At 44.3% G+C, this 134,533-nt stretch overlaps 5 protein-coding genes across 6 annotated transcripts; 2 read left to right on the top strand and 3 right to left on the bottom strand.

Moving 5' to 3' along the window:
• The first annotated feature begins 19,268 nt into the window (after positions 1-19,268).
• On the top strand, positions 19,269-40,459 carry DAPP1 (dual adaptor of phosphotyrosine and 3-phosphoinositides 1). The gene is made up of 9 exons (XM_036381951.1): positions 19,269-19,330; positions 27,778-27,900; positions 31,030-31,163; positions 33,864-33,994; positions 35,291-35,338; positions 35,578-35,640; positions 37,578-37,663; positions 38,197-38,284; positions 39,236-40,459. Exons 1-9 carry the CDS (start codon positions 19,269-19,271, stop codon positions 39,284-39,286), a joined length of 786 nt encoding a protein of 261 aa, XP_036237844.1. The 3' UTR covers positions 39,287-40,459.
• A 926-nt stretch (positions 40,460-41,385) lies between these two features.
• On the bottom strand, positions 41,386-46,302 carry LAMTOR3 (late endosomal/lysosomal adaptor, MAPK and MTOR activator 3). The gene is made up of 7 exons (XM_036381952.2): positions 46,221-46,302; positions 45,932-45,985; positions 45,707-45,741; positions 45,004-45,062; positions 44,059-44,192; positions 42,922-42,985; positions 41,386-42,240 (listed from the first exon to the last, which is right to left on the bottom strand). The coding sequence occupies exons 2-7, from the start codon at positions 45,938-45,940 to the stop codon at positions 42,167-42,169; spliced, it is 375 nt and encodes a 124-aa protein (XP_036237845.1). The 5' UTR covers positions 45,941-45,985; positions 46,221-46,302; the 3' UTR covers positions 41,386-42,166.
• Positions 46,303-47,832: 1,530 nt separating this feature from the next.
• On the bottom strand, positions 47,833-75,198 carry DNAJB14 (DnaJ heat shock protein family (Hsp40) member B14). Of its 2 annotated transcripts, XM_036381950.2 has the most exons (9): positions 74,892-75,003; positions 73,035-73,165; positions 69,076-69,250; positions 59,980-60,125; positions 56,827-57,012; positions 56,384-56,478; positions 55,621-55,730; positions 54,233-54,405; positions 47,833-52,602 (listed from the first exon to the last, which is right to left on the bottom strand). In XM_036381950.2, exons 3-9 carry the CDS (start codon positions 69,231-69,233, stop codon positions 52,478-52,480), a joined length of 993 nt encoding a protein of 330 aa, XP_036237843.1. In that variant the 5' UTR covers positions 69,234-69,250; positions 73,035-73,165; positions 74,892-75,003; the 3' UTR covers positions 47,833-52,477. The 2 variants fall into 2 exon arrangements, with proteins under 2 accessions (XP_036237843.1, XP_036237842.1); XM_036381949.2 differs by lacking the exon at positions 73,035-73,165 and having other exon boundaries at positions 74,892-75,198.
• A 1,208-nt stretch (positions 75,199-76,406) lies between these two features.
• Positions 76,407-78,873, bottom strand: LOC118686029 (uncharacterized). The gene is made up of 5 exons (XM_036381948.2): positions 78,400-78,873; positions 77,976-78,053; positions 77,489-77,602; positions 76,947-77,076; positions 76,407-76,800 (listed from the first exon to the last, which is right to left on the bottom strand). The coding sequence occupies exons 1-5, from the start codon at positions 78,856-78,858 to the stop codon at positions 76,739-76,741; spliced, it is 843 nt and encodes a 280-aa protein (XP_036237841.1). The 5' UTR covers positions 78,859-78,873; the 3' UTR covers positions 76,407-76,738.
• Positions 78,874-90,703: 11,830 nt separating this feature from the next.
• LOC118686456 (sel1-repeat-containing protein YbeQ-like) lies at positions 90,704-93,065 on the top strand. The gene is made up of 4 exons (XM_036382684.1): positions 90,704-90,718; positions 91,098-91,239; positions 91,385-91,430; positions 92,975-93,065. The coding sequence occupies exons 1-4, from the start codon at positions 90,704-90,706 to the stop codon at positions 93,063-93,065; spliced, it is 294 nt and encodes a 97-aa protein (XP_036238577.1).
• The last annotated feature ends 41,468 nt before the right edge of the window (positions 93,066-134,533 follow it).

Genomic DNA, 134,533 nt, shown 5'->3' with positions numbered 1-134,533 from the left:
TTAATTTTTTTGCCAATCCCAAACAGTTAAAATTGAAAATTAATCAGATTTTTTAAAAACAGTGTAGATAGATGTACTGGTATGGAGCATCCATTGGTCATGGTCAAATTCTAGTATTAAATCACAGTTTTTAATGAGGGCTGATGCTGAAAACCAACCTACATACCAGAACACAACACCAATTCTACCTCATCATGGCAAAGTTGCAGTGCAGCTTTGGGTTTTTTGCTAAAATGATACAGTAAGTAGAAAGGATCCCTTTCAAAATACAGCACATTTTGGTGACAGACTGATTGCAGTATGCTTCCAAGGCAAGTTTCAGCTAAGTCACTACAAATGTATCAGTTATTGGTTTTCTCTTGGAAAACCTCTTTCTCTTTGGGTTTATTTTACCCAGATTTGTTTAGTGCTAAAGACTCTTGCCAAATTTGCAGGGTGAGCTGTCTAAGCTGTGAGTTACTTCAGAGTGATTTAATCTGCAGGGTAAGTAAATGCACCATGTCTGCACAAAAGCATAGGCAGTGCAGGCTGAGCAGCCCTCAGGCATCCCCATGGTCAAGGTCTCTTTTACAGGGACTGGGAGCTAAGTGTAAAAATGATCATCATTATCACTGTTAATGAAGGATGAAGAGCTCAAGCTAACCATGTGGTAGAGCCATCAGGAAGGATATCAAAAATTGGCTAATAAAATTTAGTAAGTGTGAAGTTCGTTTGACCTTTCCATATGGAAAGTGAGCTCTCCATACAGAGAGCGCTCTCCGAGCTGCCAGATGGGAGGAAATATCTGCCACAATCCCTTCCCTGCTCTCACTTTAGCCTGTTGAGCAGAACAGAGCCTGTGCTTTCACACATCTCTCGTTACATCTGAGCAGCAGCATGGATAACCATCAGGGAGAATACTCTGACCTTCATTAGACATTCACAGAGCCCTGAGCCAGAAGCAGCCAACTTCACCAGCATCCTGATAAAATTTAAAATTCACCTCCTGCACTCGAAGGCAGCCCAGAACAAGGCTGTGCTTGGGTCCTTTGTGTGATCTGCTTGTGCAGTGGCACAGAGGAGAGGCAATGAAAAGTTTCTGTCCAGAAGGTCCCAGTGAGGCTTCAGTAGCCTTCATCAGGTGGTCACTATCCTTCTGCTGTGCTGGGCCTAAATTACAGTCATTGTTGCCTTGAAACATTCCAAATGGCACAGAGACAGAAGGCACAGCTTCTCACTGAGGCATTAGAAGTGACCTCTGTCCAAAATGCTTGACTGCTTTTGCCTAGAATGAGGCAAAGCTGAGCTGCTTTTGCAGGGTGCGGATGGGAACTTGATTTATTTCAACTTTTTCAAGCTGATCTGACAGTCTCATGGAAAGTCCCAGAAAAATTCAGGTTGCTGTGGATTTTTCCAACATCTTCTTGCCTCCCAGCTGTAATTTATGGCTTATGTTCAGTTTAGATGTTCGCCTCTTACAGCCAAATTATTGCAATACTGCATGATGCTACCATATTTTAAACAAGCTAACACCTAGCATTCTCCTGGATGGGGCCAGTGTCTGCAGGGACCTTGCAGCAACAAGGGAGATGCATGTAGGGGCACCTAAGGGGCAGATTGGCACCTGTGGGACAGAAGAGACATCTGTTGTGCCCATATTTTAGCAGCTCTAATCCAGGTCAGGAAGAGCAGGTTCAAAGCTCTCAGGGTCTAAGTCAATCATACTGAAATGCTGTGGGTGGTAGACGGTCTAATCAAGCTCTGCATGGGTCATGTTCATTCAGGGCAGGAGACCTTTGGGAATTTTAAGGAAAGCAAAGCCCTTGCCAGCCGTGCCTGGCTGAAGTAGGTGGCAAAGGGGAAGAGAGATCAGTTGCAGCTGTCTTGTCTTAGTGCAGGAGTGTGGGGGTGGCTGTGCAGCTCTCAGGAGCTATTTGAGAGGCTCTGGCACACGGGAGCAGTGTGCATGGCAAGAGGTACCCAAGGACACCCGGAGCGTGCCCACTCCGTGCAGGGCGGCTCAGGATGAGTGTGTCCCCCATCCTTACACATTCCTGCGCCTCCTGACCTTGCTGTGCAGCAGCACAGACCCCAGGGACAAGGACTGTATCCCACTGTGACCACGTGCATTCAGCCAAGGCAGCTCCCTCCTGCGCAGGGCTTGGTGTGGTGCCTGCATCGCTGCTGACTCCAGAGCCAGCTCACCTGATGTTAACTTTGGCACCCCGACACCCTGCTGCCCTGCACGTGTGCTCCTCACTCACTGGAAACCCTGAATTTACTGCCACTGCAAACAGCCTCAGTCAGGCTCACAGAGACATGGAGCTCATGCAGCTTTCCTCCCTGTGGCCTGGGAAACCATGCCACATCCTGACTTGCCTTCCACTCCCTTTCTAAGGGACCAATCTATTTCTTAGCATGCCCCCCTGCGTTCAGCAGGGCAGCGTGGCTGAGTAAATGCTACTATAATAACACCCAGTGCCCACTGCACAGCACTGTTAGCATCCAAGGGCATTGAAAAGTATTGAGTTTCTGCAGCTCTGAGGTAGAGACATTTATGATCCTTGTATCTCTAGGTTGTAAATAATTTCTGAATATGGCAAAATGCGTGCAGAAATAATTGAAGAGATTATGGCTACAAAGCCACTAGCAGTTTGAGGAAGAATATAACACATAAAAGTTCTCTCTGAAAGTAATAGAACAGACCAGCTTTGACCCCATTTTTGATGAGAAAAGCCTGTATGTCTTTGTACAGAAATATCCTTTTCACTGCTCCTTTAGTTTATGGATGTGATCGCATTTCATTCATTTCCTTTACAGGCCACAGGGTGGCAAAGATTGTTTGGTGCCTGGCTTCTGCACAGTGAGATCACAATGTGGAAACTGAGGTCCTCAGCACTTGGACTGGTGGAGCCAAAGGGAGCTGCCACTGCCCTGGAGTGACCAGAAACTGCAGCCACAGCAGCATGAACTCCATCGTTTGGATATGCAGGTTACAGGCCCTTCCCACAGCAGGGACGCAGGACGAGGAGCAAAAGAAAGATTCAGATGCCTCAGCAGAAGAAGGGCTTCCAGGTGGAGTCCATAAAAGGCCAGGTCTTCATGTGTTCCAGGTCTTCAGAGCCTAAAATGGACTGGTGGCACTTCAAGGCCCCGCTGATGATTCATGCTGCAAATAAACTTCAGGAGGCAGCAGGTGCCAGCACTCATCAGAGGGTGAAGTGCAATTGTTTTCTAGTCAACAGAGTAATTTGAAAAGTATTTGTGCCATCTTGCTAAAAACACAAACTGTGTCACATTTATTTTTAGGTGCAGATATCCGTCCAGGAAGAAACCACAACCAGTTATGTCACACATCAGTAAGAGCTACCTGCTGACACCATCACAGAGTTCACTATGGTGCTTTTTTAAATGGCCAGCTACCCAAATCCAAGATTATGGTTTTCCTTGCCACATAGCAAGGTATCTAAACTTTAACTTACATCTCAAACAACCTGCTTTCTCAGGAAGTAAAATACTCCCTGGGATGGAGGTGTTGGGCAGGGAAGAGAGTCTATGAGGAGCAGGGCTGCAGCCCTCTACTCCTTCTATCCCACACTTCTGTCTTTTTAATCATAAAATTATCCCACACTTCTTTAAATCATAAATACCCCCCAAGCAACTCCTACATCATCAGCAAAGCTTGTGCTACAGAGCAGACACATGAGTCTTAAAAAAGGATGTGTGAATCTACTTGTATACAAATGAGAAGGGTTATGTCAAAAAAAGGAACTTTCTGAAAGACTTTCTTACAATTTTCTTTTTCTTCTTGTGTCGTATGGTATTGACAGTACTGACAGAACCAAGACAATGGTTATCCATTGTCTCACACTTCCAATCCTAAAAGGCTGTTTGACCCTCAGTTCTTTCTGAAAATAACCATACCATTCATGGTGCAAGAAATCGTGCTTTCACTATTGTCACCAAAAAAATTAGCCTTTTTCTACATCCTCTTCACTTTTTTGAAAATTAGGACAGCAAACCCAGTGTGAACAGGCACTACTTAATTCAGTAAGGCCATGTGTTTTCTGACTACATAAATAATCTTGAATACATAACCTATTTTGAATACTTAACCAAAAGACCAGATGCAAACCCACATATCAGTGGGTAACATTCCAGATTCATAGTTGTGGTTTAACTCTGATGTTAATGCTGGGGGATTACAAGTTAAGAGCTCTGATGACATTTTGTCTTCTTTTTCCTCTGAATTCTTATCATCATCCTCACTTTTATGGCTACATAATGAGATAATTATGATGCAATTACTGCACTGACAAAAACTATTTTTAAAAACTCATACAACTGCTCTTGATAGGTGCACAGAGAGTGGGCAACAGACTTATGGATGGAAGTTGGACTGGATGATCTCTACAGGCTGTTCTGACTTTAATTTTCCCCTAATATTTTATATGCTTGTTTATATGCCAACATTTATCAACATTACCCTTCTGCACCTGCACATCAGTTCACCCAAACAGAAATACAGGGCAGACAGGCCCTAGAGGCTCACATTGCTGCACTCCCCTTGTCAGCCCAAGCTCTGAGGAAGGCACTGTGCTGTTCTCTGAGTCCCACAGGGGCCACATCCCTGGGGACCCAGCAGCTGTGGCACCCGGGAGGATGGGCACACAGACCTGGCAGCTACTGGCATGAAAAGGCCTGCAGAGAGAGCCAGCTCCTCCAGACATCAAGCCTTTCTCTCTCCTTGCAGGGCAAGGATGAGGTGCTGCTGTGCATCCTCAGCACACATCCTCCACCCTGGGAGGAAATTCTCTGGCATGGGGGATGCTCAGGATGAGGAGCGCTGAGCAGGATCTCCCCAGTTTGCCCCCTGCTATCATACAACTCTTGTCTTCTACCTGTGTCTCTGTCGCTTCACAGCCCTCAGTGGCCTCCTGAGCCTGCTTCTGATGGAGTCTCACATTTCTGGAATCCCTTGTCCTTTCAGTCCAGCCCATAAAACCACAGGGATAAACCATTCGTGCTTGGGCACCGAGAAAAGCAAGAGTTCCCTTCCCTCTGACTGTTCTCCCAAACAGGCTCCTCTGCAGCATGATATGGAGAATGGTGGCACTGTGTCCAGCAAATGCCATCCCTGTCCTGCTTCCCAACAGTGCAAGCAATGTATAGTTCCTGTGTTTTCCAAAGCACAGTCCATCTTGGACACAAAACTATAAAACCAGCAAATTCTCCTGTGCCAAATATCCACCAGATTACCACCTGGCCAGCACCCAGGCAGCACTTTACAGGTAGGCTGGTACACCTGCTTTTTCCTCAGACAGCTTTCTCCAGCTCCTGCTTGCTGGTGTTTCCCTCCTCCTGGGTACACACACACATTAATGCATCATAGGGACTTCTTTGTTATACTTCATCTTTAGGAAGCTACAGATTGCAATGGAACCTCAGTTTCTCTATCACAGATTGTGTATGATCCAGAGACACTTAGTGTTAAGGTTAAAGAATGATATAATTTTAATCAAACCAAATATTAAGATTTTAATTCTCATTCTAATGAAAATTATATTCCCTACCACCATTCTTAAAACAGTAATACAACTCCCTACTTAAACCCAGGAGAATATCCATCAGATATCCTTAACCTATAGGTTGCATTAGGATCCCCGAGACTGACACATGTTTACAAATTCCCTTTTTTATTTCTCCTCAATGATATTAGCTTTGAGGAGGAGCAGGTGCTTATGCCATGGCCTACAGGTACTGTAAGCTATTTAAATACAGTCTGCAAAAAGTAATTGCTGGATCAAAACTACAACCAACAGTGAAGCTCTGGGCTTTCTCTTTTATTACCTGCCTCTCACTTCTCCACTCCAGGTTGTTTCTTCCTTCCATCTTTCCTTCTTCATTACTTCTACCCTGTAGATAGTTCCTATCTACCTTGTCATTACTCTTTTACATCTTCTCTGGCTCCCTGAACATTTGCCTGCAAGTTTGGTGGTGCATGTCCTGTGCTGCAAGAAAACCTCTGAGCTTTCCTTTGTTCTCATGTTCACAAACTGCTTTCAGCACCCAAGCCCTCCAAGTGTGTTATTATGCTGCTTCAGTGCCTGGGGCTACTCTCATCCATCTTTCCTCTGCTGGCATTATGGAAACACTTGTCCAGAGCATCATATCCATCCCTCAACGCAGAAAGCTTCAGTGATTTAAAGGCTCTTTCCCCATGTGGTATATCAAAGGATTTCCCCCCCCAGTGGTATCTCGAAGCATATATCAAATGCACATAATTTTCTTACCCAACAGTTCAGAATTAGTTATATTTTACCTACTCTAAAGTAACTAGGAACAAAAGACTGTTCTGATGCTTAGTTTTATAAAAGATATGAGATTGCCTGCATTTTTCTTTTGGTAACATTTTTTTCTCCTTCACTGCTGCTTTAGTGCAAGTGGTAAAAGCACTTAGAATACTGTGAGCTTGTTGGTTATGAAGTTAAAATGGTAGGAAAAAGGAGTGTGCTCAGAGGACTGTTTTCTGCCCTCATAACTTCTGCACTCCTTTACATCCTCTCATGGTATTATTCTTTTCCTAATGCCACAGAAATGCTCAAAGTCTTTGATTTTGATGAATGACTTAATGGTGGCTTGACTTGAAAGGCAATTTTTATTCTGTCTTCAGTTAGGGGTACAGCTTGGTACAACCAGGCAAACCAGAAGTCCCTGGCTAATCCCCAAGACATGGATGTGACCTTCTGAACCTCTCATTCTTCCCTCTGACCTCCCAGGGCCCAAAGCAAGGCAGCCTGGAGGTCTAGGTGCAAAGTAAGAACAGCATCAGTCACTTTACATTTGTTTGGTCTGCAGTTTGCATCCTTTATTTTCTGCTCCTGCTGGGATGAGGCAAGGATGGTGCGATATGACATCTACACAAAGAGTACATCTACCTGAAATCCTGTGTTTGTGTCCTCATTAAAGCATAAAACAAACAAGCAATACCCTGACTAGGTGATAGTCAACTCTGTAGAAAGTCTGACAAATCTGCCAAGAAGGGAAATTCCATTTTTCCACTCCTCTGGCTTCAGACTTCACACTGCAGAAATTTGCATCTGGGCTTTAAATTTAGGTGACAAGCCACCTTTATGGCTTACCTGGACAGCTGTAACTCTATCCCAAGTGGAAGGGCAGGGATTCAGAGCAATCCCTTAGTAGTGATTGATGAACCCTTAGGTTTTGCCTCAAAGAGTTTCAGGATGCTCAAACTCCTCAGAAATTACAAACTGCCATTGCTGTCTCTACTCTCTGTCCACTCCCTTTATACTTTATTTCATATGACTATATTAAAATCATATTCAGGATTGCTCACAAAATAGCAAGTGCCTTTATTCATTCAGACAGCATTTGCCTTTCTGATTAATGCTCCCCCAAAAGGATCTCTGAGAGCTCCTGACCATCATCACACCTCCAGAAGCCTGTGACCACTCTCCAGGGATGTCTGTGACTGGTTTCCCTGCTCAGGTGCCTGTTTGCAAAAGCAGAGGTGGGGGTGAATCATGACTGCCTCAAAGCTGTGCTCTGTGCCACTTGGAGAGGAGCCAGTTCTGCCCAAAATAAACAGTATGGTAGCAAGCCCATGAAGATTTGTACTCTCTTTCACTGCAATAGGAGCAGCAAGCCTTACAGCCCGTGTCTATCATGGCACAGCTCAAAACAATGCTGTCAGCAACAAAAGAGGTTTGTCCCAAGTTTGTCCCAGCTTCCCTCAGTGTACATGCAGGCAGTGAATCCCAAGGTGGGAGCTCAGCAGTGGGAGAATTCATGGCGTCAGAAAGCAGCTGAAAATTCTCCCAGCACAGAAACCCATTGCTAGCCCCTATTAGTGCCATCCTGGGGCCTGTCAGGACAGTGACAGGAGTGACAGATCGCTGTCTGGCAGTATTTATACCCCAGCCAGCACTGCAGTTTCTGGGGAGTGTGGTATAAATACAGAGCCAGCAATAGCCAGGGAAGCCCAAAGGGTGGGCGAGGAGGGTGAGTGGCCAAGGCAGCTGAGAGACGTGCTGGTGACGTGCAGCTCCCTCAGCTGTCCTCAGCACCAGGTTGCCATGGATTAGAAATTGGAAGATTGAAAGAACTGATCTTTCTTTTTCCCCCTCCCCTTCAACAGCTCTTTCTCACTCTTTACATCAGCCCCTAAGGTTCTTCATTTGAGTCTCCAACTACAGCGCTTTGTGTTACTATATAAAGTAAACACATTACTATTTCTTCTTAGGAGATGATTTGGCTCATGCCTGCCAGCCTGCAGCACTCAGAAGATGAGGTCAGAGTTGTCATCCCTGCCTTACAGATGGGGAAATCCATGCAAAGGGAAAGTACACAAAGCACTTTCCCTCAGAAGGCCTGCTCAAAGGAAAGAGGTTCATGTTCTCACTCAAAAATCCAGTCACAGGGCTTTTAAGACAACAGGTAGAAATGGGTTGAAATGCAGGGGAAAAGGAAATGGTTGTTCAAGAAGAACTTCTGGATGTGCATCTCTCTGTCACATGTTTAGCTCCCTCCCAACACATATTAAAGACAAGTATTTTCAACTGTCTGAACAGCTGACTTTCTGCTGTAAAATCAGTGAGAATTTGAAATACGAGCTTTGCATGTTGATTTCTTTCTTCTCTATAGATAAATTACAATTCTCTATTCTCAAAGGAAACCTTTGAAATAAAACATAGGTGGGGAAGAATCCCTCACACAAACAAGGGATTTGCCACAGGTGTTTGCAAGCACGTAGCTGGCAAATGGGGGCCCATCCAGTCTAGCAATACTTCAGTACACCTCCTTGCTAAGAAAGAAGGGCACTTTCTCTATTTTTTCACTCAGGATACTGTATTTTCTTCTGAAGGACTGTGACTGCCACAGCAGCCTACCTACGTGCTGCAATTCTCACAAGAAGAGTTTCTTTTTGGACTCAGCTGCTCTGCAGGGAGCTGGACTTGTAAGCAGCACCCTGGTGCACAGATTAAATGATTAATCTGCAACTACTGCTGCAACTACTTTTTGTCATGCCTTCAGAGCCTCTTGTACTGATGGAAAGGCTGGAATGAGCTGTTCTTGAGAGTAAGATCAGATTGGGTGAGTGAGATCAGATTTGGGAGCCCCTTTCCCCTTGCAGCAGTGGAAATGGGGGAGTGCATGGACTGTACTGACAGTGCAAAAGTTACCTATGGCTTATGGAATTATTACCATTTGACTTATTTGAGCTATTTCTGCCCTTGCAAAAGAAATATTCTTCTTTGATGTTGCTGGAAAACACTAAAATTACTACTCACCTCTTTGCATTCAGAAGGGCACATGGACATTACCTCTTGTGAACAGCATTTTTCCATCTGTCCTGGCTTGAGTCACTTAAAAGTCTGGCTAAGGACTCCCTCTCCCTGGTAATTTGACACTCCAAGCTCTTTAGTAGATCACCAAGGTAGCCTAAAGCAAGCCCAGCTTTATGTGAGACCCTTGCTTCTCTGAGTACAATCACTGGGAGGGCTTTTGGGAAGAGCTCACTGACAGATACCTTCTTAGCCCACTTCTCTGAGTAAGGTGCCACAGCACCAGCTTGCTTTGCCTTGGCTTGATTGCAATTAATGCTCAATAATATTTTGCAAGCACAGGATATCCTTCCAAAATATCTCAGTACTAGACATCTTTTCCCCAGTTTTGCAAGCAGGCTTCAGAGGCAATTTCCACAGCGACATTGCTGTGGATACTGCTTTTTTTGCAAGATAAATATCTGTAATAAGAAAGATCTATTTATCAACCTGACAGTATGAGGGCTCCCTGAAGCCACGAGGTTTGATCATGGAAGATCTGCTGCAGCCTTTATTTCCTCTCACTGTGTGCTCCTGTAGATAACCATCTGCTCCTGTGTCAGTCTGAAGGGCCTGACAGACCCACAGTACCAGTTATGTGCCAGCTCCTCCTAGATAAGATTTCCTCTTTCCTCCCCTGCTGCTGCTGCTACTCACCAGTGTGATTGTGTGTTTATGCTTGGACATCCCTGAAACAGCTCTGCTTCAATGTATTGTATTTCTATAGATTTCAAATGTTAAAGCAAAATAGGAGGACAGAAAAATAAGGGGTTTTCTGGTGGCAAGCTGTTTAACTTGCAAGGAGGATCGTTTACGCACCCTGTATTTAGATCCTAAAGGAGGCATAGAGTACCTAACTACATACTGGTGTCAGAGAGCAGCCAGCTGAACCTTCCCACAATGTGAAGCAGCCCAGAAATGTGAGCAGAACCTGCCACTTCAAAATCCAAAAAGCAGTTTTCACCTTGAATCCCAAACAAGCATAAGCTCATTTTTCAAAGTGCTAATGGGAGCTGCTGCTGCCTAGGTTATTTCTTGTAACCATGATAGCAGATGAAGAATCAAAGTGACATTTTACTTCTTGGCATCAACCAGACTTCCCCCACCTTCACCCTCACACCTGACTCCACAGTTTGCTTTTCTTTTTTTCTGGAGATGCTGATTAAGATCCCTATTTGTGCACTGGTGAGACATCTCCAAGGTATGCTGGGTGTGCAGCTCCCCTTTGATGAACATGATTATGAACGTGCACCTGTTATTTAAAAGGATTTGTATCACTTGCAAAATATGCCACAGAATAACTGCTGTTCAGCTTCTTGGAGCTTTGTTACATCCAGATCAATTGCTATAAAATCATTGTCTGCAGCTTTGCCAGAAACACTCTGACACGAGTTGGACTGATACAGAAGTTAAAATAATGTTCACTAACTCAAGCAGATAAACATTTTGTTATATTCTGAGATCTCTGTGTTGAACCTGCATTTTTTATCCTGGGTGCTTTTGTTCAATGAAGTTTTCATTTACAAAGTTTCAATTTATTTTGGTCAGGCTCAGGACTGCAATTAAACCTGTACTAAACCAACCTTGCATTTCAGCAGCATTTCCTAAACAACTGAACTTCATTTTAGCAGCTTAAAAATAGTTTCAATCTCATAATTGCTTTCCCCCTGCCAGGCCATTTCCATCCCAGAAGACAATGACTTTCAAGCTTTCATTGGTGATACAGAAAGGGATTTGCTTGTAAAAGCACCTGTGCTCTGCTCCTGGCTGTGGGACAGGTTGCTTGGCCTCACTGAGCCATGCAGCCCACCTGGGCTTCTGGCTAAGTATCCAATACTTGGTGCTATTCTGTGACCAGCTTGGATCCATGCCAGGAGCACAAAAGCTCACAGATCTCTGTCTGACACTGGCACATGCTGTGAAACCCTCGGGTGGCACAGTTCTGTGTGTTCCAGGTAAAACAGCAGCATACATGTGGTGAAGTGCTGCAGCTCTGCAGTAAAGCCTCTTTGCTTTGATGGATGTTTAGAGTGTGAATTTTACCTGGTCCTCAGGACTGTGAGGATGATTCCCAGGGGGGATCCTTTGACCCCTGCAAAAATATGACAGGGAAGCCTGATTTATACATGAAGATCTTGTGCTTTTTGTGTTTGTGCAATATTTAATTTTTACCCTAGTTAGTAAAATGCTTCTGTGGGTATAGCATATATACTTTGGCCAGCACTATGTTTTTTTAAGGCTGCTAAGATCTGGGTTATTATAGACAAGAAATGTAGTTTAAATAATTGAAATTTCCTGGATGTAAGTTGGCTTGACCCTTGTGCATAATTACACTTCCTAATAGATTACAGACTATGAAGTTTTGGTTTATTCCAGCTCTGGCAAACAGACTCCTGGACTATCAAATCCTTTCAAAGAAAGAAAGAAGTTAATTAAATTTTAATGTTCATAAAAATAATGATGTAGAGAACTAGCACCTTATGAATTTCATGTTTCAAACTTAGGATTTCCTGTGAGCTCACTCATAACCCAGTTCCCCTCCAAACCATGGCATGCCCTAAATGTAAAAACTGGAGAAATGTCAAGAAATAAAGGTGGCCTACAAGAGGTCCCAAATTCTGGTTCCAGGTATTAAAACTTACAGTCTGTCAGAACTGAGAAGGAAAGCTGACTCACACACTGAATAAACATGCAAATTTAATTTCTGAGTTCAAAGAGGAGATTCTTCACCCCCTGAAACCAAATCAGGCCATAATAACAATAAAAGCCCCATATTTCTAAGAGCCTCCTCCGCTTCCTTTACAGTATCAAGTTTATGTCTCAAATCCCAATTTCCTTAATTCTTCCTCTTAACTCAGGAAAATCATCACTTGTTCATTCTTGGGTCATCCAAGAATTCTCTCTTTGTTCAATTACAGCTTGCATTTCAGGCACCTGTACTGCAGGATACAACTGTCCTTTGATTAGTTTCACCTATCTGCAGTGAAATTAGATCAGTGGCTGGACTTGGAGCACACCCACAGTGTTGACAAGGCCTGAGCTGTATCAACTTTACAGCAGTTAAACAGGAGTGCACCCTGCTCTGCTCTCAGGTAACAGAAACAAAGACCACTACCTGAGAGCTGTATTTCATTCAAACCAGAGCCCACCTACTCTGCCAAAATCATGGTGACAAGGACACATCTCAGCAAACTCCCCAGCCCCTCACTACTTTACTTGCTTATGAGAATCAGTTTGGAGATTTTTAATGTTGGAGTTATGTTTATCTGAACTGGTTTTCAAGGTCTAATTATAACAGTGAGGTGGGGTGAGATGGCTGCCACGAAAGTCACAGTATAAATAAGAGGGCTGGATGGGCTGAGATGCTGGCACAGGCCAGACCTGTGTGTCACGTGGCTGCCCAGTGCAGCTGTTGTGCTCCATGGTACAATAAATAGCTATAGGCAAGGGAAGCAGCGTGGTCAGGCAGGATTTTTTCATACCCCCCACTGTGCTACTTGGCCAAATGCACTCGCCTTGGGGGAAAAAAAAATAGAAGAGAAGACAATATCTGCAGTTAAAGTACAAAAAAGGCAACAGTCCTGGTGCTTTTCCTCAGCAGGAAAGCATGGCATGGTTGCCTGCATCTACTGCTCTCTCCTCTTTTCTCACAATCCTCCATAGATGACCCCAGCTTGGCTTTCCCCTCACCAAAACCAGCAGAGGACATGCTCTCGTCCCCTTGAGCAGGGAGAATGTGCTGGACACAGCAACATGCACAACCTCTCCCACTATTGCAGGAGAGATCCACTGCAATCACCCCAAAATGGGCATGCAGAGATCATGCCTGCAAGCATGGCCAGATAGACATCTCAGGTAAGAGACCAGGCTTCTGGAGAGGATCTCTGTCTAAAACCTGGACCCTGCCAGGAGGCTGCTCTTAGGTGTTAATGTGACAGAGTGCTGGTTTTTAAAGTCACTGAAGTGCCTGAACATGAATGGAATGGAATGGAATGGAATATGAAGCTGCTGCTGGCTTGCAAATGGTCATTGATGCCATGTGCTGGTAGGAGCAGCAGCCATCCATACCAGGCATTTGCAGTGCATTGAATACCCATTAGACCAATTAGGGTCCACAAAATATTAGTTATAAAGCTCCTGCACCCTTCCTAAGGTTAGGCTCTTATTCATTTTAGGAAAAAAAAGACTTGCCGCAAGGTATATACATCTTTAAATTAGCAACTGGCTGTGAACTGTGCTTTTGACAAGGCACTGAAAAATGCCTGGCATCTGTAATTCCAGCAAGATGTCTTCTGGGATAACTCTAACATATTATGCTCACATAATGTTAACATATTAACCCATGCTCCCTCTCAAAGGAAAAGGCACTATAATTGCAGCCATTGCTCTCAGAAAGCAAGCTGCATCTCCATTTTCACCCAGACTCTCAGTATCCTCCTTTATGCAGCAGCAGTGCCATAAAATGCAAAATGATGCAACATTCAAATGTTTTCAGAGCTACTGACGTAACATAATTTTACTTGGGTAAAATGATTTTTTCTTATGAGCTCCTTTCTACTCAGGTCTTGGTATCACTCCTAAAGTTTGTGCCTGTATCCATAAACAGTTCCATAAGGTGACAGGGCTATCAAGTTTGATAGTGCACAGATATATTTGTATTATATTATATTATTATTATATGCTATTGTATTTATTATATGTGTTATTTATAATATATATAATTTATTATTTATTTTATGTTATTTGAACATAAACTTTAAAGTTGCAAAAAGCAAAAATAAAAAAACCCAATTTATCAACTGTAATAAAAGTGCACAACAAACAGATTTACAAAACAGCAAGTAAGACTGTTCTCTGCCTTTTTTTCCCTTAACCCTGTCTTTAGTTTAAACAGTTCCATTTTGTATTTTATGACACTTTTACCCAAGCCTACCTTTTCATGAGACTTTTACCAAAGCCTAAAATCATATGGTGCCTCTCCATCACTTTTCCTGTATGTTGGACTCCAGTGTGTGAGGTCAGTCCTGCTCTGGGTGCAGTCTCTGCCTTGGCCATGGGTACTGTAATGCTGTCTGTGAGGAGCTGGGAGCCAGGGCAGAGCTGGAGCTGGCACCCTGGGCTCTGCTGCAGGACACATTGTGGGGACATTCAGGTCTCCAGCCCTGAAGGTGCTCCCCACCTGGAGCGCCTCCTCACCTGGAGTCTGGAGAGGCTCCTCCTCTCTACATCTTTAATTACTGGGTAATCTTGGAGCACAGACTTGCCAGCCAGGTCTGATTCCTCTTGGAAAGAGGCTGAACCACCAGCAGGCCACTTGGCTCAAGGCACCACATGGCCCACAAGAGGAGCTGCCTGTCTCCAACCCTGCCCCTCACCCTGGCCTTTGGCAGCAACAGCTGCTCTCCCCCACCTCCTCACATGTACTGACACCCACATTTTCTAATTTAAAGATAATTTCTAGGTGTTTGGGTTTATTTCTTGGGGTTGGGCTGGACAGGAAAAACATTTGCAAAACATCTATTCAGAGAGCATGACACTGCTCTAAAGTGGGATGTTCTAAAGAGACTTTGGCTGTGTGTAAGAGGATACGAAAAACGTGTTGAAGGCTTCAAGCACACATGCACATTAAAGAGCGGATTGACAAAGTTCCTAAAAAGTTTTCCTTGTAGGACTCCAAGTGGAAACACATAATCTTCATATCATTATCCACATTATTGAAACTGTGAAAACCAAACCACGTGCAATAACACAGCTGTTCTAGCTAGAGGCATTTAGTCTCCCACCATCATCTCAAACTATACATGCTCCAGCTCCTGGTTATGCACACAGCAATCAAGGGCTAGGAAAAAAATTAGTAAGCATCAAGGGAAACTTCCTGTACTTATTTCCATGTCCCTGTTTAAGTTCAGAAACCAGAAAAAAAAATCCTCCTGCACTTAGCCCTAGAGAAGTAGCTGAATTTCCTAGAGCAAACAAAGATGAGAAAGTGGATGATTTTAGAAATTATAACTATGTTTAGTCCCAAAAGTCACATTGTGAAGAGTATGAAGATTTTTTTTTTCTATTTTTTTTACTAGGGGCAGAGTTAAGAGACTTATAAAGCTGAATTATTAAATTGATATCTCTGGGATCCCATACATAATTATATTCCTTTGGGACATGGCTGGGCCTATCCTACTTGGCAGGAAACTCCACAAGGCTTGGGAGGGCATGGCTGTTGCACCTCTTGCTGTGCCTAGGTGGAGATGTGTTCCTAATCCAGGTCTGGGGAATGAACCCTGACAGCAACACAACTACTGTGATCTTTAGCCATAGAAGCCCTGTCCCACCCAAACTGTGGAGAAAATGGGGCAAGAACAACCCTTACTTTTGCACAATCTGTCTTCAAGCCATTTTCCCCTAGGAACCTGGGTAATTTCAAATTCCTTTTCTCACCACTGTTCTGTGTTTCCTGTCTGAATAGATTGCAGCCAACACAGGGCTAGCTGGCATGTTCTGGAAATGTGCTGACTGTGGACATTAGAAACATATTGAATAAACATGCCCTAGGTGCCTCAAAATCCACAAAGTAAACTCATCACTATGCTGATATCCAGTATCTGAAGTGTTTTCCAGCATAACAATTGTTTCCAATAAACATTCCAAGACAATCTGTACCACATTCAGAAGGGAAGAATCAGGTTAATTTCAGAAGATGATGTTAGTGTGCATCCTGTGTTTGAACACAGTGGAAAGATTCCTGTAGCTGCTTTAGAGGGTTTCACAGAATCCCATGGGGTCATACCTGAGGGTAACAGGGATTAGATGTCTTGGGCACTCCAAAATCATCAGATGCAGTCACCTTAAAAGGAATAAATCAATGGCCATCTCTCTGTTGTGTAGGAAACCTGTGCTCTGCAGATGCCCACTGTGCTCCATCCCAACCTGCCCCTCATCCCAATCATGTTAACAATGGCTTTGTGATATTTCTGGGTTTTTTTTTCTTTCATTTGGGTGAAATCACTGTCTTTGTGACTGACCATCTTTGCTTGGATGGTTCACAGCTATCTGTAATCTATTCAGGCTATTAGAAGGTGAAATAGTTAAAGGAAAAAAATTAAATCTTCAATTACTTCCTGCCACGTTCTGTCAAGTAACTGGAGTTATTTAATTACGCTTTTGCAGCAATCATATCTATGTATTAGTCACATGCCCATCTAAGCCAAATTCTCCTTTATTAATTTAGTATATCTTAAAGTACAAAATTAGAGCTACCTGAAAATAAAAATTAAGCCTTTGAAACAGTTTTAAACAATTGCTGCATAATAACTCAAAAACCTGGAAGAACCATCATGATGCTGGGACCTGACCACTTGCAGGACACGTGATATGAGCTCACCTAGCAATCCCACAATTTCTGCCCAAACAGAACACACAGTCTCCAAAAGCACTACCATAAAAGCAAGCACCTGCTCGTCTGAGAGACCTGGTGGCTGCACTGTAAAGGATTCACTGGGTTTTGAAGTCTGCTGGTAAATATGGCATTCTGGAATAACCCTAGTGTGACACAACACAAGGAATAATTGCACATGCATTGATCATTATTGACCCTCCCCATTTTGACAGCCGTAGTTCTTCTGGTTTTCACGACCTAAATTTAAAACAATAGGGGTTTGGTGTTTGTTTCCTGTGAGATGGTGCAGTTATTCAAGAAAGACTTGAAGAGATTGTTTTTTTTAATTGAATCCCACTTTGGTTTTTAGCTGACAGCTGTGAGGGGATGAGTAGAGAGCCAAACTGTCCTTTGGGGGTGCTCTGTGGCCAGCAGGGCTGAGCTGCAGGCACCAGAGCACTGCTACTATCTACAGGTCTGCTCTGCACAGCACTCGTCCTGCACACAGAACCACTCCTGCAACAGGGATGCCCATGCTTGGGAACAGGACCAAAACACAGACACTGAAGTGTTCTGGCTTTGGGGAAGTGCAAGCTGGCAATCTGCAGCCTCTCTGTCCAGTGGCTAACCTGTGCCAAAAACACCAAATCAAGTGGACTTCATTAAAGGGGAAGGCCGTCTCTGTTGCATGAGAGTATAATTTCTGCCTTTTTTAAATTTATTTTTAGATTTTTTTTTCTACAAATGAAGAGGAAACATTGCACTGTCAGGTGCAGAGTAAGAGGAAGTGTCTGCTCCCAGATGGCAACCCCCTCCCACCGCAGCACAGTGGTGCACAAAACACAGTGATGAACACAAGGGCTGGAAACCACCTTTGAGCCTGCATTGCTGAACTTCTAAGACCATTTGTGATACAAGTAGAATTTAGTAAAATCTAGTTGTGGCTCTTTGTTGCTTGGAATTTAATTAATTTTTCCTTCTGTGCCTTTTCCTCTGTAAACAAGAAATTTTCATAGGTGCTGTTCTGCCTCTATCAGTAGAACAGACAAGACAACCCAGAATGGGTTCATCACTGTTAAATCAAACACAGAACAGGAGAACAATAATAAATAAATCTATCCAGCAAATACAAGCAAACCATGGAGACATCAAAGCATCTATTTAACAAATGTTGTGGATTTCAGAGTCAGGTTACCAAAAAGAGTATCAGATCACAAGCTTTCAACAAGCAATAGAGGAAGGGCAAAACTCAGAAAAGGGAAAAAAGTACTTTTCCCCACTAAAAAATTACATTTTCCTAGTAAGGAACAACCCCCCAGCTTATTTGCAAAATCTTTATCTACAACTGAATGTCTGCCTCTCGTCATGAACAGGTAAGTACAGAAGCAGAGCACCTTGCAGCCACAATTAGAAACTCAAACAAAGGACAGTCTGATCTGACACAGGGAACCTCTCTGAAGATTTTCCCATTTAGGACGCTAGAAAAGCTCTTTCAAAACTGATTCCCCAAGACCAGCAGGATCTGCAGGCTAAAAAATCCAAATGTTCCAAATGACTCTCAACTCCACACTGAGCATGCAGTTCATATGACCACTTCTGGGAAAATAAGTAGATAAGTAGCTGTTCCGTCCTCTCTAAATACCAGCTTTTCTGGAAAGAGGTGATTTTTAGTCCTGGATACGTGGTGAAAACTTCACTATGACTGCAAAGGAGCATTCTGTCTTTTTTTTTTTTTTTTTTTTTTTTTTTTGGTGGAGTCCTGTCCTTTTGTCAAAAAAGACCAGTAAGTAATCTGCCACACCTATTATAATTACTGTCCATGAAGTATTAGGGAATACCAATAACCTCTAGTATTGCAGGAGATTGTTTAAGCATTAGAAAGAACAGATACCAAATAATGCTCAGAAATTTCTCGTCCACAAAGCTCAGTCCTTTTGATATTTCCAAAGAGGGAATGAAGTGGTAAATTTCTAACAGGTTATGTTCCTATTCCTGTTTCAGAAAGACAGCGTGACCTCTTCAAAGCCTGCACAGAGGATCCCCACGGAAATCGGCGGGTCCGGGTGCCGGGGCAGACCCTGGGCAAGCAGCACCCCCCTTCCCAGGCAATGCAGCGGCAGGGCCATGGAAAGCTGTAAGCCACAGCCCCCCCCTGGGCTCTGGGGGCTGGCTGGGGACAGAACTGGGCACCTGACACTTAGAGAATAATCCACAAATTTCACCTCCACAGATTTGCTCGCTGAGCACTTCGGCGGACATAGAAGAGGAGAGGGGCATTCATGGATTGATTGCAGGAATAAAACGAGCGGACAACGAAACGCTTTGGAATACGAACTTCTGGGAGGGACTGGTTAAAGCAACGGGAGGTATGAATTATTCTGGCGATAAACCGAGGTGTGTTAGCAGCATGGGAGCCACGCCGGGCACCGCTGGGAGCCGGGGGGCTCCGGCAGCTCCTGCCGAGGGCCGGGGTCTCAGCGTGGGGCCGGGGCGGGATGGGATGGGATGGGCCGGGCCCCGCCCGGGGAGGTGCCGGCCCGCACTTCCTCAGCCCCGCGGAGCAGCGGCGGAGCATGGCCCAGCGCCGGGAGCCGCGTCCCGCCGCGCCGCTGGAGCGGGAGCTGCTGGCGCTCGGGTAAGGGCGCCGCGGGGACAGCCCGGGGCAGCCGAGGGGCTGGCGGGGTGGGAGCGGCTGGCTCCGGCTGCTGGGTGTCGTGGTGAGTGAGGGATGGGGCGGGGACGGCGCGTCTGTCTGAGCGAGGCCGCCCAGGCGCTCCGGTGCTGTGCCCAGCGCCTCGTCCCGGTGATGGATGGGGGTGAGGGGCTGGCACAGGGGACCGGGAGAAATAAAGCATAGTTAGAAAACCGAGAGCGGGGCACACGGTTCGAATGCACTGGGGAGCTGGTGGCAGGGGTGCACCTTCCCGTCGGAGAACCTCTGTGGCCTCAAAGCCATCGCCATGGGATAGAGCCCAGGGTGTGCCGTGCCACTTCCCTGAGTTCCCAGGGAGCACCAAACCCGCACCTTCCCTCAGATCCCTGCCCTCTCTGTGCTATCCCTTCCGCTGCTTCCTTGTAGCTGGGCCTGGGCTCTGGTCTGCAGAGCTGCTGTCCTTGCTGGGCCCCGGGAGGCAGCGGGATTCCCAAAGGTGCCTGGAGCATCAGGAGGGACAGCAGCGGACAATTCACAGCCATTGCGAGGAGAAAGGAGAACATCATGCTCACCGAAAAGCAAAAGCCCGGGGTCAAAAAGGAAGGCTGAAGGTTGCAACAGACCTTGTTCCCTGTCTTATGTGGCTCGCCCATTTCTTCTGCCAGTTAGTTTTGGTTTTTGCAGGAGGAAGGCTTGGGTCCCTTTGTCACCGGCAGCAGTGCCGTGGGCAAGGAGAAACATGGGCTGGAGGAGCAGCATGGGTGGGCACAGGCAGGGTGGGATCAGTGGCAGCAATGCAGAGGGGAGGCAAAGCAGAAGAAAGGCCAGTGGTCAATCTGACAAAGCAAAAAGGCTCTGGTATCAGCTCTGCATTCAAAAAGAACTGATGAAAAAAGTACAGGTGTTTTGCTTCCCGAGTATTTGTGGATTTGGACCAATTAATTTCTTATTTTTGTAGTTAATTCACTTAGTAATTCCAAGCTACTTTGTTGCACTCAGATTTGTTCACTATCTCCACACTGGTGCTACTTTCCCATATTTAAAAAAACCTTTCAATGAAATGCCTGGTAACTGAAGCACCTAACAGGTACGAAATTCATTGAAGTCACTTTGCCGTGGTACCCGGAGTAGCCATTTTATACTTTTTCTTTACATCTGTAAGATTATGCTCATCCTAAAACAGAGTCTACAGGGAAGAAGGAAAGAAAAATTAGTTGCAGCTGTTGTAGGAAGCATGACTCCCAATTACCAGACTTTTACTGACTTCCACAATGTGGTCTGAGTTAATATATGCCAGAAACATGTGCCTATTAGCAGCAAGGAGTTCATTCTCATAGACAGTCTCGTAGAAATAGAGCTTGATGTGGTACCTAATGTGGTATACATAAGAAGGAAAGAGTACAAATTAGAAGGCTACAAATATGCATTTTTAAAGCTGTATCTTCTTTATTTTACTTCCACTTCAATGGAAAACCTAAACTTTTCACCCTTCCACAGAACACTCAGCATCTCCTTCAGGGAAGTGTGTTGAGTTAAATGCATTAAAGTTGAATAAGCAATGCCAGGTAAAGAATCCCTTCAAATTATTAAACAAGGCCCTTTCTTTTCTGCTAGTATTGAAGCCACTTTTCTTCCCCTTTTTTTTTTTTTTTTGCCTAAAGATGCAAAAAGAAGCCCTCATGCAGCAGACATTCTTGTAGCATAATCGGAAAGATCTCTTAATGTAAATACTTTTTCAGCCGTGACAAGTAGGTGTATCACTCTCCAGACCATACAATGAAATTTTCAGTCATCACAAGGGTTTTCCATCCTAAACTTAGCCCCCTTCTCACAGTGCAGAGCTCCCCTGACAGCTGATGCAGTGTCCAGCACAACTGAGACCCAGTTCTGGTGAGGAGTGTGTGTCCAACAGAGACAATGGTCATTCAAATGAGAAGCAGCTTCAACACGGACATATCTTTGGGGGGGAATTTGAAGCAGTTTATTTTAAAGCTTCTGCTTTCTGGTACAAAAATCAAAGAAGTTGGATAAGGTTTAAAGAAGTGTGAAATGGGAAGGACTTTACTCTTAAGAGAAGAGGCTGAGTACCAGGATATGCTCGTAGTTTACCAGGCTAGCTGCTCAACAGAAGGGAAACTTGTTGGAAAAATTCAGATTACAGTCAGCTTCGTTGTATTGATGTGTATATAGGTGGACCTAATGCTTAATGAAGAGGAAGATCAAAAGCAGAATACGTTGTTAAAAACTTGTTGCCTCACCCATTAGCTTTGTCCCAAATCTACCAAAATGTTTAAAGGGAAACACTGAAGTTTGCCAAAAGAGACATAAGCACCTTGGCTTAAAAGGAAAAGGAAACTGACCATGGGACTCTCCTCTGAAGGCCTCTTTGGTTATTGCTGGAGTCAATCCCTTTTCCAGTTGCCTTTGCTGCTGTTAGAGCTGAAGCACAGCCAGGAACAGCAGCTGGAGCTCCGTGGCTGAGCACGTACCGCGGGGAATTCCGCTGAGCAGTCATTTGCGCAAGAGGTGAGAATGTGGAGTAGCCCGTCATCCCGGTAACTACAGGCAGCTCTGGCAACACAGTTCCCATCCCAATTCAGCTTAGTCTGGGTGACACTTTGTTTATCAAAAGTGAAAGCCACAGGGCGAGAGAAAACAAATTTTTGTAGCCTTTTTTCCTTCTACAGTCCAAACTTAATCTTTGTCACCCCTTGCAGCAGAACTTTTTTGGCCTTTCAGGTCTGACAATACCATGACAGATGATATTTTTGAGGCTGGACAATACATTCCATGCTTAGTTTTAGCAACAGAAGATAAATTAAGCCACAGGCCTAGATCAGGTGATAATAAAATTGTGAAACTGAGGAACATGTTAGACTGGAACAGGGTAAATGGTCATAAGAATTATTTAATCTCTATTTTCTAATTTAAGGAAGATAAAAATTAAAGTGACTAGAAAGTGGGCCAAATAATGGGTGAAAATCAGAATGAAGGCAGTTGAAAGAAGGGGGAGAGAAAATGGAAGTAGAAAGCAGAAGATGAACTAGTGAAAGTCTACAGTTAGAAGACAAACCTTAAGACTGGATACAATGATGTTATTTCCTCTTATTTCTATTTTTAAATTATTTTCCCCCATATAATGGCCTCCTTGTATTCCAGCAAAGTACTTTACACAGTTTTGTGAATTTCAGTGTAACACATTGAAAGGATGTCTAGTAAATACTGATTTGGTTGCCTGACATATGTAACTTCTGTCTTAGCATTCTTGCCCTTTTGGAGATTCTCTAGAGCTCTGTCAACTCATGCACCACTAAAAACATGGCCAAAACTTCACTTTTAGTGATGTGAGGTACAGAGAACCCTTTTGCAATTTTCAGATGATGGGCAATGCTTCTAGGGTGTGATATTAGGAAAAAAAAAATTAAAATCCCTAAACTTGACAGATAAGATCTGGAAGCTGCTGAAATACAGAGTGCCAAAAATAGAGAACTAGTGAGTCAGTTTTACAGTCATTTTTGGAGCACAGGCGTGTGAAGAGCATTGCTTCCAGCCAGAGGAGACAAGTCAGTGCTTTCCCATGCACTCCATCGAGCAGTGCTGGGGACTACTGCTTTAACTAAGAGTGGGAATATATCTTTGAGGCTAGAATATAGTTTCGAGGTGTGAGCAAATTCAACTCCTTGTGGTAGAGGACATATTTAATTAAAAAAAAACCCAAAACAACAAAACATAAAACTTGCCAACATCTACCACCACAGAAAAACCCCACAAACAACAAAAAATCCAGTCAAGCAACTGAGGGTAAATAACTGCTGTGAGCACTACGGAGTGAAGTCCTACTGGGAGCACATCAGCCTACTGGCTGATCTTCCCAGTAATCCGGGTCGTTGTTACCTTCCAGAGGTGGACAAAGGATAAATTAGACTTGCTGTGTTCCTGTTTGGCTCCTGCAGCTCAGAGAGCCAAAGTGCTTTCGCCCACCACATGGCACCAGCACTATTGCCCCTGCTGCTGCTGCAGGGGAGGGAGCTTCTGCAAGAGAGCACAGCTCACCCAGCTGACCACCAAGAATCTCCTTCTTGCTTCACAGAATGAACTTTGAATTGCTTGACTTTTCCACAAAAGCAAGCCAAACATGCACAGAGTTTCTAATTCTATCCAGGCTACACCTGCCTGAGAACATTTGATAATGACACAAAAACCAAGTGTGACCTCTGCCTACTGCATTTATCTGATAGCTGGGCATACTGCAGAGTTATCACTCCAAACACTTGCACCAAATAGCAGCCAGAACTTCCAGCTGTGCTCTCTTTTGGTGCTACTATTTTTCATTTTTGTGAGGAAGAAAAGCAAGTGCTTCTCCTGTATGTTACACAATTTGCACATTAAAATGGCTCAGAAGAGAATGATGCAAGTCAGCATTCACCCTTTCATGGATGAGTGTTTGTGTTCCTTGTGTATTCTGTTATTGTTAAAAAGTTTATCCACCTAATGCAGCTACAAGTTTATTCAGCAGCCCCTATTTACACAGGCAGATTTTTTTTTTTTTTTTTTTGCAAAATATCCAGGTGCTTGCTTTGAAAACAGCATTATCAGAAATGACAGATGCCATACCTGAGGGCACTCGTCTGCAGGGGACACAGAAATGAAGTTTCATTAACATTTTTCATTGGAACAGCTTGGGTTGTTAAAGAATGAATGAACATTTTGAGGATGATGTTCTAACCTGAACAAAGAGTTTCCCACCCCAGACTTTGCTGTAACATATTCCTGATCTTCACTGTGGTGTAGGTAGCTCTAGTTGCTGCATTAACTACAGAGAGATGTTCCTAAAAAGAGATTTTAGCATGAGTGGATCCTGTTCTGGAGCTGTGATGATTGGAACAGCTGCAGAGGCACAGCTGGCCAGCACAGTCAGGGCTTGTACTCCAGCAGCCACCAGCTTATTCCATGGGGAACCCCATGGGCCTGGAGGGACAGATCTTCAGGGCAAGGCTGAGTGCTCTGATCAGTTTGGGCATTCTGGGGCACTGGGTGTTTCATTTCCTTCTCCTTCCTGTAAAAGCTGTCAGTGAAGTCCTTCCTCTATGCCATCACCAATGCAGTGTGGCATAAACAATAGGCTGATATCTGGAAATGGTTTCTTTTTCAAAGGGTAGCAAAAGTGGTCTCACTGGCTGTGCTTGCCCACCCTAAGACATGCCTTTACTGGCCATTCCAAAGAGCAGGAAGGATGGCATGGCCATTCAACCACACACAGTGACAACACAAGCATGCTTACATGGATGGGATAAAGAGATTTAATGCCATTTAGGATGAAGTTAAAGTAACAAGAATGGATAAATGACAGCAGCTATAAACTCTGAGCCTGAGATTGCTAGTCAAATTGTAGAAAGGGAACCCCAAAAAGTTGACCACACTTTTTTTTTTTAATAGAAGAAATGAAATTATTAGAAAAGAGAAACCTCCAGAAATATGTATACATATCAGAAGGGTGTACAAGGCCAAGGGCAGCCAGAAGTGGGTTTGAAGCAAGGAAAGAATTTCATCTATCTTTCTTCTTGTGTTTCTCAGAGAAATCTCAATTAAGAACCTCAGGCAATTTTTACACTACTGATAGTTTTCAGTCTGAAGAGTGTCAAAGTACAGAGCAGATTTCTGGACTTGTTTTGTAGTGAATACAAGACTCTATAAAGGTGACTCTTGGAGGGACCTTCAGAAACATCCCAATTATCCAACATTATCCAGCATGTTCAAAACCAAAGATTTAAGACAATTTACCTTATGAAGGACTTTCTAGGGGCTTCAAAGAGATGGGTGTTTGTAAAGCATTTTAATTTCCTTTCTGTCTCGTTTTAAGACAGCACAAAGGTAGATACAGTATTGTGTTTCCTGCCCCAGTGTAACTCAGAAGACAACTTAAACTTCACCTGACGGTGGACTGCCTTTTACAGTTTTGCCACATGAGGCATAAATCCCATCTTGATTTGCTTACTAATTTCAAAGAACTGCTTAAAAGTCTTTTTTCTGGGACAGATAAATAGAAGGATTCTCCCTGTGAAAAATACTTACATTTACCTGAAGTATACCTAGTAGTGTCTAATCACAGGACTGTTGGGGATTAGTTTTAGTCCTGGTGATTTCTACTTGTACTGTCAGCTCAGGCTTGATTGTGAGAGTAGACTGCATAGGTGTGCAATTGTTTACCTTCCTGGTGGTCTGTCATGCAAATTCTAAATTTTCTTCAGCATTTTAATATTTTACCTGTGTTTATGCAATTGGAACAAAGTTTGTGTGACCATTTTCACAGTGGAATATCAAAGTAACCCGATCAAACCATCTGTCACAGTCAGGAAGAGAAAAATCCCAAAACTACATGTAGCAGTCCATTTGACACCAAGATCTGCATTACTGTCTCCCATCCACTTCTATTTTTTGAGCTGAAGAAGAGGAACATAGTAACATTTGAGGGATTTTTGTCTGAGACAGCATATTTAGGCAAGAAACTAGTACAGCCTTGTCATCAAAGCTTTAAAAGTGTGCTTTCAAACAACATTATTTTCCCAATTAAGGGGTTTATTGTTGGTTTCTGGTTGGTTTATGTATTTTTTTTTGGCATAGTAGTAACATTTCATTAGTCACTGGTCTTTTATGTGTAAAGAGAGTGTGAATTTAAACACAGCATTTTTTAAACTTAAGTGACTTCTCTTTCAAAAGTTTAGTAAAGGGGTGTTTTTTTGAGATCCGGTAACAGCACAGTTATGAGCAGCATCAAACTAAATCTGCCTCCTTCCTGACAATGACCACTCACAGATTTTCTCAACATCTGCTTCTTTTGCACAGAAGTTAGCCAAACAGTGTGAGGAAATCCCACCCCAAACACAGTGCTGCATTCTCAGCTGCAGGTCTGGCCACGCTGGTACCATCCTGCCCACACCAGGAATGATCTGACCTTTGCCTGTTCCTTACTTGGGCAGTTAATCCCAAAGTGGATTTTGGCTAACAGGTGTTCCAGAGGATGACACTTTGACTCTTTAAATATTCATTATTTTATTCTACTGTGTAGATGGACCACAGTCTAGAGCCAAAGCAGCAATGCCCTGCCTGTATTGAGTTTCACATGGATCTTCTCTTCCTCTGGGTTAACAGCCTGGAGTCTCTCATAAAGCAATTCATCAGCCAGCTGGCCTTTCAAATAGGCAGCCGTCCAAATCCAGAGTTAAAGCTTTGTGTGAGGTGCCAAGTTTGGTGGAAATTTGGGATGAACAGCTAAGGAGAAAGAGGATACAGTTACACCTGGCTTCATTTCTAAGACTGCCACATTACAAGCTGTGGAAAGTGCTGCCATGGCACTTCTGCTTTCAGTGGAACTGTGTTTCTTTGGCTGAAGCAGTGACAGGCTTTGCCCCCAATGCTGCAGGCATTTAAAAGGGAAAGGTGACTTGGCACCACTCCACACACAGACAAAGGAAGCTTGCTCCCAGCAGAGCCTTGGGTGTATTATCCCTCCCTCTTTCTGCTCCAGAGGCTCATGTGTGTGTGCATGGCTATGGTTATTATAATGTGCCTTGTAGGATTTCAGCTCCAGCCTTTTACAGCTCCAGCTTTTTGTGTTCAGTCTCAGGCTCATTTCTAGTGAGATCCTTGTCTCTTGTAAAAAATTGAGTGTTTCCATTGTGGAACATTTTGAATGGAAACAAACCTATAAACTACACTTCCTGGACTTCTTTGCAGGTTTTTCTCCCTGTGAAGTCCTTTCAAAACTTTTTATATAAAAATAAAGTTAATTTTCACTGAAGATAAATTGAAACAGTGTTTAGATGTTTTCTTTTGTTGCTCAGCTCACAGGTGGCCAAGAGGCAACAATGGCAAGACATCTTAATTTTCACTGAAATGTTGTCAGTTAATTTTGTTCCCTTTAATTCTAAGCTTAGGCAAGCACGTTTAATTGCAGTTCCTGGCAGAGAAGACACGTTGAAGGAAATACAGAATTTATGAGGAGTTTAAGCACTGCCTGTTTTGCCTGTTTGCCCAGAAGAGGATGTGTACCAAAGACCATACATATGTCAGGAAGTGCAGCTTCTGAAAATAGACAAAGGATTCTCTATACCCCCCAAAGCTGCTTTCACCTTATCAGCACAGACCTGGGTAATTTGTTGCTCATGCAAGCAGAATTAGCAGGGTTTTTAGATCCAGCAAAACACTCAGCTGTTTGTACGCAACTTTGTGTTAAGGAAAAATAGTTTTTTGACTGTGTCAAAAGATGGCCACTGCAAGAGGCACAGATCTGTGTAAACTGTGAGTGCCTGCGAGGAGGGCGGTAACTCAAAATTGTAGAGGAAGGACTGCAACTAACACTGCCTTTTCTAACCCTGCTCCAAAAAGCAGCACCAGAGTGAAGGATGCTCTAACCCCTTGTGTCTCCCCAGGTGGTACCATGACAATCTCACCCGACACGCAGCAGAAGCGCTGCTGCTCTCCAACGGGCAGGATGGGAGCTATCTTTTGAGGAAGAGTAATGAAAGGGAAGACCTGTACTCCCTCTCTGTAAGGTAGGCTATGGACAGAATGAACTAATCTAATGCTGCCCTTACTTCCATGTTTGAATGTCCCATGCATTACAGGTTTTTCTTTTTCCCTAGGGTTAAAACTATTTTGAAATATATTCCTATTGGTGTAATCCCACTGAATGACATTTTGCAAGAGGTAAAAAAAAAATTGATTGGATTTGACAACTGCTCTCATTTTTCCAAATTATGAATTAATCTTATTGGTAGAAAACATAATTCTATAGAATGGCTGTAAATTTTCAGTCTGCATGATAAAAATCTCTATATCAGTCAAAAGAGCTTAAGAAACAGGTGGTGGGAGTAGAAAAGTTTTATGGTGAGGACAGCAGCAAAGATTTAGCAAGTGCTAATCTTACTAGTTTCTGAATCCCTGTACAGGAACCATCACCTCTGAAGGATGATCCAGTGTTTGGCTGTTTTACTCCTCCACTCTGTGCTACGGTTCAGCCTTAGCCAGGTCTGGGTGACTAAATTGAATAGCACCTTGTGAGTGATCAATGCCAGTGCCTTGAAGTCAATTACAGCAATTTAGGACACAACTGGTCAGGATACAACCAGAGCAGAGGAAGCCTGGCCTGGTTACTTCACTATGGAATCACATTTAAAGAGTCTCCCATAAGGAGAAAAGCCACAACATTTTATTGAGGAAACCTAAGGACACATGCATTAGACACACAAGGTACTCCCTGCACATTGGCTGGTTAGAGGTAACCAGCCCTAAAAATATTTGTAATCTTTGGCAACTGTGTGATAAAAGCAGCCTCTAGACCAAAATTTTAAACTGGTGCATGCAAGCTGATTCCTGCTGCAAACTGAGCCTCTGAACAATTCATGACCACAACTCAGCTGAATCACAGTAACTTTCTAAAGTCACTTTGATCTGTAATGCTGCTGGTTATGCCCTTGAGATTGTGGCTTTCTGCATATTCAGTACCAGGAGCTGTTACAATCTGGAAGAGTAGCTGCTTGGGAGCTGAGGAAAGTCTGATTTGCACATACCCTGTTCCCCAGGAAAGGCAACAATGAGGTCTTTGACCCACTTCTGACAGAAGATCTAGGAGCAAGTGTGCCTATGCACACAGTGTTGAAATTATTACCACTATAGGCAGCCATTTATACAAAGGGTGCCCTACAGATCTGAAGGTGATGTTACAAAATGAGTATTCAGACTAGCAATGACTGAATTCAGTGCAAGTGTTGCCAAAAAGAATAGTGGCATTTATAAGCAATAGCTTTCCTTAAAAAAAAAGTAATTTCAAGTGAATCATTGTTTTTCTGGTTAATATTTTTTTTACTTTAAAATGTTAAGCATTATTTGAGGTAACTAGTTCAGCCAATTAAAAATATATATATGTATCTTGAAGGTAGTTTTAAAGGGCATTCAGGAAACAACTTATTGTAATAAACCAAAATTTAAATAGTTCTTTTAATAGGAAACAGAAGTGCTAATTAATGAAAATAAATTTGCTGCTTCTCTAGATTCTAGCCTTAGAAGACCTACAAAAGTCTGTTTCAGGCCCCTTCCAATCTCTTGTTCAGCTCTTCATGTAGTGAGAATTACTCACTGCATTACCATATGAACTGAATAGCCCAGTCTGAGTTTGGTCTTTTATTCTGTTCTGCTAGTTTCTGCTGTTACATCTGCTTTGAATACTGATTTTGATTTTAAAATGTTTTTCAATTTTTCTACTGGTTAATGTTATGTTTTCTTTCAGTTTTTTGACTAGTATTAAAAGTTAATAGTAGAATAAGTGATTCAGTTTTGTTCTGATACATTTCTGTAGAAAAGATAACTTCAGCAACTCTAGCTGTCCTTTTCCTTCTGTCCTGAAATATCTTCTGTAGCTTTTACTTTATTTTCTGCCTCAGCCTCACAAGGAACTTCGGTCATGATTATAGTTTGGGGTTTTTCAAGGAAAAACTGCTTAGCCATCCCTTGAGGTTTTTATTGACAGCTGTAGGAAGAGAGATCACTTATTCCCTGAAATCCCCTCCCACAGCTACGTTAGCCAGTTTGAAAGGGAAGTAGGAAGCAGAGTAGAATTTGCTCTCATTGCAACATTGTCTTGAGAAATTAAACAAAAATATGGAAATGCCTGTAATTGCAGCAGAGTCACAGCAGCTCTTCCCTTGCATTGAGCATTTGCACTTGGCTTGTTGTGCCTCAGCTTACTGTAGCACAAAACATGTGGGAGGCCCACAGAGGCCTTCTTTTTCTGTTTTCTACAGTATCATAAATACTGTTCAAAGATAAATCTTTAAATACCAGTTTGAAACCATAATCTTCTTTGGAAGTGGGAATAAACAATGAAAGAGATGCTATAATTAATTTTCTTCACCACACTTTTCCAGTATATTTGCTGTGTAAGTTTTTGCTCAGACAGTTTGTTTTGGGTGCTAGTAACATTAACAAAAGTATCTTTTTCAATTGGAGAAATACTTGCAATAAGTGCTTCACTGTCTTTTGAAGTCAAAATAATTGTGTATCCAGGAAGTGAGACCTTGCACACTTCTCTAAATGCCATCAGGTTTCATAAACAAAAGCTATCACTTCCCTTACAGAACAAGGACCCAGGTTCATGTTTGTCAGTGCCCATCCTAGTGGAACCAATCATCCAAATACAGAGACAAAGCAAACAACTGCTAAAGCCCTAGGTATTTAAAAATAGGTTATTAAACCTGTTTGGGTGCAAAACAGAGACAGCCTATTTTTCAAAGGGAAGCAGAAGACATTTGTAGTGAGATTGGGATGCTACTTGAAGAGCAAGACACATACTGAGTACACCCTCAAGGCTGAAGTCCAGTAAGTGAAAGGATTTAGGCAGAAGGCTTGAAATCTCTCTTGTAAGTCTTTTTGTTGATGCAAGAGTTAAATTGACCAACTTGTCCTTTCTAGCCTGTCATCACCTCATATCTGTAAGTCAGCAACTACAATCTGATTTTCAGCTGTACTGAGTGAGGGACAGTAATGGCAGTAGTATTACTATTGGGACAGTGATGGGCAGGCAGCCTGTGACCTGGGGCCCTGTACTGAAAGATGCTATTTAAGGATTGTACCTGCAAAATGCCTTTGGCATTTACTTCTTGACAAATCTTCCTCTTCTATTTTAGGGGTAAAGACTCTGTTAAACACTTCCATGTTGAGCACACAGGAACCTCATTCAAATTTGGATTTAATGAATTTTCTAGCTTGAAAGAATTGGTCATGCACTTTGCAAACCAGCCTTTAATTGGAAGTGAAACAGGTAAGGAGAGCCATATTGTGTGTATGAACATATTTGTAGCCATGCTTCACAAAGATCTAACTAAAAGGAGCTTCTGTTGTGCTAGCAAATAGATCTTCTGCTAAAGTGTTCATAAATTCACGTTTGTATTTGTCTCTAAATAAATTCCACTTCAGAAAATCTTTCAAGTTCTTTGAAGATAAACCACACATAAGCTTATTGGGCTTCTGCTAACTAGGGCTGTGAGCTCCTTTCAGTTTCTCAGAGGAAGAAGGATTTCAAAATACCCGGAGGATTAGAACATTCTCAAAACCAGCAAAACCACTGTGCAAAAAGCACAGTGTTAGTGAGGAAATAAATATTCATCTATGAACTTGAAATCCCCCAGTAAAAATAAATAGAAAAGTGACTTGAAATGGTTTTATCTCACTATTCTTTGTCCAAGGAAGGAGCCTACGGTGTTATGCTCCTCCTTCCTGTAGGGAATGTTTTTGACCAGCTCTCCTGTCCTGCCTGCAATGCCATCACCATGCTGATGCCATCTGCCATCACAGTGATTTTTCTTGCTTTTAAGAGGAGAGAGAAAACCACAAGTATCTTTAACAACCAACGTGCTGCCTGAATTAAAGGGTCAAAATATTAAACTTGATTCCTACAAGAATTGAACACCATCAGGCTAGAATCCCTGGAGAAACAGAGTGGATATTATCATGGCAATGTCAGTTTTATGTTTAGCTTCAAGCGTAAGAGATGAAGACCCGTCAGTACAAGTTAATGCCCAAACTTCAGTGTCCTCTGTGGCAAGTGTATGCAAATAACTCAGAGCAGTGCTAATTATGTATGCAAGAGCCCAGTTAAATGATAGTTGGCACATGCAATAACTGTAACTTGTCACACACTAAACTTGCACCAGTACTCTGCTAACCCAAACATTAAATTCAAGAGCTCCTTTGCCAATTTCTCCCCCCAAGAAAAATGCAGTTCTACACTCAATATGGCACTTGTATCTTTCGAAACACTCTTTTTAAATTGCTTTCAAGAATGGTTCAAACACAGAGCTCCCACATGTATGATCTGTGCCAGTGAGCTATTTTTCCTGGGAAATCAGGCATGCACCCACAGGCCTAGCCCTGTAAAGATTTCAGATGACATAAAACTTGTATCTCCCCATTCCTCACTCCTTCACTGCATGTGTTAGACACTAATAAGCAAGACATTGGTTTTATCTGATCTCTATGGATGAGATTAATACTTGCCACCTTAAGGTTTCCTAATCAGATTCTACTGGCTTTGTGAAATCTCTAAGTCAGATGTGCTACAAAATTAAAAAAAAAAATTGGATATCATATCAAGAAACCTTCCACCTTACCATACCATGGAAAACAGTAGAGGGGAAGAGAGAATTAACACTCAGGCAATATTTCTTCAGATACAGGTGTCAAATTTCTCCTGGGTCATAACCATGTTTGGTCAAAAATGAGGTAGGGGCTCAGAGTCAACTCCAATCCAAGCATCAGCAGTTGCAGACGTGGCAGAATAATCTTGCTACAGTGCAGCTTTTGCTAGATCTTGTGTATAAGTATCAGATTATTCTGTACAATTGTCTTTGTGGAGGCAAAAACAAAATCCACAGAGAAAACAAATATTGTATAAAGTGTTATATTAGTCCTTCCATTTCTGCAATGGAGCTTTTTATCCATGGTGTACAGATGATGATACCCTGATTCTGTGCAACAGCTCAGGAGTAGTTTCTATGGAATGATGATGGAGCTGTTCTCAATTTTATTTTAAATGGTAAAGCGTAATTTTTCTGCAAGGACAGACAGAAATAAAGCAATATTGACTTTCCACCTACAGCAAGTTGAATAGATCCCATTTGCATACACCCCCTGTGCCTGCAAACAGATTTCAGCTGGTTACTTCAAATACAATTTTTCCACTTTTCTTTTTTTTTTTTTCTTCACCCTCCCATTACAGAATACTTTTAAATTACTCATACATCTGTAGGTTTCAAGTTCAAGTTGCTTCCAGTTCTAGCATCCCTCCTCTTTAAGAGCTGCAATATCAGCATAAAATGCAAATGGAGCAGCATTTGGTATGCTGTGACTTTATTTTTAAAGAATGGAGTTAGACAGTGGAGCAGTTACTATTTCAAGGATGTTCTTGAAAAGTACAATAGTACTATTGTACTAAAAGTACAAAAATACTATTTTGAAAAGTACAATACATTCACTATTGAGAATGCAGGTTTTTTTCAGGGAACATGCAATAAACATGACCTTACTTGGAGAAAAAGAAGAATGTCTACAATGAAAAGTTTAACTGGGAAGAGCTGTGGTAAAAACAGTTGAGGGTGATGGTAACGTGGGTTTACTGTTAGGAAGTCTGTACCCAAGCTCTGACAGATTAGGTGATTTAAGCACCAGCTAGTGGCATGTTGGCAAACCCCATGACTCCTATGCCTCGTGTCTAGTTTAGCATCCTGCCCACCCTCCAAGCCAGCCTCTGGGGCAGGAAAGCAATTTAAAATGTCAAGAGACTTCATGCAAGCATTTGCAAGGGTAAAGGTTTTGAAAAGGTACCATCTATTTACAGTTTTCACAGCTGCCTTTTTAATTTTAGGAGAAGGTGAAATTAACCATTCCTCAGAGATATAGCTACCGACAAGTTATTTTCTAAGCTGGACTTGCCAAATGGATTACTCCTGCTCTTTTCTGTCAGGAACTTTAATTGTCTTGAAGCATCCCTACCCACGGCAAGTGGAGGAACCTTCCATTTATGAGTCTGTCCGAGTTCACACTGCAATGCAGACAGGAAGGACAGAAAGTGACCTTGTCCCAAATGCTCCCTCAGTAAGTTGTGTTCTGGTGGGAGGGGTGCTCCTGGCCTGAGCCTAGCATGATTGTTGGAGTGAGCTATGGAGTAAGACTGGTTATTAATCCCTCTGTGGGTTTGTAAATACGGGAAGTCTCTGCCAAACAAGGCAAAGCAAATACAGACTTGCTCAGTACAGGCCCATGGCAAATAAAGGCTTTTATAATTGTTGTCACTTCAATACTGTCCCCTGGTAAAAACCTGGGTGAGTCTGACTATCCAAACAAAGACTATATGAAAGATTTTCATTCTCATGTTATCTTTTAGAATAATTTATTTAGAATAATCATTATTAAAATTATTGTGAATTTTTAAAAAATGCATACAAAAAAAAAATCATATACATTTGGGCCACCTATTCTGACATTTGAGACTCACTTGAACAGCAGTTGGAGCCTCTAAATCCCTTGTAACTCACGTATAAGTGAGACAGGTGGTTTCTCCAAAACAGTTTGCTCTGAACAGAGAGGAAAGTATTTTAATTATATACTGTATTTTTGGGGGGGAAGAGGAAGAATTATGTTAATATGGGTCAATGAAGTTGCGAGAAGAACCACTTATGATGTGTCTCACAACCAACTCTTCATCACCAAGTTACACTTTAACCTCCAAAGAAGCTTGAGTTCCACACACCACCAATAATAAGGTAACATTTTTTTCAAGAACAAGCAGTAACTTGTCAGGATTTTGATTTTCAGAGATCTCACAGCCAGGTCCCTGCAGAGAATTTCAGTATCTAAGAAGTGATAATGTCCAAGTGTCACTCATGATGACAGAGAAACGGTTCAAACCCCAATTTTTCCAAAAGCACACTGAACATAACAGGTTTTTCCTGTCCAGCATGGGCCTGGTTGAGAGAAGAGAGCAGCTCAGTAAAACAGCACTTTCCCCTGGTTGCATTTGAGGAGCCTTTTCTGGGGATAATTCTGCTGTCAGTTAAACCCCATGTGCTCCTGGTCACAACACCTACAGGGACAGCCATCCAGCTTCACTAAATGAAGTGTAACTGCAGCTATTTTGGTGTGTTTGGCTGAGAAGGGGCAGGGCAGGAGCTCCCTGGGGGAGGCACAGCCTGGGGGCTGCTCCAGAGCCAGCACTGCTCCATGTTCACCCTAAGACAGCTGGATCAGCCCAGGGGGAGCACTGAAGTGACTCTGGGGAGTTTCCCAAAGAACTGATGCATCTTCCCAATGTTGGCAAAGAGGGGGATGTGGGACATGGAAGCAGAGCTCAGCCTCTAACCACAATCCCTTTCTTTCTTTCTTACTTCACAGCTTGGTACCAAAGAAGGATATTTGATAAAAAAAGGCAAAATAGTCAAGGTAAGGAAAACTCTTACTTGTTGCTTCCACTCTCTGATCACCCACAGAAGCTAAAGACAACATGGAGCTGAAATTGTTCCACCTGTATTTCCCTGCAGAGAGGAACAGTTTGTGTTTTGAGCAACAGCAAAGCACAGCTGTAAACCAGGGCAAGCCAGCAGCTTTGAAAGTTTTTCTTTCCCAAGAAGTTTTAGACTAAACTCTCCCAAAACAGTTACCATTCATTCTTGATCTTTCAGAGCTGGAAAACAAGGTGGTTTACACTGCATAGGAATGAACTGAAGTACTTCAAAGACCAGACAGTAAGTAGCAAACACCAATTCCACCTTTTAAACATCTACACAGGCAGCTGCAGCCTCTTGTCTCTCTGGCTTCTCACACCTGTATCACAGCTTTCCAAGCTAAAGCTTGGAAAAAAGCTTCCCAAACTGTCAGAGGGGTCAAACCTGTCAAGTAAAGTCAGTTTTGCTGATGACTTGAACAAGAGAAAGTAAGTTTTACATTTACTGTCCTCTGCCAGTCTTAGCTACTGGATAGAATTTACAGGGATTTTTTGCAAAGAATCATGGAATAGTTTGGGTTGGAAGGGATGTCAAAGATCTTCTTCTTCCAAGCTCTCCACCACAGGCAGAGACACCTTCCACTAGACCAGGCTGTTCCAAGCCCTGCCCAACCTGGCCTAGAATACATTTTTGTTTTGCTTTGTTAAGTGAATTTTAAGCTACCAGCACAACACAACCTTTATTTGTAGCTCAGACACAACCTGACAGAGGGCATGCTGCTAAAATAGTTCTGAAAATACTGGTAGTATCCTTTGCATTCTTTGATTTCATCCTCTTATTTCAAGTGGTCTCGCAGGATACATGAAAAACTATTCATTTAAAAATTCCTTCTGACAAAGATCAATCTGCAGCATCCTTACAGTTGCTGCTCCATTTCTATCTTGATCTGAGTAAAGATAAGAAACATAGCTGGAGTTTCTTTGCCCTTACAATGCCTTTGTTTGAGGTTCCTTCATAAACACATCCAAACTGTTCATCTCTGCCAAGCCCTGTTTCAAGCCTCTAACAGATTTTTACTCAAGAGCAGACACAAGAGCCCTCTCTCACCAAACATTACCATTTCTAAACAGTTATGTTTTTGCAGGGCTTTCCACCAGTTTTCATTTCAGCTCAAGACAGCTTGAGTTAAGTTTGCAGGATAGCATTTCAAAGAGCAGCACTCCATTAGTGACTTACCAGGCAAGCAGAACTCCTGTATTTGTCAGGACTACAGTCTCCTTCCAGGCAGCAGCTCCAGTGTCTCCTGGCACTCCTGTTGTTGCTGTGGGGTTGCAGGGACCTACAGGTGGGCAGGTTAGCCTGCAGCTAACCCTGGGGTAGTATTTGGTATCACACCTCAGCCCGAGGGGCTTTCTTCTGATGTAGGGTGTTACTAACAGCCACTGAGTCAGCAAAAATATTAAGGGAAGATGAGAGAGCAGCAGACACCTCCATACACCTGCTGAAGGACCATGGAAACAGCTAAGGCTGTTTGGGAAGAAAGCAATTAAGCTGTCTCTTCTGAGGCCTTAACAATGTGAGGCTGAAACAAATGGAGGAAGAGCTCTCACACTTAGGGAGAATGAAACTCCTAAGGGAGATGGGTTGCTCTTATACACAATCCCTGCACCTGAGCTCGTCCAAAGAAACTTTTACACACATATATATGTGCGTGTGTTTGTGCACACATGCTTCTCAGGCAGCCAAATCTATCACTTCTGCTGCAAGCACTACTTTGGCTTTACTTCTACATTTGTCCTGACCCAGCTTCATCCTTTTAAGGCACTTAGGAATTAATTCAATCTCTAACAGCTGGCTGGTCTGATAGGCCCTATACCCATGCCTTTGTGTCTGTAAACCTTGGCTGAAAGTGGTGCCAGGTTTGCTGCCGTGTCAGTCACATTGCAAGGCTTCAGCCAAACCCTCAGCAGCCTCCATGTAGCTCAAACATTCCTGCAGTAGAGATCTCCTCTGTTGCTTGTCCAGATGTGAACAGCCCTGCATTTTTTGTATTAAGCTCACTTTGTGTCATACCACTGATGCTTGTTAGTTTGTGCTTATAGTGTTACAGCCATTGTAACTATGCCTGGAAAAACCTGTGGAGGTGCCTGTAAAAGTCTAGATGCACTGAAGATGAAGAGAGATAGCCTTATCTTCTGTTTTCATGTGTCCACATTTTAAAACATTTTCTCTTCAAGGCTACGGAACCAATTCGAGCACTTGACTTAACTGAATGCTCAGCTGTGCAATTTGACTATTCCCAGGAAAGAGTCAATTGTTTCTGGTAGGTTGCAGGATTTTCTCCATGTTGCTGGGAAGTTCAAAGGGAATTTTGAAATATAAACAATGTATGTTTCTGAAAGGTCCTTTGGTGGTTGTGACCCTGCTCATCCTCTAACTCACAAGTCTCTTTCTGTCAGACAATCTCTGTCAGTCCTGCATGGCTTTGCCAAATTACTCCTGGCAAAAGGTGGGCCCATGTGTAGTGGGCATTTCTAATTCTGTGAACATCTATAATCATCACCGAGACTCATGGATCTTGGGGTCAGACACTGATACAGGTCCCATGGTAACCTCTTCTGTGCCCAAATGTGGGTCTTTTATCCTTAGAAGGGTCCTTGTCCTTAAGGACCCTGGGCTGTAAAAGGCTGTCACCCATTCTTGGTTAATCTCCCTCCTGGTGGCTGAAGGGGAGCTCAGCCTCCCAGAGACAGTCCTGCTCTGTCTCAGCAACTGCTGGCATAGGCCAGCTGGGCTCAGTTTTGTGGAGAACTGCCAGTTGTTCTAGCAACTTAAGAAAGCTTTGTTTACTTGCAGTTTAGTGTTCCCACTAAGGACATACTACCTGTGTGCAAAAACGGGGATAGAAGCTGACGAGTGGATTAAAATCCTGCGGTGGAAACTGGTAAGGTGATGTGTGCTGCTACTGCCAGCACAGCCCCCAGGACTGGGGCACCCAAGGGCTACAGCTCTCAGCACCTCCAACAAGGGAGAACTTGCTCTGGCTGCCAGGCCAGCTAGATTGGAATATGCATTTTCACATAATCACAGAATCAATTAGGTTGGAAAGGACCTCTGAGGTCATCAAGTCCAACCTTTGATCAGTCACAACCTTGTTAACTAGACACTGTGGCACTGAGTGTCATAGCCACACCCTGTCTTTTATTAAGCACCTCCAGGAATGGTGACTCCACCACCTCCCTGGGCAGCTCATTCCCAATGTCTAACAACCCCTTCTGTGAAGAAATTCCTCCTGATGTCCAGTCTAAACCTCCCCTGGCACAGCTTGAGGCTATGTCCTCTCATCCTGTCACTGGTTGCCTGGGAGAAGAGACCAACACCCAGCTGGCTACCCCCTCCTTTCAGGGAGTAATAAGGTCACCCCAGAACCTCCTCTTCCCCAGGCTAAACAACCCCAGCTCCATCAGCTGCTCCTCATAGGACTCATGATCTAGCCCCTTCCCCTCCACTGCCCTTTTCTGGAATCAGACACCTTCTTGAACTGAGGGGCCCAAAACTGTACACAGCAGTCAAGGTGTGGCCTCATCAGTGCCATGCACAGGGGCATAATGTATCTCTCTGCAAACCCACTTCAGCGTTTTTGGGATGCACTTTTACAGGCACACTCATTTGTAAGAAAAAATTACTTCCATCTCTAAGGATGTCATTATATGTGCTTGGTAAACAATACTGATCATCAGCCCAGACCGCGTGTCCTGGGTCATGATGGCAGGAATGAGGAGACAGTGTAAAGGCTTGAAAGCACTACTTCCTATAAAACTACGAGGAATTGGGTGGGTTGTACTCAGCCACATGCATGCAGCCAAGCAGTAAATGGGCTGTCTTTCTGTTGCAGTCACGGATACGGAAGCAGCTGGAGGAGCGTAGCGCCACCCTCAGTTCCTAGCGGTGTGCCAGCGCTCCTGCTCCACGGGCAGGAATTGCCTCTCTCCAAGGGAAGGCATTGCTTACCAGAGGGCAGCCTCAGGTCTCCAGTGCTCTCTGTGCCCCTCACAGAGGTCACCCAGCTCTGCACACACGGGATCCTGCAGCTCTGGGTGCTCTGGGGCTGCTGAGTCACGCGTGGGGATGGTTGCAGAACCAGAGTGTGGGTTTGATGCGTGTGGTGTATGCCTGTAATGCACTTAATTCAAACTCCTGCCACCTAATCACAGAAGTGGGCACTATTCAAAACTTTTGGGGTTATTCAGAGCACTCATTAATTTATTACAAGCTGCATCACAACTAAGCACTGGTATCATATTCTGTAACCTTGAACCTTTTATTTAAAACAGGTCCTTTCTGGAAACATTAAATATCTTTTTACTACCTGTTTAGGCTTTAAACCAAAAGAAAAATGACAGAATTACATTTTGTAAATAGTATCTATATTGCAATCCAGAGAGTAGTATTTCAAGGGCCTTTTCAAAGTGACAGATGTCAAACAAACTTCTGTATGGTTTAGCTTTATTCCACAGTGATGGCTACAAGGGAATGTTTGTTTCAAACAGCATCTGTAGGTAATGGGGAACAGCATCATGTAAGCACACCTGTATACAAACCAGGGTTCAGAGAAACCACAGGACACACATTTAACAGCGTTGTGGCTCACTAGAGAGACAAGAAGTGAAACCCCATGATGTTGGTGCTGTACTCTAAATAGGTGTTACATTTTGGGAGCAAAGTTTGACACACTGGAGAGGCTCAAGACCAGACTGACCCAGCTGCAAGATCCCCTGAGCAATTCTGTGCCTCCTTGAGGGCTGGCAAAGAGAGGGGACCCTCTCTCCCTGTATAACAATCAAATTTGTGCTGAAACAGCATCTGCAAACCTCTCCTGCTGTGCAATACTGCAGTCTGTGTTTGGTATTGATCATGCAGAAGGTGTCTGATAATTGCCTTTGCTGGGAGAAGAGTGCAGAAGAGGAAGGCAAAAGCACATTGGAAGAAGAAAGAAAATCTAAATTAGGACATATAAATTGCGTTTTATTTCAACTTAGAAATTTAAAGTATTTGTAAATATTTTTATACAGACTTTTCTGAATAAAATGTCATTATAAAACTACCACAGGTCTTTTATATTCCTGCACTGTATTGTTAAAGCTTTGTGCTCCTTTTTCCCTTAATGAAGCTTTAACAAACTGGCATCTCCCATTTAATTAAAAACCTTTGCTGAGTTTGTGTGAGAGAGAGGCAGCATAAAGGGAAGAGAGAGCTTATATTCTCCAACAGCATCACTGTCCTGTGAACATGGCTTGGAAATAGAGCTTGTGGGGAAACCACAAACATTGCTTTCCCTTTTTCACAGCAATAGGCTGCCTCACAAAACACTGGGCACAAGTTCAGCACATGGTGTCACAAACTCAAGCCAGTGAAAGAAACAGCACTTGGGTGGCCTTGGAAGCCGTCACAGACAGATGGGTTGAGCAGAAGCAAACAGCAAGGGGAGGCCTTTGCTGGAACACAAAAACACATTTTGCCAGAAATACACACACCTTCCAGCTGCTTCTGTAATGACCAGCAACCAAAGTCCCATTCCAACTTATTTTAAATGGAAAAGGGTTGACTGACAAGCTGTAATCTCTTTTTGAGACAAGAACTCCCAGCTGTCATTTCCAGCACCATTGTTTCCCCCCATGCTGCCTGATGCACCACAGGTCAGTGAGGTGTGAGCACAGGGCCATGGCATCCCCTTTCCCAGCCTGGGACACAGACCTGCCCAGAGCTGTCCCCCAGATCTGCAGTGCCTGGCAGGTGTCATAAGGGGACGTGGGAGGGAACAAGGGATGGGGCTAAGAACACAGGCTTGATCCCCAGCAACGGGATCTCTGCACTGCCCTGGGACTTGGTATCCTTACTGCCCAACTGAGAGACACATTGGTTAGTTTTCAGTGTATAATTCATGGAGTTTGGACATTTACAAACAATTAAGAGACCTGCTCTCTCTAGAGACAAGCAGATGTGCTGTGGGGTTATTACAGTGCAACAGAAGAGTGGACCAGGCTCTGTCATTTAAAAATACTGTATTTTATTTATATTTATTTACTTAAGAAAACCTAAGGGTAAATAAGCTGAGAGTGTCACCAGTGATGAACCCACACAAAGACTATGAGACATGAGATCTTCACAACCATATTACACAAAAAACCCCATGAAGAAGTGAGACATTGTTTGGGTGCTTTTAGCTAGGCATCATGAAAATCCCTACAGCAATACCTTCCATAGAAACAGCTTTCTTCCTAGTGGAAGCAGGATGCAGCTAGCATCCAGATTAGTAGCACTCCCTTGCCAAAGTGCCCCCCGTGTAAGGAAGCTGTGACATTGATTGTACCGACAAGTCACTGCTATCACACTTGCTCTCACAATGCCTCCAAGCACATCTCTGCTCACTCCCTCCACCTGATGTGCCTTCCCACAGGCAGTGGTGGCCGGCCTGAGGACACCCTGCCATGTGCCATGTGCCCTGTGAAGCAGGAGATCTGGGGGTTGCTCCTTGGAGCCAAGGGCATGGTGCTGGCCTGGCTCAGCTGGCTGAGCTAAACTCCATGGGAGCTATTTTGGTGGGCTCTCCAGTACTGCACAATACAAGAAGCATGGCCTAAAGTAACATCCACCTACAACACACTAGTAGATCATTTCAGATTCAGTACTATGTACAATTTACTCTTACTTAGTATACTAAGGAGCTGTGGTATTTCTTCCAAGACGTGTTATTTGACTGATGATTATTGAATCTTTCTGTCCACTGGGCTGCAGAGGAATGCTGCACTCTGGCTATACCATCGGGTTAAGAAACTTCAACAACCTGCCTCAGTTCTTCAAACAGGGGCGTGAGCTCCTTCTCTAAACTTACAATCAGCCCTGGAAAGAGAGAAGAGACAGAATGATCCATCAAACAACATCACTGAGAAGCCTCTCTCCAGAGTCCACAGCTCCCTCCCAAGTCACAGGCAGTGCTTTTCAAAGCCTGAAATGTTTCATGTGAGCTACTCACTTTCCTGTGAATAGTGGGCAGCACCCCCAGGCAGGGTGTCTGCAGTCCCTGGCACTGAAAGAGGCACCCAGTGCAGCACAACTCTCCCCCACTACTGCCTTGCCACTTCCATAACTGTGTCCCAAGAAGCTGTATCAAAACTAAATCCTTTCTGCTCATATTCATTAGCCAACGTCCTCACCAGCAAGGCTAGGGCCTGGCTGAAGGACTTCCCCACCCCACAGAACTGAAGACAAATCTGCACACATTCCTGCAGAATGTTAACTTGGCTGACAGAAATTCTGAGACCCAACAGCTGGCTTGTACAGCACAGTACTGCCCAGTACTGTACGCAGCATGGGCAAGGTTAATCACAGGAGAAATATGCTTCTAGAAGAATAACAACGCCAGCAAGACACCTAAAATCTGTCAATTTTTACTCACACCTTTCACAATACACTGACAAAATTCACAGCAGGAACAAAGCTAACACAGCTTGCAGCGAATTCAGGGAACTTATTTTCAATTATTAAAATACTGCAATCTTTAAAACAAATGTGCAGACATACCTGTATTGGCATTGCTGCTTGCAATGAAACTCACTACCAAAGGTAAGCGATTGAACTGCACCACCTGCAAGGAGAGAGAAGTGCTCAGCCAGCAGCTAACACATCGTGCACACCAGGGCTCTGATGAATTCTTTACACAAAAATTCTTTCTGCAACCAGCAGCCTCCTCAGTTTAAAGGGCAAGCAGGAGCAAGAGCCACAGAGGTGACTTTTCAGTGTACCTGTTTCTCAAGATTCATGGCTAAAAACACCAACAGAACTTACCCTATAGTACAGGGAGCTGCAGATGGAAAACCTGGCATTTCCCTCCACCTCCACTGTTCTACAGAGTGCTGTCCACCAGAACCCTGCCTCAGCTGCAGACCCTGCAGATTACACTGTGGAGACCACACCCTCCACGGGAAACAGGAGGGCAGGCAGGTTTATTGTTTTAAAATACTGTTCCCTGTACAGGAATATCTGTTCCTCCATTACCAGGGAAACGGCACCGTGGGCACAACAGTAAGCTAGCAGCATCAAGAGAGTCAAAGCAATGTACTAACTCACTCACCCACTTAATTTCCAAACAAAGCTTGACACACTGCAGGCTAGACAGCTGGCCAGTTTACTGCAGCCATAATTAAAAGCTCTCAGGACCACCAGAACTTGTGAAGGAGCAGAAATGTAGTAGATGATGGACTTTTGGACACAAATAATCAATTTATTTGTGAAAAATGTGAGTGGTATTTCGAAGTGTTCTTACCTCAAAGTCATACTGGCAGCAGGATTAGCTATGAAGCAGGCTGCATGTGCTTTAATTCATGCTAGGTGTCACTAGTTATTAACATTGTTTATAAAAAAGAACATAAACGCTTCATAAAAGATTCAGAAGAGCATATGAGCAACATCTGCAAATTCAGAACTACTACACTTTCCCATTGTCAACAAGTAAATCTCAAGTTTTGAGAAAGGTAACAGAAGTTTAAAAAATACTGTGAAATTTAGGCTTAACTAAAGCTGTGTAAGAAATAAATCAAAATTACTTCAATAGCAGCCTAGTGAAAATCTACCAGAGCTTAAATAACCTTCTTTCTCTTGCTCAATGTAATGCAAGAACAGCTCATGTCACTGAGGACAGGGCACACTGAGGTCACTCACCTGGTAGGTATTGTAATAGCAGATGATACTTTTGTTTTTGGAGAGTCCTAACTTACTGCCCTGATCTGTGGCAAGGGCAAAGGTGGACAAAAAGCCAGGTCGCAGTGCGTGTTCTGGAGCATTATCATTGGCAACTGGAACAAAACATGAAAATCCTTATCTTTACATGAGGTCTCTGACTGCATCCTCAACCCTCATCCAGCTCAGTGCTCTGCCAAAAGCAGAGAAACATGCAAGACCTCTGAGGTGCTCCCACAGGAACACGCAACAGTTTTCACAAGCTGTACCTCATTTAATGCTCTCTGTATGATCAAAGCTCCTTATAGCAGCATCCTTCCCAGCACACGTAAGAAATTTTTAATCCTTTTCCTTTAGGATGCCTGTGCTGATGTCCCTTTGGTTCAATGTCCCATTGTGCCCATTCCAGCCTTTGAACAGATTACTGGCACACAGTCACTTGACAGCAGACAGGTGATGATGTGCAAGTTCTGCTGGGTGTCTGAATACTCTGGGGCACTGAACAAAATAAATCTGCAATACCTGAAACTTTGTATCCTTAAACTATTGTACTCACAAGCCAAAAACATCTGAAACAAGTACTGCAGAACATAAAAAACAACAGTACCAAAAAGGCCAACAAAACACTGCCAAGCTCTGTCTACCACTTAGTATCAATCAGCCTGTGAGGGACTTGAAGATACAAGGACCTTACAGCACTCCAACCCCTGTCACCGAGGAAAACTTCCACAGACTGCAATTACAAACAAAAGGATATATTTAAAGAGGTACATAATCAACTAATGAATTTCTACTTGAAGTCCAATTTAATTCTACCACTTGGGATATTCAGGTATTTGGCATAACAGAAGACTTTTCTGTACTTCTCCACCCCCTGCTGTTCAATCAGAATTTCAGCTGCAGAGCACAGCAAGAAGCTGAAGTTACCTTTGATAACAGGCACACCATCTCTATCTGAGACTACAATAGCATGAAGACCTTCAACGCTGAAAAAAAAAAGGGAAGAAGAGACACCATTTTATAAACACAGTAATTAGTAGGAAAGGGTTTTTTTGTGTGAACAAATGTGCAAGAAAGGGAAAAACTTTGAAAAAAACTGATGCCCTCATTAATTTAGTATTTGTTCTGTTTAGTACAGGTCTGGTGGCCCCAATAATAAGGACATGGAGCTGCTGGAGCAAGTCCAGAGGAAGCCACGAAGCTGATAAGAGGGCTGGAGCACTTCCCCTACAAAGACAGGCTGAGGAAGTTGTGGCTGCTGAGCCAGGAGAAGGGAAGGTTGGGTGGAGACCGCACAGCAACCTTCTGGTATCTGAAGGGGGTTTACAGGGAAGCTGGAGAGGGACCCTTCATCGGGAACTGCAGTGACAGGACAAGGACTAATGGGTACAAATTGAAAACCGGGAAATTCAGGTTCGATATGAGGAAGAAATTTTTTACTGTGTGGGTGGTGAGATACTGGAATAGTATCCTATTGCCCAGGGCGGCTGTGGATACCGCACCCTGGAAGTATTCATGGCCAGGCTGGATGGGGCACCGAGCAAGCCGGTCTGGTGGGAAGTGTCCCTGTCGTGGCAGAGGGCGGGCACCGGATGGCCCTGGCCGCCCGCCCCGCACGGCCCCGCGTTACCTCGGCAGCTTCTTGTACAGGAACCGCTTCAGGTCCTGCGGGCAGAGACGGGCGGCGCGTTACTCACGGCCGCTCCCAGCACCTCCGCACCTCCCTCCCCGCCCCGCCCGGCCCGGCCCGGCCCGGCCCGGCCCGGCCCGACCCGACCCGGCCTCGGCATCCCCCGGCCCCACCCCCGCCACAGCCACCGCCCGCGTCCCGCCCGCCCCGCGGAGCCGCACTCACGTCGGCCATGGCTGGGGCCCGCCCGCTGCTGCCGCCGCCGCCACCTCCGCGGGCCTGCGAGACAAGACGAGAGGCGGCCCCGTCACCGCGGCGCGGCCACCGACTCTGAGGAGGGGAGCGGCCGGAGGGAGGGGAGGGCGCGCTCCGTCCCCGAGGCCCGGCCGGCCGCCACCCCCCGCCCCGCCGCCGTGGTACAGCCGCGCCGGGAAGGGCGCTCGGCTGGGCCGAGACCACCGCGCACCGGGAGGGGGGCGCGGGGGGCGCCCCCTGCCTGCCCGCCCCGCCGTACCTGTCCGCGCCCCTGGCGCGCCCCGCACGGCTCCGCCGCCGCTGCTTCCTCTCGGAGCCGCTGTCACATGAGCCGCGGCACCGCCCTCCCGGCCCCGGAACCGCTTCCCCGCCGCCCCCGCCCCGCTGCGCCCCGGCAGCAAAACAAACCAAAACCAAAACAAACCATAGCGCTTCGGTTAAAGGAGATCAGCAACCGGCAACAAACGTGTTTTTATGCCGAGCAGTTACTGCCACTCTTCCGCTGTTGCCTCTTTCCCCTACTTTTATATCTAGTCTATCAAACCATGAGCCTGCAGGCTAATTTAACAGCTAATGTGAAAAAATACATAGATTAATTTAGTAGATGCCTACAGAGTAACAATGGTAACTGCATATCTGTTTTTAAAGTCTTCTATCAGAACGCAGGACCCTCATGGTAGATCTCAAAAAACCTCCAAGCTTGCTCAGCATGTATCAATGCTTTTTCTCCTAAAGAAAAAAAAAAAAAAAGAGCTACTAGAGGCCAAGCACAGAATCACTGAACTATGACTGAACACCACCACGTTAACCAGACCATGGCCCTGAGTGCCACATCCAGTCTTTCCTCAAACCCCTCCAGCAACAGTGATTCCATCACCCTACTGGGCAGCCCATTTCAGTAGTAGTCACTTCTTCTGTGAAGAATTTCTTGCTAACATCCAACCTGAATCTCTCCTGGCACAGCTTGAGATAATTTTCTCTCATCCTATCACTGGCAGCATGCCAGAAGAGTCCGACCCCCCACCTGGCTACACCCTCCTGTCAGGGAGCTGCAGAGCACTAAGGTGCCCCCTGAGCTGCCTCTTCTCCAGGATAAACACCCCCAGCTCCCTCAGCCACTCCTCACAGGACCTGTGCTCCAGACCCTTCCCCAGCTCCATTGCCCTTCTCTGGACACACTCCAGCACCTCAATGTCCTTGGTGCAGCGAGGGGCCCAGAAATGGACACAGCTTTGAGCTGTGGCCTCACCAGTGCCCAGTACAGGGGGACAGTCACTGCTCCTGCTGGCCACACCACTGCTGACACAGGCCAGGATGCCCTTGGCCTTCCTGACCACCTGGGCACACCCTGGCCCATGTTCAGCTGCTGCCACCAGCACCCCCAGGTCCTTTTCCACTGGGCAGCTTCCCAGCCACCCTGTCCCTGCCTGTGGCACTGCCTGGGGCTGCTGTGACCCAAGGGCAGGACTCAGCACTTGGCCTTGTTGAACCTCCTTCTGCTGGTCTCAGGCCATTGATCCAGCCAGTCCAGATCCCCTGCAGAGACTTCCTGCCCTCCAGCAGATCAACACTGCCACCCAACTTTGTGTCACCTGTGGATTTACTGAGGGTAGCCTCAATTCCATCATCCAGATGGTCAGTAAAGATACTGAACACGACTGGGCCCAATACTGAGCCCAGGGGACACCACCAGTGACTAGAGCATTGTGGATACCTGAAGATTTTGCTTAGATGCCAGTATCAAATTAAAATTTTAAAAGGTGTGAATTAAAAAAAAACAATCACTTGCTAGTGTTTCTGAACTTCCAGCGAAGTTTCCAAAAAGCCTGAAACAGAGATAAGCCACTTTTTGCAAGTAACAGAGGAAAAGGTCATTCAAAAGAACAAATTTATTTGAATACTGAGAATCCATACCTCCTTCTTAATCCAAGCCATGCACACACAGCAATTTGATAAGGACTTGGTCATATTAGAGAGATACTTAAAAGAGAACCCCATAAAATCATCATGTGAGCTTCTGGTAGTATTTTGAAAATGCTACCTGCAACAACCTTGGTCTTCTCATTTATTAAAATATTCCCTACTATACACTAAAAATGTTTAAAAATGCAAGTTTTTTTTTTTTATTATTTGCAGCCATGATGCTCAGTGATCAATTTTACTTATTTCCCTGTCACATTTTGAATAAGAGCTATGCAAAAGCATCTATGAGATGGCCCCTGTATTGCTATTAATGGTAATTTATTCTCCCATCCCAATGACAGTCATTCTGTACATGGAATAAACCAGTACTGAAGGGAGAAGTGTATTCTGCATGAAGGATAACATCATAACTAAACAGTGCATGTTAATATTACTTCTAAAAATGTGGAGAAGCCCAATACTCAAACCTAATTCCTGCCAGACTGAGCAGTATGGGAAGTATAGTTTATAATGGTGTCCTGCTTTCAGCTGGGATAGGGGAGCTACTTTTCTTCCTAGCAGCTGGTACAGTGCTGTGCTTTGGAGTCAGTATGGGAATAATGTTGGTTACACACTGATACTTTGGCTATTGCTGAGCCGTGCTGACCCTAAATCCAGGATTTTTCAGTCTCCCATGCTCTGGCAGTGAGCAGGTGCACAAGAAGCTGGGAGGGAGCACGGCCAGGACAGCAGAACCAAATGTGCCAAAGGGATATTCCATCCCATGGAGCATCTCATGGTCAGTGTATAACCTGGGGAGGCTGGTCAGGAGCTGCTGACTGCTCATCAGGGACAGGCTGGGCACTGGTCAGAGTGTGGTGAGCAATTGTGTTGGGCATCACTTCTGTTTCTTGGGGTTTATTCCTCTCTCCCTTGCTGTCTCCCTTTTCATTGCTATTGATCATTGATCTCTGATTTTGTTTTGCTGATTAAACCTCTGCCATCTCAGCCCAGAGGTTTTACCTGAGTTTGGTTCTCCTCCTGTCGTGCTGTGGGGTGGGAGCAGCTGGCTGCATGGTGCTGGGGTCATGGCCAAACCACAAATGGCCTAGTTCTTTCCTATATTTATTACATCATATGTAAGTTAGAGCTTCAGGAATTTATTTAATATTACCTGCTTTAAAAAAACCCAAAATGCTTTTACTATTGCACTTTCCTTCTATTTGACAAAAAGAGCTACAACAAGTCAGCATAACAACTGCTTAAGGGTGAATGAAATTTATGAACACACAACCTTAAAAAATATTCTTGACCTCCCATTTTAATCCTTTTACAGCATTAGTTACAAAATTATATTAAAAATATTTATTATTTAAAGTCATCTCTGCTATTTAAATGCATCCATTACATTTTTAGTGCTGTAATGTTCTACCATTTCTTGGAAACTTGTAAAAGAAAAAAAGACTGTTTAAAAAAAGGTAAAAAATTCCAATTTAGACTTGTTTTACCCAAACAGAGAACTTGTAGGGAAATGTTCATCAGATGTGAACACTGAACTGCTTGTGACTCAGGATGCTCCATAAATAGAACACATATTGATGTTATATTTCAGCAGATGCAAATCACCTCCTTTTTTCATTAGGCTATGTCAGAGTCATACCAAGATTTTTCTCTTTTTGCAGGGCTTTTCTGCCTGCCCTTTTAAAGGATAAAACCAAGAACCCATGTTCATGCTATCTTTAACTCTAGATTAAATGAAAGGTAATGACTAAATAAAAACAGTAAGGAGCAGGTAGATAAAATGTTGAGGGATTTTTAGTCAGGCTGTTCAAGACCAGTTTTATTTTTCCCTTTTCTTTCCAATATCTTATTTTAATGGGAACTTTGTCTTCTGAAGAAAGGTCATCTGAAAAGATTTAAGTACTCCACCCTCTTCAATTTGCATTTTGCTCATGAGAAAATGAATTCTGAACTTTCCAGCAGATTCCCTTAACAAATCCAGGGAAGATATTGACATTTCTGAAGAAAAAAACCTTCAGACTTGAGGAAAAAAAGCAACAATCATGAGGAGAAAAACACCCACTTGAAATATTAAAAGAATGTTTGCAGGCCATATTTAGAGCAGCTTAATCTTTATGCCACAGGAAATCACAGCATCCTTTTGCACATTACTAGATATTTCAAAGTGTGCAACTATTTAATCTGTTAAATGCTAAGCAGCATACTTCCACCAGTATAAACATATTATTTCCTTTTCAGAAAGTGCTAATTGCAATAGGTAGTCAAATGAAATGCTGCAGTCTAGGTCTCACTTTTAACCTTCTGGGATGTCTATGCTGCCATAGAGCACAGCCAGCACATCATTCCAGTTTGCAGAGGAACTGACAGCAATGGAACCCAGCTCAGCATCCATCCCTTTCCCCACTTCTCACCTGCACCAGAAGTGGCTGCAGGGCAGACACAGCCCATAGGATTATTACAGGCAGCTTTGCTAAGACCATCTGTTCACTCTGACTTCACAGTTCCAATATTTGATAAATGTGTTATGTATCCTTTTTCCTGTTAACTAAAAGATCACTTGCAAGCTCAGACTCATTTGCAAACAGGAAGGCCCAAGTACTTGTTAAAGCCTTTGGAACAACTTTCTTCTTTTAAGAAGACACAGGAGTACCAGGATGTACTTTGATAGTTTGTTTTCATTAATATAATTACAATACATTCTGGACAGTTACAAAATCTGGGGAATCTGGTTTTCTCCATAGATTTGGATTGCATATTTCAAACAACTGGATGCCTTTCCATTACATCTGAACCCTTTTACTGCAGTCTTAGCAAGGACATTCAGCACAGCAACCCCTTTTTTTTTGTTGTTGTTTCAGCAACTTTTAGTTCTGTTTGTGCCCCAGGCTTTTATGTCCACCTTGAATGCTGGTTTAGCTGCTTAGTTAAAAGCCTGCAGCTAGTCTCACGATACACCAATTCAAGAGAGGACATTTCCACTGGGACAATTTGGAAAAGGGATATATGCAAAATGTTTTCTGGGTCACTTGGAGTAATAGCATTTAGTGTATTTATAAAGTCATATCCTGCTGTAGATCAGAAGGAATGCAATCAAGCCAGACAAAGTATTTTGAGTTTAGGAGAAATATTTGGCTCCACATGAACTGACAGCACTGTTCAAAGATAGCAGTTTTCTCAAACAAAATATATTGCCCATAATACAAGCTATCTGGCATTCTCAAATACAAGAAACATTCCCCTGCATAACACTGTTGAAATGTAAAAAACATCAGCTACTGAACCTAAAAACTTTTTCACCATACTTTGATAAACTTTAAGTACATTGTACTTAGCTGCTTCAGAACACCTCTTTGCATCAGCAGGTGTGGCTACATATAGTTTCCATTTCCAGGCCACTGAGTTACATGATCTTCTATGTAGGAGCCAAACACTAGGCTTGCTCATTTCTACGAAGTCAGTCCAGCTACATTCTGGTCCCAAAAAAAACATACCCTACGTCTTCTGACAAGTGATAGGGCTCTGACCATAGGAGCACACTGCAAAGCAGCAAAGCATTTAAATAGTTGGCAAAAGGGTTGAAAGGCACATAGCTTGTCCTTAGCAAAATTTCCCTGTTCCACTTGTGATGCCCATTGAGGAATCACTATTGGGACCTAGCTTGAAATAAAAAAGTAGTAAGAAAATGGAAGCCTGCCAGGAAAAAAAAATAGGTTGCCTTTTTATTTTAGGTTAAGATTTTAGTGTTGCATGTTTTCCTCTACCTTTCCAGTGAAAATTAAGGAAGCTATGGATGCATGTTAACCATACGTATGGACTTACTACTACTGGAATACCAAATGGTAGAGCTGCTGTAAACTGTTGCAAGTACTAAAAGCAATGTTTATAATGGTCTGTACAGCATTTGCAAATATTTACTTTGAAAAGAGATTAGTGTAGTTCTTATTTTTCTCAGCATTGCTTAGAAATGCTAAAAAACTACAACAGCTAAACTGCTACTCTACACCAGATCAATTTACCCCAACAGATATTTAGGAATATATGCCATTATATTTAAAAATACCAAGTTCCTCTAAGTGGTAAACCTAGAAGATTTTACATAGAGTTATAGATAAAATATTAAAAATTATTTCAACTCCACACACTTGACATCTGAATAGGAGTGATGTAATCATACTATTTATTCCATCAGTGAGACAAAATGTAATATGGAACTAAATTTCTGAGATTTTTAAATAGAAAGTCATTTAACTCATATATACACAAAGAGTTCTTTCCACAGATATTTACATGGCAAATATGTTAGAGGAGAACCACTATGACTAAGTCTCTATAAGTATAGCATCCTTTCTGAGCTATTCTCTCTGCTGAAAGAATTCACAGAAGCTTTGAAGTAAAATCTAAACAATTAAAGTTACCTATATTTCACAGTAGGTAAAGAAGCCGTTAAATGATATTTCAGCATAAGGTTTCTGGAAACAGCTACACAGTAGAGTTTTACATCCACCCTCTTTTCCAGCATCCATGGTGAAACTAAATCTCTTCTCAGTTTCAGGAGAGATAACAGCATAGGTAAGATGTGTGTGTAACTGTAGCTCATCCTCCTCGGTAGAGGCTGGTCAGCCGTTCTAGTTCTTTGCAGTTCTCCATGGACATGGACTCTGCTTTCTTTCGGAGCCGGTCGTCTCGATAGACTTTTGCTGCATAAAGTAAGTCTGTTTCTTTAAGGAGAAAACAGAAGAGATTTTTTTGGTTACAAACTGAATACTTGGCACATGACACAGCTGTACAAAATACCTCAGGTTTTAACCCTTGCCCTTTCTTCCTTCTCTCTATTCTAACTTCCCACAGACACCACTGAAACAGCACTGCTACAGTTTTCCTTTGCTGGATCTTTGTAACAATTCCATCTTTTTGAATGGGTAAAGCTGTATCAGCCTTCCAGCTCCCTCAGAGTTCATAGAGCAGTATCTGATTAACAAGAAAAAAACACACCCTACAAAAATCTCCTACTACTTCTGTCAGACCTCGTTAAACATTACAAATATAGGCTACTCTCAGTGATCCTGCATTGTTATTGATACCTCTAGCATCTTGTCTGTGCCCCAAAAAATCCAATCTTAATGTTAAGCCCTTTACTTCAACTGATGCTGATTCAGACTGTCAGTGTTCAGAGCTATTAATAATTAAGAGCTCTCTGTATTATACTAGTGCTCAACAGCTTGACATTGCTGAGCATTGTAATTCTGTAAAATCTTTTTTGTTACTTCAACTCAAAATGCAAGACATTCTTAAATGTCAATTAACTCCAGATGGATTTTAACTGTCAAAGAGATTTAACACACAACAGGTATTTTAAATCCATAAAACCACAAAATGAGCTGTTTCTATAATCAGGAAAAAAAGAAAAACCATTAGGAGCATCTTACTCAAAATCAGTTTGGGTAGTTTTCACAACCTGATAAATTACAAGTACCAAACAACGCGACTGCAGAGACTAAAGCTGGACAGAAACATGTGATCTGACTCAGAGAATTACATTCTATTCGCTTCTGGTCAGTGTAGTGACAGCTCATGAATGAATTATTTTTGCAGTTTTCTATGACTGAAGCTCACCACCTGAAAAGTTAAAACCATCTGGTTTCAACACTGATATAATTTTAGCAGAGCCACAGAGCTCACAGCTAACAGAATAACTGGTTAAAATTGATGCTGATTTAGAAAAGGCTGGTGGTGCTCTTCAGTATTCTTATGCTTTAACACTGAATTCTAGGTTTCTGAAAAGAAGTAACTCATTGTATAATACTAGACTGGAGAAACAGATGGCAAACTAAACCCCCTTGTTTTACATGATGTGCTGCCTGTCCTTGGTTGCCTGGAAAAGCAGTGTGTGTATGTACTGTGGTCCAAGGCAGATTATTTTTTCGTCTCTCTGGAAACACCTATGTAAGCTTCTGGTTTATTTATTTACTTGTATAAAAGCACCTAGGGAAATGAGCTATTGCCATGATAAAGTAATGTGGAAGACATGAGAATTCTTAGAAATTGCAGTGAGTTAAGGACAAAAGCTTTGTCATAATCAATTTAGTGTGGTCTTTAATTTTCTGAGAAATGGTCACAGCTAATAAATCAGGTTAAAATTGCTGATAATTTGCAAATGGTTGTTAGATCACTGAGTAAAATTCAAAAACTAAGTAACACTGGGGACAGTTTTAAAGTGAGAAATAGCAGGGGACCTTACACTTACTTTTGCATTGAGATGTTGTAATAATACAAGCACTTCCTACTTGCCTCAGGCTATTTTTATAGTAATGCATGATTTAATGAAGTTACACATATTACCAAACTTACTTTGTTGCCTCTCCTTCCAACAGTTATTACGAATGTTGGATACATAATCTTCTTCCACGCTCTTTTCCACTTTCTGTAATGACACTCCTTTGTATTCATTTCTAAAGTCCTTATTGACATAATAAATGACACCCAAATTTTCTGTCTGCATTTTTATGGTCTGCCCTGTACTTCTGCAAAAAAGGAGGCAGGGGGGAGAGAAAGACTAAATATTAATCTGATTATTGTTTTTACACCACAAGTAGACTTAAAAAAATATTGACATTACTGAATAATAGCAGCACATTCCCAAATTGGCCATTTCGAGACAAATAATTAAAAGAATGGCTCTATAATCTGCTGGAGAAAAAAATTATTGCACTTACCTAAACACTAAACTTCTGCTGCCCAAACACTTGGTCTCAAAAAAAAAATCCACTTTACTAAGACACTTATTTCATACCTCTTTAGCCAAATACAAGTTTTAATAATAGAAAATTACATTCAAACTCCACAGAAACAGGTCACTATTCTGTAACAACCCAGTACAGCATCTCCATTCTGAAGTGTTTGCTGCCAGCCCTGATAAATTCATTTTCCTGCTGGCATTCTGTAGATTAAAAATCAAAGACCGGGTGCAAACATTTTGGCAGAAAAGCTTTTCTAAGCATTACAACAGCTTAGTTGCAGAAGAGAAAAACATCCTTCTCCAGAAATAGAGAACTTTGAAAAACAGGAGAAAAGAAACCTCTCTGTTGAGGATTCTGCAAGGAGCTAAGGCCCTTTAAAACCAGTGTGGTGAGTGGGCTATTTCTACCAGCTAGCTGCACGCTTGATTCAAGTTACTTATTTCTCAGAAGACAAAAAGGTTTAAATATCCTTCTGTATGAAACAGGTAAGTTTCACAAGTAGAATTCTTCACAAGAAAAAGAGGATTTTACCATCACCTAGAATGAAGCAAAGAACAATCTTCCCAGCCATCATCATGTTTAACACTTAAATGAAGATCAGAAGTTGCTTTCAAGTTCTTCACCTTCTACAAATGCAGATTACCCCCAAAAGAGTAATGAGCCTTAGAAGATTTCAGGTTTTGATAACTATGTTGGAGATGCAAACACCTTTGCAACATGCCACGTTGCATGGACCCACTGCCTTGTAGTAGACCTCCTGAACTCCAGGTACTGCTGACCTCTTTTCTCCATTACATTCTCACAGCATGTTCTTTGCACCTGAATTTTTTGAAAAACAGAACATGTTTTTCTGCTTCATCTACACCTTCCCTCCCTTTCTTCACTGTGGGAAATCAATGATCAACTAATGGAAGACTCTCCACAATGCTTCTAAGTGGGAGAGGGTGATTACAATACCTTCCCCTCTGCTTTAAGGTGATGTAATTAAGCATTACTTACGATCTTGGGTATAAGGCGTAAGGAGGGTTAGATACCATCAACTGGCTCAACAAGGAGACAAAGATCAACACAATAATAGGCATCAGCTGAATGACCATAGAGAAACCTCCCTAAGGAACAAAATAGATTCAGGTATTTCATAAATCATCAGGCAAACAGGTAAATCTGACAATACTTAATGCTAAGTGTGACTTTTTGCTTTAAGCCTCAAAAGCTGCTAGGAAAACAGTAAGTGCAAACACTGTGGTATTATCTGAACTTTCAAATGCATACACAATATTCACACAGTGCTCAAGCTACAGGAGTTCATGGGTTAGCACGTACACACAAGCAACTACCACATAAAAACTGGATTCAGCTACATTGTATGCCATGATTTGGTCTCATCTGTACAGTGATATGTGATTATACAGGACTAGAGATAATTCATGGAGGTGAATACTAAGCTGTAAGTTCAATTCTTACCTCAGCCCAAATAAATTTTTCTATGCATACAAGGATTAGTGGCCAAAATTAGTGGCATATATAGGTTAATAATACCAGTCACCAGTAAGAGAGTGACATACAACATCAGGTTTACAAAACCAGGCTATTACCTTCTCAAATTTGCATGCCTATTTACCAGTCAGTAAGTGAACCACCCACTGAAGTTTAAAACACCCAACTGGCAGGTAAAAATCCTCCTCTACAGTAAAGAGCTCCTGTACAATCACAATACTGAAAGCAAATTGTGTAGTTTAAAGTCAATGGTGCTTAAACTTACATCACCTCTCTCTTCCTCCCTCTCGTGCCCACTCTGACGGTGCTGGTTTGGATGGCTGTAGCCAGCACGACCATTAGAAAATGAGTGTACACTACCTGAGAAAGGAACATCCACATTTAAATCATGTACAAAAACACCATTTAGAGGTCAGTACAGAAGCAACATAAAGCACTTTACATTACTGCACAACAGCACATAAAAAGACATTAAGGTATCTTGAAATTTCAAAGTTGTTTAAAATAAGTATTTTAAGCTGTATGATAGTAACCCCAAAGAACTGACATTTTTGGGATTTAGCAATACTTGAGGGAAAAATAAACTGATGCAGATTGTAGAGTTGGGGTTCAAGGCTGGCTGGAATAATTCTACTATTTTATAACGTCATAAACTCTAATGCCACTCTGGCAGTACATCTCGATAATTATGCTGACATATACAAATACCTGTTGGAAAGGCCCCTCCAAAAAACATGTTGAACAGATCCTCTGGAGTAATATCCGCCTCACAACCTCTATGGAAGTTGAATCTGCCATTGCTAGGGTGATTGCAAGTTTGCTCTTCACTGCCTGTAAGGTCATACTGCTTTCGTTTCTCTGGATTACTCAGCACAGCATACGCATTTCCGATTTCTGAAGCAGGGAATAAAACACAACTCCCATAAATGCATGATAAAAGCTATTCCAGCATGAAAATTGCAATTTCAAAGTCAAAAATAGGCAGCAAACGATGCAATTTACTGTATGTTACAAAACAGCTACAGTAGAACAAGGTCCAGAAACATCTCCACTTTTCTTAGAATAGCTTCCACAAAGTTTCCCACCAACGCTATCCAAAAGCCTTTTATCCTGTTAAACAAGGCAGAAGGCAGGAGAGCTTTGTTTCCTTTTCTAGGGGAACACCTACCCTTGTGGAAATGTTCTCTCTCATTGCAGTTACAGAAAAATCATCAAGCATTACAATGAGACTCTGAAGCTGAGTAACTGCAGTTTGCTCTAGCAGCTAGCTTAAAAAATCATCATGGACTCAGCAGGTTTTCTTTGGTTTCATTTGGTAAAGTGGGCATTTCTTGGAATGCACCAACCTCATTGTCTACAAGAGTGTGAATGTATTTTTCTTCATGCTTCTGAAGGTATTTGTGGGTTACATGAATAACACAAAGTTCTGCATGATGTAACCTGAGGAGTAGAACATGCATGCATGACAGGAATGTGCTCCTCGGGCAGTCAATATGAGTGTTTGGAAGGCCTGGCCTGGATGCTTGTCCCTGTTTATGCTATGGTATCACAAATGAACAGCTTCCATTTTGGCAGTAGAAAGGATAAAACCTCACTTAGGTAAGCACAGAAAATATCAGCAAGAAAACCCACATACACTGCTGACTTTAGCAGCTTTTTTCTTGTGGTGCACAGACATAATGCTCTTGCAGACTGATGGAAAGTTTGTGTTGCCACTTGATGAACAATCTTCACTCAGTCATATCGTCATTAAACCCCTTCTGCCTTCCTCTCTACTCTCTCCTCCAGGCCTCTCCAACAAAAGAGTTCCTTTGCAGCCAACCAACCCAAGGCACAGGGATTATGATTTTCAGTGTTGAAAAGCCATCAGTCATCAAAAGTTCGTGAAAGGTGCAACACTATAACCTCAACACAGGCAAATAAGACTGTGGCTTTATAATTAATATTTTAAACATTATCCAATCTAAAAAAAGTTAATGAGTTTTAGCTACAAGCCTTTTAAGATGCCCTTAGGAAAAAACCTAAACAATTCCTTTAAGTGGAGGAGAAAACCCAAATAAATGAAGCCTGGTATTTTGAACTGCAGCATGATACAAACTGACATCAAATATTGCTCTGTTGCTCCACATGAGGATAAAATAGGTAGTGAAAATTTAGATTTTCCCAAGAATTAAAAACTAAGAGAGATAATTCAGGTGACTGCACATAAAATGAAGTTACCTTACTGTCACAATATGCCTGTTTGTTACTTGCTCTTGATTATCTGGTGCTAATTCACAACAGATTTGATTCCAATATAACTTTCTTTTCAAAAAGGACATAAAAATGAAAAAAAAGTCACCGGTCAAAACTTTCACAGGGAAGATTTTTGATTAAATTGATAAAAGATAGCAGAAATTATTACATTCGCACATACTTTTTGATTTAAAATTCACTTCAGTAAGACTGCTCAGTACAATAGAAGTACTAGGTAGGTCAAGGTCTAAGTACCTTACCTATCATGAAATGCAATTCTGTTTTATAATGTGACCTTTCCTTAAAATAAAGCATTATTATGAAATAAAAACTATTGTTATAAACTCCTTTTCTCAGATTGATGTCAAAAACTGATCAGATATCTTTAAAGGAAAACTAAACCATACATTTACTCAGCCATACAAAAGGATTACGATAATTTCAATGCAAGAAAATGCTAGTTGTCATGAAGTAATTTTTGGGCAATGAGAATCCCCTACAAAATTTTCTGTTCATTTACTCATCTAGTTAAAAACCAGAAAGTGAAATTCAGCTGAAGAAATTAAGACTTGTACGAAGTGCTCACATTAAATAAAATATTAACAAGCTGATTTTTAACATTTTAAAGATGATTTATTTGAAATGCTATTAACAAGGAAGAACTATTCCCAGGGCCTGAGACAATTTTATAGGAATAGTATCTTTTAGATAAAGACATCACAAGGCTATAGTAAATGAATCAATAGTAATCAACTTTCCTGCTCTGCTGTATCTACTTTTCATCTGGAATTGTTAATATATCATTATAATTACCTCTTAAAGTCTGTATCAGAAGTCTTGCTCAGGACTTTTTTTTCTTTTTTTCCCTCCCCAATTTAAGTGTTTTATCTGAATGATTTTTTCAAATGTCTGCATGTAAACCTCACACAGGAAAAAAATAAAAATATGTACCACAATCTGATTGTTTATGCATTATAATTTCTTACAGATTCACATTTTTGTTCATCTGAGATGAAGCTGTAGTTTTCTTTAAAAAGCTTTTCTTCAATAACTCTCCTTGTGTAGGGCTAAGCTGGGCAGCCTTAAATAAGGTCAAGTCAGACTGTAAATTTTACCTAAAAAAATGGTCAAAGGCAACTACTAGTAAGGCCATGATTGAACTCAGGTGTTTTTATGCAGGAAAAGTAGTAAAACTACACACATACAAGAAATTTTAAGGAAGAGGCAACTTAGTGTGGCACATGATTCAGAAAAAACTGCATTTTGTTCTCAAGGATTGCTTTCTTTTTTATCTAGCTCAAGTACAGTAAAGATCCAAGACAATAAAATTCAATAACTACATTAAGTCAACAACAGTAAAAAATTGGGTTTCACAGATCAAGTATTTCTTCCCTGTACTGAACATTACAGTCGATTTTCTGAAACCAAGCCCTACTGCCAAAGTCCATGTTATTTATCTATACTTCTAATATAACAAAGGTCAAATATTTTCTTGAATAAAAATGTCAGTCCAACAACTAAAAAACACATTTACATTTGTAAAAATACAAGCAATCAATGCAGATAAATATGGATTTGGATGAAGTTTAATGATAAAAGAAATTTAAAGTAAAAATGGTGTTTTACTTTTAAAAGCCTCTGTTGCTCCAGGTGCATGGTTTTTGTCTGGGTGGAATTTCAAAGCAAGTTTTCTATAAGCCTTCTTTAGGTCTTCTTCACCTGCATCCTTTGACACTCCAAGGACTTCGTAATAATTTTTACATTTCTTTATACTGCAAAAGAAAATGATGTAAAATGTTGCAAGCAAAAAGATGTAAAAGTAATGGGTTAACACACAGCTGTGAATGAGGTCATACACTATACTGGTGCATTACATTACATCTTTTGCTTTCAATATAAATTATTTTTAAAATATCCACTCTGGAAACAAAGAATGTCATTTTTTGATAATAAACTCACTATTGAGCTTTTTATGTACATTTCTTTTACTTCTACTGTAGAACTACCATGGTTGTAAGAAAGGGTTTCAGTTTGCAACTACTGTAGCATTTCCTCATCTACAATTACATTAATATTGCTGTTAATAATGCATAAAAGAAGGTTCCAAATTTACTTTGCAGAACTAGCAGGTAGGAAAATGTGTTTTGACTGTAAACAGCAAATGCACTTCAGTATGAAGGATATAAAACAAAGCAAACAACACCTCCCTTTCTCCAAACTAAAGCCAAATCCTACCATCACACAAGCATTCACTTTTCAGGGAATAAAACATGTGAGAACACTTCTGCTGCTGGGAATGCACCTGGATCTTAACAATCTTTCTGTAAGTGTTTATGTAAATTCAAAGTCACACTATCAGCTCCAGCAATTGCATATTTAGCTTATCTCATATAATCAAGTATAGCATTTTTTAAAACTCAAACCTCAGAAATATTCTTTTTGTAGGCTATCTAACCCAGAAAGGAAAAGCAAAATCTGGAAATGATGTAATGATTTAGTATACTTCACAATACCCCAGAAGAAAGAAAGAGCACTTAGAGGAAATGTGAGAACATTAATTCTTTGTGGGCAGGAAGAACTGATCAAACCAGTAAATACAGCTTAACAATCAAACCAAGTTACTTAGGTAAAAACTCAGAAAGAAAAGGCTGAATCCCAAACTTGCACTGCAGAAATAAGGCACATTGACATGGAGTGCATGCCAAAATAAATGGGCTGGTCTGAGCAAGAAATAGAAATTACATCCAAAAATATTTTAAAAGCTTCATGTGAGTCTTTCACATGGCTGTAATCGTATCTGCATTCTCTTACATGCACAAATGTCTACATAAATTTGGGTTTAATGTTTCCAAGACTATACACAGGGCAGCCCTGTGTATTGCAAGGAGGCAAGCAAGACTTTGGCATTCTCATGGAATCCTGTTATTAAGGGAACGTGAGCATCACAAGTACAACCACACCATCATGTGTGGTCCATCCTACTTCACAGATTGATCAAATCAAGTTTCATTTGAGGGATCCTGTTTCCTGTGCTCAAATACAGAAGCTTTGATGGAAGCCTCGGTGTAATGCTCACAAGAGCACTGAATTGAATGTATGCAGGCAGCTGCCAACACAAACATCCTGTGAAATAAATATGGCTCATTATATTGAAGTAACATTTAATAAGCTCCAATTAGGAAGCTGATAGAGCTAACTAAAAAGAACACAGTGAATCCATCAAGAAAGGTTGGAAAGAAAATACATTAAATTATACTCATGAGTACTGGAAACTCTTTTTTGGTAATCTGTACAAGCAGAAAGAAGTGTGGTAGTGTACAGATCCCTTAATCCATAGCCTCAATGCTGGGATGATTTATGAACTGTACCAAGAACAGGTATCTTTATTTAAAGGTCTAACAGTAGCAATTTCATGAAATAAAAGCTTAATTTGATATCTCAGCATCCAATCTAAGTTCTCTTCAACAACTGCTTCTGAGATATCTGTGGGCCAGACTCTTCAGAACTTTGGTTGATATAAAATTACATAGCAAGCCATCAATGTTTAGCAAAGTTGTAATTGTTTTAGCATTAAAACTCTGGTGTTAAACATTCATTCACGTGTTTTTAAGCACTGTGCATCCCCTACAACTCTCTTGCTTTGGCATTAAAACTCTGGTGTGAAACATTCATTCCTGTGTTTTTAAGCATTGTGCATCCTCAACAACTGTCTCCTTCAACAGCATATTGTCATTTTTCGTGGGGAAAAAAAAACACCATGGAAATTTATTTATTTACAATATACATTCATTTCACAACTCTAGGATGCCAAGAAGAGAAATATGGGGGAAAAAAAAAAAGAACAATGCAACAGATGCCAACCTGTACTTCTAAATCCCCAAAAGCCACTTGAGATTTCCTCCTGTTCACAACCAGTGGATGCTCCACAGTGGATGACCCTCAAAGGAGAAGCAGCAATGGTGGGTATCTACCACAAGATCTAAAATCACTTTCATGCAACAGCTATCCTGAACCTGGCCCACAAATGAGGTATTGTTATTACTGAGAAACACGTTCAGCCAAAGTATAACACATTTATGTTTTTTCTTTGCAAGTCTTTCCTAGGGGTAAATGAAAAATTCTACAAACAAATGTGGAACATGCATATACATATGGAAATTTTGCAGTTCAGCAGAACTTTGGATTAGGCAGATCAAGTTTTAAAGCTAAAAACCATTAAATGATCTTACAAATGCACAGGGGCCAAAAACCATACCTAAGCCTGGAATTTTCAGCAGTGACCTTATGCTATGAAGCCCTTACCACACTCTGCCATTAGCCAACAGTTTTACACCATTGCTTGGCCACCTCAAGGCAAAAACCACCTGGACTGTAAGCTGCCAGCATCGGGTTAATGCAGTTTCCTCCTGGGAGGGAGTCAGTGACTTTTGCCAGGAGGTTCCTGACGGACCACAATTCGGGGCAATCATAACAGGGTAACACCTCCGTTTCTCCCCCCTTCAGCTGAGTTCATGTGAGTTCTGCACCAAAACTTGCACTGGGGACGATGGGACAAGCAAAGATGATCAGAAGGTGCTCTCCAGTTAAACAAAGTTATCAGTGTTTGTGATGTACTCCTGAGAAGCAAAACTTTAATGCACCACAAACAGAACCTGGAAAGTCAGTTTATCACAGGACAAACTGTGGGGTCACCAGGACTCAGGTCACACATGGCTGTGCAGCCACAAGGCTTCTCTAACACTGCTGGAGCACACAGCACACCCTCAGATGCCCCAGCACACAGCCTCAGATGCCCCATCCCTCCTCATCCTTTAAGAGATGCTCCAAGTCTTCCTCCCCCAAAACTCCACTCTCCTGATGAGAAATTTCTCTCCAGCTGCTGGAAGCTGTTGGAAGCCATGGCCAGCTTGATCCTTGCCCCTCAGAAGATGCAGACATTATTGGACATATTCCTCACCTCTTTACTTTAGTAGACTGACCTCTGACAATCCTCACTCAGCCAGAAACCCTCACCTGCACCACTGAATTATCCTGTGGAGATATGTCATGGGAAGGCAGGTGGCACTTTTCTCTTACTACAGGGCACAAAAATCAACTAGTAAAGGCAGGGAAAAATTAAGGGTAAAATCAGCGGAGGTTCTGGAAAAGCTCCATCACTGATGTTACTGCTGGCTTTTAACTGCACCTGAAACCCCTCCAACACTCTCAGCATGAACAACTTTCTGAATGCTGCATTTCAAATTCTTGTTTGGTCTTGCTGCCCTTAAGGCACTGCAGTTCCTACTGCTAGTTTTCTTGCATACGTAAACTCCACACAGACATTTCTTTTCAAAATTCTAATGTACACATTACTTGCTTACTAACTGCCCATTTTGTATTGAACAGGTTATTTTTGTTGTTCTTTATTTTTGGTTTACTTGAAGTTTGGTATTTTCACTGATACTTTACTTGGGGTTTTGGCTTTTTTGTGAATTGCTTTTCCTGTACTTTTCATTTCTGGTTGGATCACTTCTGTATCTGAATTACTAACAAATTATTTCTGTTATTTCTCTCTCCTTGTTGAATTGTTAGTCCCCTGCCAACACCTTGGCACTGTCCTTCTGATTAACGGATTTGCTGGCTGTTCCTGAAATAACAGAATAGACTTCTCAAACTGCAGGAGAGCAAGTGATGGCCTACATTCATGCCCAATCTGTTGACAGAAGTATCTCATCACCACTTGCAAAGCTCCACTATCCCAGCTTGCAGCTGACAAGGCACCTGCAGTAGAACTGGTCAGCCAGCTGCAAACTGCAGCACCAACAACTCTGCTGGATGCTGGGCTCCTCTCCATGCTCTGATGGCTGACAGCAGAGGAAGCCCTTCAGGTTCTGAAACGTCTCTTCTCAGCTGCAGAAACCCAAGGGCTGCCACCACTGGTTCTCCTGTGACTACAAAATGATGTGATCCTAATGCTGTGCTTGTCAGATCACTTTTCAAATCTACAATTCAGATTAGGTCAGCACTGCCAGCTTTTATCAGATTAACAAAACCTATCAGAGATGCTTGCCTTACTGTATCAAATACCTGCAGCAATGCACAATCATGAAATTTGGAGTATGAGGAGGTATTTCAAAGGGTCTTCCAAAGTTCCTTCCTTCCTTCTCACAGGAACAGCCCAAAAGACAAATACTTCAACCAGAAGCATGTCAAGGGAGCCACAATTATTTCTCCCAATGGTAATCTGAACTGAGCAGCACAGTGAGCAGCAATGTGAATGTTAGTGACAAGGAATCCAGCAAGAGGAAGCTATACTGACTACTGATCCTAGAGTTGAGCCGAAAAACACAGAAAAATGCAGACCAAAATCTATACAGGTCAAATTTCCAACTATGCCAGAGAGCCTGATGCAAATGGTATCTCGCAGCTGAGCTGGGAATGTGCCAGTCACAGTTTGGGTGACAAACATGGGCTGAAAGAAGTGCTCTAGATTGGGAAGAGAAGGTCACAGCACTGTCAAGGAACTCAAGCTGGTACCAGCATACCCCTAGTTTTTGAAACAAATGCAGCAGAACTCTCAGACTTCTGTTGCACTGATAGATTCAACAACACATTAGGGTGCTTGTCTTACTACCTTGCTCTTGGATGTACCTGATCAGTTTGTTTCTACTGTGTGTATCATATGAAATAGTCAAGGCTGTGTTTACATCAGCATACTATTCTCCAGATTTTATTTAATATTTTATTTTAGTTATGAGCTTTCTGACAAAGTCCATCATGTCTTCTCTGCCACTTTTCTGTGACAGGCTCTATGACTATGATTTCCACCCTAATTTCTCAACCATTCAAATGGATATTTCAAAAATTCATGGCAGCTCTACAGCCTAATTAAAGGGATGCCCTGATTTCTCTGCTTTGGTGGTTTGGTTTTTTTTAACACATACTGATTGCTCTTATTAATCCACTTCCAATTAATTATCTTCTTGACACTATGGTAGAAAAGAACCAATATCTCTTTTTGCTGGATTTGTGAAAGTGTCAGCAGAATGCTTGGAAAAAGTCAGTCACACAACTTATACTCCTACTTTGATCCATGAAATGTGTACAGGCAATTTTTTGGTTCACTACATGAATTCAAATCAAGCTACTGATTATTCCTGACCACTACTTGATGACACTTAATCCTGCCTTGCAAGGTTTCTACAGAACTCATGCCTCTATTTGTTTGGTTTGGTTTTATCTCAAAAATCCATACAAAACTTGATTCTTGTGCTGGCACTGGCAAGGCAGGAAAAGCAGTATTGCACCACCGTTTTCACAAGACAACAATGCAAATTTAGCATACTAGTAGTCATGGCAGTTTTCTTTCAGATGTCAAAAAGGCAATATGGAATACAATATGGAATACATGCTATGGCTTATTCACTAAAAAAAAAAAAAAGAGATCAAAGAGGTCAAATACCATGTGCATTTTAAGATAATTAAAAAAGACCCTGTATAAAACATACAACATGAAAATGCCTCATTTTTTTGTCGTGCATGTGATTCTTACACATTTGTCTTAAGCTGACATCGCTTGTGTAGCTTTCAGTTGCCTAGAGACCTCTAGGGCACTTGCTCTAAGAAGACATTAAGCCTACTGTGGGTCCTAGCATATTTCTGCAATATCTCCCACATGCAGGTCACCTAAGGGTGAACTTGATCCAGTTCTCAGTGACAAGGTAAGGATCATTAGGAAAAAGATGCACGTACTACAGATGGGATTTTCAAAGCATTTCCACTTAAAAGCAACAAAGTGCTGCGGTATCTCTCAACCTTCAAACTGTCACACTGAAATAGCAAGCACAGCTCCCACAAAGAGCAGCATTACCCAGCACTTATGCAATCAAAGGAAATATGTTACATCTTACGCTTCTCCCTGTTGAGCAGCTTGCAAGCTCACGTAATACTCTACAGAACTGTTATGGTAACTTGCTAGTGATCAGTGTCCCCTGTGTATGTGGAAAAAATGAAGCCAGCACAGAGGTGCTTGTTTGTACTCATAGCTACTCACATTACTAGAGTAACACTGATGAAAATTAATGCAGCTAAATTAGTTACATTGCTCCAAGCATATCCTCACTATGCTTCTTAAATCTTCTTAATCACAAACAAATTCAAGATAGCTGTACAATTCCAGGAACTTTAATCAGTGATCCAAGCCAGGGAGCTCAGAGTCAGTCTCCCGGTCTGACACCTTGGTAAAGCTTACAACAAAAGCATTGGAAATGGCATGGAAGTGTAGCTGAAAGCTATGTCTATATTCAGTTACTGAACCAAGAACTCCTAAAGGGAAGAATATTTGAGGATAATGACCATTTGAATCATGCACATGCAAACCACTCTGTTTGTCCGATGTCCATGCTGAGTGTCAGAATTTATTGAAGTTTGGAGGTTTTGCTACCTTGCTGTCTATAAACTTCTTCCCTTACAGAAAAAAAGACAACAACTGGGCATGAAACACTGTTTAAAAACAACTCTTTTCACACACAATTTCTTTAATCAATTCAAACATCTGAAAACCATTCCACTGTGGTACAGCAGAAGCATATGGTGGTGACAAACTCTATTCTCTAAAGAATACCCTCCCCAAAGGGGTACGTTTCATTTAATTGGAAAAATATGGGGCCTGACTGAAGCAATATCATATGCTGTCTGTCATGTTTCCAACTAGAAAGCTCATTCTCACTGTGGTTTAAACATGAACTTTCTCTCAGTTATCATCGCTGAATGTGTTATATTTTTCCATTTAGTTTTAGGCTACTGTTTGTATTTAATTCTGCTCTCATTGGCAAGGCACACATGTTTTTTAATTCTTAACGCCAAATTTTTTAAGTGGTTTATGTCACTAAATAATAACATGATGAACATTTCAAAACTTTCAACATGAACTCAAAACTTGCTCTGTTGATCACTGCACAAATCTAAACAAAAAATTCATCTCTCTCTAAAGGTTCATGAAGTGCTGTATTAAAGGATGGCAGTGTTCCCTGAGCAAAGGTGAAGACATTGTTTTAACACACGATTTTAAGTGGTATGTTAAACAAACAAACATGGGTTGTTCTATATTACAATCGCTTATTTTGCAAAGATCTTGGTAGGTTTTAAAACTCTGTATTCAACATTCAATATTCTTGAAGCCATGTTGCATCAATACTATTCTCAATGTGCGATTCTTGAATACCCCTAACTCTGGTCCTGCTCTCAACAAACTGGATTAAGTTTATATAGCATTTAACAAATCCCTTCAAGAAAGCAATACCCAATACCACAGAAGCCAACTAGAGAAAAAAGCTAGCTCTACAACACCATTTCAGTCAAGACAAAGTAGGTAACATACCTTCTGCTAAAACAAACAAACAGACTGATCTTGCAGGGAGCCTGATGTCGAAGCAGACTGCAGCTCAGAATGGCACGTCACAGGTGAGTGACTATTGGCACCAAGACAGCCCTCCCTGCAGCAGCTTTTTGGGAGTATGTGACATGTCTTATTTTGACCTAAGCCACATTTACAGAGGACTTCTCTCTGGATATTTTGTCTCACACATGTGTGTACAAGCATACATGCTACAATCATTTTAACAGAAACATACAGGCTTATCCAGGTTTTATTTTAGATATATCACAAAAGGTAATAACATTAATTAAGTGGAGATAATGGTAAATGAAAAGCACTAGTAAATAACACCAAGAGGATAACCATGTGAGACCTGCTGCTGTCTACCTGCCTGAATGCAGAGCTTCTGTATCAACAAAGAAAAACTACTTCTTTCCTCACTGTTAGCACAGCTGAACAGATTACCGAAATGCAGGAAGATCCAAGATTGTATCAACAGTAACATACATTTCACAGATGCACACAAACCCCAACCACCCCAAATTTCTGTTATGCACAACATCCAATACACACAAACTAGGAGACAGGGACCTCTTGATTTCCCTTCAAGCTCCCTTGAAAATATGTGGGCTAGGCTTATGTGAAAATACCAGGGTTTGAGCTGTGCAATTTCCTTGCTATATCCATATTTCTTTAGCAGAAACCCGGGCACATATGAAACAATATTTTTCTTGCTCCTACAGCCAGCAAGTATGCAATAACAACATGACTTAAGACTTACTTGCCTCAAAAGGGCATTTTTATTGACCTTTGTTTCTTTTCCCACATCCTTTCCTAATGTCACCTCATCTTAATACTATCAAGCTGCACTAAGAAGAGTTTTTAGTGCAACTCAGATGATGTATTCCAGTGCTTCTCAGACACCTTTAATTCAAACCAAAATAATTTTAGCATTTGTCTAAGACCAGCCTGTACAGCAAGATTAGCTTGAAAATAAACTTTAGGAGTGACCGTGTATCTTTAGTATAAAAATACTGAATAGAAACACTGCCCTGCAAGTTGTACAACAGAGTTTTCATAACTTTTTCCATTTACCATGAGATCTACTCAGTAACTATTTTGAGTATTATTTTTCCATAAAGTAGCCTTAATATTTTGAAGAAAGGAGTAGCATCTTTCTTGCAGAGAAAGTGACAGCGTCTCATTCAGTGTTTAAAGCCAGCAAAACTCCTCCTTCCAGTCAAAGTTCAGTACAAGTAATCCCTCTGAGCTAACCTCAAACTTCCTGTGGCTCCTTTAGATGACAGAGTTGAAAGGGTAAGCAGGTAATACACAGAATGAAAAGCAATGACATATTTAAGCCATACCTTAATACTCCTTCCATTTGGTCTTTGTTGTAGCCTTTTCCACTTTCACCTGCAGCAGATGCATTGCTCTCCTTCGTGCTGTTGGGCTTACTTTGATCACTGTTACTGGCTGGTTTTCGGCAGTAAGCGCCTCCCCCAGCAGTGCTTCCATTCTTCATAATAGCTTCCAACAAAACTATAAAAACAACAGTATATCATAGTATCATTACAGGTATTAGTGAAAAAGTCAGGGCTCTCAAGTATCTCAGATGAGAGCACCACATGACAAGACTAGCTGCTACATCCTCCTTCCTTACTGATCACAAATGTTTCTGCAGCCAGTCTGACAATTCTTTTTTGTGGCAAAACTATGGAAAAGTGTTTCAAAATTAGTGACCAGGCTCCTCCCATCTGTCTCTGCCAAGGTAATGTAACACTGGAGAGAATATGTCCAGGTGCTTCATTTCTAGATGTTTTTTAGAGCCACTGAACCTGTGCCTTGGGGTGAAAACATCTGAACACCTGAATAAGCAACTGCAAATTGAAGAAGAGGAACTAACCTTAAACTCTATATAAAGTGCAAATTATTCCACACAGACATCAAGCCCATCTCCAGCACATTTCAGTTCCTACAGTACATACCTATCTGTAACCTGAGTCATTACTGCCACAAACTGATGCGCTATTCCTTCCAGGTAATATCAGCTGAAATTGAAACCACTCTTAAAATGCCACAACCAGCCAAAGACCAGCCAAATACACCCAACTCAAGACCTGAAACTTGGAAACCACTTGGCTTCTGCTAGTTCTTGAAATCCTCTTTCATTCCATGTTCCAGCAGATCTCAAATGTAGCAGTTTTAATAAACATTATACACAAAGTCCATTTCTGTATATAAGCCTGTATTTTAGGGGTATCTGTCTTAGCAATGAATCAGAAACAATACCATTTTAACACAAGGGACTGCCCACAAAGTATAATATAGATCAAAGATTATTAAATAGTCCACCTTTCCTGAAAACAGATTCCTTCAGAGCAACATGGCAAACTATATAGGCTAAATTTGTTTCATAAAGAAAATTACTTACTATCTGCATTAAAAACGCACTAATAAAAACTGCTCAGGAAAAACGTCCCATGCACTGTGAAAGCACAGCACTTTCTTCTAGAAAGCCCATGGGAAGAATCCTTAGGAATTTTCTCCTAAATAAAAAAAAAATTCTTCTCTGCTTAGCATGGTCTTTCTTAGAGCCAGCAGAAAACTGGGATCCTACACATCATAGCTTGTGTATCACAGAAAGAAAAGAAAGTGAAGCTTTGTTAAAAAGGAGAGCCACCACGTCTTAAAAGCTCCCCAGCACTTAGTTTTACATTCACTTATTAGTGAATAACTACACTCAGCCTGAACAAGAAAGTCAGCTGACTTCAGAGCCAGTCCTGCCCCTCCGCCTGCCTCAGCCAGACTCATGGACTGATCAGATCAGGCTCTTTACAGCAGATATAAGGAAACAACTAAGCTTTACATGTCTAGTTGTAACTGAGGGGATGCTCTCACTACAAATGAAATCTGGAGCTTGAAAACAGGAGAGCTACAGTTGCATTATGGATTATAACTGAAGACATATTGAATATTTGCAATACTTTATTCTAATATCCTCGGTTGTGGCATATGAAGTTCTGAGGTAAATGAAGTAGTAACAACTCCAACGAGGTGACCAGGTCTGCAGATTAAGAACTAATCAAGAACAGAACTTTGAATGGACAGACAGTGCCCTTGGAATGAAGCATTTCAGTCCCAATGTGCTCCAAAGAAGTGCTACCGGAAAACAAAACAAAAAAAAATTATCTTTCTATCCAGTGAGTATGACATTTAACAATGGCATTGCATAGAATCCTAATGAACATGTGGCCTTCTTGAAACGATGCTTGCTCAATGTTTTGCAGTTCCTCCTTTTATATTGGTATTGCTCTAGAGATTTCTCATCCCTGCCCCAACATTTATGCAGAACCTGTGGGAGCAGAAATGGCAGAAACACAGGCATGGGCGACGGTTTGCATTTTTAACATCCAGTCTTTCTCCACAGCAAGCATGGCTCTAAGTCTCTTAATGAACAGGTTTGGTTGCAGTATTCTTTAAACATCACTATTTTCTAATCCCCTTCTCAGACCTCATAATGGAGCTGCATTGCTGAGAATACAATGCAGGATGCTTAAAAAAATAAAATTCAAATATATCAGTGTGAATTTCTTAAAATAGCAGGACACAGTGTACACAAACATGCTATTGTCCTACACTGAAAAAGAAAACCACACAAAGGGTATGGGGCCATTGTTTCCTTCAAATAGGAGATACAGTTTAGGTATTCAGAAAATACTCTGACTCTTCCATGAACTGCTGGTGGTAAAACCAGCTGTTACAATGCAATACTAACACTGCATTTAAGAAAACTTTAACTGTGCATCTAGTATTTCAAAATAGGGCATATAGGGAACCAAAGACTTAATTTGTTAGCAGGTAAGGCAACGAATCTTATCTCTGAGTGTGTCTGAAGTCTCTGTTGTGTGTACTATTACCTGCTGTTGAATGAAAGATCCTTGGACTACATTTGATTCCATTATGCATTGAACATGACCCCCCTCCTCCCCCCACTTTCACTAATGGAAGAATTCTGTTTAATTCAGAATTTGTCCTAATGCAACAGCCTAAAAACTAAATTGACATGCTCCCAAAAAATTTGTTTGTAAAGGCAGCATCAGAAATGGGGCAAGAAAATCTTAAGAAGCACTAAAAAAATAAAGTTTTCCTTAACATTGTTTTCTGCCTTCAAACAGAATGGCACCTAAGTTTGAAAGGGACATTTTGTCCTTTGTTATCTTTAAATTCACTCTAAAAAAATCTTTTCCAGACAAGAGATTAGGTTCTGTTCAGTTGCAAGATGAATCCTTAGCAAAAACCAAAATCAAACAATTTTCTAGCAAAGAATGACATCAACATGGACACTGCTACTATGAAGTCATTAGCTCAGTATCATTAAATAAGCACTGACCTTACATTTCACACTAGTAAAGCCCTAAAATAGCACTGCTGCAGTCAGCGTATTTCAGGCAGAAGCTTTGTTTAGCAAAACTAAACTTCACTGATGACTGAACTAGTGCTGAATGCCCTTTAAATGTAAATGTTGCCAAAAGCAGATCACACATAGTATTGTTTTAGAGACAATAGTTAAAACCTATTCTCTGCCCTTTTGTAATCCACTACTACATCAGGAGGAGGAAGCTCCCACCAGTAAAAGATTCAGCATTACCATTCTCATTGCTTTTATGACTGACAACTTTGTTTGTAAAATAGTGTGCAATTGTTCCCAAAATGATACTAAAGGTACAGCATACGAAGAATCTGTAACTTCAGTGAGAAATTAGTTCAACTACCTTCCAACCCACACTCCAGAGAAACATAAGCAAGCAGAGAGGCAACTGGGGCTGCACCACGTTGTCCTAACACCATAAAAACCCAACACATTATGACTGTAAAATGAGAATTTGTGTTAGAACTAAAGGAACTAAAGGAACTGTTAGAACAAAACCTTAACTACTTCTTTCTCTCTGGTATGTGCTATGACACATTTTTGGTTACCTGAATTATGAATTACAGGTTGGATTTTTTCCTTCAAGTGGGCCCCCAACTAAAAGATGCCAATGAGAGCAATTTAATTTGTTCTCAGTGTACAATGCCAGCTGTAATTTATTGCAGCCCGTCCAGAACCTGTCCTGAAAAAAAGACAGTCTGTGTTCTTGCACTTTATTGCACTTTTAAGAGGGCCATTTAAGTGCCTCAAACTTTAAAACCAAAATAAATTCAATGAATTGGTGTTGTTTTGGGAGGAAATGAGATGACTTTAAAAGATTCAACAACCTCCACAAATAGAAAACTGAAGCACAGAGATATTAGATGTTTACAGAGTCCCCTAATTTCTAAGTACCTAGTTCAAATCAGGCCTAGGGCCTGAACTTTTTCAGTAGTATTAGGGCATCTGCAATTCTCTTTAGCTTCAGATGGAGCTTTAACTGCCCACCAGTTCCACAAATCAGGCCCTTGTTTCAAGCTGAATACCTGAAAAACGAAGCACAAACAATTAGCTGGTCACTAATGGAAACGGTGTGAACTGACTTATTTAACATCACACATTAATTCTGGGAAGCTTTTCGTTTAAGAAGACACAATTCCCCAGATTACAGCCCACTACCACAAGGCCAAATTCTTTTCCCCAGGTCTGTACCTCGTTTGTGATTGACTTGGCTAATTTCCACAGTGACTAAAACAAGTGTCCTACAGACAATAGCCTAATTAGCCATCTATTTCTTGCACTGAATACTTTATCATGGTGGTTATGTAGTGGCAGTCCTACTTAAAAAAAACCCAAAAAACCAAATGCTCAAAACAAGTCAGATTTTTTTCCTGAAAGCTGCTTTAACTCTTTGAGATATAAGATGATAACAAGCTGTGTGAAGCAGATGAAGCTATTTGCTCTCCTTGGTGAAAGAAGCTGAATTGAAATCCTCTGCCTTCCTGCCTCCTGACCAACACAGATTCCAAAAAGTTCCAAGTATTTTCATGCATGTCATGTTCTCAAGCCACAGAAATTTAGGGGATTATGGCAACATCCATGCTGTCTTGCAGGAGAAAACAAACACTTGAAAAAATTGAATACTAATTAAAAAATAAAAGCGCCAGCAAAGTCTTCATTTATTGCTTGCATAGAAGAAGAAGTCAGGGGATAAGAGGCCCAAAAATGTTCACTGTATCTCCTCACAGCAACTTCCAGTTAAGATTTGGCCTCACACTTCCATTGCAGAAATGGCAACTGCTGAGGCCTTTAAGTGGTACAGGGAACTGAAGCTGTTCCTACTCCTTGCACAGCACAGACCACGTACGTGAGAACCAGAGGAAGGCAACAAGTCCCTGCTGTGTCCAAAGGTGTTTTGAGCTGACTTCTGGCACTGTATGACAGAAAGGCTCCAAGACAGGTAACAGTCCTACATACACTGAAACCTTACTACTGTTCCTTTGAAACAATTATTTCTAACCACTTTTTGCTAAAGGTACTATTTTTTTGTTTCAGTATGTAATAGTCAGGAGAGCTAATTAGGTCTTGGGGGTGCCACATTATCTATTTTCTCTAGCAAAGGTAAACCCGTGTGCAATTCCTATGTGGCTGCTGTACACCCAAAAGGGAACCAAACCCGAGAAAACCCAAACTACAAGTATATTAGAGAATGAAGACACGGACCACAAATATATTAGAGAATGAAGACACGGTCCACTCTGAAGCTCCAGCTCTCATTGCAAGCTGGTAGAGAGGGGTGATTCACAGTGACAGAAAAGAAGCCAACCCAGCTTGTCTCGGCCTGGGGCCTGAGATGTCCTGATGTTAATCGGGGCTAAGCCTCGTCTGTACAGCTGCGCTTTTACTGATGGCTGTAGAGAGGAGAGGGAATGCAGGCGAGGAGCTGGGTCGGCCCTGGGAGATCCCCGCTGGCACCGGGGGAGGTAAACCCACTCCTCCGCAGCGCCTGACGCCAGAGTCATGCACCGGAGGGGGAAGGCACCTGCCCTGAGCGCTGCTCCCGGGCACACACTCCGGCCTCCTCTGCCAGCCGAGCCGCGCACCCCGCCAGAGCCCCCGGGCTGCCTCTGGGGCCGGCTCCCGCTCGTCTCGGCCCGCACGGCCCCCCCTGGGCAGGCCCCCCTGCGCCCGCCCTCCTGCGGGCCCCGCGGTCCGTCCGGGCTCGTCCCGACGGAGCCGGGCAGCGGGAGCGGGGAGGGAGCCGGGCTTCACCTCGGGCCGTCTCGGTCGGGTAGAGCTTCTGCGCCTTGTTCAGGAAGCGGAGGGCGCGGTCGCGGTTCCCGGCCTCCAGCGCCTCCCGCGCGATCCCGATGCACTTCTCGGCCTCGTCCCGGTTCCCCTCCATGGGCTTCTCCTTCCGCCGCCTCCGCCCGCCGCAGCGCAGAGAGAAGGGGCCCGAAGCCAGAGCGGAGGCGGGCGGGGCGGAGGCGCCGAGAGCGGCGCGGGGCGTCAGGCGGGGCCGCGCTCACTCCGCAGGGCTCATCTCGCCGCTGCCCCGGCGCTGCCGCAGCCCCAGCGCGGCGCTCGCACCGGCGCCAGCCCGGCCGCCCCTTCCGGGCCCCGCCGCGCATGCGCCGCCCCGCCCGCCCGGGGCGCCGCCGCCGCCCGGCCTGGAGCGGCTGGAAGGGCCAGGAGCGCTGGGATCGTCCCGGCTGGGAGCGCAGCCGCCCTCACGGCCGGCCCCGCAGGGGGAGCCGGCTGCGATGGAAATGTACCGTGCGCGCTGCCGCAGCACTGCGGCCCCGCACGGTGCCACCGCTTCCCGTGCCTGACTGCCTCACGGTGCTCATTAGCAGCTGGCACCGGCTGACTGTAATTAGTGACAGCAGTTACAGCCCGCAAGGACTGCTGTGCCGCCAAGGAGGCACTCGGGTGCTGGTCCAGGGAAGCAGCGCAGCGCCAGAGGAGTGCAGCTAGCACAGGTCTCACCGGCGTCTCCGATCTAGGTCACCGCCTCCCAGCTACAGTGCTGCAGTAGAGATTACTGCCTCCAAGAGCTTAGGGAAACTCAAGAGCCTGTTCTCAACAGAACCAAGTCTATTTGCACTATTTCACTGATGACTGCAGTTCTGGAAGGCAGGGAGCTTGCTACCCCCAACCGCATGCAGTGACCGTTCCCCTCCGTAACAAAAGGAGGTTTCCCCTTACCACAACAGGCAGGGCTTTGCTATATGAAATCAACTAGCAGAGTGGGGGACAGCTGAAGGTGTGCCCAGACCCCCCCTGAAATCCACTGCTACTGAGGATTCTACTGCATGGCACAATTTAAAGGGTGCTGCAGTACTGTCCCTGTTTCCGTGGACGTCTGTCCAAAGCTTTTGCAAGCTGGAACAGTTAAGGAGAGGCCCTAACACAAAATTATGTGAAGCATGGAATTTCAACATCCCTTCAGCTTATCTTACACTCCTCCATGACAGACCCTCTCCCTCTATGAAGGCTGACACTGAGTAAAACTGGCCTTAAATAACATCAGCCTTTTACATGCCCTGCTAAAGACAACTTCAGCACACGACACAGCAGGTTCAGTTAGGAAGAGTGTAACATTTACAGGACAAAGCGCTGTGCCCTTTCCCTACATGTTATTTACTGACTACAGTATTCTTAGGCTGTATTTCAAGATGCCCCAAGCCCAGCAGGAAGAGTTGTCAGTTACACGCTCTTGGAACAACTTCAAGAGCTGCACAGTGGAGACCAGACTTTCCAGTTAATGACAAAGAGACAAATCAGTCCTGACATAACATTTATTGAGTATTTCCACTCTAGTAGATGAAAAGTCTGTACAAAACCAAACATTTCCTTTACTTAAACCAATCTAAAAACAGTCGGCTCAATTACAACCCACTACAAACACAATAGCTTCTTTGAAGCCATGGTAACACTTAAATATGGTTAAGACTTCAACGCAGAAATTTGGTTTGTTAGAAAGCTCAAGGGAGCTTTAGCTTCTCAAAGTTAAAAAAAGGCAAAATCGTGTTTCACAGATACAGTCCACTGGAATCACCAACACTGGACAAATTAAGTACTTCGAGTCCTGAGATAACAAGGAATCCTGGTATCCTTTAGACAGTCTTCTGCTGTCCTTTCTTGCCAATGAGGGACTTGTGGATATGTGGTATTACACCTAAAAAAGAACAACAGTTAAGACCATGCTATTTTTCTTCGATGATTTTCCTAAGCCTCATGCTTCAAATAAAATGACAACACTAACTTCAAGTCTGTGACAGTTCATGCCACCCAAGCACCCATAAACAACAAGCACTGACATACCACCACCAGCAATTGTTGCCTTGATCAGAGAATCCAGCTCTTCATCTCCTCTAATGGCAAGCTGCAGGTGACGGGGAGTTATACGTTTCACCTTCAAGTCTTTGGATGCATTTCCTGCCAGCTCAAGGACCTGAAACAAGACCATTTTTTAACAGTTACACAATCAAGTGAGACCAACAGCACACTGTTAGCTGTTCAATTCTCTTCTCCAAATACAGTGTCACTGCTAGTGACAACAAGACAGCAAACAATGTCGCTTTTCAAGGGGTTCCTCCTTTGGAGCTCCGCATTTAGTTTTCCCAATAAAGGAGTTCTACAGCAGATATGACATGCTGTAATGGCCTATCCTCAAAGTTATTTCACGTACTGCATTTTTCCTACAAGGCACACTGCAGGAGCTGCTTGAAATGCAGAGTGATATTTCATGGTTTTTTGCTCTTTGAGACACTTTAAAGAATTCACAACCCCGTCCAAACTGGTCAAATACAGTAGGCACTTTTGGGGACTGACCAACTTGCTGGCACCCCTTGCAGGCATTTTACCTCAGCTGTCAGGTACTCCAGGATTGCAGCACTATACACAGCAGCTGTGGCTCCTACACGCCCATGGCTGGTTGTCCTGGACTTCAGGTGCCGATGGATGCGGCCAACAGGAAACTGCAAAATAACGGAACAGGCTGTGACGACAGAAAGGCTCTGCACAAAACCACATTATGGGCAGCAAAATCCCAGTGGCAGAAGCACGGGCTGCATTTCAGAACTTGAGAATTCAGTTAAGAGACTGCATGCCAAACTCACATTAGCAACTTTCACGATTCCCAGCAATGGCCACAAGGGAATTGCTTTCCTCCCTGCATAGATATACAAAGATCTAAAACCGGCTGGGTGTGTTAATGTCTGGTTCACGATCCTTACATCGTTCCAGACAACAGCCAGACAGCAGTGTGTGAAGGTTTCACACTGCACAAATAAACCAACAGATGGAAGGCCCGCCTGACTTTCACTCACACACACCTCAGCTCATGCTCACCTGCAATCCAGCCCGCTGGGAACGGGACACTGCTTTGGTCTTGGTCTTCCCAGAGTCCTTCCCAGCTTTCCCACCAGCCTGGCAATGCCAAGAGAAGAGCAGACGCTGACGTCTCCCACCGCGCATGCGCCCCGCGCCTCCACCACCCCCTCCCCCCGCTCAGAGCCACCCGCGCCACTGCGAGGCGCGTGCGCGCCACCCGCCGCACCGCGCGGCACAGGCCGCTCCACGCGCGCATGCGCGGCCCCCGCTCCCCATTCCCGGGGCGCCACTGCGCGTGCGACCACCCCCCCCAGCCGCCCCCGCCCTCCCCCCACCGAGACCGTGCGCGTTCCCCCCCCCCCCCCCCCATCGTCAGCAGCACGGAACGCGCCCGGCCCCAGCCGCCGCCGCCCGCCCCCCGAGCGCCCCCGCGGTTCCTCACCATAGCGAACCGGAGCGCAGTGCCACGCAGGGGAAGGCTGAAGCAGAGAGCGTCCCGCACGCACCGAGCCCGGGCGACAGCACCAACCTGTCCCGACCCGCCGCGATTCAAACTGCACCCACTCCCGCCTTCCCCCGGTCCTTTATATCCGCACCGCGCGGCCGCATCCGGGAACCCCGGCCTCGCCGCCAGCCAATGGCCGCGGGCGGGGCGGCCGCTCTGCCCCAGCGACAACCAATGGTGAGCTGGGGCGGGGCCGGGCGCACGACGCGGGGGGCGGGAGAGGCCCCGCCTCCCCGGACAGAGACACCGCCGGGGGGGAGATGGCAGTGGGGGTGTCTCGGTCATGTCGCCCGCGGTGTGGGGCTTCCTTCGGCTCGGCGCCGGCGGCCTGCTCTGGGGCTGGGGCTCCGTGGGGTCACCGGCGGGAGAGACCCTGCCCAGAGTCACTCCACTCATTTTCGCGGCGCTGTGTATCGGCAGGTCCCGCTCCGAGCCTCGCCTGTGTGCTCAGATGGCTCCAGAGCCGCCGCACTGCCCGCGAAGCTTTCTTTCCATAATGGAGTTAATTGGCTTTGTGTGCAAAGCGCTTCAGGAGCAGCCTGGAGGAGATCATGCGCGGGTTTGGGATGAGGAGCTATTACACTGCCTTAGCGAGGACACGAGGCTGCTCAGGGGCGTCGAATAAAGCTCCCCCATCAACTCCTCAAAATTGCGGCCCTGGAGAAGTGCCAACGACTACACACGTGCTCTGATTTTTATTTTTTATCTCTAATACCTAGGGCCACCCAGCCTTAGACCCCTTTGTGTACCCGGCTATTTCACAAACTGCAGTTAAAAGCAGTTTATCATCCATTCTGTTTCAAGTGTAACAATTAACTTAGTGCAATTAACAATTAACTTCATCACCTTAATCACTTTGAATCCCTGCCTGTCTTTCCCTAAAATGAAGCCATAACCCACTTATTTTTTCGGGGCGCTATGTTCAGTATGTTACCATTGAACCTCAGAGCTCGGCTGAGGGTGTTCTTGGTTAATCCTGTATTTTCAGCTTCAAAAAAGTAACATTTGGCTGTGCTCTTCCAGAACACAATTTGTGTTCTGTGTTATCTGAGAGATTTGCTGTTCATCTGTGAGCATGCAATGAGCTCAGGGAGAAACCTTGGCCTTTAGATGGCTGAATAGCTCTTTAGAGGGAAGACAAGCTAGATCTGTCATGCACTTTAACCTGATCACAAACCCACCACTTGGGTAGGTGTAGCTTCTCCCTTGATATTGAAGAGTCCTGAGCACAATGAATACTCTTACAGCCAGATGTTAAGTGGCAGGTAGAGCTGACACCATAAAGTCCTCATGAGGATGCTCTCCCCACCATAACTTTTCCCCTTTATTCAGGTCTACAACAACCGAAGTACTCGGAGCTCTAAGACAGGAGGATATGTCCCTAGAGCTTCACTTAAAGGTCTTTCGAGCTGTTCACACACGTAGTAAAGATTTAAAACTTTGTGGCTCTTCTTCCCCAAAGTCTGACTGCAAATACTTGGTCCCCTGGCTATGAAGGACAGCCTAAGGCCACATCATCAATGCCTGCAAGCCCCTGATTCAGTTCGGGCTTCTAGTCCCAGCTGCTGTCGCCTCCGGGTGGGGAGACCTACTTCCAGGCACAGGCACAGAGAGGCAGGACTGAATTGAGAGCAGGCACTCCTACATGCAGGGATCTGGCAGTTTGTTTTTATGTAACTGTCTGGTGCTTCTGTCTATTTGAAGCATCAGTTGTTTATACTCTCCTCCAGCAAGAAAAAAAAAGAGGGTTTGAAGGATTTTGGGGGGGGGGGGGTGGTTTAGTTTAAAAACAAACCTCAAGGTTTTACAAAAGCCTCCAGAACTTAAGATTTCGTTCAACATGCTGTTTAAAAACTATTTGTGTTCAAAATCAAGGATCCATGTGCCCTTTACCTTGCAGGAAAAGAGAAGCAAGTTGCAGGCCATAATACCCCTGTGGAACACCATTCACGATGTAGGAAGAAACAACAACAAAAAAAATTTTCTCTAGTTTCTGTCCACAGAAGTGCTAGGAAGAAGAACGAAAAAGCCTCCTATCAGATGGAGATATCCCTGCCACAGACATTCCCTGTTTCACACACATGAACTTTCCACATGGCTCACTTTGGCTGCCTGGAGCTCCTTACAGCTGGGATTACCTGGCAAAGCAGCCTAACACCAAAGGTTGAGCCAAAGCAAGGATATTTTTTACCATCCAGTTCAGGTTAGGGATGTGTCAGGTAGAGTACATGAAACCAGCCTCGGGTCGCCTCATGCCAGCTAACAAGACACTCTCATGAACACAACCTGAACTCCCCTCTCTGCTGTTTAAAGAGATAAATTGAAACAAACTTAGGTACTCAGAACAATCCCAAAGCAACTTTAGACCTAGTTGTGAGCACAAATAACTCAACCTCAATCCCACATGCATAAAAGGAGCCAAAGGGAGCATTTACCAACTCCAAGTTCCTAATGATATTTATAATGATATTTGTACTGAAAGCCTATCCCCAGATGTCTTACCTTTGAAGGCCACAGTGGTGAAGGGCTTTGCATCATTTACCCAGCCCTTGTGCCCCTGCTTTTTTTACTGTGGAGTTTTTCTGGTGCTTCTCATTGCTGATGTTGTGTGGGCTGTCTGTGCTGGGCAGGCTGTGCCTGAGCTGCTTCTGCTGCAGTCCATCACATGCAGCCCAGCATCCAGGCTGCTGCAGTCCATCACATGCAGCCCAGCATCCAGGCTGCTGCAGTCCATCACATGCAGCCCAGCATCCAGGCTGCTGCAGTCCATCACATGCAGCCCAGCATCCAGGCTACTGCAGTCCATCACACACAGCCCAGCATCCAGGCTGCTGCAGTCTGTCACACACAGCCCAGCATCCAGGCTGCTGTAATTCATCACACACAGCCCAGCATCCAGGCTGCTGCAGTCTGTCACACACAGCCCAGCATCCAGGCTGCTGCAATTCATCACACACAGCCCAGCATCCAGGCTGCTGCAGTCTGTCACACACAGCCCAGCATCCAGGCTGCTGCTGCCTTGTCCTGACCACTTTCCCCCTGCCCTGGGAAGCTGGATGGCTTTGCCGGTGCCCTGCCTTTGGGGCAGCTCCTTGCTGAGAGGCTCTCAGCCTCGCACTGGGAGCTGCTGGGTAAAGGTTACCTCTGCCTTGGAGAGAGAGTGGTACCTGAAGGACCTTCTGTGTTCTCAGAGCTTTAGGAGAATTGGGGTGTGGCGTTGCCTTCTTTTCTACTCTGCCTACTACTTGGTATTATTTCCTTATTATTTCCAATTGCCTCAAAAATAGAAACAAATTCTCTAAAGTGGGTACTGCTGCTCCCCCCTCAGTAAGTACCCGGCTGCGAACATGATAATATTTGGACTTACTTGAGTTCATTTTTTGCAGGATTTTAGTTTCTGCAGAAGTGGTGGAGATCATCTTTAGTGGGCTGGCGAAGCATTCCCAGAAAGCTCTTTGTACCACAGCCTTCAGAACTTTACAGTTTCTGGATCCTGCATAAGTTTAAGTGGGACGTACATGTCGAGGTGCTCGGCTCTGCCGTGGTATTCCCAGGGTACAAATCTGGGTATCTGTGGAACTTCAAGAGCCAGGCAGCAGAGAGCATTTGAGAAATTAATTTTTTTTTAGATGAGAGTTAAGCAGTTCAGTTTTTAGTACACAGTTTTTAGTCAGAGGTTTTATTATGCCGAACTTTGAACCGACTCCCCTTAGGTGAGTAATATAGTTCTTATGGGTTTTTTTTTTTAGACATCACTTAAATTATTTAGGCTCTAGTTTTTGTGGTGAGATGAATTCCTGTATGACTTGCATTTGCCCTCAGGGTTCTTTCCTCTTGCAGAGGGTTCCCTTGTGCCCTTTTCCAGGACCTCTATCAAATAACAGGGTTCTGCTCTGCTGGTCTCCCTGATGGCTGCTGCATTTGGGTTCAGGAAAATCCCACCCTCTGTGGCTGCACTGCTGTTTTGTTTGTAGTGATTAATGAATTCAATTGTTCAGCTTAACAGATATATCTGTTAATCTGTTATCTCTAAACAGCTTCACACATTGTAGGGATGAGATGTGGTGTGAGATATGTGCTGAAGGGATTACCATGGGCATGATGGCCTGCCGTTGGGGTGATAGGTTATCTTATCTACAGGTTGTAGGTGATTCTCATCACTGCAATCCAGCTGGAATAGGGAGTGACACTCAGGTGTCACGGTCCTGTTCTGCCCTTGCCAAGACATACAGCCTTTGTAATGTCTCTTTTTGTAACTCTCAATATTCCTCATTTAGGTATAAAGTGTCTACCCCTCCCCTTTGTGTTAGTAGCTAACAGAATATTTGACTACATTCTCACTTCCACTTCTCAAAAAATTTGTGATTTGGTATTTGAAATCCTCTGTGGCAGAGTTTGAGAATATGACCACTTTGCAGACAAGTCAAAGGGTTTACTCCTCTCTCCTTCCCCAAAGTTGGGATGCCTCTTTGGTAAGATTTGCACCTCTAAAATATACCTGGAAACACTTGTACATAGTACTACATATTTATATTTTGCACATCTAGTGAATCCATCACTGCCAATCTGTAAGAATCTGCAATCTGTTGTTCCCATAAACTGCACTTTTGGTGATTCTGTGTTTGAGCAAGTTCTTCTGAACCCAACCAGACTTACAGTGTCTCATGGGTAAGCTGCACTATTTCTGAATTTCTGATTGTGAATGAGACCCACTGTATTGGTGCCTCTGGGATCTTACTGAATGTAACTGAACTTACAGTGCTGAATTGGTTATAATAAAAAAAAATAAACCTAGCTGCACCCAGACCCTCTGAGGACCAACTGGAAAGCAGGAAGGTTTATTTTCTGATGAATTTTATACTTGTAACAAAATACAAGTCTCTGTAATAGTTTTGCAGATAACACTTGCATGCTGATTTCAGAAAGACTTGAACTACCCCTATATCCACACTCTTGTTCATGGTACACCCTTGTATTTGCTATTAATAGTGTCACAAGGACTAGTCTGTATCGATTTTTATCTTGTTCTTGTTTAGCCAGCTCTAAAAGGAAACTACAGCTAGTTAGGCAAGGTGAAATGAGAGTCTGTCAGAGATGGTGACAGCCAGAACTCCTTAACCTCATCCTTCCCACTCTCTTATACAGAAACTTATCCCTCAACACTCTTTGGGGTTTGCTTTGGTCCTCCACCTTCCTCCTATCTGAACTCTGTTCAATATGGCAATTGAAGCTATATTTACATGATATTTTGTGTTGGCTATGAAGTCATTTGCAAGTACTTTACTCCAATTTTGTTCAAGCTGGGGAACTCTGGGTGAATCTAATTTGCCTTGTGATACCTATGTCCCGAGGGCATTGTAATTAAATGGGCTTTTGCCAGCTATAGAAAATTCGTTATACCAGTTTGTTTGCCTGAGAAAGCAACTTGGAAAACATGAAAAAAAAAAAGGGAAGAAAATTGCATTTTCCTGAAGGTGGCTTTTCCTAGGTTTTCAAACAAAATGCTCCCTTGCAGGAGCTGGAAATGGTTCTACACAACTTGTTCTGTGAACATGAAAAAAGAAATGCCACCTGCCCTTTGAAAGTCTGGAGAGGAAATTCACTGGGGGTGGGGCTTAACCCTTTCCTTGCCGAAGTCATTGCAAGTAGAAGGAATCCAACACTTCTTAGGTGGTAGGAGGCAGCTACTACAGCTATCATTTCTTCCTCATGGTGCAGGTTGGGTTTGGTAGAGAAGTAACTGAAGATCACAACTGGAATGAGATCCTGTACCACACCTAACTTGTGACACAGACAGCCTAGCCCTCACTGAATAGTACATAATTAATAATAACATGTTCTCATTTTTAGCCATCTGCAACAAAGAACTGTGAGGTCCAGGGCCTATTTTCTACTGAGAACTTACCAGTTTCACAGAGCAAGTCAAGGTGTCAGCACAAATCCCACTGGATTCTGCCCTTTTCAGGATGGCCCTGGCTGTGGAGGACCCTCACCACCAAGAAGACCAGATGGAGGGGAGAAACGAGATGTTGTTGGGATCCCTGGAAGGATGACACCTTTCTACCTAACCCATGTCACTCCCTCCCTTCCTTCCTCCCTCTTTTACTATTAAATAAAACATATCAATAATTTGGCACCAACATCTAACCCTATTTAATCACATTTTAATCATGTTTTTGGGTATATTTTAAACCATTCTGCATTTCATCTGCTGTTTTTGTCAAGACCTAGTCTCCTCTGCTCTTCTGTGTTTAAACCAGACTGTAATTTTTCTCTCTAGTTTAAAATAAAACAAAAACAGCGGCAGAAAGTTGCACTGCCCTAAGGATGCCATTTTCACCCTCGTGGCAGCAGGAGCAATCATCACAGCAGGCCAGCAGCAGAACCCTCACAGGAGGACAAGAGCACCCCAGAAAGGCATGGATGGCACGTGCAGGCTGCAGTGACAGGCAGGGCTGGGGGCTGAGGGTTACACACCAGGGTTGGGGTCACAGGACACAGCAGCAGGTCTGGGTACAGGCAGGGCGGGCAGATAGTTAGGGACCAGGGTCCAGGCTCCAGAGACAGGGGTCAAAAGCCAGGGGCCAAGGATAAGGGGTAAAGGGTAAGGGTCAAGGATCAAAAGTGAGGGATCATAGGTCAGAGGTCAAGGGGGGTATAACTCTTACTGACATACCTTTACAAACAACACCAAGATTAACTTAGCAGTTCACTTCTGCCAAAATTTGGGATTATAGCTAAGGGCATCTCATTCCCAAGAACAGTAACTCCCAGAGAGGTCGGCTTTGTTTGTTTGGTTGGTTTTTATGTATGTTTATTTTTATTTTTTTCATTTATCTTTAAATTGCACCTAAGGAGAAAAAAAAAGTCAAGTAGGTAAGTAGACTCCTCACCTTGTTTCATCTCTTCTATACTGTTTGCTACAGTGAAGGGCCTTTTGTGCTGGACTTGTTTTGGAAATTTCCAAGTCTCCTTAATGCAGAGGTTTGCACTTGGATGCATTTGATCTTGCAGTATGACTATTACTGCCCAATTAAATTTGATATACTGTGAAAATGAGTCACACTTTGACCAGGGTATAAAGATGAATCTCTTCAACTGTAAAGGGGCTGTGACTGACCAAATGAAATTGTCCCAATGGTGGCAGCATAACATAAGAAATAAAATACAAAAATATGAAGGGTTTCCTCTTCAGTGAGGCTTTTTAGGCTGAGTCATCATCACCAAAGTGGTATCCTTGTTCTCTGGGGGTGGGGTTGCCATTAAAACCAAAGCACAGCACTTATCTTGTTGAAAAATTGGAAAGAAAAACATTTTCTTTTTTGTGGTCAGGAGACCAGGCAAGGTCAGCATTTCATGCAAGATGGACCTTGCCTGGCTGCCATCTGGTTAAGATTCTCTGCTAGGACTTCAGAGCAGGAAAGATAACATGCATTAGAGATCTTGTGTTAAAAAGGGATTTTTATTCTTAGATGTGAAAGCAAAACAAAATTTAGCATGTGAAATTCACTAGGTGAAGTTACTGCAGATGAATAGAGGCATAATTGCACAGCTATAAAATGATTGACTTTAACAAGTGAACTCTTTTCTAGCTTAAAAATCCCCTCCCATCCTGTCAAATTTGGGGGGGGGGGTGGGGGCAGGGTGGGTTGTATGTCCCGATAACTCTCGATTATACATCATTGAGTCTTTTCAAATTTTCTCACCTGGGCCTGCATGGTCTTGCATTTGTCCCAAATCCACGCAGGTAAAAAGCAGGAAAAAAATGTAAACAAGTTTGTCAAATACAATGATTTACTGATAAGGCCTTGCAACACCTGGGAGCAGTCTGAAAGAAGAGAAATATTCAGCACAGGGAGAGTTAAACATTGGTGGTTTGAAAGGGTTTTGTCAGGACCATCTTTTCTGTGACTCTCCAAGGGGATGTGCATCCATCCCTCTTATCTTAGTGAAGCAGCTGGGCTGCTGCTGCTGTAAATCAGGAGCACAACCAAGGGATGGTGATGGGTAAGAGTGATGGCAGGGCAGTGGTGGTGCCTGGTGAGAGGGAGAGAGCAGCTTCCAACGAGGTGCTTGGACTTCCTGCAGGAGGGAGAGATGGGGGACACGAAGCCTGCGGCGCGGTGGCGACGGCAGGGAAGGGGCAGAGCTGATCCCTGTGGGGCAAATCCTTCTCTGGGAGGGGGGAACCCCCACCCGCTGAGCTTGGCATGGAGCAGCTGGGAGGTAAGTGTGGGGATGGGCTCAGGGTGGGAGTGCTGGCAGCAGGTGCTATGTCACACCCTGCCTCTGAAAGCCACTGGTGCCTGAGTGGGTGAAAGCCACAGGAGCTGCTTGCTCACAGCAGCCTCTCCAAATGGCAAGGCTTGCAATGCCTTCCTCAGCCCAGGGAGCAGAGGCTTTTGCTAGTACACAGGAATGTGGCATCTTCAAATGCAGTGATTATGGGTGGGATTTTTAGGCATTCCTCTTGGTCATGATTTTGGTCCTGTTCACCTGGCTTTGGCACATGGGTGATGTATAGGAACCACATTGCATAAATACAAATACAGAGCCTGATTTGTCTCCCCCAGTGCCTGGTTCCCCAGCAGAGCCCCAACAACAGCACTGGGCTTCCCCATGCTTTAGAGCTGCCCCAAGGATGCAGGGTTCCAAACATGCAAAGTAGTTTCTGATGAGTCACCACAGAAAAGGTGTGATGAGCAACTGAGAGGTGCCAGCCAAGACTGCAAAGGTTGTTTCATGGCAGTGATCTGCTTCACATCTCTGCATGCAATGCAACAGGCTCCCCATTTGAAGTAGACTAATATTTGTTGCCCAGCTGGGGTCCCTGAGGAGCTCTTGGTGCCTGTAGTCCCTGCTGCTGGCTGTGAGGGCAAAGGGCTGCAGAGGGAAGAAGCCCAGGGGACTTGCATCTCCTTCCTTCATCCCTTCTCCAGGCATACCTTACTTCAAAGTGACCCCCCATCCACCAGCAGCTGCGTTTCCCTCCTCTCTTGGAGACACTTAAAATAGCACAATATTTACCTGAACTCATATGTAACCACAGTGGAGGACAAAAGAGTGTTTTTGCTAATGTCTCTGCTTGTGTAGGACTAGATGTAGATGCATTTTCAGGTGGTGGGCAGCCAAGCAACAGCTGTTTGTGGTACTATCTTCTGGAGCTGGGATCAGTGCACTCCAGCACTTTGTGCTCCTGCCTTTTGTTATGCATAGGTCTCCTTTTTTCTCGCTGTTTAGGAAAACAGAAAAAAAAAGCCACAGAACCCCTCAAATAAACAAACAAGCAAATCAGATTAGGGATGCTGAGGGATCAATTTCTAAAGGAGCTCCCTGTGAAATGTGAACTTCCCATGCATGTCAGGGCCTACACAACTGCAAAAGGCCTCCCCTCAAAAAACATCTTGGGCCAAAAGTGAATATCCAGAGGTTCCAGCACCATCTGCCTTGAGGAGCCAGGCACAGCCTCTCTGCAGTAGTGAGGGTGGAGGCTACCAGCAGGGCATGGCTGATCATTATGGACACTGTTGTGGAAAGGTGGTGTCCCACAGAGAGCATATATGCCAGGATGTACCCCCATGGCACTGATGCATGGTCACAGAGGTTTCCCCTGTCAGCTTGCTTCTGACCAAATCCTTTCCCCTTTCACCTTCTTGGTCATTTATTTGCTGTTACACGTATTGGATGTTCCAGACTTGCAATAGGAGCAGCTCCTCCAAAACACTGCATTTCCTACTCCTTTCCTGAGGCTTCAGGCAACCTATAAGGTTGCCTGAAAGGAACAAAGGAGACACCACAGCTGTGAGCACCTTGCAGGTCACAGACCTGCACCCATAAAAGCACTGCCAGTGCCTCTTGCAGTTTGGTGCATCTCCTGCAGCCACATGAAACATTCCCTGACGTGTTCCAGCCCCAACCACTGCAACAGTCACAAAACAGCACAGTTACAGCCCACGGCCACTGTGTGAAACCAGACTCTTTTCACTGCTTCAGAAACACTGTCCTACCCTTCACCATGGATCTGTACTCAGCTTTGCCTGAGCTGGACCTTTAACATCAGCCACATGTCCAGCAAGAAGCACTTTTTACCAGGAGGAGTATCATTTCCTCCTCTTAAATAAGATCAAAAGCTTTCAAAAAAACCAGTTTGACCTGTGACTTGCATTTCCTCTTGGACTTGCCATTGGCTTACAGGGATTTACATACCCATCAGCACTTTCAGAACAGCTTAACACAGGCTGAATGGGAAAATGCATGTGTGTGTCTAAGTTTCCTACATCCCTAGACTTATCAGTCAGAAAATCAAATGTTGGGGCATTTGCATATCATTATTGCTTACCTATTTTATCATTTAGCCTAATTAGCTAACTAGGCTCATTTAATCCTCAGCATTCACTAATCCCAATTAGAGATGGGCCCAAACCAGGACCTGGGTCCCAATTAGGAGATAACAAGCTCTTGGCAATCTGCTGCCTCCAGCAATCCCTGCAGCTGATAGTGATGTGTGGGAGTGCAGGAGCCCCCATGAAAGAGCAAGGAATTGCAGACCCACATCATCTCTGTACTCAAGCTGTAAAGACAACTGTGCAGCAGATCAGGATCTAAATGCATCATTTGCTTTGCAGGGGTCTGCATATATCTTGAGCACTACACCCTCTCCACCTGCCCTCCCCAAAAAAAGTGAAGGAGAGTTGGTTTTTGCACATGTCTGTGTCAGTTGCATCAAACTATCCATGGTGGCCAGAAGAGCCCCTGACTATTAAAGCTCTTCTATCTCATCATCCTTTGCAGCTGCTTCTTGTCCCCTTGGCTCATTCTGAACATGACATGATGACAAATGCACACACACATGCTGTAGCCACTAAGCACAAGTAGCTGAAGCAGGAAATTATGTCCAGATGGAAAAGTGAGTTTGTTCTGGAACAGCTGTGGTCAACTGGACAGACCTTGGGGCTTGATTCTGACTTGGCTGTTAAAAGGGGCTACTTGTGTCTGCTGTGCTTCCTCATGCCAAGGGAGGGACAGTGGCATGCAGAGCACCTGCAGGCCTGTCCCCATGAGCATCAGCTCCAAGAGTCCATCACTGTTTCACCAAAGCTACAGAGCTGAAGGATGGGGTATTAGAGGATACCCCCACCTCCTGCAGATCCCACACCATTGACACAGTTTCTTTCAGCACAGAGCAGCATGGAGAGACTGATCAGCACTCACCTCCTTGATGTTTTCAAAAAGCCATGTATTCCACCAAGACTGTGCCTGGTGCATCTTCCCCTGTAGTAGGGAAGGTTTTTACCTTCTGCAGGGCTGGCACCACTGGTGAGACAGGCTGCATTCCCCTCCAGGGAGGCAAAGGGCTTCTGGTAACCTGTGCAGGCAGGGGGCTCCACGTGGGCCTTCTACAGCCTTTTCCTACGTATGTTCTTCTTCCTCCAGCCAGGAACATCTGACTCTGCCAAGATGTGAACGCATAAGTTGCCAGCTCCTCTCACTGGAAGCTAATAGCTAGCTCACTGAACAAAGAAAATCCAATTTGGCAAAAAAAGCAAATAGTCTTATTCTGGTCTCTCATATATTTTCCCCTGCTGGTGTAGTTCAGACTTTTCACTGATTTATACCTTGGATGCAAGAAGAGTTTCAGACTCAAGGTTATTCTCCTGTCAGGTGTAGGCATGTCCTTGCTGTAACAGAATGAAAGGGTTTATGAGCTGTGGATGTTCAAAGGGAGCAAGACATGGAGCTCCTGGAGCAGGTCCAGTGCAAGGCAATGAAGATGATTGAGGGAGGATGACAGGCTGAGGAAGCTGGGCCTGTTCAGCCTCAAGAAGAGACAACTGAGAGGGGAAGTCATCAACATTTATAAGTATCTGAAGGAATGATGTCAAGAGGATGGAGCCACGCACTTGTCACTGGTGCCAAGCAATAGGCCAAAAGGCAAGGGGCAGAAACTGATGCACAGGAACTTCCACCTGAACACGAGGAAGAACTCCTTTACTGTGTGGGTGACTGAGCACTGGAACAGATTGCCCAGAGAGGGTGTGGAGTTTCCCTCCCTGGAAATATCCAAGAACTGTCTGGATGCAATCCTGTGCCATGTGCTCTAGGATGACCCTGCTTGAGCAGGGAGGTTGGACCAGATGACACACTGTGGTCCCTCCCAGGCTGACCCATTTTGTGATTATATGAGAGTTCACATCTGTATGACAATTAAGTGGACAGTGGTGGACCACAAGTCCCCAGGACAATGAGGCTCCTTCTGGTAAGTGCCTTTGATGAATTGTTTCTAAAAGCCTGATGGCACCTTGGGGTTTATTTTTTCCTCTTTACTTCAAGGGGACCACTAGAAAATTAAATGATTGTACTTTGCTGCAGCAGAGCTTAAAGGGGAGATTAACTTGGGAGCTCATACACTGCTCACTGAATTCAGCAGGGCCTTTTCTGCCAGCTTCAGTGGAAGTTCTGGAACCAGTTCTCTATCAAAGGTGACTTTGATTTTCTGCAGTTGTGTGGGCCTTTCCTCCCATTTCTCTGTGGGGAATAGCTTTGGGAGGCTTCAGAGAGTTCAGATGAAATATTTGCTGTAGCTAGCCCTCAGCTTATTTTCTTCCTTGCATCATGACTGTTCCTGTCTTTTACAGCTGGCAGCTGTAATCGCTGCTGGCCTCCTCCTGCTGTACATCCTGCTGTGCTACAAGCATTTCCATTTCCACGTGGCTCACGTGTATGCTCGCCTGGGGTACCCCAATGCACAGCACATCCTGGGACAGAGGTATTTGCAAGGTAATGTTTCTCCAGTCTGTGGCTAATTTGCTGCCAGTGTGCATGCTTATAAGCCAGAAACACAAAGGTGCCTTTGTGGTACCAACACACTGCTGGATTTTGGACTCTGTATCTTATAACCTTTGCTACCTTGTCTCACTCTCAGGAGCTGGAGTGGAAAAAAATGAGGACATGGCCATGCACTGGTTCAGGTGAGGCTCAAAAGCCCTCCAAGCAATTCCTGTCATGGGAAATTGGCTTCTTCTGGGAAAGGGCTACTTGTGGTATGGGAAGAAGAAAAAGTTGGCAGTGCTTTGTGGGGAAACCCTCACTGAGCTGTCCTGTGCTGGTGGGAAGGAGGTTCACAGGTGGCAGCAGCGACAGTGGGAGCTCCTGACTTCTCACTGTGGGCTGCACTATGCTTTGCTCCCCTTTCCCCACCTGCTATTGCTATTGTCTTTAACCAGTGGGAAGAAAGGAAGTATCCTGACAGCGGGAGTGCAGAGGGATGCTGGTGCTGCTGTATGGCTTTTTGGGGAGGTTTGAGCTGCAGGTGGGCAGCAGGAGGAATGCACAGGTGCAGGAAGGGAGTGAGCCAGGAGCTGCTGAGGCAAAGGGAAATCGAGTTACAGCAGTGTATGTATCATTTTCCTGCTCTCAGCACACCCTCCCGAGAGGCTTCTGCCACATGAGTGACACAGCCATGCTGTGTGTGCATTTCCTGTCGTACCCATAGTAGTTACCCCTGTGGTGGGAGCCTGGGCTGTGTCTCCTGGAATCCTACCAGTCTTGGTGAGAAATGGGAAGGATTAAGGACAGGGAAATTTGCTGTGCTACCCAAAAAACAAGGGGAGAGAGGTAGGCATGTTGGATGGTATCTCTGCCTGCTCAAGGCGTAGAAGAGCATCAAGCTGCAGGACTTTTAGGGTTAAAAGAACTATGCCTGTGACAGCAGGAGATGGAAATCAGGGAAGAATCATTAAAGATGTCCATACCAAGAGAAATGCTGAAGCTTTCATGCTTTTCTGAATAAGGATGTTTCCCAAATCAGGCCTGAAATTTCAAAGGAATCACATTTCTAAAAGTGAATTATATGTAACTTTTCCCTTATTTGCTCTGTCCTGTTTAATCTCAGCTAGCAACTAAGTACAGTGCAGCTGCTCACTGGTTTTCCCTCTCCTCTCCTACTCCTGTGGGAGGAGAATTAGAAAAACGTAAAATCCGTGGGTTGAGATAAGAGCAGTGTGATAATTGAAATGAAGTAAAATATAACAATAGTAACAAAAGAGAGGCATAAACCCCAAGAAACAGAAGTGATGCCCAACACAATTGCTCACCACACTCTGACCAGTGCCCAGCCTGTCCCTGATGAGCAGTCAGCAGCTCCTGACCAGCCTCCCCAGGTTATACACTGACCATGAGATGCTCCATGGGATGGAATATCCCTTTGGCACATTTGGTTCTGCTGTCCTGGCCGTGCTCCCTCCCAGCTTCTTGTGCACCTGCTCACTGCCAGAGCATGGGAGACTGAAAAATCCTGGATTTAGGGTCAGCACGGCTCAGCAATAGCCAAAGTATCAGTGTGTAACCAACATTATTCCCATACTGACTCCAAAGCACAGCACTGTACCAGCTGCTAGGAAGAAAAGTAACTCTCAGCCAAAACCAGCTCTTACCTTGCTTGAAAACATTCAAAGTCTGGTTTTCTTCTGTACTTCTCTTACCATTTTCTGTGCTTGTCTCTTCCTGGCTGTAGGCAGGCTGCAGGACAGGGCCATCCCCACTCCTCCTTCAACCTGGCAGTGGGGACACTCAGAAACATGACCGTGGCACTTGAAGAAGGGTAACCTGAGATAATCCTCTTCCTTCCTATTACAGCTTCATTCTCAGCTCCTCTTGGGGAGGGGGGGGGGAGAACCTGGTGCTGTAGGTGCTCCGTGCACAAAGCCACTCCAGCATTTCTAATGCCCTCTTTTTGTATTGTCAGTAATGCAGTACCTGCAGCAGGGAAAGGGAAAAACACAGTTAGTCCAATGACATTTTAAAACTTAGGTGTCACAGTACCTAAAATGCCTGTGGTCTGATTACATATGTTTTTCCATGATGGTTTCCCAATGAAGGCAAGGGACAAGACCTGTACTGGTGTAGAAAGAGCTATTGAAGTGACATGTGCATTTTCTGCTATAAAGAAAATTCTGTCTTTCTCTTTTAAGGGGTTTTCCTTTTCATTCTCCTTCCACCCAGTAGGGTCAATGAGAAGCTTCCTGTTGACTGCCTGGGGGTTGGGTTGAAACTGCCTGGGATGAGCTTCTCTCACAAGGCACACCAGTGTTCCCAGCAAGGCCCACAGATTGAGAAAAGTTGCTTTGTGCTTCACACAGTCACTGTGGCAACTTGTCCTAGGGCTAAGTGAAACTGAAGAAACTGATCCCACCACAGTGAAACCCAGCTCTTTTTTGGTTTCATGTATTGTTCATTTTGATTCTTTTCATTTGCTTCAAGCCTGAAAATTAAAATTGAGGTTGGATAGAACATTTGTACACTAAATGAAGCTAAAAAAGCATTGTTTGGACAAACCTTGTGGTTTGAAGCCAATGCATTTTGTTTCAGTCTGCACTGCATATTGCATGATCAGACTCATACATTGAGTAGTATTTCAAGAACTCCAAAACTATTTCTCCTTCAACTGAGATGAGAAAATCACCAAACCTAGAACATATGTGCTCAGACCACAGGAAAAAGCAGAATGAAAATCAGGTAATTTTCTGAGTAGGGGAGAGTTAACTTTACAGATGTTTTCATATTCAGTAGCTGTGTTCCTCTTTAAAAAGCCCGTGTCATTAAAATTTAGCTAGGAATGAATTTAGGATGTTCTCCTATATTTTCTTGATGAAGGTTTCATGTCCTTCAGGGAAGTGGAGAAGCTCCTCAGTGTGGCAGCAGCCCACGGGCTCCTAGAAGCTCAGCAACTTTTGGAAAACATCTCCAAGAGCAGAAACCTTCCCTGAGTGACTGCTGCAACACCAGTGCTCATCCAACCTTGCCTTCTTCTCAGCTACCCCACCTTCTCCCTGCTGAGTGTCTAATCTTCAGGAATTTGAATCATTCACTGCACATTACATTTGCTTTGTGCTGCATCTCCATGGTCAGGTCTATAGCATTTCTCCATTTGTTCAGAAGGCTTGCCCCTTCTGAACACCACAGGAAAGGAGAGGTGGAGGAGATCAATAGCCTATAGGGTCATACTGATGATGAGCCTATGAATATTTTTGAAAAAACTTCCACCACTGTTGTACCAACTCATCTGCTAATACTAAGTTAGATCCAAATATTGATCTGGGCCTGGTGCAGTGTTGCTTGCATGTTTGTGGCACCTTTCATGCTCTGCTTAGGCATTGTGATAACTGATCACAACTAAAGCTTTATCACTGTAAATCAGCATGACATGCACGGCATGATCCATTTGTACTGGAAATGACAGTGATTTAATAGAAAATAGAAATGATGCTCTCACTTAACAGCTATTGTTCCTTATCAACATTACCATTGTCATGCCAGTTCTGGGGAAAAGTAATTCAATTTAATGGAAACTGCCTTCATTTTCAGGGTGGTCGCAGTTTAAAACCTCAGTGAGCAATTGCATTTCATGGGAAGTGCACTCACTAAACAAAGACCTGCAGAGTTTTGCTAGCAATAGAATTGTTTCCCAGGGCTTTTGTTGGTGTGCAATGTTTCCCTTCTTCCTACCACGATTATCCAGCTCACTTGTTGCATGACACAAGGTCCTGCAGTCCCCCTGGGTGCCTGGGGTGAGCCTGAGAACAAGGGGCTGCCAGAGGGAACAAATGGGACAGCAAGTCCATGGTGGGGTCCAAGCTTTGGTTTCTGAGAATTGCTGTTGTGCCATGACTCATAGGCAAGGGCATGAAGGATTTTATTGAGGTTCCCATTTTCCTGTCCCTCTTGGATGTCAGCCTCAGTATCTTTCTAGGTGATCCTGGCAACAACTGGGGGGCATCCCACAGGCACAGCATGCCAGCACCCCACACAGTGGAGTGGTGGAGGCTGTGTGGTGGCCACACATTAAGGAAGGGATGGCCGGGCTTTGCCTCTTCTCCACCTGGCTGTCCCCAGGCTGGGCTCCTCAGGGCCAGCTCTCTGTCCTGCTCCCAACAGGAGAGGAGAGCCGTGGCCTGGCTGTCCTGCCTCCCTCAGCTCGTCCCTGCCAGCATGCTGCACACCAATGCTCTCTGGTGCACTGCAGCTGCCGCTCCCCCCACTCATCTCCCTTCTCCTTCCCTTCTGTGCTCCCTCCCACACAGCCCTTTATTAAATCTGGTGCCACCAACTGCACAGCAGAGCAGAGCTCCAGGTGAGTTTCTCTGTTTCCAACTCCTCAAGCAGAAAAGCAAGGCACCATTTGCCAACTCAAAAAGGAGCTTATTCCCATGGTCTCTGTGGGCCATGCCCTGAGCCAGGACCCTTTGAAGGCAGGGGAATATTTCCCTTGATGTGAGCTTGTGCTGCACCACATCTCATACCCTGCCCTTTTTTCTCACAGAGTAAACATGCATGAGCAGTAGCTCCTGATTTAGAAACCAGACCTATGTTTTACATCTCATAAATACAGAGATGCACCAATTAAGTGCACCAGGCATCTTTTCCAGGCCTCTGGTACCCTCCTTTCTGTGCCTGTGAGCAGGAAAACCTTGTCTTTGTATCCTCAAAACAGCACCCAGAGGGCGAGTAACACGAGGAGCTGTCTCAAAAACCCCACTGAAACCCAGAACCAGTGTGTGCTGCCACTCCTCTACCCCTAAAGTCATCCTCCTTGTTTTCTCCATGCTCCCTAACTGCAGCAGCCAATGTCAGAGGGACATCCAAGCATGGCTGCAGACACCCATATTCTGCTGTACACTTCTGCCAACCAGTGATGGCCAAGCTCAGGCACCTTTCACACCTTCCCTATTGCCACTGGGCCCAGGATGATGCTGTTGGTGGCCCAGATATGACATAAGCTCAGTGAGCTAAGGAACACTCACCTGGATATGTGAGGAGCAAATACAGGGAGGGCCTGGTGAGCAGGGTCATTGGATTTCACAGTAAATTGCTGGATTGCCCCTGCATGGATGCCAGACACCCATCAAAGCCTTTCTCTCACTTCCCCTCTGCAACTGGACTGGGGAGAGAAAATATAGCAAAAGGCTCATGGGTTGAGATAAGGGCTGGGAAACATCACTCATCAAATACTGTCATGGGCAAAACAGACTGAACTTGGGGATATTAATTACATTTACTACTAAAAAAATCAGAGCAGAATAATTAAAAAGAAGATAAAATTTAAAACCAGCTTCCTCCTCATCCCTCCTTCCTTCCCTGGCTCTACTTCCTCTCCTCCCAGCAGTGCAGAGAGACACGGGAACGGGGGTTACGGTCAGTTCACACCGGCTGTTTCTGCCACTGCTGCCACCTCAGGGAGAGGAGTCCTGCTCCAGTGTGGGGTCCCTCCCAGAGGAGACAGTTCTCCACTAACTGCTCCAACATTGGTCACTTTTCATGAGGTGCAGTCCCCTCCTGCTCTTCTTTGGCCACAGTTACATCAGTGCAATAACTTCTTTCCCTTCTCAAATATGTTATCACAAAGGCATTATTCTCATTCCTGACTAGGCCAGCCTTAGCCAGCAGCACACGTGCCTTGGAACCAGCTGGCATTGGCTCTGTGAGACATGGGGGAAGCTTCTGGCAGCTTCTCACAGAAACCATCCTAAAGCCCCCCTCACTATCAAAATATGGCCACACAGGACTTAAGAAATCACCTTTTTCAGTCCCCCAGCCAAAATGAGGGAACAGGTTTTTAATGCTGATCAATTTTCCCACCTGAACCATGTCATTGCCCAACAACAAAAAGGGCATTAGCATCAGATTCTGCAGCTACCAGGCAACAAGTCAGCCTCAAGGTTCATTCTGCCTTCACTTCAGTGACAAGGTGTAATTCTACTCTTTGCTTTCTCAAAAAAAGCTGTTTTGGAATATACCATATCAGCAGTAATTTCCTTACTGGTATACATGGTCATGTACAATGGGTAAGTGACCTATCATCCAGTGCTATCCAGGTGGCCCTAATTACTAAAAAAAAGCAGTAAGAGCTGGGCAATAAATCTTTGCAAACAACTTTGCATATGATTCAACAGACTGAAAACAATTCTTGGTTTAATAAAGTCAGTTCTCAAACAGCAGCAGGAAGAAGCATTGGAACTTCCAAAGCAAGGTGGTGACGAGATTTTACCAGAAAAAGATGTTCACTGTTTTCCTGCAATTTACAGAAGGAGTGCTTGCATTTTTACCCATGCACCACCTCCCCCTGAAACACAGGTGTCTCCCACCCTAATTGCTGTCCATACCATTTCACCCTGGATTTTCTTTCAGTTCATGGTTAGCACTTGATGGCTGAGAGTGCACACATTCCCCTTCCTCCTGTTTTTTCCCCTTTTTCTCCCCAGCCCTGCTTTGCCATGGCTGTTCTGGCTGCTGGTAGATGTGGGCACCCTGTCCCCCCTAGGGAATGGCCCCACTTGTGGGGCACTTGTCCCACACAGCACTGGCTGGACCTTCCCAGCTGCTGCCAGCCCTCCCCTCCTTGGCACTGCCTGTACTCAGGCAATTAGAAGGATTTTCTTTCCCAAAACACAGCTCTAATTATAATCTAATTCATCTTATTTGAAGTACAGTTTGGTAGTCTTTCCATTATGCAAATATCAATTTATTATCCTCACATTATGTTTTGACTACAGTTGTGTTGCTAATTAGGGGTAATTTAAGCGCTTTTAAAACCCCCCTTCCTCTCCATGCACCCTTACTTCCTTGCAAACCACACAGTGCAGATATTTAGCACAGAGTCAATGATGAAAACCTGCAGTTATAAGCTCTGTTTGCATCACTCTAATTGACTTTCATTATGTTAGAAACCACTTAGAAAGCACAATTTTTTCTGATTTACTTAGGATTGGAGATGGAGATATGAAATACAAAGGTAACTTACTCCAGCTGCATTTCTAACACTTTTCTGCCCAGACTTTCAAGTGCTTTTGGTGTGGCTCTCCCAGTAACTGACCACTCTGTTGCCTTTGGCTATGGTGGAAAATTAGAATTATATTAATGCTAGTCTAGGAGAGAAAACACATGCCTATCATAAGAGAGAGAGAGAAAAGCTGACCCAAGGAATCTGGCTGAAAAAATCCTAAACCTGGCTGTTGTGGAGGTGTTTGTATGTCCTGTTTAGCCCCAGCAGCAGAGGAAACTAGGGTAAACCCTGGGATAACAGCAATTCCCATCTGCCCTGGCTGAAGGCAGTGGGAAGACTGTAGGTTTTGGTCATGGAGGCTGCCCAGCTTGGTATGGGCCACAGAAGGTGGGCAGTGGAGATTTTTTGGGGGCCAAATGAGGCAGCCATAGGGAGGATATGTGGGCATAGGGACTAGCCAGTGGGAGTTTATGGAGGGCTAACACTGTCACTGACATCCTTAAAATCCCCACAGGATTACTCCTCATACCCCCTTTTACAATAACCACTTCTTCTACCCACTTTTTTTCTGCAGACATTTTGGTTGGGCACGTTAGGTGTGTCTGCTGCCACAGCTCAGGGCAGGGAGGGATCCTGCCTGCTCTGCAGGTGGCAAAAAGGTTTCTGCCTCCCAAAGCATCTCCAGGGCCATCTCAGTTTGAGTTGGCTGGCACGTTTTCTCACCATAGAAATGTTGTTTTACCCGACAGTTTGAGGAGCTCTCAGACCCTCCCAGAAAGATGACTTTCAGCAGGGGGAAGGGAGTTTGCTTGCCTGTAATAAAAGCCTACCAGAATGATCAAACCCATAGATGGCTAAAGAAGCTGTGCAGCTCTGCCTTTGAAGTGCTTGCTTCAGCAGTAGCTGAACATTAGGGGTCCCCAGTGGACTTTCAAAAGCTTTGTAAGGAAAAAAAAAAAAAAGACTGAAGCTTTCCTGAATTTGTCTACAATATAAATCCCAATACCCCACCCACCTACCAGGCAAGCTCTGTTGATACCAGGGGCGAAACAACAGCATTAATGCTCTGACGTAAAAAGAAGACAGCAGCCGCTGTGCTGTGCCTACAGAAACCCAGGGCTCTCAGAAAGGGCCTTTTCTTCCTGCCCAAAGTCAAGCTTCAAAGCTTCCTGCTCTGTTTTGTTCTTAATTGAAAGTGCTATTGCAGTGGGAAGGGTTGTTTTTGTTTTGCCAATCCCCTTCCCCGCTTTTAGTTTATTTTCCTCAGGAGACATTATCTATCTTTGATTTGCAGAGTGAATTCAGTGCCCTGTAATGGAGACTTAATGGTTGTGGATGGGTTTAGGGGAAGGTCTGCTGTGGCACTGCCACAGTGCACCAAACCTCCTCCAGCTGGGAAGGAGCTGGGCTCTTCCCATGGGAGAGGGGCTGGCAGTGGGGTTAGGCAGATCATTTGCACTTTTTGAATCCATTAGATGTTGAAAGGGCAAGGGCCACCAGGCCTGGGAAAGTTCTCTGTGTCTTGGGAACCCTGCTCAAAGCCCCTGGCTGTGGCTTTGGTGTGGTTCCTGTCTCTGGGAAGGGAGGAGATCTTGCCTACAGTGCAGACAACTTCAAGAAAGACATTTTGTTAAACATCCCACTACTGAATAGCAGTACTTGAAGGAGACCCCCCCCAGAAAGGGAAGACACAGTGGATTTGTCTTCCTGAGGCTGAAATAAACATTATGATAAAAGTATCCGACAAGAGCTGGCAGCACTTTAAAGGGGGGCTGTCATTGCAGTGTCCCACAGCTGACAGCTCTGTCATTCAGCTCTCAGACACAATCACATGTGATACTCCACATTGCTTCCACTCACGAATTAAAAAGGTACAAGCACTCTAATACTGTAATACAAGTGTCTTTAGAGCACTAAGGATTTCTTAAGGTAAGACAGATGCAAGATGAGCTTTGCATTCCTACTCGGTTCATGTTCTGTATGGAATGCTCCCTGGCAGCTGCTCCCAGAAGGATTTAGGACCTTTTGCAAAGCCATCTCTGCCACACAGTGGGTACTGCTGGGACAGCACCTAGCAACATTCCCTCTCCACTGGCAAACTCCTTGTTTGGTTTTTTTTGGTGAAAGTCACAAAGCCCTGAAACTACTGGAGGTTATCCAAAGCCTGGATGGGACAGTGTTCATTAAAGGTGGGTGTGAGCCCTCAGGCCTCTGCAGGGAGCACAGCTTGGCAGCAGGCTGAGTGGTGCAGGGGATGCTGCAGCTCACAAGAGCTGGCAGTGCACTGTCAGCCCCAGCACAGCTTTGCATCACAAACCCACAGCACAAGCCCAGCCTCAGAAGCAAACACCGAGGTGTGTCTGGCCTTACCCCCCACCCTGGATGTACAGAGAAGAAAAGCAGTACAATGCAAAAATCCAGCCCATCTCTCTCTGCTCCACCTAGTGCATCTCCTGTGGCTCTTTTAGAAGAGCACTGTAAGATGGAGGGGCTACTGGGTTGAAACCCAGAGAAAGCCCTGGGAGTGGGGAGAAGGAAAAAGACCTTCAAAGGAAAAAAAAAAAAAGAAAAAACAAACTGTAGTTCTTTTTCTCTCTCATCTTCACTATGCTTGCCTTCAATATGGGATTAATAAGAGGCATTGAAATGTAGTCACATTATAAGCCAAAATGAGTTCACAAAAGGAATTAAGTTGTCCCTTAGGAAAAGACAAATTCCTGGGCACTGTTTGGAAACTAAAAGCAAAATTATCCTTTATAGCTGGGGTACAGAAGCAGGTGGCTATGACAGAAACAAGGGGATTCCCTCCCACCCACCCCCAACTTTCATCTTGTTTGCAGATCAGTAGATTTTGGGAGAAGAGACTCTCAGAGGTGGAAAATGTTTTCTCAGAGTTCAGAGAAAATAGATTAATTGGGATGACAGCCTCTACCTGTTGCTACTTCATGTGCAATCCTTCTCCAATTCCCCATAAAACAACCATTTAATTAAGGAGTCAGCTTGACAAAATTAGAATAAACTCCGCTGGAGCTTAATGATGACCAGATCCTTTTTGCTGCCAGTTTTCCTCCAAAATGAATAGCAGGCTATCATGGACTCCATCATAGCTGACTTTTGCCTGGCTCTCCTGTTTGCCACTCACATCAGTATGGCTGACTGCCTTAAGAATAGCAAAATCAGCCAGATTTCCCCCTTTCCCATATGACTCATCCAGCACAACACTGGTTGGTACTCATTTGTTTCCCAAAATGCCTGTGTGGTGGTGCCACCAGCAGTAATCACCAGCAGCATTTTTATGAAACACTTTTAGCAAAATGTCAGTGGCTTTGCCCAAGCCCTAATAAATATCTTAAGATGATCTGAATCCAGCAGGGACTTTACTCCAAAGTATCAATTCAGCAACACAATTAAGTCCACACTTAAATTATTTTCTATTAAATTATTTTATAAAGTGGGATGAACAAATGACTCAGGGCCTTGGGTCTCAGCATGTTCAGCAGTTCCCAGGCTGTTTGCCCAGAGCTTAGTCACAAAACAGCAGTAACAACTGTAACAGAACTCACCTTTTCAGTGATGAGGGGAAAACCCAGTTGCACACATTTTCCTTCTTACATGAGGTAGGAACCAGACCAGTAAGTACTTTCCTGTAGCCATTGAAAGATATGATTTAGGATATTTTTTCCTCCTATATATATAATGGCTGAAAAACTCTAGAATGAAAAGCCTTATATGAATGCTCCAGCACTTAGAAAAAACTGACTAAAATGTATTCTCATCATCCAAAGGGTGAGTGCTCAGCAGAGAGGGGGAGGAAAGGCTCCACTGCCCCTGAGGACTGGCACAGCATTGCCAGTGCAGCTGGTCCTTTCCTGACCACCTTTACACCTGGCTCTCTGAGGGCAGTAAGTTATGCAAGCACACCTCCCTTCTTTCTGATACCCCATGGGCAAGGACCATCTTGTGCTACCCTCTCCAGAGGAGGAGGAAATGAATTCAGTGTGAGAAGACAGATGAAGGGCCACCTCATCCTGGTAGCCAGCTCAAACAGCAGGATTTGTTTCTCACTTCACAGCCTGAGGATGCACCATGCTGGTTTCTGCTCTCCAGTACTGAGCAGGCTAATGTACTTCAAACTGAAGTAGGCTCCTCCAAGCTTAGCATGGCTCTGATTGCATTACTCTGCAGTCTTGAGTAATTATCATTGCCAAGGACTCCTCAGAGCTCAGCACAAGCACCTCTGCAATTGCAGTGCTGCAGAGGAGTCCCCTCCCCCAAAGCTCCCTCTGATGGTCTCTCATGTTTGACCCCAAGTGCTGCTGGGAGAGTTGGAAAGGTCAGTTCAAAGCAAGAGGGCCAAGTAAAGAAAGAAAGCCTCCTTTCTTCAGTTTCAAGGCTGCACACTAACACACCACCTTTTCCTGCTGCTCACAGCACATCTCTGTTGTCATCTTATTGTAAATCTCCCATACCTTCTGGGTGATTTCTCATGGGCAGCTCTTCACAGCACAACCAACAGACCCCAACCCTCTTCTCACCCAGCTAACCCACTCTTTTGTAGCACTCTTCTTCTTATTGGACACAGCTGTGGCCTATTAAGGGCAAGCCTGTTCCTAATCTTTGGTGATTGGTTCAGCTGCAACTCCTCAGGTGTGAGATTACCTTCTGCACTATTCTCTTATATTCTATCCCTCTACACATCTCCACTCCACTCTTCATGGAGCAGCTCCTCAAGGGAGGAGATGTGGGTCCTGCTGGCTGGGACTACGAAGCACATCCTTGGTGGTAAGCAGGATTTCACACTGCAGACACCCTGTGTTGAAAACTGAAAGTGTAGTCTTGAGTGTCAACACACACAAGTTCATTTCTTGAATTTAAGGGTAGGGCTATGCCAGCAAGCAACTGCCTTCATGAAACTAGAAAGATGAGGGTGGCAGAGGAGGCTAACAATTCATGGCAGTGCAAAGATCCAGCCCCTGCAAACGACATCCCACTTGAAGACACTGCTTGACATTAAACCCATCATGAGTGCAAAACCTGCTTGCACTGGGGGCTGGGGGGGGGGGGGTGGTGGGCACAGGATATTTTTTTGTAGCATGAACCACAGCTCAGCTGTGACTCTTTTGCAGCAGCTCAGGAAAAAAAAAGGAGAATTGCTGGATATCTCAAAAACTGAAGAGAGAAGACAAAAAAAGCAGCCACTAGCCTGGGGTTTGGGGAAAAAACCATTAGCTTGAGCTGTCAAAGAAGAACAGAGAAACCAGCAGGGAGGCTCTGGAAAAAGCCAGCAGAGGAAAGGCCAAAATACTGATGCTCCACAGTGGACCTAAGGGATGGATGCCCAGGGCAAAGCCACAGAAAAGCCTCAAGGCCAGAAGGTTCAGTCCCTCTGCCACAGGAGCTGCCTTTCACTTAGTCCCGTCCCTGTGCAATGTCAGGGCACACTGCAGGGTCAGGAAAGCCCCTCTCCCTAAGGGCATTCCTGTGATGCTGCCCCTCCCGTTCAGGGTGGCTCCATGCCTGGGGAAGCACCACAGCAGGAGTTTGCAGAGCCCTCCTACTGCCAGCATCCTCCCGATGGCATGCCCCAGCTAACTCACCTCTGAGCTGCACTTGGTTCAGATGTGATTCAGCAGCTTAAACTGTTTATTAGTCCATGCTTCAGGAAGCCATTCACCATGCAAGAGGTTTACCTGGAAAGCCCACGGCCTTGTACTTGTGATGAGGAGGCTGCAGGTGGTGCTGGGACCATCCCCGTGCAGCACCCAAACATATGCAGTGTCTCTGCCACTGCAGGCAGGGCTGCCACTGTCCTGGGTGCAATGCTCAGGCTCCACAGACATATTTGGCTCTGTTTTTTTACAGGGTCCCTTCCCAAAAGTCCTTAGGCAACTCAGTGATTTGTTAATCTTCTTCCACTAAGCAGCATTGGGGTGGGTGGGTGGCCAGAACAGCTCCCAAAGAATAAAAAAACCTTAGTCCATAGTTCATTAAAATTTTAGTCCATGCCTAGCATTACTGCTCATCTGGAACACAGGAAGCTGCTCCTCCAGACCAGGAAGAAAAAACTCTTATTTTAGGAACCAGAAGGCTTTTCATGGCTTCCTGCTGGAATAACTGCAGCCAGTGAGCAGTAAATTCAATTCCAGGAGAAAACACTCAAGAGTCCACAGGGATTCACAACTGTATGGAGAAATGAGTGCCTCAAAAATTTACAGGTTGTTAGAAAAATAAATGTTTGTTTTGCCTCCCTCTTGTAAAGAGAAAAATAAAAAAAGGAAACATTCTAGCAAACAACTCTATTAATATTTACATAGAACATAGGTGTATATTTGCTCTATAGTGTGTTAGCTAGAGAACAAACCACCTGCAGCCTTCCCCCCCAAAAAAAAAAACCAAAACAGAAAAACTCCCAGGTGCAAGTACCAAAAAAGTCCTGCTAAAAGTCTCCTGAGCTAGTACAGCCCCAGGCCAAAGGACAGAATAAAACCACCCTCCTACTACTCCCTTGGAAGTGGTTCATATTAGCACTGGGGGTTTTGCTCCTCCCTGAAGCCACCTGTGGACAACTCCCACCAGAGCCAGGTGGTGCAGCTCACCTAATGACAAGGCTGGGTTTGTTCCCCTCTATTTGGAAACCAGCTTTGCCACTGGCTTGATTGGGCCCACATGGAGCATTGTGCTGTTGTCACTCATGTTATGGTTTTAAAGGCAGTCACAGTGACTGACCTGTGAATGATGTGGACTGTGTCCCACTAGTCTGCCAAGGTTTCCATGCATGCCCTTGATCCCAAGAACAGAAGTGATAGGCAGAAATGCCCAAGGAAGAAAAGCTGAGAGCTTTTCTTCTTTTTTTTTCAATCTTTTTTTTCTGCTTGTTTTAAGATGAAGTTTCTGCTTAAACAAAGGAGAATCTGAATTTGTGGCCTGCACACTCTCTGTGTGCAGCAGTAAACCTGGCTCTTCTGTGCACCACTGGGCTCAGGATATGTGGGTAGCTGCAATGGAACACAAGTTTCAGGACACCTTGTTTATCTGCTGCCTTCCCCAAAAATTATTACTGATATTTTGTTGAGTCTCTTTAAGTATTTGAGAGATTAAAGTCATTGACCATGATTTCTGACAGGCTGTAGTCTCTCTCTGCAAAGTTTTGTACTGCTGAATTAGATCAAATGCTGATGCCTTTGGGGGCAATAAAAATAATTCAGCTGATGACAGAAAATGAATTCTAATTCAGAATAATTCTTGGTAGAAATAATATATTGTTTAATTACAGCCATAACAGCTATTTGATTTTGATATAAGAAGTGGTTACCATAGTGACCCAATTCTTAGAGATAATTTTTGCCTAACATTGTATAAAACACTATGTGATACCTGCCTTCACAAGAAAGCAATTTCTGAAGATGAGTTTTCCTAGTGTTAGGTCTGGGGTATGAACAAGCAACATAAGCTATAGATGGAAAAACATTTTCCATTATGGTTACTGCCTGAAAAGCCCTATATGCACATCTCCTGCAAGCTCACTCATATATGTTGCCTCAGATTCAGGGGAAGATACAAATCTTGCTCAGCTTTCAAGACCATGTAGACTCTGTGGAGGAATTTCATACCTCTGTGGAGTATTAGAAAAAAATGGGAGAAGGAAATCAGATACATATTTGTTCTGCAGAACAAGCCATGCCTACCATCAGGGAGGGTAAAAAATGTTTTTACTTTAAACAGTCTTCAAGGACACATACTCTGAAATCACAGCCATTGCTAGAGTCAAGCAAAGGCTCATTTTGACACATGAAGTGAAATGCAATCCTCAGCGAGACTGCTACAAGTTATCATTTGTCAAGTCTCTCAGCTTTTTGGGGTTTCTTTTGGTAATCCTTGCCTGTTTCACCACATCCCTGTGGCAGATTTAGAGAGACTGGTCTGCAGGATCGCTCTAGGGGTTGCAGACCTGTCCCTCTGCCAAGCTGTGTGGGAAGCTGGGTGTTTGGCTGCCTCCCACCAATAACATGTCCTTGGCAGCCTGTGAGGACGATGCAGCCCTTTTTTGCTTGGGTTGCCCAGTAGCGAAACCAGCTTGCCCATGGGCAGGACCCCTGTGGGCAACCACAGCCATGGTCATGGGGCTGAAGGGCTGGGCTGGTTGCTGGACCTTTGCCGCCTTGTGGAATCCAGTTGTTTGTCCGCTCTCAGATTAAAATCATTTTGGTTATTGAAGACGGTGAGTTGGAGAGGGAGAGGCAGCACAGATCCAGCTGGGGTGGAAAGTGGGTTTTCTCATGTCATTGTAGGTTTGTTTGTCATCAGTGATCGCCCTGCAGTGCTTTGGTATACTGCATCCTTCACTACGTTCACCCTTCCTAAATTACTTCATGGCCCTTGCTCTGATCCTCAGGGTAGCCCTGATTTGGGAGAGTACAGAGCTGACAGCCCCTGTCCAGTGAACCCTGGCTTTCTTACTCCCTGAGGTGTCTTCTCCTCAATCTCCTTTTCTCTCCCAAAATTCCTGGCAAACCATAGCTAATCATGTGAAAACACCAATGCTTTAACTCCAGGTGTATCATATACCAAGCCAGCTCAATCTGGGCTTAGTTTAGGCTGTTAGCTTTTCTTTTTGGAAGTTAATATATGCAAACTTCTTCCTTCCCAAAATGGAAAAGCATTGGGTGTTTCAAAAGTCTTGCACCTTGCTTCAAAGGTGACCCACATGGGAGGAGATGAAACAGGAATGTGGCCTTTGCAGCTTCCCTGGGATGTGCAGTGCAGGGGCAGGAAGTTTCTCTCCCTCTTACCACTGAGCAATGAATATTTTCAATATCTGCTTTAATTAAAAAGTGTTGGGCCTTACAGTAAAGGTCTCCCAGCCCCTGCTGCCACTGTCCACCAGGGATGAGGGAGATTAGAGCCTTCAAATGTTTGACTTACTAAAATCTGCCCTTCTTCCTCAGTGCTCCCCTGTCCCTTACCCATGTCACCGTGATAGTTTCTGGAAAAATCCCTTCACCAGGATTTCTTCTCCTGGGAAGTTAAGAAGCCTCAGAGAAAAATGTAAATAATAAGTATCTGATTCACTTCTCCTGTGTTTGGCTGCTTTGGAATGTGGTCTGGACATTGTTTACTGGTAGGTGCATGTTTGCTTGGTTTCATGTGAATTGTTTTTATTTAATGACCAATCACCATCAGCTGTGTCGGACTCTGAGGAGTCAGTCACGAGTTTTTATTATTCATTCTTGTTAAGCCTTCTGTCTGTATCCTTTCTCTTTCTTTAGTATAGTTTTAGTATAGCTTTCTTTAATATAATATAATAAAATAATAAATCAGCCTTCTGAGAACATGGAGTCAGATTCTCATCTCTCACCTCATCCTGGGGTCCTCACAAACACCACATACCCATGATGACACATTTTTGCTAAAAGCCATCCAGTGCTGTCCCAAAACACATGTGGTGCTGAGTCCACTTAGAGAACCTCAGCTGCACCTGGGGCATGAGTGGACAGGCTCTCTGCTTTAACACATGGGATGTCTCAGACTCCTGTAAATCCACTTCATCTCTGTTTAAATACTTTTGCTTTCCAAAAATGTTGGGCCCAAAGGGCAGAGGATTAGATAAGAAAAATACTAAAGGAGATTTAACACTTCATATGAAAATGCTAAGATGCTAAAGCAATTCCAAATATGTAATTAATTAATAAATATATAAGTACCTCATACCAGTCTCAAAGCACTGAATATGAGAGATGATTTGGATATGATGACCAGAGCAAGATTTTGCTTCAATTCCCAGACACAAGACTCAAAATACTGGGAAAGTCATCCCCACCCATTCTTAAACACTCAACAGTTGCCAATTGCCTAAAAGCAACAACTGTAATAACTGAAAATTTGTTGTAAAAAATTATCTTCCTCATGTAAAGCATGAGCTGAAAATGTCCTTGTTCAGCATTGGATGAATTTCCATGCCTCCTCCCACACCAGAGAGCACCCAATGGGAGCAGGTGCTGAGGAACATCCCTGCATCTGGCAGGGATAAGATGGGTTCCCTGCTGCTCTCAGGAGCCCCAGCCCAGTCCACAGGTCCAGTGGCAGCATGTCTAGAAGGAAAGCCAATTATTAATTCCGCTTTTTTTGCTGTTTTACCTTTCATAGCAGAGCAGGGCCTTGGGAGGAAGGTACTACTCCTGAGAGCAGAGTAAAACTCCTCAACCCTGTTGTGAAATGCTGTCAGAGGAATAGCTGAACACTTGAAAATGTCAAGGCCTCAGAGACTTGCAATAAGGATCTGAATGGTTAGATCCTTTTAACAGTTTTGGAAAAAAAAAAGAAACAAACAAAAAAATTCAGATTTTATTTTAGTTGCTATTTACTAGGGTTAAAGTTAAAACAGCAACAGACTAATAAACCTGGAGTAGGAGGGTTAAGGAAGGGTTTAAATTTCTTTCTGATTTGGGGAGGTGTGGTTTAGTGGGGTTTCTTTAGCCACAGAAGACTCCAGTGATGCCTGGGTTGCTCAGGCTGAGGGTGGCAGGAGGTGCAGCTCTGTCCCTGCTCTACCTCTGAGGCCTCACGTGTGGAGCTGTGCCCAGCTGTGCCCAGCAGTGCCCAGCAGGATGTGCCTGTGGAGCTGTGCCCAGCAGTGCCCAGCAGGATGTGCCTGTGGAGCTGTGCCCAGCAGTTCCCAGCAGGATGGGCCTGTGGAGCTGTGCCCAGCAGTGCCCAGCAGGATGGGCCTGTGGAGCTGGGCCCAGCAGCAGCAGCAGCAGCAGGATGGGCCTGTGGAGCTGTGCCCAGCAGTTCCCAGCAGGATGGGCCTGTGGAGCTGTGCCCAGCAGCAGCAGCAGCAGCAGGATGGGCCTGTGGAGCAGGGCCGGGGGAGGCCGTGGGGATGTGTGCAGGCCTGGAGCAGCCGTGCTCTGCAGCCAGGCTGGGAGAGCTGGGGCTGTCCAGCCTGGGGAGGAGCAGAGGCCGGGAAGGCCTCGCTGTGGCCTTGCAGTGCCCAAAGGGGGCAGAGAGCAATGGGGAAGGGAAGGGTTTTAGATCAGAAGGGGAGACTGGGATCAGATGTTCAGAGGAGCTGTGAGGGCAGTGAGACATTGGACCAAGCTGCCCAGAGAAGCTGTGGATGGCCTGGAACGTTCCAGGCCAGGCTGGGCAGGGCCCTGAGCACCCTGATCTGGTGGGTGGCAGCAGCAGCAGGGGATGGTTGAGGTGCCTCCATTGCCCTCTGGAACTCCATGGGTGGGCAGAGCAGACACCCGTTACCTGGGCATGGAATGTTGCCCCTGGTTGCCAGGGGCACTCCTGCTCCCAAGGTTCTGTTGGCATGGACTCTGTTGACGGGTTGAACCCGAGCCAGTTGACGGGTTCTCTGCTGCACAGCAGACGTGGAGCATCCGTCTTCTCCATCCCGGCTGGGAATAGAGAGTGATTTGATGACATTTGCGAGCCAAACTCTGCACTGACTGTACAGGTGAGGGCAGACGATTCTTGGAAAGGCTTCTGATGCTCGGGGGCTGGGCTGGGCTGCAGGATGGGTGGATGGGCTGCAGGTGGGCTCAAGTACCAGAGTCACAGATTCCCCTCTGGCTTTGGACAGAAACTGGAGACTCCAGAATGGGAGTCTTGGGGCATGGGGGTGTTCAAGAAAACTGGCATTCCAAATAGATAATCTCCCCTCTACTTTTCTGATAGGTTTGGAAGAGTAGTTTTCTCTCACATCGAAAAATCTGCAGTGGGCTGCCTGAAGGAACCAAAGGGATTGATCACATCCCTGACGTTCCTTTTTTGGTGTTTGCCCCACTTATTTTGCTGGTGGTTTTTGATCAGAAACCACCATGAGCTCCGTAAGTACTTTGCTACTCAATGGAAACCTGATTCTTAAAACATTTTCCAGGGTACTTCTAGAAAGCATTTCAAGAGTTTGTAGCAAATGCAGAGGAACCTTTGAAAACTTCATGTAACTTGACATTCTGGAATAGTGAAGGTTTTGAATCTCTGTGGGTGTTAGCAGTAGTGCAGAAATGCTTACGGTGGGGGCGGGAAGGTGCTGGAATTGGGAACTGGTCTTTTCATTCCCAAGCCATTGGGACAGGCTTGCTCTTGGGGAGGAGGTTTGTGGGAGATCAGGGGTGATGTCTTTTCCCTGATGTGATGTGCTCAGTTGGGAATGGCCCATAGCACCATTTGGTGTGTATTCCAGCCTTTTCAGGAGAGTTTTCTGTATCCTTGTGTGCTGTCATTGGTGTTGCAAAAACCGAGGTCTGTGTTGAGATTCGTGCCACAGAAAATGCTCAGGCTTTGTTCCCTGTCAGCATCAGCAAAAGCGCCCTGGAGGAGCAGTTGGTTCCCTACCACCTCGGAAACGGATCAGGCTGCTGCCCTCCAGCGCAGGTGGAACTTCGCAGACGGAGCCAAGAGACCTTGAGGAAAGTGGTGCACCTGCCTTTGAGCCTGGTGAGAACAGAAACTGCTTCTGGAGGGTTGAAGACCATCTGGCCATGTGCTTTTGCCAGGTTCTAGGCCCTTTACTGGGGAGGAAGGGAACCTTGGGATTGAGGAAGCACCTGGAATGGCATCCCTAAACAGCAAGCCTTCTGACAACTGTCTGGGTGCTACTGAGCTCGATACACTGGCTGCTAGTGGCAGAGGAGCTGTGTAGCAAAAGTCCTCAAGTGCTGCTCAAAGCCCTGACTGTGTGTTCTGATGAGCTGGCAGTCACTGCAGCTGCCACAGTGGAGGGTGGCAAGCTGAGTTTGGGATCTCCCAAGCTGGATGAAGATGAAGAAAACCTGTCATTAGCTGTGGCCCATCCTTCAGGGGAACATGTACAGCATGATACTTCAAAATGAGGATCCCCTCTATGATTACACCTTTGGTGGGGCTTTTTTTTCCCTGTGTGCTAAACATTCCTATATATGAAATGAATAATCTGTTGATGTGAACCTCCTGTAAGTTGTTGTCATCCAACAGAAGTTGTGTGGAGCTCAGCTGCTCTTCCTGTTGTTTTGTCCCTTCAGAGGGACAGGGCTGGCAATGCTCCCTGTGGACTGTTGAGGGCAAAGCTTGAGTGAAATGTTGTACACGTTCCTGAAAAAATGAGACCAAGGGCACAATGAATCCAACCACAGCCTGTTCTACAGTGGCAGCCCATTTAATTCGTCTGCAATCTCTGACCTTGGTTCTAATGTTCTCTTTTTCAACTGGTGAAGAAGTCATAGATCTCACAGGTGAAGACACCATAGATCTCACAGGTGAAGACACCATAGATCCCACAGGTGAAGTCATTGGTCTCACGGGTGAAGATGTCATAAATGTCACAGGCGAAGAACGCAGAGATCTCAGAGCTGAAGATGTCATAGATCTCACAGGTGAATCTTCAGAGCCTGAAGTCATCACTATCAGTGACGATGAGTCTCCTGTGGTAAGTAGTGAAGGGCACACTCCTCTCCATCTTGCATTCAAATAATTTGCTCTTGAGCTCCTGGGCCTGTCTTCTGGCATCTATCTCTTTGAGTATCACTTGCAGAGAGTGGAATAATAATCTAAAAGAGCTTGTTGCTTCAGTGATTTAAAGAAAAAGCAAGGGAAAGGACAGGAAGTTTTGACTTCCCAAATAAAAAGTGTTTTCGCTGCAACATCAGTTTAAGGTGCTCTTATCACTGAGGTGCCAAGTGCAACGCAGCTGACTGGGGTAAAAACCAGTTGTATTTTTATTACTCCAAGAAGTCTTTAAAAATGTCACTTTTTTTTCTTTTCATTTCCCTGCTATTTGAAAGAATAGCCCTTGATCCAGCCCACAGTGTAGTTTATTCCCTCAGTTTTGGGATGTCACTGCGGCTGTGCAAAGCAGAATATGCAGCAGGCATAACATAAAGGGTAACTCCTGACAGCATTATTCCTGAGCCTTTGCAAAGGAAAGGCCTCAAACTTTACAAGAGAACCTGCATGACCCAGTTCCAGTTCCACCAAAAGCAAAGTGGGTTTGGATTTGGGGTTCTTTCATCAGCAACTGTTAATCTACTACAAAATATTTTTGGATACCACAGTGCATTTGCCAGTTTGGGGGTAAGAGAGGGAAAGAAACTCCTCCAGGCCCAAATGCAATTAGGAAACTGAAATGGGGGAGCAGGGAGTAGAGTGTTCAGGTGGTTCCTAAGTGCCTCCATGTCTACCCCATTGCAGGACAGACAACAGAGCCAGCAGCAGCCACATCTTTCAGCATCAGCTGAATCACTGGCAAGGGATGATGAAGAAGAACCAATCGATTTTGATGTGTATGTAACAGATAAATTGACTCTCTAAAATCTAATTTCTGATACATAGCAGAAGGAGATTTTGTCAAGCTTTTGGGTTCTGCTTGATTCTGTGCCAAAACTTCAGAATTGGAATAGAGTGGCCTGACAGAAAGAGAAGTAATTTTAAAAAAGCCAACAAAAAAGAAAAAAAAAATCCAGTAGAAACCATTCTTCTCTTGCATGAAGCCATTACTGCATGCTTCTTCAGTATGGCTTGAAATGCGTGCAGTATGTAAAAGCTCTGGGAATGATTGTGTTGTTGGGCTGAGATATTGCTAAATCAAAATAAGGGATGTTTTAAGTACCAATATTTTCTTTGGTGGTAACCCTTGGTACTCAGGAAATAAATGGCTCCATGTTTAAATGGTTGCATGTTCTCCTGGTTCTCCTCTCTCTCTAGTGATTGGCAGCGACGTAATTATGAACGTTCATTTTGGTCAGATGAGGAAACAATGGTGAGGATCCACATGTTCTTGTCCTTTCTGGTCTGTGGGAGGGGAAGGGACAAAAAGGGAGCTGCACAACTCAGTTGTTTGAGGTGGGTGCCACAGGCAGCTGGCTGGAAGCACAGCCCTTGCTGAGAAGCTCCCACTTGAACATCTCTCCAAGTGCCTCCTTGGTGGTGTCCATAGAGGGAGAAGCCCTCTGGCAGAGGGCTCTGGAACTGACAGATCTGTGTGCTCCTTGTAGTTCTAGTATTGAGTGACAGACTGCATATATTCCCAGTCCAGTTTTCCTGGTGCCAATAGAGCAGCAAACTGGAATTCTTTACTCCCAATGCCTGTTGTGGTTTCCTTTCTTCAGCAGTGGTTCACCTTATACTGAATGTTTATGGATATCACATTTGAATTTTCCCTTTTGAGGGAGAAGGAGGGAAAGAAATGGCTCTAGGCCCAAATCCAGTTAGGGAGCTGAAACAGGGGAGGAATGTGGTTCCTAATCTGTCTCCATTTCTACCCCATTGCAGGACAGGGAGCAGAACCAGCAGCACCCAAATGTTTCCAGTGCAGCAGGGAATTCACCTGATCTACTGGCAAGGGATGATGAAGAAGAACCAATCGATTTTGATGTGTATGTAACAGATAAATTGACTCTCTAAAATCTAATTTCTGATACATAGCAGAAGGAGATTTTGTCAAGCTTTTGGGTTCTGCTTGATTCTGTGCCAAAACTTCAGAATTGGAATAGAGTGGCCTGACAGAAAGAGAAGTAATTTTAAAAAAGCCAACAAAAAAGAAAAAAAAAATCCAGTAGAAACCATTCTTCTCTTGCATGAAGCCATTACTGCATGCTTCTTCAGTATGGCTTGAAATGCGTGCAGTATGTAAAAGCTCTGGGAATGATTGTGTTGTTGGGCTGAGATATTGCTAAATCAAAATAAGGGATGTTTTAAGTACCAATATTTTCTTTGGTGGTAACCCTTGGTACTCAGGAAATAAATGGCTCCATGTTTAAATGGTTGCATGTTCTCCTGGTTCTCCTCTCTCTCTAGTGATTGGCAGCGACGTAATTATGAACGTTCATTTTGGTCAGATGAGGAAACAATGGTGAGGATCCACATGTTCTTGTCCTTTCTGGTCTGTGGGAGGGGAAGGGACAAAAAGGGAGCTGCACAACTCAGTTGTTTGAGGTGGGTGCCACAGGCAGCTGGCTGGAAGCACAGCCCTTGCTGAGAAGCTCCCACTTGAACATCTCTCCAAGTGCCTCCTTGGTGGTGTCCATAGAGGGAGAAGCCCTCTGGCAGAGGGCTCTGGAACTGACAGATCTGTGTGCTCCTTGTAGTTCTAGTATTGAGTGACAGACTGCATATATTCCCAGTCCAGTTTTCCTGGTGCCAATAGAGCAGCAAACTGGAATTCTTTACTCCCAATGCCTGTTGTGGTTTCCTTTCTTCAGCAGTGGTTCACCTTATACTGAATGTTTATGGATATCACATTTGAATTTTCCCTTTTGAGGGAGAAGGAGGGAAAGAAATGGCTCTAGGCCCAAATCCAGTTAGGGAGCTGAAACAGGGGAGGAATGTGGTTCCTAATCTGTCTCCATTTCTACCCCATTGCAGGACAGGGAGCAGAACCAGCAGCACCCAAATGTTTCCAGTGCAGCAGGGAATTCACCTGATCTACTGGCAAGGGATGATGAAGAAGAACCAATCGATTTTGATGTGTATGTAACAGATAAATTGACTCTCTAAAATCTAATTTCTGATACATAGCAGAAGGAGATTTTGTCAAGCTTTTGGGTTCTGCTTGATTCTGTGCCAAAACTTCAGAATTGGAATAGAGTGGCCTGACAGAAAGAGAAGTAATTTTAAAAAAGCCAACAAAAAAGAAAAAAAAAATCCAGTAGAAACCATTCTTCTCTTGCATGAAGCCATTACTGCATGCTTCTTCAGTATGGCTTGAAATGCGTGCAGTATGTAAAAGCTCTGGGAATGATTGTGTTGTTGGGCTGAGATATTGCTAAATCAAAATAAGGGATGTTTTAAGTACCAATATTTTCTTTGGTGGTAACCCTTGGTACTCAGGAAATAAATGGCTCCATGTTTAAATGGTTGCATGTTCTCCTGGTTCTCCTCTCTCTCTAGTGATTGGCAGCGACGTAATTATGAACGTTCATTTTGGTCAGATGAGGAAACAATGGTGAGGATCCACATGTTCTTGTCCTTTCTGGTCTGTGGGAGGGGAAGGGACAAAAAGGGAGCTGCACAACTCAGTTGTTTGAGGTGGGTGCCACAGGCAGCTGGCTGGAAGCACAGCCCTTGCTGAGAAGCTCCCACTTGAACATCTCTCCAAGTGCCTCCTTGGTGGTGTCCATAGAGGGAGAAGCCCTCTGGCAGAGGGCTCTGGAACTGACAGATCTGTGTGCTCCTTGTAGTTCTAGTATTGAGTGACAGACTGCATATATTCCCAGTCCAGTTTTCCTGGTGCCAATAGAGCAGCAAACTGGAATTCTTTACTCCCAATGCCTGTTGTGGTTTCCTTTCTTCAGCAGTGGTTCACCTTATACTGAATGTTTATGGATATCACATTTGAATTTTCCCTTTTGAGGGAGAAGGAGGGAAAGAAATGGCTCTAGGCCCAAATCCAGTTAGGGAGCTGAAACAGGGGAGGAATGTGGTTCCTAATCTGTCTCCATTTCTACCCCATTGCAGGACAGGGAGCAGAACCAGCAGCACCCAAATGTTTCCAGTGCAGCAGGGAATTCACCTGATCTACTGGCAAGGGATGATGAAGAAGAACCAATCGATTTTGATGTGTATGTAACAGATAAATTGACTCTCTAAAATCTAATTTCTGATACATAGCAGAAGGAGATTTTGTCAAGCTTTTGGGTTCTGCTTGATTCTGTGCCAAAACTTCAGAATTGGAATAGAGTGGCCTGACAGAAAGAGAAGTAATTTTAAAAAAGCCAACAAAAAAGAAAAAAAAAATCCAGTAGAAACCATTCTTCTCTTGCATGAAGCCATTACTGCATGCTTCTTCAGTATGGCTTGAAATGCGTGCAGTATGTAAAAGCTCTGGGAATGATTGTGTTGTTGGGCTGAGATATTGCTAAATCAAAATAAGGGATGTTTTAAGTACCAATATTTTCTTTGGTGGTAACCCTTGGTACTCAGGAAATAAATGGCTCCATGTTTAAATGGTTGCATGTTCTCCTGGTTCTCCTCTCTCTCTAGTGATTGGCAGCGACGTAATTATGAACGTTCATTTTGGTCAGATGAGGAAACAATGGTGAGGATCCACATGTTCTTGTCCTTTCTGGTCTGTGGGAGGGGAAGGGACAAAAAGGGAGCTGCACAACTCAGTTGTTTGAGGTGGGTGCCACAGGCAGCTGGCTGGAAGCACAGCCCTTGCTGAGAAGCTCCCACTTGAACATCTCTCCAAGTGCCTCCTTGGTGGTGTCCATAGAGGGAGAAGCCCTCTGGCAGAGGGCTCTGGAACTGACAGATCTGTGTGCTCCTTGTAGTTCTAGTATTGAGTGACAGACTGCATATATTCCCAGTCCAGTTTTCCTGGTGCCAATAGAGCAGCAAACTGGAATTCTTTACTCCCAATGCCTGTTGTGGTTTCCTTTCTTCAGCAGTGGTTCACCTTATACTGAATGTTTATGGATATCACATTTGAATTTTCCCTTTTGAGGGAGAAGGAGGGAAAGAAATGGCTCTAGGCCCAAATCCAGTTAGGGAGCTGAAACAGGGGAGGAATGTGGTTCCTAATCTGTCTCCATTTCTACCCCATTGCAGGACAGGGAGCAGAACCAGCAGCACCCAAATGTTTCCAGTGCAGCAGGGAATTCACCTGATCTACTGGCAAGGGATGATGAAGAAGAACCAATCGATTTTGATGTGTATGTAACAGATAAATTGACTCTCTAAAATCTAATTTCTGATACATAGCAGAAGGAGATTTTGTCAAGCTTTTGGGTTCTGCTTGATTCTGTGCCAAAACTTCAGAATTGGAATAGAGTGGCCTGACAGAAAGAGAAGTAATTTTAAAAAAGCCAACAAAAAAGAAAAAAAAAATCCAGTAGAAACCATTCTTCTCTTGCATGAAGCCATTACTGCATGCTTCTTCAGTATGGCTTGAAATGCGTGCAGTATGTAAAAGCTCTGGGAATGATTGTGTTGTTGGGCTGAGATATTGCTAAATCAAAATAAGGGATGTTTTAAGTACCAATATTTTCTTTGGTGGTAACCCTTGGTACTCAGGAAATAAATGGCTCCATGTTTAAATGGTTGCATGTTCTCCTGGTTCTCCTCTCTCTCTAGTGATTGGCAGCGACGTAATTATGAACGTTCATTTTGGTCAGATGAGGAAACAATGGTGAGGATCCACATGTTCTTGTCCTTTCTGGTCTGTGGGAGGGGAAGGGACAAAAAGGGAGCTGCACAACTCAGTTGTTTGAGGTGGGTGCCACAGGCAGCTGGCTGGAAGCACAGCCCTTGCTGAGAAGCTCCCACTTGAACATCTCTCCAAGTGCCTCCTTGGTGGTGTCCATAGAGGGAGAAGCCCTCTGGCAGAGGGCTCTGGAACTGACAGATCTGTGTGCTCCTTGTAGTTCTAGTATTGAGTGACAGACTGCATATATTCCCAGTCCAGTTTTCCTGGTGCCAATAGAGCAGCAAACTGGAATTCTTTACTCCCAATGCCTGTTGTGGTTTCCTTTCTTCAGCAGTGGTTCACCTTATACTGAATGTTTATGGATATCACATTTGAATTTTCCCTTTTGAGGGAGAAGGAGGGAAAGAAATGGCTCTAGGCCCAAATCCAGTTAGGGAGCTGAAACAGGGGAGGAATGTGGTTCCTAATCTGTCTCCATTTCTACCCCATTGCAGGACAGGGAGCAGAACCAGCAGCACCCAAATGTTTCCAGTGCAGCAGGGAATTCACCTGATCTACTGGCAAGGGATGATGAAGAAGAACCAATCGATTTTGATGTGTATGTAACAGATAAATTGACTCTCTAAAATCTAATTTCTGATACATAGCAGAAGGAGATTTTGTCAAGCTTTTGGGTTCTGCTTGATTCTGTGCCAAAACTTCAGAATTGGAATAGAGTGGCCTGACAGAAAGAGAAGTAATTTTAAAAAAGCCAACAAAAAAGAAAAAAAAAATCCAGTAGAAACCATTCTTCTCTTGCATGAAGCCATTACTGCATGCTTCTTCAGTATGGCTTGAAATGCGTGCAGTATGTAAAAGCTCTGGGAATGATTGTGTTGTTGGGCTGAGATATTGCTAAATCAAAATAAGGGATGTTTTAAGTACCAATATTTTCTTTGGTGGTAACCCTTGGTACTCAGGAAATAAATGGCTCCATGTTTAAATGGTTGCATGTTCTCCTGGTTCTCCTCTCTCTCTAGTGATTGGCAGCGACGTAATTATGAACGTTCATTTTGGTCAGATGAGGAAACAATGGTGAGGATCCACATGTTCTTGTCCTTTCTGGTCTGTGGGAGGGGAAGGGACAAAAAGGGAGCTGCACAACTCAGTTGTTTGAGGTGGGTGCCACAGGCAGCTGGCTGGAAGCACAGCCCTTGCTGAGAAGCTCCCACTTGAACATCTCTCCAAGTGCCTCCTTGGTGGTGTCCATAGAGGGAGAAGCCCTCTGGCAGAGGGCTCTGGAACTGACAGATCTGTGTGCTCCTTGTAGTTCTAGTATTGAGTGACAGACTGCATATATTCCCAGTCCAGTTTTCCTGGTGCCAATAGAGCAGCAAACTGGAATTCTTTACTCCCAATGCCTGTTGTGGTTTCCTTTCTTCAGCAGTGGTTCACCTTATACTGAATGTTTATGGATATCACATTTGAATTTTCTCTTTTGAGGAAGAAGGAGGGAAAGAAACAGCTCTAGGCCAAATTGAATTAGGGAGCTGAAACAGGTGGGGAGGGAGGAGGGTGTTCAGGGGGTTCCTAAGCTGCCTCTATTTCTACCCTGTTGCAGCAATGAGAGCAGAATCAGCAGCACCCACTTCTTTGTTTTTCAGGGCAGCAGCTCTTTGTGCTACTGCTTTGAATGTTCCCAACCAAACATAGAGGGTGATACCCTACCCTTGCTCACCTCCCCTGCTGTAACTGCTTTCTGAGCTGAGGCTTGTGTGAAGCACCAGTGGGCTCACCAAATCTAATTGTATCTTCTTTTCTCTCCCTTCCCATGTGTTCCCTTCCCATCAATGGAAGCTTCTTGAAGGTGAGTTGATATTTTACAGTTGGCAATGGAATTGTCCTAAACATAATATATATATATATTTTTTTAAATTTTTTTAAAGAAACTCAAGCAGCAGGGATTGAAACTGCCTTTAGCGAAAGGCAAAGGGCAGTGCTTATATACAGCAATAGAGCAAATGTTTTGTGTTGGTCTGTAGCAGAATAGTCACAATATCTGGAAGGGTTCGACCTTACTATTTGGGAAAGTAGTTTGTTGAAGATTGTTTTTAACCCAGCTGAATAGAGTCCTTTTAAAATAGGAACCATTGCTGACTATTTATATAACTCATTTCAAGGGTAGCTCCAGGGAGAGAGAGAATAATAGCACTAACTTTTGAAAATTAAATTACAGTGCATGAACAAGAAAGGAGAAATATTACACTGAACAGCCAGGAACAGGTGGATGGCTCTGGTAATGGAACAGGAGCTAATGATGCACCTGTGGCTGACTCAGCCCCTGCAGAACAGGGAGCAGCAGAGGAGGACACTGAAAGTTCAGAGTATGTATGGCTCCTGCCCTACCAGACACAGAGCCTTTGTGTGCCTTTCTTTCTTTCCTGTGTAGCACTAACTTATACTGCTGTGCCTGGTTTATCTTTGAGGCCTTCCCATACTCTATGTATTTTCCTCCCTCTCCCATGTTGCATGATGATCAAATGATACCATTTGCATTTTGGGAGAAAAAGGCAGCCCAGGGCAGATGTACAACTTTGCACAGAACCTGAGAGATGAGTGTGGGGGTATGGCAAGGAAGGGGGATTGGTCACAGGGCATTTGCTTTTTCTGGCAAGTATTGCATCTGCTTTTTCTGGCAAGCTCTAGTAGTGATGTTAGATATGGAAATGCTTCCATTGTTATCAATTGGGCTTGGCATCATGGAACTGGCAGGCAGCAGCTGGGCAAATTTCAGCAGAAATTCCCTGCTGGAATGGTGCCATCTGGGTGCCTTTCTCCTGGAGCTGGAGCCCTTCTTCCAAGGTAGACTTGCACACAGGCAGTTGTGGAGGTCATGCTTTTATGGCCAGTGCTGGATGTCACAAGCCTTGATTTGTTTCCTCCTGTGGTGGAGATCTTGCCGTTGAAGTTGGATGCCTGCACAGTAAAATCCCTTTTCTGCAGAGAAACAGGAAAGTCCTGCTGTAGGAGCACTCCATCAGGATAAGAAAGATTCATTAGACTGATTAATTAATTCATTAGACTGATTAAATTAAATTGGGTGTCTGTGTCACTAGGGATGACAAAGAACATAAGAATTATGGTATAAGGTTTTCTAAAGTGGCTTTTTGGGGTGGGGGGAAAGACACAGGTTTTACTATAACTGGTGTGCTTTGAGCCTTTTGGAAAGGCAATATAGGAGAGAACTTGAGTATGGAACTTTTAGGTGTCAGGCCTTAAATGTGCCACTAAAGGACTTCTACTATTCTAAGCCATCATGCATTTTGCCAATGAATTTGTAGATGTTTAAATTTTGGTTTTTAAGTCTGTTGGTGAACAAATCCCACCACTTGGTTAATATAAAAAAAGGCATATTTTGTTCCTTCAATCTCAAGCTTCTCAGTTACTGAATGTAACTGCTCTGTTAGGTAAGGCTGAAAGAGTTCAGTGCTGCAGCATTTAAAATTGACCAAAGGCTCCTTCCCAGGGCTGGATCTTGCCAGAGCTGTGTTACTCTGTGGTTTAAAACTGGGTCCTCGAATGAATATTCTGGGGTGAAGACTTCCCAGAGGACAGCTGGGTGCTGTAGTTAAAAAGCTCTTACTTTTTAACTTTTTAACTTTCATCTTACTGATGACCTACTGGAAGTCAAAGTTGCCATACAGAAACTGGCCAGTGCTAGAGACTGCTGTTACTTCAAATCCCAGAGCAGGGTGACTGACTGCACCTTTCTCCTGGTGAAACCAGGACACCCTTTCCCTCAGGGCAGCGAGACCCCCAAATCCTTATTAAATGCAGCACACAGAGACTTAAAGACAGCAGGGTTCTTCAAAGGAGATGTATCATGGCCAGTCAGTGCAGTTGCATGATTATGTGAGATGTTATGTATCAATAACCATTGAAGTGTGCTGATCTTAACGGCTGTACTTTCTTTCTAGTTCTGTTCCCTCAAGTGCACAGCAAGGAGTTGTCATTAGGTGTCCCATTTGCATGGATTCTTACTCAGAGGTAAGGATCCACCTGTGATGGTCCTTTCTGCTTTGTGGGAGGAGAAAGCCAGAAGGGGAGCTGCACAAGTCAGTTGGATGATGTGGGGTGCTGTGGGCAGCTGGCTGGAAGCACAGCCCTTGCTGTGAAACTCCACAAGTCACTTCTTGATGGTGAATGTAGAGGGAGAAGACTTTGCCAAGTTAGCACTGGCACATCTGTGGGTCCCTCGTTAGTCTAACTGATTCCAGATGCTCTAAATAGAGCCTCTGGTGCCAAGAGAGCAGCAAACTCAAATTCTTTCCTCTCAATACATGTTTTCTTTCTTCCAGTTTGTGCAACGTGGACGACAGCTTATGTCAACCCTGTGTGGCCATGTCTTCTGCAGCGAGTGCCTCCCTCTTGCTCTGGAGGCTTCTCACATGTGCCCAATCTGCATGGTGGAGCTCTGTCCAGAACTATACCATCCCGTTTATTTATGAATGCTTCTGTTTCTCAAGACATACTTAGACGACTTAGATAGTTATAGACTTAGATGGTTATAGACTTAGATGGTTATAGACTTAGATGGTTATGGACTTAGATGGTTAGGGACTTAGATGGTTAGAGATTTAGATGGTTAGAGACTTAGATGGTTTTAGACTTAGATGGTTAGAGACTTAGATGGTTAGAGACTTAGATGGTTATGGACTTAGATGGTTAGAGACTTAGATGGTTTTAGACTTAGATGGTTTTAGACTTAGATAGTTATAGACTTAGATAGTTATAGAGACTTCTTTCTTTATGGATATAGTTTCATTTTTGATTAATTCAATTTAAATAAAGTTTTGACTGATTTAAATATAGTCTGTCTGCTCTTCTTTGTTGGACTGTGCTGATAGGCAGAGATGTTGTCTAACAGGTGGAAGTAAGGCTCTTGGTTGGAGCAGTCAGAAGCTTGTTCTTTTCCTCTCCCTATAGTCATTGATTTGGGGGCAATGTGCTTGTGGTGGTTTAACAGGAAATATGTTTTCTGGGATGCTGTGGTCAGGCCAATGGGTGCTCAGATTTCAATATTGGCACCTAATGTGGCCATTGGGACATTGGACCCGCCTCTGAGCACACGGGGTTAAAGCAGGGCTCTCCCCTGGCAGGCTCTCTTGGGTTCTGGTCAGGGAAAGGTTCAGAGCTGCCGTGCCCGGCTGTGGGCTGGGCGGGGCAGGGGCAGCCATGCGGCCGGGTGAGGTAGGCCGGGGCCTGGACAGAAGGGAGGGGAAGGCCCCTGCAGGATGGAAGGGTGGAGGAGCACTGAGAGGCATCGGGCAGCCACCACCTCCAGGAGAGACAGAGAGAGAGCCTGTGCCCGTGCTTGTGCCACCTTGAAATTTAATAGTGGCTGGCCGAGAAGGAGAAAGGGGAGGGTGCAGCGAGAAGGTGCCTGGCTGGGCAGCCATGGGAGTTCTGGACAGACAGAGCCTCAGATTTTTAACCCTTTTCTTGGATGATGGAAACCTTACAAATGCTAATCCTCCTGGAGCTGAATGAGAAGAGAGATAGAGATATGATAAGAGGAAATGGGCCATGAGAGAAATAGAGAAGAACTCAGGTGGAAGAGATGATGGAGTGGCTTATGCTGGACCCTTTTTGTGTAGCCATGGACAGAGCCATGTTCCTTGTGATACAGGGACTGCATTCTAGGGGGAGGCAATGCCTCAGGACCAAGAGGGTTCGGTGTGGGTACCCCTCGGCCCCAGGGGGTGAAAAATATGGGGGGGACAGATGTCCCAAAGTTGAGACTGTGCCTTTTTCGAGTGGGACGAAGCATCCTTAAAAGTCGACCCTAGAAGCAGCTCTGGTCCGTGTTCAGTGGTGAGAGCACTGGACCTGAAAGGAAGAGGTCACCATTGGCACAGGAAGGACTCCTTCTCCTCTTGATGAACTGAGGATTGAGTATTCTGAAGGGTGGTGCCAGACTGAGAGTCGATGATTTGGGGGATGTATTGTATTGGGAATTTGCTGGGGAGGAGGAGGAGATGTATTTGTGAAGTTTTCATTTTCCTTGTGTGTTTCTTTTTTTTTTTTCCTTTCCCTTGTAGTTTAGTTAATAATTTTTTTTCCTAAGTGGGAGCCTGCTTTGCTTATTCCTGGTCACATCTCACAGCAGAAACCAGGGAGAGGGTATTCTCATGGAGGCACTGGCATTGTGCCAGTGTCAAACCATGACAGTGCTAAAGCCACAAGCTTTGTAGTTCTTGCGGCCAGTGTGTGTTGTATGGGGAAAAAGAAACAGGGCCTGCTTGGGGGGCAAGGCCTTGTATTTCTCAGGCCAGACTCTGGTGGATGTTTTGGTGAAAATGTCATGATTTTGGTGCTCTGAAGATTGAAAGAACATTAAGTTGTTCACAGATGCAAAGAAAACAGTTTTCTTTGAGAATAACTTGTAGGTATCCAGACAGCTTGTTTATGGTCCAAGCTGTTCCATTATGTTGTGGTTAAAGCATTCCATTGATGACTGCCAGCTGATGACAGGAGCATGCCAGCTTCTCTGAAGCTCTTCACCCTTCTAAAAAGCCTGTAAGATTAAGGGCAATCAGAAGAATACAGATGTGTAGACTGCTGTGTTCAACACAGCCTGAAAAACAGAAGACAGAAGTGAGTAATCAGGTAAAGAAACAAAGCAACTGCCATGAGCATCACCATCATTATCATCATCATCACCATCTCACCATTTACCTTTCCCACTGCAAAAGCAAATTGTCTCCAGAGGGAATGAGGAGCTAGTAGCAGCTCCTAGACCCAGGTTGCTGTCATGGGCTGCAGCAAGTGGCCCCATCCATCTCAGGAGTTACATGGGATGTGGCCAGCGGGTGCCAATGGCATGTACCTGTAGGAATATGCCCCCTGTTGACGGAATGACCAAATTATCCTTTGTCTCCTTAAAAAAGAAAAAAGCCTAGAAGTTTCTCTCCTCAATTAGGTAAAAAGACACCTCAAAGGACCTTGGGGACTTCACCTCGAACTTAAGGAGAGCCAATTGGACAGAAGCAAAAAAGTCCCACCTGAGCAATTGACTAGAAAAAGAAGAGAACAAAGGAACTAATCGCTTTTGTGGGGTGTTTTACCAGGAGCAAGAGCCTCTTGCCCCTGGCTTGGGTTTTCTCTATAAAGGGATTTGTTATTTTGCCTCTTATTAAAACTTTTCTGTTTCCAACACTACCATAGAAGCCATCCTGCTGATTTTATGCCCTCAGAGGTAGCAGAGCTACCTCGGGTGTGATACATTTCTCCAAGACCTCATAAGACCTGGCTCGAGGAGATCATTTGTATCACATACCTGTCCATATATTCAGGAGAAGGCATCCTACTGAAGGCACAAGTCTTTAACCACCTGCACTTCCCAAGTGAGACCTGCACTTCCCAAGCTCTGGTTCCAGTGCTGGTGAACACCACCTACCAGCTGGCCATGGTACTTCACAGCTCAAGGACTGCTGAAATACCCTTTCCTGCATGGGAGCCCTGCACAAGGGCTCGTCATGCATTTCCCCGTGAAAAATTCTTCTGTTTCATCTGTGGAGTTTTCACTTCCTGGGGATGGAAACCCCAAGGAAAAATAAACCATCATTGACTTCTCCACCTACCCACCACCACTGCATGTGGTGTGCACCCGGGGCTCATCTAAGGGCATTTGCAATCAGAACACTGAATTTCATGCTGCTTGAAGAGAAAGAAAATCAAGAAAGATGGTTATTTTCTTACACTGATATTTCTAGTCTCTCTGGATTAAAAGATTAAAGTTTGCTGCAAGTTGTCCAATACAAAAAGCACTGCTTCATTTTGTAAAGCAACTTTTTAACAGGTATTTTCAGGATAGGAATTCTTTAGTTCTCTATTGCAGTTTATGGATTTTATAGATTGTATATTTGGGAAGCTGTGCTTTTACTTCTCCCAACCGATCCAAACCACTGCTTTGAATTGTTTGATTGTTTTATGCCTGCTCCAGAAGTTTCAGCATTTCTCTAGCAATTTGCTGTCTTGTGCTGGACATTGCAAGCCAGCTTAGCTAAAAGCAGACCAGTTTGGATTAATATGGGAGATGAAAGCAAATGGCAAGCAAAAGGAGTGGTTGCCAAGGCATCAATGCTCTGAGGCAGTTTTGGAGGCTGATGAAACAAGTTTGCCAGCTAAATATTTCTGGTAAGGCACCTGCTGTCACAGAGCTTCAGGTAAGCCACGAAACCATGGAGGGTGAACAATTTAAAAGTTAATTTAAATTTAAATAAAAACCAAATAAATAAAACAGGATGGGCTAACATTATCCCAATATTAGCCTCTAAAAAGATGATGGGGCCTTGCAATTTCCCTTGGTTTCTATTTCACCCGCAGGACTTCAGGCCTGAAATGTGTTTTCCTGGGCATGAAACCTGCAGAGCAAAGCGGGAGTGAGCCTTGGATGGCTGCTGTCCCTGTCCCCACCACAGGCATGTGCCATGCCTTGGCAAGGTGAAGCTCTTTCACTCTTGTTTTTCCCCCGTGGTAACGTGGGAATAATGTCTCGTTTTCTCTTACAAAACACAGACTCCAAGTATTCATGTGCTCCATTGCAAAGAGCTGTCTAAAAGCTGTGAGATTATTTGATCCACAATAGTTAGGGTTTCTTCCCTGAACACCAGCTTGAATACCTAAAATTCCTTCTCCACTACTTATGGTCATTAACTTTTCCTTATTTTGCTCTACCAGGTATGTTGTTTATACTCTGCACTAATTCCTGCTGCTTCCAACACACAGGGGCAAAATAACTAATTTATTATGTTAGACACAGCTACAGAAAATAAAAACCATGTGTGCCTAATGACTGAGGCTCAGCTAAAGTTAGTGCATTGTCTCTGCACTGCAGCTGAATCCTAATGATTCTGTTCCTTAAACTGGCACAGTAAACCATCACGTTAGGTGTCCTCATTTAATGAGGAGGGAAATAAAAAAGTCTGGAATATTTTCAACCAAACATCTCTGGATCTGGAAGTCACCTCCATTCTGCAATCCATGGCAAGGCTCAAAAAACTGCAGTTTTTTCAAACAAGTTTTTTTCCAAGTACAAGAAAACAAGACTCATTCTCTCCTCTTCAGACCCTCAGTTCTGCCTTGCAGTCCCTCAGAGATAGCTGCAATATTATCAGATCACCTGGTGCAGTTCAGGAAAATAGAGGATGACATGCTTTAATTTTATTCTCCCAGAGGATGCACAGGTACATAAATTCACACCTGCTTGCCCCAGGGATGCAGGAACCCCACTGACATTTTCAGTGTCAGGATTCCTCCTCCTTCATATACTTTGGACTCAATTTAAGACCTGTGTGGAGGTAGAAAGCTGAATGTGTACACAAAGCATCACCACAGCTGACCCAGCCCTGCTGTGTTAACAGGGCAGTTTTTAACAAAGCCATGTGGAGAAATGCAGGGATGTGTTTTCAGACTACAGATGGCACAGCAATGACTCCTGTGCAAATTCCTCCAAGGAGTACATGGTGCACACCACACGAAGGGGACAATCCCCAAACAGCTCATTCCACCACTGATTAGTAGGCACAGGGAAAAAAAGCTTTGAAAGCCCAGAAAGCAGAGATGCAGCATATTGGCACACTTCATTTATCAACACCCACCCCTTACCTTTGCTCCCAAGACACTGCATGATGGAGCAGACTGACTCCTCCCTACCAGCTCCTGTTTATGCTTCTCATTCCACATTTCTCCATCCAGGGACGAGAATTCCATCACCTTCACTGTGTTGTGGTCCTGTGCATGCGACAGCTTCAGGCCAGCAAAGTTCCAAAGAACTGCCAAAATGCTGTTTAAAAGAAGTCTAAAAATGATGAGCTGTGAGGAACTGTTTGAAGGAACCGTTTGAACTGCATCACTCCGGACTGCACCTAGTACAGGTTTCGAGGCTGGGCACTGGGAACAGGGAGTTGGGCCCCAACCTTGAACACTGAGCTTAAAATGGAGTTTTGAACTGTCTGTTTTTAGGTACAGAGCTCGATGCTGGCTGTGTGGACGGAGCCGGTTGTGTCCATCACAAAGGGCTCTTCTCAGCATGCAGACACCTTCATGGCTGTGTGGGGGCAGCAGACACAGCCTGGAGAGAGGTGGGTGTTTTCCCCCTTGTAACAACGTGGTGTTTAGAAAAGGCAAAAGCAGACTGCCTGAGGGAGCAGATGGAAGCAGCACATCTCAAAAGGGAAGAAACGTGGCTACAGGACAATAACAATTTTCCCTTCTCAGTGAGACCCATCATCATCCCATGCCAAAGACCAAACTGAAATGTACTGAACTACTGCACAGATCCCCAGTCAACTCCTCCTTCCAGCACTCAGCCTCTTCCTGCTCCTCAGTGGGCAGCCAGGCTTGGCCAACTGAAGGTAACCCAAATATATCCAGGTTTTTGGAGGACAGAAGATGCCCCAAAGCCTTCATCCTTTGCCAAGAGAATAATTTAGGAGGGTGCAAAGCAGCCCCAACAATAAAAAACCTACCTGGGAGAGAGGAGAGGTGATACATGAGGCAAAATCTCCCTGGTGATTACCCAGTAGTGGCACCTGAAAGAAATTACTGGGGTGATGGGCAACACAAGTGCCTCAGGGCCAGCTTCTCTGTGGGGTGGGTACCCAGAGTCTCTCCCAGCCCCTCAGCCATGCACAGTCTGGCACAGTTGTGTGCCATAGCTCCTAAAGCACCTGGCATAAGCAGCATCAAAGTGCAGTCTGGTTCACATCCTGGCCCCATTTATCTCCATCCCCCAGAGGTGCAGGTCAGGCCCTTCATGCAGAGGACTTAGAGCTTAAACTGTAGTGCAGTAGGATTAAGTCTTTTCTGTCCCAGACTGCAAAGAATGCCCACAGATTTGAGGATGTGAGGGAGGGACCTAGGGAGAGTGTGTAAGCAAGCCCAACGAGCATTGGGCAGATGAGGGCTTGGTAGCCAGTGGGTGCTTTCCCTCCCATCCTGCCTCTTGCTCCCCCTTCCATCAGCAGGGGCTCTGACTGCAAGAGGTGATCATTTAGATATTTCTGTAGCCCACCTCTGAAATTTGACCTGCAAGTCCAGTGCAAAGCCCTGATAGTCAGCAGAGCAGCTGCAGGTACCTCCTCTCTGCCCTTCCCATCAGGTGTGTGCCCCAATGCAGTCAGCTGCTAAATCCCAGGGAAAAAAAGTCTCCCTCCAATCACTTTTTTTTCTAGTAGCAGCTCTTTGTTGAGCTTCCTAGTACTGAGTCTTCTTTGGAAATATGCACATGGGATTCATGAAGATAGGACTGAAAGTCAGTGTGATCAGACTGGCTGGCACGGGATACCTGCGGCTGCAGCCTGACCTGCAGTGCACAGCACTTCCCATACGCTGAGGGCTGAAGGTCTGATATGGTTTTCTCCCTCAAATGGTTTTTGATGATCTGAATGGTTAGATCCTTTTAACAGTTTTGGAAAAAAAAAAGAAACAAACAAAAAAATTCAGATTTTATTTTAGTTGCTATTTACTAGGGTTAAAGTTAAAACAGCAACAGACTAATAAACCTGGAGTAGGAGGGTTAAGGAAGGGTTTAAATTTCTTTCTGATTTGGGGAGGTGTGGTTTAGTGGGGTTTCTTTAGCCACAGAAGACTCCAGTGATGCCTGGGTTGCTCAGGCTGAGGGTGGCAGGAGGTGCAGCTCTGTCCCTGCTCTACCCCTGAGGCCTCACGTGTGGAGCTGTGCCCAGCAGTGCCCAGCAGTGCCCAGCAGGATGTGCCTGTGGAGCTGTGCCCAGCAGTGCCCAGCAGGATGGGCCTGTGGAGCTGTGCCCAGCAGTGCCCAGCAGGATGGGCCTGTGGAGCTGTGCCCAGCAGCAGCAGCAGCAGGATGGGCCTGTGGAGCTGTGCCCAGCAGCAGCAGCAGCAGCAGCAGCAGCAGCAGCAGCAGGATGGGCCTGTGGAGCTGTGCCCAGCAGTGCCCAGCAGGATGGGCCTGTGGAGCTATGCCCAGCAGTGCCCAGCAGGATGTGCCTGTGGAGCTGTGCCCAGCAGTGCCCAGCAGGATGGGCCTGTGGAGCTGTGCCCAGCAGTGCCCAGCAGGATGGGCCTGTGGAGCTGTGCCCAGCAGCAGCAGCAGCAGCAGCAGCAGCAGGATGGGCCTGTGGAGCTGTGCCCAGCAGTGCCCAGCAGGATGGGCCTGTGGAGCTGGGCCCAGCAGCAGCAGCAGCAGCAGGATGGGCCTGTGGAGCAGGGCCGGGGGAGGCCGTGGGGATGTGTGCAGGCCTGGAGCAGCCGTGCTCTGCAGCCAGGCTGGGAGAGCTGGGGCTGTCCAGCCTGGGGAGGAGCAGGGGCCACGGAGGCCTCACTGTGGCCTTGCAGTGCCCAAAGGGGGCAGAGAGAGATGGGGAAGGGAAGGGTTTTAGATCAGAAGGGGAGACTGGGATCAGATGTTCAGAGGAGCTGTGAGGGCAGTGAGACATTGGACCAAGCTGCCCAGAGAAGCTGTGGATGGCCTGGAACGTTCCAGGCCAGGCTGGGCAGGGCCCTGAGCACCCTGATCTGGTGGGTGGCAGCAGCAGCAGGGGATGGTTGAGGTGCCTCCATTGCCCTCTGGAACTCCATGGGTGGGCAGAGCAGACACCCGTTACCTGGGCATGGAATGTTGCCCCTGGTTGCCAGGGGCACTCCTGCTCCCAAGGTTCTGTTGGCATGGACTCTGTTGACGGGTTGAACCCGAGCCAGTTGACGGGTTCTCTGCTGCACAGCAGACGTGGAGCATCCGTCTTCTCCATCCCGGCTGGGAATAGAGAGTGATTTGATGACATTTGCGAGCCAAACTCTGCACTGACTGTACAGGTGAGGGCAGACGATTCTTGGAAAGGCTTCTGATGCTCGGGGGCTGGGCTGGGCTGCAGGATGGGTGGATGGGCTGCAGGTGGGCTCAAGTACCAGAGTCACAGATTCCCCTCTGGCTTTGGACAGAAACTGGAGACTCCAGAATGGGAGTCTTGGGGCATGGGGGTGTTCAAGAAAACTGGCATTCCAAATAGATAATCTCCCCTCTACTTTTCTGATAGGTTTGGAAGAGTAGTTTTCTCTCACATCGAAAAATCTGCAGTGGGCTGCCTGAAGGAACCAAAGGGATTGATCACATCCCTGACGTTCCTTTTTTGGTGTTTGCCCCACTTATTTTGCTGGTGGTTTTTGATCAGAAACCACCATGAGCTCCGTAAGTACTTTGCTACTCAATGGAAACCTGATTCTTAAAACATTTTCCAGGGTACTTCTAGAAAGCATTTCAAGAGTTTGTAGCAAATGCAGAGGAACCTTTGAAAACTTCATGTAACTTGACATTCTGGAATAGTGAAGGTTTTGAATCTCTGTGGGTGTTAGCAGTAGTGCAGAAATGCTTACGGTGGGGGCGGGAAGGTGCTGGAATTGGGAACTGGTCTTTTCATTCCCAAGCCATTGGGACAGGCTTGCTCTTGGGGAGGAGGTTTGTGGGAGATCAGGGGTGATGTCTTTTCCCTGATGTGATGTGCTCAGTTGGGAATGGCCCATAGCACCATTTGGTGTGTATTCCAGCCTTTTCAGGAGAGTTTTCTGTATCCTTGTGTGCTGTCATTGGTGTTGCAAAAACCGAGGTCTGTGTTGAGATTCGTGCCACAGAAAATGCTCAGGCTTTGTTCCCTGTCAGCATCAGCAAAAGCGCCCTGGAGGAGCAGTTGGTTCCCTACCACCTCGGAAACGGATCAGGCTGCTGCCCTCCAGCGCAGGTGGAACTTCGCAGACGGAGCCAAGAGACCTTGAGGAAAGTGGTGCACCTGCCTTTGAGCCTGGTGAGAACAGAAACTGCTTCTGGAGGGTTGAAGACCATCTGGCCATGTGCTTTTGCCAGGTTCTAGGCCCTTTACTGGGGAGGAAGGGAACCTTGGGATTGAGGAAGCACCTGGAATGGCATCCCTAAACAGCAAGCCTTCTGACAACTGTCTGGGTGCTACTGAGCTCGATACACTGGCTGCTAGTGGCAGAGGAGCTGTGTAGCAAAAGTCCTCAAGTGCTGCTCAAAGCCCTGACTGTGTGTTCTGATGAGCTGGCAGTCACTGCAGCTGCCACAGTGGAGGGTGGCAAGCTGAGTTTGGGATCTCCCAAGCTGGATGAAGATGAAGAAAACCTGTCATTAGCTGTGGCCCATCCTTCAGGGGAACATGTACAGCATGATACTTCAAAATGAGGATCCCCTCTATGATTACACCTTTGGTGGGGCTTTTTTTTCCCTGTGTGCTAAACATTCCTATATATGAAATGAATAATCTGTTGATGTGAACCTCCTGTAAGTTGTTGTCATCCAACAGAAGTTGTGTGGAGCTCAGCTGCTCTTCCTGTTGTTTTGTCCCTTCAGAGGGACAGGGCTGGCAATGCTCCCTGTGGACTGTTGAGGGCAAAGCTTGAGTGAAATGTGGTACACGTTCCTGAAAAAATGAGACCAAGGGCACAATGAATCCAACCACAGCCTGTTCTACAGTGGCAGCCCATTTAATTCGTCTGCAATCTCTGACCTTGGTTCTAATGTTCTCTTTTTCAACTGGTGAAGAAGTCATAGATCTCACAGGTGAAGACACCATAGATCTCACAGGTGAAGACACCATAGATCCCACAGGTGAAGTCATTGGTCTCACGGGTGAAGATGTCATAAATGTCACAGGCGAAGAACGCAGAGATCTCAGAGCTGAAGATGTCATAGATCTCACAGGTGAATCTTCAGAGCCTGAAGTCATCACTATCAGTGACGATGAGTCTCCTGTGGTAAGTAGTGAAGGGCACACTCCTCTCCATCTTGCATTCAAATAATTTGCTCTTGAGCTCCTGGGCCTGTCTTCTGGCATCTATCTCTTTGAGTATCACTTGCAGAGAGTGGAATAATAATCTAAAAGAGCTTGTTGCTTCAGTGATTTAAAGAAAAAGCAAGGGAAAGGACAGGAAGTTTTGACTTCCCAAATAAAAAGTGTTTTCGCTGCAACATCAGTTTAAGGTGCTCTTATCACTGAGGTGCCAAGTGCAACGCAGCTGACTGGGGTAAAAACCAGTTGTATTTTTATTACTCCAAGAAGTCTTTAAAAATGTCACTTTTTTTTCTTTTCATTTCCCTGCTATTTGAAAGAATAGCCCTTGATCCAGCCCACAGTGTAGTTTATTCCCTCAGTTTTGGGATGTCACTGCGGCTGTGCAAAGCAGAATATGCAGCAGGCATAACATAAAGGGTAACTCCTGACAGCATTATTCCTGAGCCTTTGCAAAGGAAAGGCCTCAAACTTTACAAGAGAACCTGCATGACCCAGTTCCAGTTCCACCAAAAGCAAAGTGGGTTTGGATTTGGGGTTCTTTCATCAGCAACTGTTAATCTACTACAAAATATTTTTGGATACCACAGTGCATTTGCCAGTTTGGGGGTAAGAGAGGGAAAGAAACTCCTCCAGGCCCAAATGCAATTAGGAAACTGAAATGGGGGAGCAGGGAGTAGAGTGTTCAGGTGGTTCCTAAGTGCCTCCATGTCTACCCCATTGCAGGACAGACAACAGAGCCAGCAGCAGCCACATCTTTCAGCATCAGCTGAATCACTGGCAAGGGATGATGAAGAAGAACCAATCGATTTTGATGTGTATGTAACAGATAAATTGACTCTCTAAAATCTAATTTCTGATACATAGCAGAAGGAGATTTTGTCAAGCTTTTGGGTTCTGCTTGATTCTGTGCCAAAACTTCAGAATTGGAATAGAGTGGCCTGACAGAAAGAGAAGTAATTTTAAAAAAGCCAACAAAAAAGAAAAAAAAAATCCAGTAGAAACCATTCTTCTCTTGCATGAAGCCATTACTGCATGCTTCTTCAGTATGGCTTGAAATGCGTGCAGTATGTAAAAGCTCTGGGAATGATTGTGTTGTTGGGCTGAGATATTGCTAAATCAAAATAAGGGATGTTTTAAGTACCAATATTTTCTTTGGTGGTAACCCTTGGTACTCAGGAAATAAATGGCTCCATGTTTAAATGGTTGCATGTTCTCCTGGTTCTCCTCTCTCTCTAGTGATTGGCAGCGACGTAATTATGAACGTTCATTTTGGTCAGATGAGGAAACAATGGTGAGGATCCACATGTTCTTGTCCTTTCTGGTCTGTGGGAGGGGAAGGGACAAAAAGGGAGCTGCACAACTCAGTTGTTTGAGGTGGGTGCCACAGGCAGCTGGCTGGAAGCACAGCCCTTGCTGAGAAGCTCCCACTTGAACATCTCTCCAAGTGCCTCCTTGGTGGTGTCCATAGAGGGAGAAGCCCTCTGGCAGAGGGCTCTGGAACTGACAGATCTGTGTGCTCCTTGTAGTTCTAGTATTGAGTGACAGACTGCATATATTCCCAGTCCAGTTTTCCTGGTGCCAATAGAGCAGCAAACTGGAATTCTTTACTCCCAATGCCTGTTGTGGTTTCCTTTCTTCAGCAGTGGTTCACCTTATACTGAATGTTTATGGATATCACATTTGAATTTTCCCTTTTGAGGGAGAAGGAGGGAAAGAAATGGCTCTAGGCCCAAATCCAGTTAGGGAGCTGAAACAGGGGAGGAATGTGGTTCCTAATCTGTCTCCATTTCTACCCCATTGCAGGACAGGGAGCAGAACCAGCAGCACCCAAATGTTTCCAGTGCAGCAGGGAATTCACCTGATCTACTGGCAAGGGATGATGAAGAAGAACCAATCGATTTTGATGTGTATGTAACAGATAAATTGACTCTCTAAAATCTAATTTCTGATACATAGCAGAAGGAGATTTTGTCAAGCTTTTGGGTTCTGCTTGATTCTGTGCCAAAACTTCAGAATTGGAATAGAGTGGCCTGACAGAAAGAGAAGTAATTTTAAAAAAGCCAACAAAAAAGAAAAAAAAAATCCAGTAGAAACCATTCTTCTCTTGCATGAAGCCATTACTGCATGCTTCTTCAGTATGGCTTGAAATGCGTGCAGTATGTAAAAGCTCTGGGAATGATTGTGTTGTTGGGCTGAGATATTGCTAAATCAAAATAAGGGATGTTTTAAGTACCAATATTTTCTTTGGTGGTAACCCTTGGTACTCAGGAAATAAATGGCTCCATGTTTAAATGGTTGCATGTTCTCCTGGTTCTCCTCTCTCTCTAGTGATTGGCAGCG

The sequence above is a fragment of the Molothrus ater genome, chromosome 4 (assembly GCF_012460135.2).
Source record: "Molothrus ater isolate BHLD 08-10-18 breed brown headed cowbird chromosome 4, BPBGC_Mater_1.1, whole genome shotgun sequence".
NCBI classification, from domain to species: Eukaryota; Metazoa; Chordata; class Aves; order Passeriformes; family Icteridae; genus Molothrus; species Molothrus ater.
Note: the sequence above shows the minus strand (reverse complement) of the source record. Positions and strands in the feature narration are given on the sequence as shown.

What these genes read in the sequence shown, in the direction of transcription:
- DNAJB14 (XM_036381949.2), bottom strand. Translation starts at nt 75,024, where the DNA reads ATGGAGGGGAACCGGGACGAGGCCGAGAAGTGCATCGGGATCGCGCGG. An exon ending in CAAATGGAAGGAGTATTAAG is followed by an intron (nt 60,126 to 69,075) that starts GTATGGCTTAAA and finishes TTTCTTTTGCAG; the next exon opens with TATAAAGAAATGTAAAAATT. An exon ending in AGCAACAGAGGCTTTTAAAA is followed by an intron (nt 57,013 to 59,979) that starts GTAAAACACCAT and finishes TCCCTGCTTCAG; the next exon opens with AAATCGGAAATGCGTATGCT.
- LAMTOR3 (XM_036381952.2), bottom strand. An exon ending in TGGTGTGCCTGTTATCAAAG is followed by an intron (nt 44,193 to 45,003) that starts GTAACTTCAGCT and finishes GTTTTGTTCCAG; the next exon opens with TTGCCAATGATAATGCTCCA. An exon ending in AAGCAGCAATGCCAATACAG is followed by an intron (nt 42,241 to 42,921) that starts GTATGTCTGCAC and finishes CTCTCTTTCCAG; the next exon opens with GGCTGATTGTAAGTTTAGAG.
- LOC118686029 (XM_036381948.2), bottom strand. Translation starts at nt 78,858, where the DNA reads ATGAGTGGAGTGACTCTGGGCAGGGTCTCTCCCGCCGGTGACCCCACG. An exon ending in CCCAGCGGGCTGGATTGCAG is followed by an intron (nt 77,603 to 77,975) that starts GTGAGCATGAGC and finishes GTTATTTTGCAG; the next exon opens with TTTCCTGTTGGCCGCATCCA. An exon ending in GGCAACAATTGCTGGTGGTG is followed by an intron (nt 76,801 to 76,946) that starts GTATGTCAGTGC and finishes GTTCTTTTTTAG; the next exon opens with GTGTAATACCACATATCCAC.
- LOC118686456 (XM_036382684.1), top strand. An exon ending in GGGACAGAGGTATTTGCAAG is followed by an intron (nt 91,240 to 91,384) that starts GTAATGTTTCTC and finishes TCTCACTCTCAG; the next exon opens with GAGCTGGAGTGGAAAAAAAT. An exon ending in ATGGCCATGCACTGGTTCAG is followed by an intron (nt 91,431 to 92,974) that starts GTGAGGCTCAAA and finishes TCCTGGCTGTAG; the next exon opens with GCAGGCTGCAGGACAGGGCC.
- DAPP1 (XM_036381951.1), top strand. Translation starts at nt 19,269, where the DNA reads ATGGCCCAGCGCCGGGAGCCGCGTCCCGCCGCGCCGCTGGAGCGGGAG. An exon ending in TTGTCCCAAATGCTCCCTCA is followed by an intron (nt 33,995 to 35,290) that starts GTAAGTTGTGTT and finishes CTTACTTCACAG; the next exon opens with CTTGGTACCAAAGAAGGATA. An exon ending in GAAAGAGTCAATTGTTTCTG is followed by an intron (nt 37,664 to 38,196) that starts GTAGGTTGCAGG and finishes GTTTACTTGCAG; the next exon opens with TTTAGTGTTCCCACTAAGGA.